At 41.7% G+C, this 144179-nt stretch overlaps 6 protein-coding genes across 11 annotated transcripts in view; 1 reads left to right on the top strand and 5 right to left on the bottom strand.

The window, feature by feature from the left end:
* Window positions 1-2456, top strand: part of ulk3 (unc-51 like kinase 3) — a 15015-nt gene extending 12559 nt beyond the window's left edge. The window contains exon 17 of one of the 2 annotated variants that reach the window (XM_069173980.1): window positions 1296-2456. In XM_069173980.1, coding sequence (XP_069030081.1) covers window positions 1296-1312 — 17 coding nt within the window. In that variant the 3' untranslated portion in view covers window positions 1313-2456. The other variant, XM_069173979.1, reaches the window with a different exon arrangement.
* Window positions 2457-5804: 3348 nt separating this feature from the next.
* LOC138213422 (growth arrest-specific protein 1) lies at window positions 5805-9322 on the bottom strand. The gene has a single exon (XM_069174509.1). It carries the CDS (start codon window positions 8697-8699, stop codon window positions 7947-7949), a length of 753 nt encoding a protein of 250 aa, XP_069030610.1. The 5' UTR covers window positions 8700-9322; the 3' UTR covers window positions 5805-7946.
* Window positions 9323-10886: 1564 nt separating this feature from the next.
* Window positions 10887-16842, bottom strand: cplx3b (complexin 3b). The gene is made up of 3 exons (XM_069174015.1): window positions 16312-16842; window positions 13569-13656; window positions 10887-13399 (listed from the first exon to the last, which is right to left on the bottom strand). Exons 1-3 carry the CDS (start codon window positions 16467-16469, stop codon window positions 13175-13177), a joined length of 471 nt encoding a protein of 156 aa, XP_069030116.1. The 5' UTR covers window positions 16470-16842; the 3' UTR covers window positions 10887-13174.
* Window positions 16843-50289: 33447 nt separating this feature from the next.
* On the bottom strand, window positions 50290-95025 carry LOC138213096 (tyrosine-protein kinase CSK). 4 transcript variants are annotated; one of them, XM_069173960.1, is made up of 14 exons: window positions 94790-95025; window positions 87467-87561; window positions 69888-69971; window positions 66085-66198; window positions 65147-65259; window positions 60378-60597; window positions 56069-56162; window positions 55418-55483; window positions 55213-55312; window positions 54919-55009; window positions 54190-54263; window positions 53331-53526; window positions 52293-52379; window positions 50290-51898 (listed from the first exon to the last, which is right to left on the bottom strand). In XM_069173960.1, exons 3-14 carry the CDS (start codon window positions 69900-69902, stop codon window positions 51716-51718), a joined length of 1353 nt encoding a protein of 450 aa, XP_069030061.1. In that variant the 5' UTR covers window positions 69903-69971; window positions 87467-87561; window positions 94790-95025; the 3' UTR covers window positions 50290-51715. The 4 variants fall into 4 exon arrangements, with proteins under 4 accessions (XP_069030061.1, XP_069030060.1, XP_069030063.1 ...); XM_069173959.1 differs by lacking the exon at window positions 87467-87561; XM_069173962.1 differs by lacking the exons at window positions 87467-87561; window positions 94790-95025 and adding an exon at window positions 94614-94638.
* A 1585-nt stretch (window positions 95026-96610) lies between these two features.
* Window positions 96611-120023, bottom strand: LOC138213336 (enhancer of mRNA-decapping protein 3-like). Of its 2 annotated transcripts, none has more exons than XM_069174374.1 (7): window positions 119951-120023; window positions 118020-118199; window positions 117545-117741; window positions 109744-110106; window positions 102328-102481; window positions 100084-100301; window positions 96611-98737 (listed from the first exon to the last, which is right to left on the bottom strand). In XM_069174374.1, the coding sequence occupies exons 2-7, from the start codon at window positions 118181-118183 to the stop codon at window positions 98403-98405; spliced, it is 1431 nt and encodes a 476-aa protein (XP_069030475.1). In that variant the 5' UTR covers window positions 118184-118199; window positions 119951-120023; the 3' UTR covers window positions 96611-98402. The 2 variants fall into 2 exon arrangements, with proteins under 2 accessions (XP_069030475.1, XP_069030476.1); XM_069174375.1 differs by lacking the exon at window positions 119951-120023 and adding an exon at window positions 119643-119717.
* A 611-nt stretch (window positions 120024-120634) lies between these two features.
* cyp1a (cytochrome P450, family 1, subfamily A) lies at window positions 120635-124383 on the bottom strand. Its single transcript, XM_069174148.1, has 7 exons — window positions 124284-124383; window positions 123034-123904; window positions 122783-122909; window positions 122606-122695; window positions 122238-122361; window positions 121960-122046; window positions 120635-121740 (listed from the first exon to the last, which is right to left on the bottom strand). Exons 2-7 carry the CDS (start codon window positions 123871-123873, stop codon window positions 121443-121445), a joined length of 1566 nt encoding a protein of 521 aa, XP_069030249.1. The 5' UTR covers window positions 123874-123904; window positions 124284-124383; the 3' UTR covers window positions 120635-121442.
* Window positions 124384-144179: the final 19796 nt, after the last annotated feature.

Here is a 144179-nt window from a genome sequence, read left to right as displayed (position 1 = left end):
TTTGTAGCATGATAGTAGGTCGGACTATGCAGTAAAAATCCAAACGATTATTGCACAGTTTAATGCTGCGTTCAAATGGGCTCGTAATTTACCGTGTACACAAGACGAGTCCCTATGACCAGCCCTCTCGTGTGGTATTCACGACGTCGGAGCTAAACATTTTCTAAACCTCGAGTTCACTTGTGACGTGTTTTCTGGTGTTTACGGAAATGGCAGCGGCCACTAAAGTTCATTTTCCGTTGGACGTTAAGCTAATATATTGTAATTTTAGTCATGTAGAGTTTGTCTTTATAACTTAGATAACAGCCCACACCATAGGAAAATGTTGATCTTCCCAACGGCTTCATCTTTTCCCTCTGTGCCTTTGCATTTCCAGCACTACTTTAGCCCGCTTTTAGCTTGCTTAAGCGTTGGCCTCTGTGGCTGTAGACGCCGTCCATCTTGCTGTTACCTAGCAACGGGTATTTTACGATTTAACCGCTTCAACGCCAAGCATACGGTGTATGCGGCTTCCAATGTTGTAACCACGAGCTCACGAGCTGCATTTGAACGCAGCATAACTATAGTTATCTCACGCTCATAATTGCTTTAACTGTCAACGAACAGGAGTCGAGCACCTAAACCACAAACTACAAACAGCACAGCCGGGATACACGGCACCAAAAAGAGGCACCAACACAAGTTGTACACTTTTTATTAAATTGTATCAAAACCAACACAAACAGAGACACAACAATTGGAAGGAGATACAAAACACAACACTGAGTGTCTATCTTCCATGTGGGAGTGATGGGGGGGATTTTAACAGTCTGTTAAACTTTGAAAGAAAGATAATATTGTGCACAGTATTTTGTCTTCAATAACTTTAATATATCCAGTTGTTGTCACCTTAATTGTTTAAAATCTATTGGGCTTGCCAGTCATATTTATGTACTAAGAAAGCTTCTGCTCTTCTCTGTATTGAGAAATGGAGGAACTCAGGAATTGAAATAGAAGTTCACAAAGAAGACCATGAAAATCACCTTTTATATCATATGACACATACAGTATAACACAATGTGTTAGAAGTTATCTTAAAATGTGAGAAAACAACAATGTTAATCTGACAGTTTGTTCTCCTTTAATCTTCTAGTTAAAATGAATTAAACAAAAGTTTCCAAAATAAATGGGTAAAATATCCTGCAGTGTGGTCCATCCATCTTGTGGTCACTGAGCTCGGAGGGATTAATTATGTCGTATGTTGTAATCTTGAGAAAGTGTCACCTCATACTCATCAGTCATCTGTGTCTCCTCAGCCTGCTGTTTGCAGTGAGCGGGACGGCCACCGCGGAGAGGCCGGACCGCCCCTCAGACTGTCTGTCAGTGTTCGGGTCTGGACACAGAGCCTTCACCTGACCAGGTCTCCACTGGGGCCAAATCACACCACATCCTCACCTACTGCTGTCTGGGTGGGATCCTTCAGTTGCCAGCCAAATGTGGCCAGTGTTTTGGCTGTTGCTAGAGAGTTTTTCTACCTGATGATTTGGCAGGTCGAGATCGTCTGTTTATTATTTAAGTTTTGCTGGTAAGAAACTGAAAGTTCTTCTTGGGTTTTGGATTTGCACACTGGTGAATGTGAAAGTTCCCTGTGCTTCACACTGTGTCGTTGCACTGCTTTAGCCTCAGTGCCCGGACTCACCATTGATATGTAAATGCTGGACAGCTTGTATGACAATACCACACTGTCATGGTAAATGAGTTAAACTGTCACGTTTTAGTTTAGTTTAGTACACAAGTGTTTCCACCACACCTTACAAAACTGTGAAGAGCTGAACATACAATCAAACGGTAGCTGTGACGTTCAGAAGTATCACAACTGTATTAAGTATATTGCATAGAGGCCTGTGCAAACATATACACACACACCCCCTCCATCCCTTCTCCGCTGCCTTTACTGTGGGTCAACCACAGGCTCACCATGCTCTCTCCACTGATGGAGCCCTCTCCACCACTATGAGGGGAAAACTGGAGAGGTGCGGCCTCCGCCTTATTTACACTAGACTTGGATTTTCTTAGGTTTGGCACTGGCCGGGTATTTGAGGGATATAGTGAGTTGTGGCGCTCAAGCAAAGCCTTCATAACTAGGCATCTGCGGAAAAAAAAAAAAGCTCAACAGTTGGTGGCGAGCCGAAAATCCTCACTGTTGTAGGTCTTCACGGACTTGTTTTGATTTCAGACATGTAAAGTGTTTGAAAATTCCAACAGGGAGCTTTTACGTTGTGGACATAACTTTAAGGCAACTACAGAAAATACAGGAGTCAAAGGACAGACAGATTATCTGTCTGTTGTAAAATCTCTCCACTGCTGTTTACTTTCTTTTTTTTATTTGTTTGTACTACTGTGATTTTATAATGTATTTATTAAATAAAAAATTGGAAATGCAAAATTTGCTGGAAAATAAAACTAATCTCAAAGAATTGCGCAGTCTCTCTTTTTCAGACATTTTGTCAACAGCACAAGGTGAACGCAGATTTTCTTTCTGAATCTTTGGAAAGCTTTATTTGCCTTCTTGGGAGCAGCGCTGCTGGTCCGTCACCACCGTCATCATCTAGAAGGGCACTATGAAGAAACAGCTGGCTCATGTTCACGAGGGGAGGAGAGAGAGGAAGGCAGCCAGGGGAAAGTAAGGACATTTGATAATTATATGATTCATATGAAAGTCTGGAAACTAAAGGAAGTGAAACTGAAAAAGTCCAAATCTAGAAAACCGGGAAATACACGCAGAAATTATTACATCTACGTTATCTGTTTTTTTTTTTTTTTTTTTACTGTTCATAGTTGGATTAGATCCACCTCTTTTACAGTATTAAAATAATTAAACTTTGTACTACCTTCCTATAACTCTCCAACACTGCTTCACTCACTGAAACGAGCAACATCACCTGAACAGGTGATTAAGCCTCTCAAAAAACATTCAGAATAGCAAAGATTGATGAACATTAAAACAACTACACAAAGACTGAGAAACATTTTACTAACTGATCTGATTTAAACGGGCTTTCAAACATCCCTTTACTCGTCACATTTAGTCCCAGTCAACCCACAAAAACAACACTGTTCCAAATGGCACACTCGTGCACTAACACACTAGTCTGAGTATATAACTGTGTACACACTGTCAAGTACAGAACATGCAGTGCTCTACAAGTACCAGGATGATGCATTCAAAACGGTCCAAAAAAGAAGTGTGAAATGATGGAAACTTTCCACCACGAACGGTCGCCATCCTGGCTACGTGGAGGAAGGGGCTCGATCACGGACTTAAAGATTTTTAGTTTTTTTTAGATTAAAGTTGCAGATGTTTTCGCGGGTGATATATTCACATGCTGAGGTTATTTTCGGTTGGTCAGTGCAGCAATTTGAGACAACACTACTCAAAATTCCTGCACTATACAAGTAAGAGTCCTAACATGTAAGAGCAGTATTTGTTAGTGTACTAACTAAGGGACGTATGTCATTTGAAACACGGCATAAAAGTTTGGATAGCTCTGCCCCTGCAGTTTTGGCTTGGACCATTCCTTTTTTAAATTCTTCAACTTAATGGGAGTGAAATATTTTATCACCAGGAGATCAACCTTGTAAGATACTGTCTGAAAAGATTATAAAAATCCGATCTAGATGTAGTTTGGGATCTCTTAGAAGCAGTGAAATACCAGGACTGAGTTGTGTTTGTTTTCTACTCTACCACGTGGTTAATGACATTCACCTGGCGTGCCAGGTGTAAATCACTCCCAGACTGGATGGTTAGATCAGAGAGCGGTCCTGAGGCAACAGGATGGCGCTCCATCGGGTGATGCGGTGATGTGGCTGTGCGGTGGTGGGGGCTCTAATTGGCTATCGGTGCCCCCGGTGTTGGCTGAGCTTCATTCCTTTAATCATAGCGTAGAAGCCCTTTCGCTGCCAGGAAAGCTTTGGATGCAATTTTGACCTTTGTGCTTGCTTTGTTGCTTGTTTCTGGGAGTACTGCCAATTTATAGCTCCCCCCCCCAAAAAAAAAAAAAAAAGTGTGTTGAAGCTGCTTACAGTGATGCTAGAGAGGGGAAATGGAAAACTTACCCCATCCTGTAAGTCACCACCCGGCCTCTCCTCCTGAACCACAACCTATGGCATCGGGGCTGCGATTTGCCTCCATTTTGCTGCAGCTCCAGTGACTCCACACCCTCCTCTCTCTGTTAATGTGACACTGGCATCAAGGTCACCCGTAAAGAGGGGTCTCTACGTTCTTGACTCCAGCCCCCCCCCGCACAGAGAGCAGGTCAGCCATTCACTGTGGCCTCGATTGCTATCATGAATGGAACATTGTACCTATGTGAGACAAGAGCCTCCTAAATTCCCGGCTCGCTCCCACTTGGGAGCCGTCAGGAGAAGAGTGGTGGGGTCGGGTGGGGTCGGGTGGGGAGGGGAGGGTGGGTTTGTTGCAAAGAAATGTTGAATAAAGATAATTTAGAAAATGGGCTGCGGCACAGTGCTGCCTCTGTAACCCCCCACCAGTCTCCCCTACAAACACTCAACTCCCCAAGGCTGCTCCGCTCGTGTTTGTTTTGGTTTTGCTCCCAGATTTGGGGAGTGGAGGGAGGGAGGGAGGGAGTGGAGGGGAGTTGAGGGGGGATGCAGGATGGATGGCAGTGGTTAAGACAGACTGGACCAAAGACAGTCTAACTAAACCAGAAGGGAGTCGTGTTGTATCGTAGCTGCAGGCCTCTGTTTCTCCCTGTTTTTATGATACGAGTCAGTTGGAAGTCCTTCAGGATTCCTGTTGTTCATGAAAGATGAGGAGAAGCTGTGCAGAAGTTCCCTTCAGACTGGGAGATGTTGTTGAAATTTGCCACCTGTTGTAACTCAACTAACAAACTTGTACTTACTCACCACACATAGGTCTGTTTTGTCACGCCAGTTTTTTTTCCTCAGCTGGTTAATTTCCACTTCTTGCCTCTGCACATTTAAACCATTTGGTTGTGAGTGAAGTTACATTTACTGAGCAGGTGTGCCTCTGACGCCTCGCAGCAACGCTGAATGACTCTTTTACAGTTTGTTAATGACTCGTAAATACCTCAGTAAGTGGAGAACAAACCCCAAATGGTTGCTTGCTCCAAAGCAGTTCATTATATTTTTCGTTATTAGCAAAGTCTGTCTGTACACTGACGGCAAATTTTAGCGTATATAAAGTAACGCCCTCTGACATCACCTCATTAATTTTTAAATCTTAGAGGTTTACTTCCAACCTGGGCCTAAAGCCGACTCCGGATTTGCCATTTCTCTCCAAAGAGGATGTTGAGCAATGACTAGACTCTTCAAATTCCTCACTAGGTTTCAATTACACTGACCTAATCCCCTGAACACTGGACAGTGGAAGTAGCCGCATGCAGCACTAACTGTGGGGTAATTTGCCTGACTGAAGAAGTACGCTGTCAAACAATAACCTTTTCTCCTTTTTTGGCATTCAATGACTGTGTGTAGCAGCCCACAAAGTAAATATCTTATTCATAAATCTAATGTGAAGAAAGATTATTGCATTCAGAAAAACATTTAAAAAAAAAAACGTATTTTCTAGAAAAATAATCTACCTTGTAAAGTACTAGTATATACATGTGCACCAATTTCCCAAACAATACTGACTGATATTTATCTTTTTCAATATAATATTTAAGAAATTATTTTTTTATTAATTAATCTTGCTATAGAAAAAAAATGTTTAACCACATTTTGATTATTTTCTTTGTTGAACTGTGGATAAATCACATCATACCAATCTTTTAGATCATAAACATTTTATTATAAAACTCACCCTTCCATGTGGAAGCTGCTGCTCTGAAGTGTTTACTGCTATGTTCCCACAAGATGAGATGACAAACTGATGAAGACACTAAAATCCAGTCTGGTTTCGTGGAGGAAAAATCTGAGCTACATTGTGTTTTGAAGTGTTTTTATATTAAATGCATTTAGGCAACACGTACGCTTATGATTGTAAAGTATATACACATTCTTCATATTCTATAAGCTTCATAATTTAACACTTAACAACATTGTTCAAGACTTCATTTCAAGTGGCAAAGACAAACTGGCAGCTCCAGTACAAGTGATGAAAACTAACATGTTTGAACTTTCCCTTATTGCTAAACAGCTCAGCATGGACTGATGGAAGAGACTGAAAGGCTGCTGGGTCGAATCCCCGGACTCTTGGTGTAGACCTTAAGACGGGTACATCAGCCCTTTAGCAGCTGCACACAACATCTCCTCATGTAAATGTGTGCATCGACATACATGACTTTGATGCTTTGTGTTGAAACACACAAAATAAGAGAAAGCACATTTTCTGAGGAGAGGAATCTCACTATGAATTCGTGAAAGTGATTAAATCTCATTATTAGTTAGCGCTTCATCTGTATTTGTGCATTTTATTTAGGAAGTATGTTAAAAGTTCTCTACAAGCACCCTGAAAAACTCTGGTATAATTAGAGACACTTTCTTGCTGCTTTAACCACATTTATGTGACACAGAATAAGATTTAACCTGTGTGTGTCCACTCACAACAAACAACTGATGACCGATTACTTTGTTGTTGTTGTTGTTGTTGTTGTTAACACACTGTTGGGACACTGCTTTGTTTACTGATTATTGTATTGTTGCTCAGTGTTGATGTAACTGGCGTACTGCTGGGTAATCCTGAGATTTTCACTGTATATTCTGAGCTCCCTGTCGCACACACTTTGTTAAGCCAGGGTTAAAATAAAATAAGTGTGTGATTCACACTGCACTTCGTAGCCCTGGGATAAATGTCTGTAACTAAATATTTACATTGTAGAATAACACGTCACTACGCAACTCTTTTAACAGTGAGCAGCAACTTGACTGTAGCTCAGTTTCACACTGGCACCTTCTAGTTTAGTCAATGTTCATGTTACAACCCATCAAACTCAGTCCTGACTGCCCTGCAGCAGGGCCAGCACGCCTGGGCTAAAGTCTGGGTTAGCCCACTTTGTAACATGCCAGGACTGTGCCAGTGTGAAACTAAGGGAGCAGTTTGCTGTGTGTGTTGGTTTTAGCATAAATCTCGAGCAGTGTTGTGGACAAACTGCAGGTAGGATGTGTTGACCCAGAATCTGACAGGTTTTCCTGGAGTGTCACGGCAGTGTGAAAGCAGTAATAAAGACGGGGTCTTTTAAAGGCATCAAAGGGGCACAGGCAGTAGAGAGGAGGAAGAGAAGGGTGGGGGGGTCTCAGGAAAAGTTCAATAAAACAATCTCAGATGGGGGAGGGGAGCAGGACGGAGTGCTGGAGAGGCGCTTCAGTTAATTTAAGTACTTGATCCCACACCCATGCCTGTCTTCTGAACGTTTCCTCAAATATTTGAAGTGTGGTTAATGCAACAATGCAAAAGGCCCCCGAAATGGAGAGCAGAGCAAACAGAGGCTGGATGGGTCCAATGTTTGTCTAAGGTCTTAATAAGGCCACACTTCAAGTACCATTGAAACCAAACCAAATAAACAGGAGCTGTTTAAAAGGCACACAAAACACTGGCATCCTGCAACAAGAAGTCTGGTTTGGTTCATTTCCTGTCACCTCAAAGTTTTTTTTTGTGCCATTTTTGCCAACAGTCTTTCTTTCATCTCAGAGCGCTGTAAAGGCCATCTATGTGAAGATCACAAATCAAAAGTTTTTCCTGAGTGAAACGTGCATGAAGAATTACTATGCAAACTGTGCGGTTGTGGGAACAAACCATTACAGTGCTCTCTGCCACCACGCAGCTAAAATGAGATGGCAGAGAGGCCCGAGGGTGAAAAATAACTTGGGAGTCCTCTGCCAGCAAGCCGAAGTCCTGCTAAAGTGTCTCTGAGCAAGTTATTAAATCCAGGGGTGACCTTGCACTCTCAAATGTCACCCTTTCATTGATAAATCCAAGTTTTGTGTCAGTATAATATCCGTGCTATAGGCAGAAACAAGATTGTCACACAGCTGGATAACCTCTGGGAAGCAGAGGAACTGTCAGTGTAAACCTCCTCTCTGTCACTTTTAGGGTCGTAGTCTTCATCCTCATACGTGTCATCCACATCAGGCTGGTCTGAAATAACACTGTGGTCTCCTATGGCGCAAAGTTTGCTCATGTTCTCCTTGACCACTTCACAGAAAGGCCTCTCCACTCCGTCGCACACGCAGCGGTTGAGTAGCATGCCGTTTGGGATGAAGAGCATTTGCTGGATGGTGGCTTTACACTTGGAGGAGCACTTCCTGCCGTTGAACAGCTGCCCGCAGTATGACAAGTAGGCCGTGAGGGAGGTGTGGCAGTTGCTGTCTTCCTCGCAGCGCTGCCGGGCCTCCATGCAGCCGATGCCTCCGGCGTCGCTCGGGTGTCTGCGGGGAAGGCACGGCTCTATGGCGCGCTTGGCGCTCAGACAGTCCAGGTCCTGGGCGCAGTCGCAGGTCTCCAGGTCCGGCCCGCTGCGGGTGTGGTTGAGCCTTATCAGCGCGTTGATGCAGTGGCTCGGGCACTGCCTCCTCGTCCCCCTGATGTTACCTTCACATGCTGCTAAGTATTGACTGTACGCGAGATCGCACTCGGGCTCGTCGTGGCACCGGAGGAGCGCCTGCCAGCAGATTAGTTGTGCATCTAAGGCCACCAGCACCCATGGGAGAAGTGCCAGGGCGCTGCACCAACATTTCATGCTTGGATGGAGTTCTAGTTCGGTGACGTGCACTTTCTCCACCAGCACATTAGGATCAGGACGGTTCAAACACGGAATCCTTCACACTGAAGTTCACAGAAGTACTCCACACGCGTTTTTTTTTTTTATTGCAACAAAAGTTTGCTACCGACGCAGCACTTTTTCACAAACTCTCTAACCTGCACCTCAGATGAGTTTGCCTCTTCCTGGTGAGCTGAGCAACAGTAGAAGTGAGGATCTGACTCAGGGAAATCACCACGCGTGGCTGCAGAAAAGAGAGAAACATTCCGGGAAGCATGTCCGTTCAAAAAAAAAAAAAAAAAAAAAAAAAATCACACCGCAAAACGTGCACCGTGCCACCGCTGCAGATCTGAAGTGGACGCCGAACCGCGCCACAAGGCTATCCAAAGTTAACGCGCATTCTAACCACAGTTATTGTCCACGACTCACAACTTCCCCTTGAACTCATCTTTCTTGCCATCGCTAGTTTCAACTCTTCCCGGCGCCGCTACTTTTAATCCATCCACGCGTTCAGAAGTTTTTCGTAGAGTTGGGAGAGCTTTCTCTCTGTCGCAATTTTGTGTCCCGCAATGTGCGTCTTTGTCCCTCTTCTGGCTGTTACGCTTCACGGTCCGCCGAGCATTTCCCCACAACACCCCTCCTTCTGTCGAAAAAAAGAAAGAAAAGTCCCCCCCCCCCCCCCCCCTCCCCCCCCCCCCCCCCTCTTTCTCTCCCTCCTCTTCTCTCATTTACAATCCTGTCCACCGATTGGTCGTCATTGAGGAGTCAGCCGTGGGACCCATTTCCAGGCCTACAGCGCACAAATCCTCCTCAGTACATGACGAGATACGCTGGATGAAACTGTTTATAATTTTCCTTGCATGAAACCTAGGATCTGTGTGGTCCCCCCCCTCCTCCCTCGTCCCCTTGTAGCAAAACACAAGTGAAAGGGGGCAGGAGGAGGGGGAGGTGGTGGAGGTGGTGGAGGGGGAGCTTGCAAAATGCATTCCTTTGCAAAGACGCTCACATCTGCAACTTCACTGCTCCAATTTTCGGCGAGGAAAAACAAACGTGTTCCACTGGAGCCGGGAGAGAGCACCTCTGTGATAGCTGCCTCATCGCTGAGAGGTTTGCACTTAAAGGTTCAGTCTAATTGTCGCTCTTTTCTCTCCCCCCCTTCCCTCCCCCCTCCGCCTCTCTTTCTGCAGAGTTTTAAAGCCCCGATTGATAGAGGAGAATGGGAGAGAATAGTATTTTCTGGCCCGTTTCACCCTAATTGTGTCAGATTGGCCATGCAGTGGCCCAGTGTCTCTCCAGGCTCGAGATTGTTCACGCACTGCGGCCTATCAATGGAGAGGGGTTCGGCATCAATATATTTTACAGCTATTCCCTTTCACACCACACTTGAAAACTACCAATAGCTCAGGCTTTCCTACCATTGAAATGGTAACTAACTTGATTTTTTTTTTGTGTGTGCCCCCACTGAGAGGTCTGTGCCAGTTTTGCTCCACAAAACAGATGGATGCCCAACCTAGAGTCTGCTCAGACTGGGACCAATAACTGCCAGTAGAAACTACACTTCTGTGTCTCTAAACATGCACAGTTTGCATTTAAAAACTACAGTACTGCACGTGTTTATATTTATGCCCACTGGACTATATGAACAGGAAGTGGACAAAATAATAGAAACACCAGAATCCAGTCCAGTGACAGCTTCTAAAATCCCCATAAAGTTGAACAAAATACTGTCTTAGAGTCTATTGTGTCACAAAGGGGTGTTTTATAGCACTGTGGCGTATTATTTTATTCATCTTCATACATTAACCTACACAAATGCATATATACATACAACCATGCATAAATATTTCTCTATATTCTTTTAGTCTAAGATTATTTGACTTATTTGGTCCCCACGGTGTTGCCAGATAATGAGGATTTTCTCACTAAAATGAAATGCTGTATTATATTGTTTACATCTTTTAATACGAGTTGACAATAACATCCCATCTATGACCTGTCAATCACAATCTACAGGCCCCTGTCTGCAGCCTCCCTCTCTGTAGTTAACTCTGTCGTTGGGGGTGTGTTTCTGTCTCCACCTGGTGTTCAAGTTGCTACATACATAAGAATGCACATAAATGACAAAATACAACTGGAGTCATCACACAAAATCCAAAAGGAAGTATATTATAATAAAAACCAGTTTATTGCAGTTAAAACCCCAAAATCACTGAAGTACTTTCAGACAGAATGACAGAGTTACAGTGAAACAAAGAAACAGCCGAAGAAGAAACTACGTGTCCTGGCAGCCATTTCCTGAAAAATCATTTTCACAGGATGACAGCACAACAAATCACATTTGTATATTATTATTACTATTAATATTATTATTATTATTATTATTATTATTATTATTATTATTATTATTATGGAGCTAATGATTTATTGTTTCAATTCACACACACTCATACAAAGCAAAGAGTTTTGCTTTATGGCTTCAGTTCCACCCATTAATATAATCTCAGGATCAGACTCGTCTACAAAAGGACTTATTGCAACTTTTCCTCTGCTTCATATTATTGAAATATTCTGAATATACTGTTCAGCTATTACATGACAAGAACCACTGGACTGAAAATGTGCTGCCTCCATTTTCATTCAGCAGTAGTGTGGCACATACAGAGAGTAAATTATACTCGTAGCAATGGAGTGAACAAAAGTCAGCATCGTTTTTGGCCACAGAGAATTTCAAAATAAATACTTCAAAATTAAATAAAATCATAAAGGAACACATTATGGCAGTGGAAACATAACAGGAGTTAAACTGGAGATGGATGTGAGATCAACGCAGACACAACCCTCAGCACCACTGCTACATAAACTCAACACTGGCAAAATGTATATGAATGTAACACCACATCAACAGATTCCCCTCTTCTTTGCCTTCACTTATGTATGTTTGAATTATTTTTTTTACAAAGACACCACTTGACGCATCACATCGGCTAAACGACACGAGATCCACCAGCACAAAAACAGCACTACTGAGACACACGGGGGGCGGGTGGGGATCAATGAGATGGAGGACGGGTCAAAGGTCATGTGACGGTTCGACAACACTACAAGACCCAGCGAGTTGATGAGAACAGAGCGAAGAGCGACCCGCCGCTGACAGCATAGACACCTGCATACATCTTATAGAACATCAATATATGTGGACTCAGTAGTTTCGATTTATACACACACACACACTGCACTTGCACAGTTGGACATATTTGTGCCGTTTCCTTTATGTTGGTCGGAGGGTCCTCAACAAAGGCTTTGGCGTACAACTTCTAAAGCATTTACATTTCTCTCATATGAGCAGCTTCCGTTCAGTTTTTGAACGTATGAATGCAGCATACCCACATATTTATTCCCAGTTAGAGTTGGTGTCGATGTTCCGTTAAATTTGGGAATTAATAAACACCCTTAACTGACATTGTTTGTGCCTATTTAACAACAATTTGCAGTTAAATATAAGAAATCTCCTGCAGATATAAACAAGCAAGAAGGCTCTTCGTCTTTGTAAAAAGTAGCTTTCAGATCTTGGAGCTCCAAAGAAGACAACCTTATAACGGACGTCTGAGGCACACTGAAGTACAGAAAATAAACTAATGATATGTCTAGGAGATGAAAACTAAGATTAATGTAGCAACATTTGTAAGCTACTTTTTACAAAAATCTGTTGTAATTGGACTTTGCCCACTTCTGTGATGTTGTGCTTTTGTATGTGAGATATAAACAGCTCCACTTTCATTTTATTTAAAATCACCAAACTTCCCAAATTTAACAGAACACGTGAATCTGCCTTGTGTATGTTTGCTTTCATTCCAACCCAGCTGCTGATATCAGTGATCCTCCCTTATTCGAAGTGCATGTGTTTGTCATTGAAATCAGCCGCTGTGTGCTTGTAAGCAATAACACACACACACACACACACACCTGCGACCTCTGCTGCGCTATCATATCTTGTTATCACTGGTCACGTGAGGTACAGAGCCGGGGAGGTGAAGGGAGTGGAGGGAGGAAAGGATTTAATACACTGGACAAACTTTTCTCAGAGGAGGAGTTTCTCTGAAGGCAGAAATAATCTCATTGATTAAATCTCAGTGGGAGGAGTTTACATTTTTTAAGAGTGCAGATTAGTTAATTTCAGTAAAAATATGAAGCACATTTAAGGCTTTCAGGATGTTGGAAGGTCAGCAGGCAATAAAACTGTGGCTTGAATGATTTTTTTTTCCTGTTTGTAAGACGAGCCCAAGATCTCGTAAAAGAAGGCTTCTGTGTAACTTTTGCACAACTAGAAAAACTGTTAGTAACTTACATCCCACTAAAGCAACGAGAAAACTTCAAACCCCAGAGCAGCTCTGCCTCTGAAAAATATTTGCACAAGAAAAAACTCTAATCTCCTGGGACTCAAGAGTGGAGCCAGATCACATGAGGCTGCAGTTCTCCGTCTGCTTTTTGAGGTCTTCCAGCGTGGCCTGGGCTTTGTCCTTCAGCTGGTCCATGTCCACGTTCTGGATGTTGGACAGCTGGCCGAAGACCGACTGCTTGTTCGTCTCCTCTTGGTTGTCCTCGGCGATCATCTTGGCCAGCTCCTGGGGCAGCACCACGTCATCCCCTGCCTGCTGGATCTGGGTCTCGTCCAGCTCGTTCTGAGGTGGACACACACGAGGATGCACGTATATACATGTCCATGTAGACAACAACTGTAGAAACTAAGGTTTAAGTCTCTCTATAGCTTAGAAGAGTATGTGATGTTTACAAAAGCAAGGATCCTGCTTTTATTTACTTTCTTATAAAAGCAAATTTGAATCAGTTTACCTTTGGTAGTCTGTACTTGTCCCGGAAATGGCTTCTAACTGTGGCTCTCTCAGCTTTCTTCTGGGCAAAATCAGCTTCTCGTTCTTGTCTGTAGAAAAGGAGGCAAAACAGATGTGTTTTTTTTTTTTAGGAGAATGTTCAAGGCGCTCTTGATCATGCAAAGTTAAATGATCTTAGCTTCAAGGGGTAGGGTATAAAGTTTTGAAATAGAAATGCTTACTCCAACACCCCTACATATAAAGTAGAAATGACCCTTAAATTACAAAACAATCCCACACATTAAGTCTAAAAATGAAGAAGGCCATCCATCCATTATCTACACCTGCTGTATCCTGAAAGGGGGCGGGGGTGTTCCCATCTCACTTGAGAACATGGAAACTCCACCCAGAAAGGCCCCGGCCGAGGTTCAAACCCAGAACCTTCTTGCTGTGAGGCGACAGTGCTAACCACCGCACCACTGCCAAAACCAGTTATCTCCTATCTCGACTGTAACAGGATCATAAGGCTGCTCAGTGCGTACCAACACCATGTGTCCTGCTAACTCCTGTCTGAAGGCTACAGAGCCAACAGACGGGGGAGCAGCAGCAGTGGTGGTGATGCCGTGGGGAGAAAAGCACGGAGGAGATGTTGTGCTCGTGCTAAGGAGCTCCAGATACAGCATCCCGTGGGTCTCGGATTCCTTTTGAAATGCAGACTGTAAACTTTAACGGTGTTCTTGGAAAACTTGAAAAGAGCTTAAACTGTCCTTACAAAACAGGAAGTTTAACCCAAACAATTTAAAAAGACAAAGATACAGCCCAACCATCTTGATAGATCGGACTCTGCATAAAAGTGAGGACTTTCTAAAATCTTGCACCACATCGCCAATATTTATCTGTTGTGGTGTCTCTCATGTAAACAACCCAGTAAACAATATGTGATGCCTCCAGCAGAGGGCAGGCCGTAGGCTGCTGGCAGCGCTGTCTCCACTCAGACTTACTGGAATATTTATGGCTTCAGTGTAATTCATAATTGTCCGCCATAAATTGCTAAATTTGCTTAAAATGCCTCAGACATTATGAGACAGCAACATGACATAATCCTGAACAAAGCTGCTTGTACAGCCTGAGGCCAAACCTGGCATGAATACGAAGAAGAAGAAGAAAAAACGGTCAGTGAAACACAGTAGGTGCTTATGAAGACATAAAGACCCGAGATAATTATCATCAAAGCAGTCGAAGAGGCTGCATGAAATCAGCAGCAGCATCATCTAAAGGCGAGGGGACATCGGAGGACCACGGGCAGGCTTCAAACTGTTTGTACCCAATGTGTCAAGGGGAAGGTCGTCTTATGTGGAGATGCGGCGTTTCGTCGGGGGCCGTCCGTGTGAGGCCGAGTTCACTTTGCATTAACGTGAGCAGGCCAAACACCGAACGGCACGCGCCTCCCTTTGCAGCCAATGAGCAGAGAATTTGTGTCTTTGCCTTCTCAAGGGCATCAGATGACCCCGGGTTGTCACTGTGGCCCGGGTTGATAAAATGTCTACATGCAGCGACATGCCAGTGTGAGCTGCGGCCCACCCACCAACCCACCGCCGTATTCTGCTTTGATCTGAGGAGCATGGACTTTGCGGTGATCTATGCTCATGTTTAGCACCTCTGACTAATAACTCACTTCCACTGAAGGTCACATTATGACGGAAAATCACCTCGCCGTGCCGGCTGTAGAGCTCAGAGCCGGGTGTTATTACCACATGGAGGACTCCCACTCATTCTTAAAATGTCTGCACACGAGACACTTTGGATAAAAGCGCTCATCAAATAGTTGATGATGAGCCATGGTTGAGAATGCATTTAGACGCCTAACTACTCTATCAAACTGAAATATATCAGTATTATTTAGACAGTTTTTCAGTATAAATCAGATCGGAATTCTTTATGGTAACTTCTTCTATGACCAGCACAGTGAACATCTAATATGAGATGAGGAGTCCTGCTCAGAGGGAAGAATCACACTCATCAGTAGTGAGTTACTGTCTGCTGAGTGAACTCTGTTTCCCAAATGACCTTGTTGTCACTTTATATTGTCCTCCAGTGTGCTGGTGAGATAAACAGCACGATGAATATTCAAATTCTATGAAAATAACATGGAAATAATTCACTTTAGCAGATGAGAAACAGAGGAAACATTTAAGTAATTAAAGAAAGAATTCAATATTAATGGCATCGCAGCTGTAAATAAAATAATTCAACAATAAAACAGCAAAATTTGAAATATTATAGAGGGAACTTAATCACTGTTCTAGGCTGCAACACATTTTTAATCACATCCATCTTTAGTAGTAACTTATGGATGATTAAAGTCAAATTAATTACTATTACTGTTGGTTGTTTGCATTCACTTTATTTACCACAGTCTGACTCACGCACAGCAATAAGAACATTTCTCTCCGCAGGCATGAATCCCTGTAGACATTTCCGTGGAAGAATGATTCCAGGAATCCCAAATTAAAAACGGCGCTACACATTATGCCGAAACCAAGAGACAGGGAGCTCCCAGGGCGAGAGGAGCAGCTGTGTATGGAGCGCTCATGTTATTGCATTGATGCGTAAAAAAGCGCGCGGCGCACTGGGAGCTCTCTGCTATTTACACGCTTAAACACACTGTTTAAACACGCCACTTTTTCTAACCGCCTTTCCCCCCTGACACATACTGTCGCTTTTCATCACAACTTCACAATCACAAAGTTCAATCGTTGCCTTACTTTTCCTCCTCTAACTGTTGCTGATATTGTTCAAATTCCTCTTGAGTCATCCCCTGCGCGGCGGCTTCTGATTTCTCCGCTTCGGGTTTTTCCTCCGTCAGCCCGCCTGTCAGGTTCTTCAGCTGTCCTCCCACCATGTGTTTTACCATGAAAGCCATGGCTGCGCTTTGGAGAGTCCTCTGCTTGATCGGCTAAGAAGTTGAAGGCTCGATGCGCTCTTGGACAGAGCGGCAACGATGGACAGATATCAGCTAAGTGACGCTCAAACCACACGTCTTTATGTCTCGAGCGAGGGCATACAACTCTCAAAGGCTGGATTAGAGGAATCAAATCGTAAAAAAGAGGAAATTATTCCGACGGCGCGTCGGAAGCTGGCAGTTTCAGTACCACTGGCCCTGGACAGCTCCGCGCCGAGAAGGATGGAAAGGAGCTGCTCAGTTATGAGTCAACAAGTTTGGCGCTGAACTCTACCAATCCTGTGACTCCGTCCGCAGCCACCACTCCCTCCACCCAATCCCAGGCACCGCCGGACTGGGTGTGCGCTTGCACGGCGCGCGTCGGCATCGTGGGCTGCACGGGGTCCCGTGATTCGCCGTCTGATTATAACTCACGATGGAGTCAGACAGAACTCCGGGGTGGGGGGACAAACAACACGTGATGAGCCAGAGTCTCCTGGCTGTTTTTGGTGCCTCTTTCTTTTCTTTTTTTCTCAGGGTCATCTGCGCGCTGGAGCCGAATACACAGTTTGTCAACACACAAAGAGCTTCGTAATTGCAAATTAGTCAAGTGGCTGTCTGTAAACCCTCGGCATGACTTCGGTTTATTGGTCTAATCACTTGGAAATGATGAGCTGCAGTCTCCTCTTAGTTTCTTTGGTGCACATGAACACTCTCACGGGAGGAAATGATGGAGCCTGTTTGCAGCGCATGAGCAAACCATCCACGCACATTTAATGCCCTTGTATATTCCTTTTTTTTTTTTTTAGCATATGTGATGGAGTTGGCATGCCATAATCACAACTGATGTCTCCAGTTGCGTCACCATAATACCTCTGTCCTGACTTGAGTCTGTAGTGCCCACGTGTGAGTTTATAATACCAGTGTCTCATGCATATTAAGCCCTTTGTAGGTTACTTCCTCTCACATTTGTGTGTCTTTGATGTGGTAAGCTGGGTGAACAGTTCAACTTTTTACCAGAAAAAATGATTTATTAAAAGTCTGGCTGCTTGTGGATGACGCAGTGTTCAGCTGGAAAACCCAATTTCTAAAAATATGACCTACATATGTGTGTGCTTGTGTGAGAGGAATGTTTAAATCTCTCACTTCTTTGTGAGATTTTTGACATCCAAAGTGTGAAAAGCAACTTTGATCACAAGTCAACAACTTCAGCGTCCTGATCCTCGCAGCAGTCTGACACCGAGCCTGGCCTACTTTTCCAGTCCCTGTGGATCAGGAGAGGCAGAGCGCATCTCACTGTCTTTTTCATCACATGGCTTAGCGAGGCCCTGTTAGCCTGTACCTGCCTCGCTTTAAAAAAAAAAAAAAAAAAAAAAACATCTCCCTCCAACTTCAAAGCTGCCACCGGTGAATTGATTGAAATACAACACAGTGAATAAGATCAGAACTGTAATCTCTGTGAAATTGAATAAAAAGAGAGAATTTGCCTAACCAGCATATTTCAACATCAATTTATATCCTTTTGCTTTTCATATTTACACCCATGGGATCTGTTCCGAGCCCAGGTCCCACTCACTTTTCTTTTAATGGATTATCACTGAGCCCTGACTACAGGTGCTGCAGCAGGTACACAGCAGGCTCTAATCCAAGATGATACATATTACACACGCGTAGGCTTAATGGTGAAATTCGTACATTTCAGTTGAAGAGCTCACAAGCCTCACACGGTGACATGTTGTGGCAGATGGGCTTCACGGAACAATCACGCTGGCCTAAAAAAGTGAGAGCAGAGGCGGTATGTTTATCGGCAAACTCGCCAAAACCTATAACACGTCATCTGTTTTCACCCCCTTCTTGTGATAATCTGTAATCACTGTTACAGATTTGAATAGACAGAAGAGGTATGGCAATTTCCTCTTCTTTAAAGTCTTTGTTTTATTCTCTTTAGAGTTGTGCAGTGAGGATGATTACAAGGTAGAAGATCTTTTGATCACAGCAGAACAAATTCCTGGTATTACCAATGGCAGTGCTACTTAGTTTAATGTGTTGTTAGATGGTTGTTGGTTACCACTGGACGGGGCCAGGTCCAGAGCAGGTTCAGTTGCACATGGCTCAGACTGTGTTAGTTTACCTGTGGAGGGTTGTGTTGAGCACTTAAGACAGATTCAATGACACAATTCATATGTGGGAAAGTTTCTGCTACTACGGGTGGCTGCTACTGGTGGAACTACATAATCATTGATGGTTTTTGGAAAAGTTTGTGAGCCATGTCGTTTACCTGACGTCAAGCTGTCTATTAAGACAGGGGAGCATAGCTAAAGCTACAAAAATCAGCCCCAAAAAAAATCTGATCTGTGGAAGGATTCAAAGGCAGTGAGAAGGTAAATAAGTCAGAGAATGATGTGGAAATTATGCAAGATCTATTTGCAAGACCAGTGGAGCTGGATAATCAGGGACGGAGGCTGCACGACTGACAGGCCACGGCATTCAAATTAAACTGCCTGTCGAGTCAGTGGCAGCAGCCCATGTAGCCTATAAGCAGATAGGATGTATACGAGTACTTTGATTGGTTGAGAAGGAATCAGAAGTATTTCAAAGGTAAAGTTAGAGGCCGATCAGAGGGATCGGTGGATTTACTGTATCATGGCACAGCCTGAAGCTCCCTGCAGAGCCTAATTATTGGTCAGAATATCATTTATCATAACTATTGGGACTCCATAAGGATGGTCACCTAACTTTTGGCACAGTTCAATCAGTGTGATTTTTTATTTTTTGTCATTTCTAAACAGTATTTCTCATCCATAATGATATACAGTCATGTGAAAAAGTGAGTAGATATCATGGAGATTGTTGCCTTTTTTTTGGACAAGAAAACATTTCTCTGAAACAGTTCCTGTCACATTAATAAGGTGAAATAGTCAAACAAATTCCTTTTCATCATATAAATAAATAAGAAAACAGATCAGCCACATGAAAAATCTAAGTACACCCATACATCTATCATATTATTTATCAGTGGGTCCAGATTAGGTGCCAATAATTAGAACCTCCTTCGAGGGTCTGGTGTTCCCTTTGCTACTCAAGTGTGTGGTGTCATAATGCCAAGTGTGGACAATATCTCAAAACAACTACAGAAGTTATTTCTACTACAGGGAGCAAAACCAGCTTCTGCAGTCAAGGGTCTACTTACTTTTTGCACAGAGGAACTTTATATCTATTGATGTTTTAGCTGAATAATTGATTGAAAAAGCTCATTTTCCTTGTGCTGATTTTCAAATATGTCACCTTTATCCAAGAGGATCAAATATTTGTCTGTTTAAATATGTCAAAATGGCACTTACTTATTTTAATTCATAATTTTTGAGTCATTCACTTGCAGAATAGTAACACTAAGGAGGACTTAATCAGCTGTATTTGTCAGATGAGAGCATGTGGCATTGAAATGAAACCGTCACGGTCAAATGCAGAAAAAAAACTCATATTACTGACAGTACCTGATTTAAAAATAGGCTCATGTTAATGCTCACTGGCTCCTGCCTGTGCTCAGTTCATTTTACTGCCTACTCAGCTTTGACCGACATCTCACTGTACTGTGAAAATGAACCGTTAGGGTCCACGTAAAGCATATATGAGGCACATCTGTGTGCATGCCAAGCCTCCACACAGATGTATACTGTAAAAGAAATGCATGGTTGCACACAAACTTGACATGTGACTCTGCTCTACTGCACAAACATCTGTCAAAGTTAATAGCTTAGACAAAGAATATTGATGTAAAATACATTTAAAAAAAAATGCAGACTGTGCATGTGAGATTGTAAATATTTGGCCTTTAAATACAAATAAGATGAGAAATTGAGGCGTGACATGCTGCGACAATGGTGTGCGTCAACACAACCGAGAGCATCATGTTGGCTTCCGCCCAGTCACACTTTTCCAGCCTGGTTACACTTGATCTTCCCGGATTAGGAGACCGTGTGGGATTGGGAGAGATGGGTTTATGTATACCATCACTCACGCTTGCTTATCCTCAGCAGCCGAATGTTACATCTTTGTTTATTTAGACAAGGGATTAGACTCATCAAACGCATGTGCCCCGCAGCCAACAATGTGCACATTTGGGGAGTTTTTAAATTCACACAGGCGGAGGTGATGCCATTAACAAGTCATTGGGAAGCCTGTCTTAAGGAGAGCAGAGAGAGAGAGAGTGTGTGTGTGTGTGTGTGTGTGTGTGTGGCGCCCCCCCCCCCGTGAGATGACAAAATATCACACTAATCCCATTAGAAGTGAAAAGTGTTCTGTGTGCTCAGTGACAAAAGTACTTTTTTGTATGAAGAAAGCCTCTGTGGCCGTTTGGAGCGTCGTATGATTTCCTCCGATTTCTTTTTGTACCTTGCGTCAGCTGCCGACCAGAGATGGAGCAGACAGGTGGGATCACAACAGCATGGCACCGTATGGTACAAGGCGAGTCACCCCATCAGGGGTGGTTTGATGCCCCGCAGGCTGTCTGCGAGGTGTTGAACTACACCACATGTCAGCACAGCAACTGTCCCCCCAGCTAACATCAACTAACGTCCACATGAGATGAATATTATGACCTTCATAGAGAGCGTTTAAACTTAAATCTGTATCAAACCTGATTCGTATCACTTCAGCCCTGCAGACATTTTTTATTTTATTTGCCCCGGTTATCAGAGGGAGATATCTCCCTCTTGGTTTTCTGCCTCAGTCCAAGTACTGTGAAAGGCAGATGGAATTTCCTTTGTGGTGCTAACAAGTAAAAACTGTTGCAATAAAAAAGAAAAGTTGAATGAAATATATCTCTCCAGAAAGCATATGTCAGCTTGACTGGATAATCCACTGAACACACTGCCAACCATTTTCAGAGGGACTTTTTCTTCAGTGGAAAGTAGTTCAGATGGAAACTGTTGACAGCAGAGTCGGTGGATTATCCAGGGTAACTGGGGCACAGTTTTTGGAAAGAGATGTTCCTGTGAAATGTTTTTTTTTTTTTCAATGTTTCAAGAGCCAAAAAAAAAAAAAAAAGAGGTGGACTTGATAGTCAATTCCCCTCTATTGTTTTTAAGAGGTGATACGACTCTCAGAGGGCAGTATCTCAAAGCCTGAGCAGATACAGACGATATTCATCTCATATCTGCATGACCCGATATCATGGAGACACTCGGATCATGTCTGTATAACATAACTGTACGGTGTCTGGTTTGAATCTCCGCTCACTAAAGTTACACTTGTAAGGTGAATGAATAATGAATTGATGAAAAATATAGTATGATCCTGGACAGTGCATTTCCTGCATGACCGTACACTGCTTGCTCCCCTCTTTGTTATAAATAAGTGCATCAGCAAAGACACGCCCAAAAGACGTCAGTTTAACATCTTTGTTGAATGTTAAAATGACAGAGCCAGAATGAAATCTTTTTTTCCGTCTTTTAAAAAAAATTTTTTTTACTATTGACGTCCACGTGACATTCATAGTGAATTAAAAAGACATCCCAAAAACATTCATCCTAGTTGCTCAGTGGACGTGATTTGAACGTTCAACAAAGACGTTAAACTGACGTCTTCTGGATGCGTCTGTGCGCAGAGATACCAAATATCACAAAGAATAATTGAAGCCAAGGCAAGTTTATTTGTATAGCACATTTCAACAAGGCAATTCAAAGTGCTTCACATTAAACCATTAAAAGCATCAAAACATCAGGAAAAAGAAATAAAATACAGTAGTAAAATACAGAAATGCAGGAAATTGATCAACATCCTTGAATCTGGTTCAATTAAAGGCAGCAGCAAACAGAAAAGTCTTCAATCTTTGTATTTAATTGTAATATATAATTTGAAGCAGCTGAGAGTCTCAGCAGACCTGCAGCTTTCTGGGAGTTTGTTGCAGATATGTGGAGCAGAAAAACTGAACGCTGCTTCTCCATGTTTAGCTCTGACTGGGAACAGAAAGGAGACTCGTCCCAGACGACCTGAGGGGGCGGGATGGTTCATGAGGTCGCAGCATATCAGAAATGTATTTTGGCCCTAAACCATTCAGTGCTTTATAAACCAACAGCGGGACTTAAAAGTCAATTATTTGTTTGACAGGGAGCCAGTGTAAAGACCTCAGAACTGGAGTGATGTGATCCACTTTCTTGGTCTCAGTGAGAACTCGAGCTGCAGCGTTCTGAATCAGCTGCAGCGTTCTGGTTGGCTTTTTACAGAGACCTGTGAACACACCGTTACAATAGTCGAGTCTACTGAAGATGAATGCATGGACAAGTTTTTCCAAATCCTGTTGAGACATAAGTCCTCTAAATCTTGATATATTCTTCAGGTGATAGTAGGCTGATTTAGTAATTGTCTTGATATGGCTGTTCAGATTGAGGTCTGAATCCATAACTACACCTAGATTTCTGGCTCTGTTTGTGGTTTTTAACATCAGTGATTGAAGCTGAGCGCTGACTTTCAATCGTTCTTCCTTGGTCCCAAAACCAATTACTTCTGTTTTATCTTTGTTTAATTGAAGAAAATTTTGGCACATCCAGTCGTTGATTTGTTCAATACATTTATCCAGCCCTTGTATGGGATTATAGTCCCCTGGTGATATAGTTATGTAGATTTGTGTGTCGTCTGCATAATTATGATAACACACTTTGTTTCTTTCCACAATCTGAGCCAGTGGAAGCATGTAGATGTTGAACAGAAGAGGCCCCAGAATTGAACCTTGGGGAACACGTCATTTTAGTCCGCTCTGATGTGTAATTAGCTACAGACACAAAGCATTCTCGGTCCTTCAAGTAGGATTCAAACCAGTTTAGTGCTGTGCCAGAGAGTCCCACCCAGATTTTTAGTCTGTCTAGTAGTATGTCATGGTCGACCGTGTCATTGTTGCGGAGTCTAAATTAGCCTTTTTTAGGAGTGGTTTAATAACTGCAGTTTTTAGGGCTTGTGGGAAGACAAGATATGACCTGTTCTCCTCCACAGCAGCTTTTAGTAAATGCTGATGAAAAACAGTCCTCAATAATCTGGCATCAATAAATGAAGTTCAAATATAAAAAACTTTCTGTGAGCCAAAGTTGTTCTTTTTCCTTTCTTGATAATCACTTTAAAGACTATTATATAATCTAAACATGACATATGAACAATGTTTTTACTGTTTTGTTCACTTCACAAGCAAAGAAGTGTTAGTTTGTGTAGATATGAATTAAATCAACTCTCTTCTTATTTCAGTAGAAGTGTGTCTGCTTCATATGAACATTTTCACAGTCTTTTATCTGAGAAAAAAATAATTTATTATAAAAAGTGGGAACTGAATGCAGGAATCCAGGGATTCGTATTGCATACTGGCATGGTTGAATGTGTGAAGAGAAGCCGCCAAGAGACACACTTGGTGTCAGAACTTAGCAGAAAAACAGCGTGGATCAAAAGTGAGAAAGATGAAACACAAATGTTTAGAGAATTGAAACAGAAATAGGTTGTGAAATTGAGTGCAAACAGGAGAAACAAAAAGGCTCAAAGCACTTGCAGCTGTCTCAAAAATGTGCAATTAGAGAAGAAAATTAGAACGACAAATCACAGAATATGTTAATGGTTGTTGTGACCACCGCTATAAAGGAGGTGTGTCATTCACACACTCACTAAACAGTGTTATATTAAAAGTTTAAACATTAAATCACCTGTCTCCAAGATGATACAGAGGTGTTTCTGACAGCTGCCGCACTGAGACAGCAAAACTCAGCGACAGCAGCTGCTGAAGAAGCTTCACCAAGAAAAAATAAAGAGTTTAAAAAACAGGACATCAAACATGATTGTAACCCTGTCATGGAAAGTTCAAGTACCTCGGGGCAAACCTCTTTCCAGAGTCCACAGGAGAGAAGTCACATCAAGAACCCACATAAATGCCGTGGTTGCCAGGGAGACAGCAGTCAGCCAGGGACGCTCCTGAATGTCTAACCAGACACAACAATTGTGGATCTTCCTTTTCACAAACGTATCTGTACCTTTGGTGTGAGCTCTGTTATGCCTTGGCCTCTTTGCTCCATATATTGGAGTTGATAGGTTCATACTTTTTCAAGTCTTTAGTTCTTGTTTGTACGTTGAAATAAGGTTTGCTTTCTATAATCATTCCTTCTGCTCATAGACTGGCCTATTGATTAAAAATGTTGTCCCCCTATCATTCTGCATTAGGAGCATATTAGAAAGGATTTCTTTTACTGTTCAAATGTCCAACCGTCGTGTAATATACCTTGCCGTCCATCAGAGGATACCATGTCAGTATCACGGTTTGCCCCGCCTAGGTATGAAAAGAAGGTGCCTTAGGTTTAGCCACCAAAACTACGTGGTTCGAGTTAGGAAAACATCATGGTTTGGGTTAAGTAATTCTACATAAGTAATGTAATGTAGATCACATATGTTAGTTTATGTACACTACATATGTTAATGTGTTGTACATAACTTACTTCCACATTCACTTTTGTTTTCTCAAGGAGTCAAACGCTGATCTCAAGGGGGTGAAAGTCCTGTGACCTCCTCCGCAAACAGACTTTAATACACTTTGCACAAAGTCACATGACTTCCTCTTTTTGACCCTGGCTGGTCATACACATTTATACATACATGCAATAAAATAAATTACATGTATACATGTACTTTTCATGCTGAGGCGAGGCAAAACTGTGAACATGACCAGAGACGGGGCATCACTTTTCTTTTTCTGGAAATCAGTTATAGAGACCCGTGAAATGCTTCAGGAAGCATACAGCAATGAAGCAATGAGCCTGGAGAGGTTTTTATTGTGACATTTGTGTTTCCAAGGCACAGAAAGTCACTGTCCAAAACCAAAAAAAAGGAGCATCAAGCTAGGAACGCAACCAGCGGGTTTTCTTTGCCATTTGTGGGGTGGTGCACCATGAATTCGTCCCGCAGGGTCACGCTGTCAACACTGAGTTCTACTGTGACGTTCTGAGGAAGGAAACATTCAGTGCAAGTGACCTGAACGGTAACATGATGGTACCTGGGTTCTCCAACATGACAACATGTCAGCTCAGTGCAGTGAAAATGCAAAAACATCTCACCCACAACAACACGATTGTCATTCTTCATCACTCCTACTCACTGGATTTGGCTCCCTGCTGCTTCTTTCTGTTCCCCAATTTGTCAGAAACTTCTCTGCTCAAGTTTCAGGTGCAGCTGGACCTAACAAAACAATGTATATCTCAGGTGCATGAGCAGCCTCTGAACTTATTGATCCACCCTGGTAGTTTGTGTCCAACTTTATGGCAACATTTTATGGAGGGCCCTTACCTGTTTTTTTGAAAGTATACCATTGACTATAGAGTGTATTTGATTACAAAATCCTGACTTAGCCGTCATAAAACTGCTTGCCTTGTATGCGACCCAGTCAGCCATTCATTTATTTAGTCTTACTTGCGTTCCAAAATGCAAACTCCCTGGAAACTGCTGCGCTGCTACAATACACTAATTTACATTCACACACACATCTGCATCTGACTCTGAGTCAGTAATATTTCTGTTTTCTAGCCATGCTTGAACTAGTGTTTAATCCGTGTGTACTGTGCATTAAGTGTGCTTTATTTCCTGTAAAACTGCTGCCAACCTGTTAAAGCCACTTAAAAGAAACCAGTCTACATCAAATGCAACTCCTATCTCCATGTATCCACAGACAAGTATTAACATTAGAATGATCCACTTCTGTGCATTCAAATGCATGGACCTGAATTAGTATAAGTAGCTCTGGTGGCTTTAAACCTTATAAGCAGAGCAGCTTTATTGCCGTGCTTGTACTCGCTGGGCTGGCGAAACAATCTGCGATATCATCTGTGTGCTGGACATCAAATGATGAAGAGGAGAGGATTTTTAGCCTCATTTAATTGTGCTTCAAATGACCCATAGCTGCAGCTCTTATCCAGCATAAGTGAAAGCAATTAGAAGCAAAGAGTGAAAATGAAATGTAATACAAAGTGTGCGATATTAGCATGTTACATAAGGGAACTCTTCATTTTAATAGAGACGTTTTAGAGGGGCAGGAGACGGAAGATGGCAAGCAGCAAAGATCACAGGTCAGATCTGAGTCCACATTATGAGCGTATTACTGGCTGCTGTGCTCGCTCAGGCGCTCTAATATGTCTGCTTATTTCAGTTTGCTTCCCCCTCTTCTTCTTTTACACCTCTCCTTCGCTGCTCTCACACACTCCCTCTGCTTTCACCCTCTTCTAACCCTTCCTTCTTATCCCTGCTCCTTCCTCACCCCCACCACTCTCTCCTTCCCTCCTTCAAATCCCTACCATCCTCCCTCCCACCCTCTTCCTGCCTGATTTAGACCTCTTGCCTGAGAGGAACATCAGAGCACAATGGGTTAGTGCTGGCTGAGCTTAAATGGAATGAGAAAACCGGAAAATTCCCCTTTCATGAATAGACGCAAACAATCGGCAGCGTGAGGGTGAACGGAGGAGAGGAGGATGAGATAAAACGGGCTGGGACGTAAAAGGGAGTGACACAAAGATGGAGAGAAATGGCTGCAGAGGTGGCTGGAGATGGGGTGAAGGTCAGTGAAGAGGAGTGACTAAGACTGATGACAGGTTTTAGACAACAAATTGTTTCCTGACGTTTGCGACTTAATAATAATAATATACTGCACATAATCCTGTGCTTTTGTGGGTTTAGTTTTTAGGGGAAAGGTCCTCAGTTTTCAAAATACTCAATAACACTTTGCTTTGAGTTTCATATATAGCTTTGGAGGGATTTCGACTTCCTAATTTCTACACACACTGTTGCAGTAGTGATGATTTATGCAGGGGTATAAATAATACATCCACTTCTTCGTATTCTTCAAGTGTTGCACAGATGCTGGTTAGCAGTGTTTAGTAAAGCGGTAAATCACAAATTGAATCCCTTAACAAGGGATAAATGCTGTATGAAGTCATTCATTTCAAGTCTGGTACCCTCTATGTGTAAAAGTGATCTCTGATCTCTGTACTCCTCTCTACTTATGCTGTTGTTACACATTTTAACATGTTGCAGGTGAACACTTTGATTGGTTTGTCACAGAGAACTAAACAGACAAAATGTATGTTGTTTTCTCTTATTTCAGGTCACATCATGGTGAAGTTTCTAAAGCAGGAGTGTCATTTTTGAAAGAAGACATAACACAGTTGTCCTACAAATGAAAGATCAGTCCACATATTTCGGTACAACCAGCAGCTCTGTTTGCTCAGCTAAACATAGTTTGGTATGTCCTACTGGTAGCTAAAATTAGCTAATGTTCGATATGGTGTATATTGTTGTATAAAGGACCAAAAGGATCAGTTTGCCGAGTTTGACCCTGTTCACACCCGACATTAACATGCGTCTTGGCTGATTTGATCGCAAGTGACACATAATCTCCTCTTTCCATAGTATCTGAAGAGAGTTTCCTTTAACTGGCAGTGTGTTAATTGTAACTGACTGGACCAACTGTTCATATGGGTCAGAAAGAGTGAAAAAGTTATTGCAAGATTACACAAAATGTATCGCGAGGTGATGTGAAAGTTATTGCGAGGTAACACAAAAATAGTCAAGAGAAAAAATTCCCACAATGACTTTTTGGACATTTAGTACCAATATTATTTCACTCAACTTTCTTTTTGTTTGCATTGGTTTGTATGTATTTTAACATTTTTTTTTACCAGAAGCTAAACTTCAACAACCGCTGGAGCTTAATGGACTCTCGGTTTCATACGAGATTCCCTGTGACTTTTTATGATCAGTGTGGATTTTATATTTAAATTGGTTCAGCAAACCTTCAGTACAATAGACTCATTACACACTATATTCAGTATCTACACCACAGTACGCATACTTCATATCTCCCATGATGCATCATGCCATCTCTCTATACATGTTGTGACCCTGAGGTCTGCCTGAAGCCTTTCAATCCATCTGTTTCCAGCGTGTTGCAGAGTTACAGCGTCGTTTCTCTCTGTCTCGCACACATTCACCGACAGACAGACTGAGAAACACTCACTGATACACACGAACAAGAACTCTCAAAAACATCTTCTGGCATCGCTACGTTAGCAACAACAGCTACGGGGTGGAGGTTTGGGGGGGAGGGGGGGTTCAGAGGCGACTCATGTTTCTCTCTGCTGCCATAACACGCACACGCGCACACGCACACACGCACACACAATCTCCACACATGTGCCGCGATGCCAGCAACATGCATCCTTTCCTCCTTGTTATATAACACCCCCCCACCCCTCCCTCACCAGCACAATGAGAAGTTATGACAGAAGTTATGACCCAGAGGCTGTAACACGCTCCTCTCTCCTGTTTCTCCATCAAACACACACACACACACACACACACACACACACACACACACACACACACACACACACACACACACACACTCAAATATATACATGCAAGCTGTGCTGTCACTGAGACAATGTCGTTTCCCAGCAGAGTCACATGCAGTTGAGTCACAGCAGGACTCGGCTTGTTCTTAACGTTCAAATAAACAAAGTCTTGGTGTGTTTACACTAGGAGCACTAACTCCCTCCGTCTGACCTCAGGAAACCTGCGCTGTGGCCTGTTGTTACCCCGCCTGCTTCAACAAAAAGGGCGGATTCTAGGATTCAAAGCAAAAAAAAAAGAAAAAAAAGAGTGAAGCAGAGGACAAAGCATCTGCTTCGGGAGTGAAAGCAATCTTTTCCATTTTTTGTTAGATCCTTTGGCAAAGATGCTCTGCCTGCAGCCTCCACCGCCTTTACTGTCTGCCACACTGACCCAGCTCCCGACAAAATACCCTGACTGACCACGTGTGTGTGTGTGTGTGTGTGTGTGTGTGTGTGTGTGTGTGTGTGTGTGTGTGTGTGTGTGTGTGTGTGTGTGTGTGTGTGTGTGTGTATTTTTTTGGCTTGGCGTGCAGCCTCCGTGTCTGTCCATTCACCGGAAGATCGTGAGCGCTGATGTTTCCACGATCCCAGCGCATACGACCAATCTGTGAACAGCTGAACCGCTGCAAACATGAGGCCTCGTGGTGTTTGGACAGATCGGAGCGGGGGAGGACAATGCCTATATGTTCCAACACATATGTGCTATAAATAGACCGATTTATTTTCCACAAATTGCACTTTTGTGTCTTCAGTGTGCTGAATTTTGACCCTGAACATCATTTTCTCGACCGTCAGCAGTCATTAAAATGTCAGCATCCTGACATATGCTCAGACTAAGAGCATCCACTCCCCTTTACTACCCCCCCTCCCCATCACCACCACCACCACCCTCTCTCATAAACACACACACAGCTGACTTCCTCGCATAGTTCGGCACGAACTCCTCTCAGCTCGCCGTCCCTGATGACCTCATGTGATCTCGGCCCTCACACATCACTGCTTCTGAATCCTAGTTATCCTTAGAAGCCTCATATCTGTAAACACCAAATACACCCCCACACAGTGATTTAGTGAGAGGCTGCATCGGTCCCCATGTGAGGAGGGTGTATGAGTCAGTGTGTGTCTGTGTGCACATGTAGTACGGTGGGTGGAGGTGGGGCTAATCGTCCTCATCCTGTCACTTCCTCTGTTCCTCTGTCTGCTCAGGCTCCGGGACGTCTGCAAAGATAAACAACAGACTACGGACGCAGGTTACGGAGCGACTGACAAATCTATCAGCTGCTGTTGTTTTCTAAAATATCATTTCTTAGATGTGTACCAACACCAGACTTTCTAATTTCTCTGACTGGTGCCGCAGTGCGCCACCGAAGTGAACTGGTTGAACTGGTGTCACCGACATTATTATCAGAAAACACACACATCAAAAACAGTGCAGGAAATTAAAATTTTGGAACACTATCAATGCAATTTATGCAGCAGCCTTTCCAATGAGGCTTCTTCAGGAGTTGAGATAATCCATTAAAGGCTCAGGTCACTAATTTACAACAAAGTCCTAATTTCTGATGTATTTAAGGCCTGCAGACACAGTAGATTTGCATTTATTTGAGGTTTTCAAGGGCCCCTGGATATTTATAGCAATTGGTATTTTTATGAATTGTGGTTCATTAAAATGCCTCGTAAATGTCTTCTAAAAAGGAACTCGAGTAAAAATCCTGTGGAATAGAAAATAAAAATATATTCATCAAGTGATCGCAAACTAAAAGACACACAGCAAACCTGGAGCAGACAGTATTCCAGTGACAGACTTTCTAAAACAAACGTTTCTAAAATGTATTTCAATACTGTCTCACCAACCAAATTCTATTCACCTCCATTGTTTTGGGGTGTAGGAAGAAAATCAAATCAAATCAAAAACACTACATACATTCACTGGTAAGTGGGTGAGAGTTTTTCCTTCTCATTTGGGAGAACTGACCCTTTAAAATGTTGGTCACAGGAAAAGAAATGGTACCACTGACTTCCTCTCCTCCAACATTGGAGCCAGGTCTCTTTACAACCACTCACCCAGCACAGCACAAGGACTCAGATCCTGTCTATTGGTTACACCCGCCCCACCTCCCCCTTCACCAAACAACACGAGGCCAGCTCTGATGAAACCCACTGAAAAACGGCTCATATGCTCTACTGAATCAAGCCCTCCGCCCAAAGGCAAACTCATCATATTCCTCCCTGCTGGAGAACTGACATCTCTCCCTCTCCTCCCTCTTCCCTCCATGTCAGACCTTTGCTCACCGAATTCAATTAACTGGGCCTCGATCAGAGCGGCCGTGCACGAGTCACGGCTGAAGGTGAAGGTAAGGTGAGCTCCCAAAGTAGGCCAGTGACGTCTGAGGAGTCAGGGCCGAACGGTAGAGCCATCAAACCCTCCGGAGGCTGGACAGGGACGCGGGATTTATGTGACAGGCTGCCCGAAGACGTTAGAATTGCTGAGCGACGTGGATCTCTGCAAAGCGATGGCCTCCGCGCCACGTGGCCCAGGCAGCTGCACGGAGGCTCCATAATGCGTTTCCCTCCCAATCAGCGGAGAGAGTCCGTCACGGCTTGTCCCCGCTAACCATGCGACCTGTCACGGTCCAACACGGCACACCTGGCTGACACGTCACAAGAAACACAGCAGTTACATAATCAGCAGGGCTAAAGAAAGTGTATTTGTTGAGTTAGCCGCACCAATAATAATATGCTCTATATGCTACGCATTTAATAATCTGGTATGGAGATCCTGAATGTGGATGAATTCAAGTCTGTGTAATTTTCAGATAGTTCAAATGGACCAAACACAAGTAGACTGGAAACCCATCAAACTTCTTTTAGAGAGGACACACAAGGGATCAAAACTCCTGTAACACCTGTAGTATTCAGAACAACTTAAATGTTGGACCAACATGTTTCGGCTTGTGGTCTTCATCAGGTCAACATGAAACAGTTTTTTTTTTTTTTTTTTTTTAAACACTTAAATAGGGAGGGTATGAAAAAGGAGATAAAAATGTTTTAAAGTAAAAAACAACAACAACAACAAAAAAAACACATCAGCCAACAGGGCACTTACAGAGGATAAAATACAAACCTCAAACCCAAGCAGCAACCAACCGTGATGTCACCCATTGGACAGACCTACAGACCCGAAAGCTTCGTCCACTTTTTATATGAATAAATGTACATTGAGACCTGTGTGCAGAGCTGCTGTATGTAACGTGATTGACAGCAGTGCTCTCAGCCTTTCTTGTCACGTTATCTGAGATGATGAATGCTCTCTCTCTGTCTCTTTCTTGCCATTTTTTTTCTTCCTCAGGTCTGAAGTTAAACATCTGACCCACCTCTTTGTCTTCCTCCATTTAGGATACAAATTGTTCTTATTTCAAAAGGCACAAAGGACCAAGCAGCCTGATGGCTGAAGTAAAAATGAGCAACAGTTTCAGATGAATACATATCTGTGTTGTCTTCTGATGTACCATGATAGTGACTCACCTGTCGCCAGTGAATACGCAGGGTTAAAAACAACCTCATCCAGTCACGTTTTCAACAACACTGCAGGGTAACTATTGGACCGGCTACACGCTAGGTTAAACTAACACAGAATAATGTGCTGAATGAATACTCAAGCTAATCGCTGGTCCACTACAATGCTGCGTTTATTCTACTGAATACATTGGTTGAATATTCAATCCAAATGTTGCTTTATATTAACTACAAGGTTGGTTTCATTCTACAACATTTTTGTTTAATTTTTTTTTATTATTATTTTCATGTTTTCTTACAGTAAAATATTTGAAAAATATATAATTTTCAACACACTGACCTTTTTCAAAATACATCTAAGATTTGTAGTGCAAATTATGCAATAAACAAAAGACTTTTTAAAACAATGTTGGATTTTATAAAAATATCTGTATTGCAAAGATTCATAACTGTTCTCAATTCATAAACATGATCGTACTTAAATAAACAACAGCAACAGTATGATTACCACATTATTAATACATGATAACATTCCCACAAGCATTACTGTCAAGTAGGTTATCCTATACTATAGTAACAAGAGTAAAACACTCTTATTAGTGGGCGTTATTCATTCCCAATAACCAGAGATACACAGATACTTTGTGTTCCCGTGGGGAAATAGGTTTGCTGCATTTCATCACGACATCCTTTTCATCATCCTCATACACATATAGAGTCAGCAACAGACTTTACCAGCAGACGTACTACTACGGCTGGCCCGACCAGCTGGACATCCTGCTCAATTCATGGGCATTATTTTCTTAAAAACCTAATGGCTTGTGGAACAAATACAAATTTAGATCTGTTTTTGGTAAATAAAGGTCGACAATATTGCCGCTCAGATGGCAACAGTTTAAAAGAGGATGCTTCTGGTTGCCCACAGTGTTGTTTGCCTTATTAAATCAGTCTCTGTAGATCTGTTCAACACTTGTTATCAGTTTACTGACTGTGGTTATCGTTCCTTTGACAGACTTTCTGGTCTGTCTCAGTGCCGTTGCCAAACCAGCAGATGATGCAGAAGGCACACTTTCACTTTCAAAAGAACAATAGCACTTTTTGGAGCATTTTGTTGTTGTAGTAATAAGTAACAGTTTCTTTACTTGGTGCATCATTTGTTGTGTCTTAGAGCTTATGACGTTGGTCCAAATGTCCTATTTGAGCTTATGGTCGAGCACAATCCTGAGAACCTGTTGTGAGTTACAGGTGGTAATGGCTCCACATTTGTAATGGATGCATATTTCTAAATCCAATGGGCAGCAGAAGAAATTGCTGGATGCAGAAATTTCACAGGTGTGGACTCACGTTCTCTCATTTCAAAGAACACTTTGTGGATAAATGCCCATGCAGGTGCATACTGCATATCTCAACCTGCTGCAGGTATTTTAGATTATGTTTTGTTCCAACCTATCAGCTGCAAGACAAGCTATGAGAAGACATGATATGCTTTAAGAGACTCATTCTGCAGTGATAATAACGGGTTGTCTGGAATGACGAGTACAAAAGTGTAGCTGACAGTTGGAGAGATCCATTGATTTGAACACCTTTTAAGTCCCATGGAGTGTCAGAAAAAAAATACCTTTGACAGGTAGGTTTCTGATTTGGGAACATGAATGAAAAACTTTTGAATTCCCACGAGTGCCCCGGTGGAGCTGTATGAATGGAGCTTTGTGGATCTATACAAAGTTCCCAGCAACAACATTCACCAATGGTACTGCAGGTAAAATGCATCACCTTAAAATTTCTCTTGAGGGGCCACTCAGGAGCCCCTTTTGTGATTCATCTCACGTCCTCCAACTTTTCACCGTTGCCACGGTGAATGCTCCCGTCTCCTCTAGACAGCGCATAGTTAAAATGAACATTCTTGGGAGCCACGTGAGTCATGCTCGACATGGCTGCCCACGTCCATGAGTGTGGGGCTGATGAGTAATCCAGCCTGGACTGAGGCAGGAGGTGAACCTCCGAAGCCAAATCTCAGCGCAGTGGGGAAATATTGAAGTACAGACCAGGCTAAACACATGGCTAATGCAAATCTAATGCCAGAGAAGGCACAGATGAGACAGCAAGTGACCTCAGTCGAAATCCAACATAGATTTGATCCCATTTGGGGTGTCACGGCTCTCTGTCTCAGTCCAATAATGTAACAATAGCGGTTCATTATCATAGTTCATTATCACAGACAGCTCAGCAGGAGTAAATCCCGCCTCACTCCACTAAAATGTCACCCTTGTGGCAGGAATAGTAGAGAGTGGAGCCGCTGCAAGAGCACGAAAGCAGTGATGGCCTCAGGCTGCAAGAACAGCAAAGGTTGCATGTAATTGTTACGTAAAGTGCATCAGTAGACTGAGGTCACCACTAACATCAACTGAACCAGGGGTCAGATGGCAGGAAGTTTGGACCACTCAACCAATCACACCAAGACATCTCACGGGACTAACAAGCAACAATCACTCATCACATTTTTAGATTTGACAGTTAGGAGCAATATAATTAAGTAGAACTGAAACAACTAGTCATGTATTCAATCAGTGAGCGGTTGGAAAATGTATGTTATTTTGGAGCCAGAAGTGACCATATTTGGACGAGCTGGGGCAGATTAACAGTGAATCTGATTAGGAAAACGAGGACACTAAGCCCCGCCCACCTATAGGACAGACCTGACTGCACCGTAGGCCTGTCAATCAAACAGACATGCCCTCCCAAACACACCCTAGTGTATAATTAATGATGGGATTATTTTCAGATGAACCGCCAGAAAACTAATAAGGAGTAACTTTATTCAATGACAAGATATTGTCAAACCGGTAAAAATGTATAATAAACCCATATAAGCCGTTGCAGGATGGTTCAGGTCGGGGATCCCCAAAACTAATTGGTTGGTTCACTCAAAAGAGCAAAAAAATAAAAGTGTGGTATCTTAACTCAGAGTCCAAGTGAGCATCTTTCACCGGTCTCTGGGTATCTGAAGGAAGGTGAAGAGCAGGTGTCCCAGCTGGCGTCGGTGTGTCCCGCTCTGTCTGATGCACCTTGAGCGTGGCTTTGGAGGCTTGCAGTGCTATCTGGCAAACCTCCAGCGCTCCCACGTCAGAAACGGTGACCTAAAGCCTTCAGTAGCAGCTGGATTAGCTCACCAGTGGCTAAAAGTCCATTCACTTTGCTAATGAATGCTAAAAAATAAACATGCGTAAGAGTCCATTCACTTTGCTGATGGATGCGAACAGACACGTGAGTTAGCTGCTTCACTACAAACGTAAACAACTGTGTCTCACACTTCCAGTAGAAACGTCTTCAGCTGCTCTTAAAGTCGTGCAGAATTGATATCCTGGCGGATATAATCGGGTAGATAATCTCAGATACCACCATCATACTTATTACTCTATAAAACGTCCAACTGCTCACAATGTGTCTTAAACTATGCAGCTCAGCTGACATCAGGAACTCTCCTCCGGCTCACACATCAACCAATGAACGACCAGCATTAAACTCACACGTAAAAAACTTCCCTTTTAATTTCATAATAAAACAGGATGTTTTGAACGATGCATTTGCAACTTTTAAAACCTATTTAATCCAATGGATTTTTTTTTTAACAGTGTATTTATGATGCCTCTTTTACCTTAATGAACTGAACGAATCGCCTTAACATTAACTTTATTGCAATCCACTATATTCTTAACCTGGCTACATACAGTCTATTGTGTTTAACACAACAAGCACTTTGAATAGCATGTGGTGCTCTAGGTAAATGTCATGGGCCTTTTTCACAATCTTTTGATATTTCAACACACTATGACACCAAAGTGTGTACTACACACGTCAGTCCACCAGACGATGTTGTGTGAGTGTCACGTTGCACTTCACCTAGCCGTGAAAAGTAAGTTGTCTTGGATTTAGGCATCAAAACTACTTAGTTAAAGTTAGAAAAAGATCATGGTTTGGGTTAAAAAAAAAAAGAAAGAAGTAGTAGTAAATTCACATAGGTGATGTTACGCATGTCATGTAATTTATTTAATGTACGTTACTTTGAAATAAGTTAAATACATTATGTTATGTACTCAACTTAAGCTACCTGAAAGAACACCCACATTGACTTTTGCTTTCTCATGTGCAAGTGAACTAACCTCCCTGGTCATGTGTGTGCATGTGTTGTACACCGAGGTGAAGCAAAACGTGACACTGACACAGTATCCTCTAGTGGACTGATGGGTGTATTACATGCTTCGGTGTGATATCGGGCCATTTTATGTATTTTATGAATCACACTATAAATCTATTCACAAAATTAGCATTCAGAGTAATTGGTAATGACATTTTTATATTTATTATGTTAAACAGTTAGTTTCAGCCATAGACTAATAAATATTAGGAATTTAATGTCCATTTTGGTTAAAAATGGTCGGGATGTGAATAGAAATTCTCAAAATGCTGCAAAATAATTGCATTCGTTAATAATAAACACCGCAGTTAAAAAAGTAATGAGAGTAGCCATAATCAGCCAATTATGCAACATCTACCAGACAAATCATGCACTCACACAGACCCAGAAGCACAGATGTAAAAGTCAGAGGAGGCAGCATGATTATAAATAGATGTTTTCTAATCGTCACATTATTAGTTTCTACACGGAGGATCCTCTAGTAAAGCAGAAAGATGTACAGCCCTGGCTCTCAACCGCGGGGTTGTGACCTCCTAGTTTACACAGATCACCAGATGGTTGTGGAGAAAACTAGGTCAAAATCTTGTTTAGGGCTGAAGCATGTATGAAACGCAGAAGGGTAGTGACGAAACATCTTGATTTTCATTGTGGCCCCTGTGTGAACAAGTTCAATTCAACCGAGACTCAACGGATTTTCTATCGTTTTTCATTTTGGCTCATCATCAGTTGGATCAATCTGCACATTTGTTTGTGATGTTGACTAGTTAGTCGAACTTTTCCCTTTCAGTCAAACAACTTAATTTGTCTCCAAGACCAACGGCACAGCAATATGTAAAAATCATAAATACAACAAAGAGTTCAAAATCATTCATTTTGCAGTGTGTGTTTTGCTGATTGGTGTCCCTAGTTGCCACTGATTGCAACCAAAGGCCAAGAATCACTTGCCAATTTCACAAAATGGTCACCATTGCCTACCTGGCAAACATGTCCGTCAAACCGTGGTTTGTATGCATTAGTTGTGGTAAATCTATAAAAGTGGCCATTTTGGCAATTTTGTGCCTCTATATAAAGCAGCTGTAGCTACTTTTTCTAGCTACCACGTGGAACAACAATGGAGCAAAGAAATATTCCAGGTTGAGACTCTGGCCAACTGAAGATGTCTGAATGGGTTATGAGGTGCGGCAGGATCGGACCCAAATGCAGGCACAGAACAGACTTTATTTTCACGAGGATGAATCAGAGACGGGACTCTGGGAGCAGCAGGCCCGACGTCAGTGACGATCTCCGTGGATGAAGCAGGCCGAAACTGACTGGTGACCTCCGTGGGACGACACATGATAGCAGGTCAAAGTCGACGGTGGAATCTCCGTGGATCTCCGCAAGGCATCGGGTAAGTCCAATGTGTGACCTGAAAGTCCAACAGCAGCTATCCAATATTGGTCTTACCCCGAAGTGGTGGTATTTCAATGAGTGTTCTGCTGTTGTTAGTTGTTGTCCTGACTGTAGGCAAACCAATGGTCTTCTCCTGTGTGTGTGTGTGTGTGTGTGTGTGTGTGTGTGTGTGTGTGTGTGTGTGTGTGTGTGTGTGTGTGTGTGTGTGTGTGTGAGGGTTATTCTAATTAATTCCGATTATTCTGGTGGATCAGGAAAAGGTTGAGAACCACTGATGTACACATATTTGGACCCCCAACCAGCACAGAAATACATCCTCAGTCCTAAGCCACTGAAGCATTGATCCATTAAGTTGAGCACACAAAGGCACACAGTGAAAGGGTCAAGCACTGCCCTGAGTGTAGCTCATGACAGACCTATACAGGAGCAGCGGAGTCATCCATATGAACACAAGCTTCCATGCGTTCCCTGTATACAGTGTGCAGTTTGGTAATCATGGAGAACGTGTGCGCTCGCCAACAGCCTGCTTTGCTGCAGCTATGTGATTATACGTGTCCGCTCACATGCGAGTTGCCACGATGCATCAACTTAATTAATGTGAATGTGCTCAGCGCAGGCTGTTACATCACTCACACAGACCAGGAAACACGGGAACACACACAGACATCCTCCTGCCTGTATAAGTGGAATAATGTTCTCCTTGTAATTTGCAACACAAATCCCTGTTTATTTGTTGTACTTGGTGAGCCCTCCCTGCCTCTTCTATTTTCTCTTTCTGTGAGGTGTGGAGCCACACGCACACGCACACGCACGCACACACACACACACACACACACACACTTCTGGCTGCATTCATTATAGGAGCTCCTGTGTTTCTGGCTAACAACACTGCACATCTGTGTCCCCCCCCATCCCCCAATCCCCCCGCCCTCCTTTCCAGGCTGCAGGAGTTAAGCTCAGACGGTGTGTGTGGTCACCCCCATGGGAGCTCTGGGTGGGAGTTCTGGGTGTTCACAGAGCCAGTTGCCCCTCTTAACAACACTGTTTGGCACAGATTTGTATCACAAACAAAAGAAAACTGATAGTTTCTCCTGAAAGCTAATATTATTCGCCATGGTTTTGTTTTAAACTTTGAAATAATCCAGCCTGGAACCTGTATTTTAAGGACTGCCTCATCCCCAGGCAGTCCTTAAAATACAAACACCCTCCATCCCCTAAAAACTCCCCCCAAGAATATATAGCTACAGTTGTGACAAGCCTTCGACTGTAGTTTTATTTGCCTTCTCCGAGGCATTTTGTGAACCTTAACATTACGTGCGGTTGGCTGCGGATCCTCATGTGTCACAACAGTTTATAGTCTGTCCTCAGTGGATGCTCGCCAAGCCGCTGAAACAAAGCGTGGGTCATTTGTGAGGGTGGAAACCCCCGAAAGACGGAGCATTCATTTTCATTTCAGAGACAGAAGATGTTCAGACATCCTCTTCTCTTCAGTTTATCGTTCCATCCCAACATCTGTCACACCAGGCATGTCAATATGGAAAATATTTGTCTTTATAGCGTGGCTAAATTCTAATATATACAAGTGAATATTTCATAAATTAATACTTTTATTTCTAAACAGGTGTGTGCTCATTGGTCTCAAGTAGGTCTTATATGTTCTTTCAAAGCTTATTTTCTTAAAGTAAAGTGTTGTGTCAAGTTTGTCAAGCTCCCACTATAAAAGGTACACAAAGATGTCATCTGCTCCAGCAGTCTGCCACCCAGCCTGCTGCTCATCTATAAAAAGTGAAAACAAACTCCGACTTCTGAATGACAGTTGATGTCAGACTGGAGCTCTGACTCACACTGCGAGGATTCATCAAACCTCGCACCGTCTGCCAGGCACCGGGCTGTCAGGAGGGATGAGGCTTTCAAGCTGAACCAACAAACTTTGCGCACTAGCGTCTCCAAATGGCAGCGAGCCGCCCCCGAGAACTATTTGAACTTCAAAACCCATAAATCCTGCGAGGTGACGTCAGTAAACTAGACTCAGCTTGTTCATGTTTACCAACCGAGCCGGCATGCTGCGATGGTAAAATGTCTAATTTTAGTACGTCTGCTGTTTCCCTTGCTGTGGGGTGGAATATATTATCGCATGCTTTTTCACTACTGATACCTGATATAATGATGTTTGGGAGGCCTGGATCTTTTTGTTATTCACAGTTTTTTTCACCACGGTTTGTGGTGCAGTAAATCCACCTACTCTTGCATTTCATATTACCACCTTGGCACAAGTGCGTTTACCTGCAGAGAGGACGTCGTTGAGCCACAGAGGTGTACTGCTGGATTAGTGGTGAGGGGGATTATAATGTAATACACAATATGCACTTCTCTAGTTCCGTTTTGGTCTCCACCAACTCCTGAGAGGAAAATCTGGATACTTCGTGACTAAAAGCTCCACTATGTAAACCAGCTAGTAGCTAAACTTCAGTGCTGCCCATTCAGTGCTGAGGTACATTTTGTACAGCAGGTCAAAGGAAGCAGTAAGATTTCTGTATTGATTATAAAGCAGATCTACGTGCTTTATAAATACCGTGAAAGTATCAAAATGCTCTGTCCAAAGACAAATTCACACAGCTTGTATTCAGCATCTGTGCCTTTTGGACTTTTGTGATGTCACAAACTCACACTGACGTCATATGTCCGTCCTCAGCACGGCCCACTATCTAACTTTTTATGTGGAGCGATCACTCTGTCGTGGAGCTAACGAACTACAAGACCAAAGAAAACCCGGGATTGGTCTGGACGTGTGTCACTCAAAAAAGAATCAGCCAATCAGAAGAAAGAGTCAGTGATATCATTGTGCCTTAAAGACACAAACACAAAACAGCCTGTGAGATTAAAACCATAAAAATATCTTATGGATATCAAAACTGCAAAGAAAACTGAGTATTTAAAAGTGATGAAATATGGGACCTTTAATGTTTGTTCGTCAGTTACAGTATGTTGGTATTGTTTCCAGATTTAATACAGCTGGGAGAATAATGTAGGTAGGAGAGTTCCTACGTGGAGTGGTGTGGTATCATAATGGCGGCTCCTCACGGGGCCGCAGGGCCCTTCACCCTCTCCTGGTTGGGATGCGTGCTGGCACAGTCTCCCCCCCCCGGCTGGCAACCAGGAGGCCAGAAGCCCTAGGCACGAGGAGGTGAAATGTCAATAGCAAAATGCAAATTCATGCTGACAAGCAGTGCAGAAAACATGTTCTGTGCGACTCAGGGAACTTTGATATTTCACAAAGTCAAATGAACATGTCAGCCAGCACTGCAGGGCACCGATTGGGTTATTTAAAGAGGAGGTTCAGAAAGCAGGCCGGTGTTACATCACAGGCGGCAGAGAGTGTTTGCATGCAGCTCAGCGGACAAGGCTCGCCTCTGTTGTGGTTGTTATCCTCCTCCTCCAGTGTGCCTCTGTCTGTGAGCCATCACCGACTCGCACAGCGAGACACAATGAGGGTGGGCCGAGAGAGGAGACGCACACTGGTTCACATTAGTCTGCCATTACATCACTGCTGCGCTCTCACCCGCCAGGTACGTTGGCGGACCCGGTTCCTGTGTGTTATCCGTCTCCAGCACTGAGCTCCCAAAACCACTATGTGGCCCACAGCCTGAGCTCTGATTAGCAGCAGGACACCACCAAGACACAAGAACCAGATTCAGCCCAAAACCTCATTAATCAAGTCTGAATTAGAACCACAGTATGCTGTGAAAATAGACATTACACTGTGAGGATGCTCATAACATACAGCTAAATGAGCTTTGCCGGTTGCCATACCAACCGTGAACCTTCAGAAACTTTTTTTTTTTTTTTTTTTTACACCAATGGCTGGTAATCACTTTATAAATATCATAACACCCACTGCTGTGAAGATGTGACTGGAGTGCAGTCAGCTGCATCACCATGATTCAAAAAGTGTGACTCTGAAGATGTCGCTGCCAGACTGTCGACCACAAATATCTCAACAAGCACTCGACGGATTTACACACAGTTCACAGAGAGTGGAGTGAATCTTCATTAGGATTTCCTAACTTTTCCTCTCGCGTTACCAGCAGATGTTGGTTTGGAGTGAAATATCTTAACAACTAAATAACCTGCCATTAAATTTTCAGACACTAATAGTAATAATCTCCAGAATGTATTCGGCTGGACCTCCGACTTTTCATCCATGATGATTATTACACTCCTGTCAGACTAAACTGTACTGTTTAGTACAAATGAGTGAATGATAGCAAGCCAACACACTAAACTCAGATGGTGAACGTGGTTCACATTACCATATATTCCTGCCAGGAGAGACTTGCTGCGCTCCAAATGTCATACATATGTACTAAAACCGAGTGCATAAGTGCGCTCACACAATCCAGTTTGGAAATATGCCGTGCTCTACAAGTACCAGAATAATGCATTTCAAAACACTCCACAAATTGAGCGTGAAACGCTGGACTCTTCCCCCTCAATGGTCGACATCTCGGCTACGTAGCAGAAAGGGAGGTGTTAGGTTTAGTGGTTTTACTGGCCCCAAACTGTGAGGCACAAGACAATAATTGAAAGCAGTAGTTAGAGTAGTTGGCAAGGCCACAGAGGCTAAGAGCTGGCAGAGCAGACGAGGCAAGTGTCTGGCTAACTGGAGGCTGGCGTTACAGAAGACCGCTGTCGCAGAAAGAATGGCAAGACAGAGCAGGCAGGACTCTGTAGCGGACAGGCCGGTTAACTAGAGCTGCAAAAAAACAGGTTTCAGGTCGGCTTCAGAGAACTTAGACAGACTCCAAGCAGCCGTTCTGGTGAGTTACCAGGCAGGAAGACTCAACAATCTGGCTCTGAGCGGCTGCTGGAGTATTTAAGCAGGGCAGCATTGATGAGCAGATTGATTGCAGCTGTAAGGCAGCGGATCAACGGCAGGTGACGTGGACGAGTAATCAGCAGCCAAGACGCCGGAAGGAAAACATGTCAACAAACACAGTCAGACAGGAAAAGGAGGGAAAAAAACAGAGGCCGGATGACCGGCGTTTCCTAACAGGAGGGACCAACAACTCAAAGTATTTTCAAATTAAGGCATCCGAGGAAGCTGCAGCTGTTGCAGAACAAAACAAGTGTTTATTTTTCACTAAGTACCATCATAGTGCTGTTGGACAGAAGACATCAGTGTGTTTATTTCCGTGCGTTAAACGGAGAGCACGAGAACATGTTAGTTTCTGGGTAAAATAATCAAAGCCAGCAGATATGTTGGTGGGTGATGTCTTCAAATGTTACGGTTATTTCCGGTAAGTGCAGAACGACAGTGTGCGGTTTGAGACAACACTGCTCTGTCAAAATTCAAGTATTACACAAGAGTGCTAACATGTAAGAGTACTATATGTGAGTGTACTAATGGCAGTACGCCATTTGAAACACATCCACTGTCTGAGAATATGTACCATTATCCTCATATTTAAATGATAATTGTGCCTCCTCTCGCCAGCTTTTCTCTCCATCTGTCATTGTGGCCGTTTTACAAACACTTCTAATTAACTGCATGTTCGTTATGAGCGTAACTCGACCCAAAAAAGGCAAATCTTTTTAGTCCATTCCTTCTGCCTGTTTCCATTCCTCCACTGCAGCTGAGCAAGCAAACACAAAAAAATAAATTAAAGTCATTTTGAAAGTTTGTCTTTCTAACATTGCCTGCTGGAGTTTCATTTAATTGTTTTCCTTTAAACACCAATCGTCGACTGTGGATTTTCTCCCTCATCTGTTGTTAAAAATTGTGTTTTGAAGTGTTCTCCTACCTGTGCGCTGCGCCTGTGGATAATAAGGGTTTAATGAATGTATGTTCAGTACGTAACAAATCTAAAACAGAATTTTTGTGGGAAACATGTCTGAATAAGCCATGAGCTTCTTATGCCTGTATTCATTTCACGGCTTAAGATCTCATCCGGCACAGGATGTCCTGATGAGGCTCTCAGACGTCAGAGATCGAGCTCCCTTCGTTCTCTGAGTGCATGAGCTGTCGTCGGCTGTGCTCACGAGCGGCCTTGTTTACGCGGTCACGCCTCCTGCGGTCAGACATGAGACACACAGAGAGCTGCTGGGATGACTGAGAATCATACGAAGCTTCAGTGCGCCACTTTGAACAAACTCTGGGCTGCAAAGAAGAATGTCAACATTTACGTAGCGCACACTCGACTGATGATGTCACAGTAAATAGAGCATGCAGTAATATGTTCCATATGGCCAACAGGGGGGTGATTCAGGCGGCTAAAAGCAACAACGTCACTACTCTGCTGTGACACAGGGCCACAAAGCAGTGTCCCACACAAGGACAAAAAAACTGGCATCGATGTCTGAGAGGTTAACATCCCAGTCTTTACAAATGTCCCTGAATAGAAACTAATTGCAGCAGGAAACAGAATATTTTTAGGCTGTTTCAGCAAAGTGGCGAACTCAGACAGGAAAAAAGGCAAGTGATACATCCGTGTGAAATGATTTCCATCACCGAGGCCGTGTGCACGTTTGACACAGCCAGCCGCACACTGGCCTGATAATGTCAATATCATTTCCTTCATCTCCTGTCAGCTCACCGCCCGCTCCTTGTCGCTGAAACAGGCTGCAAATGAAGAACTCCCACACTCAGTGACAGTGCTCAAGCTGTTTAAATAAAGCCCTCAGAGTCAGTAATTCAGGGGTGTGCAGATTTCCCCGCCCTGCAATCTGCTGCATCACAGACAACTGGCTGTCATGGAGCATTTTGGGAAATGCACCTTTTTACAACAGTCGGCTTAGATTAGCATAAAGACAAAGAAGAAACAGCCTGGCTCACTCCAAGGTTGACAAAATCCATAACCTCCGTCATATATATATATATATATATATATATATATATATATACACACACACACACACACACGCCCTCATTCTGTCACACATGTAAATCTGTCAGGTCCAGCTTGACATGCAATGAGAGAAGGGGGGGGGGGGATTTTCACATAGCAACTCCACTGAAACGTGTGTAGCTCTCAGCGTCTCCCTCGGCCTCATCCCCAAAACGGTGTTGGCGTAATCAGATTAATTCAGGAGTTAATTCGTAGCAGCCCGCCTGGCTGCCGTCGGTAGCACACAGATCCAGAAGTTATCGAAAGCTGATTGACGCATCAATCCTCCTGCTTGTGCCTGCTAAGAGAGCCGAGCTGTGTGGTTGTCAGGATTACTTAAGTGTGAACGAAAGACTGAGGCTTCCAGATGCGAGAGCCGTTGCATTAGCTCTCCCTCCCGTCACCACGAGCTCCCGTTAGAGTGACGCTTTGAACTGGGCTTCACATTTTTAAATGCATCATAGCTGTTCATCGTATTTCATAATATAACAATAATTTGTTGTTTTACGAATGAAAAAAAAAAAAGGAAGTACGGGATGTAATGAGATGGAGATGCAGACAGTGGCAAGACGCAACTGCCTGTGACCTTTGACCTTTGCTCTGGACCGTCTAATGTCTGGTATCTAGATTGCCTCTTTCACCGCTGCAGTTCCATCCGAGCCCCGAGCTCTGAGCTCCGTGTTGCTCCTTTCCAGCTCCCTCGAGAGCTCAGACTGTACGACGCCTCCCAGTGGTGACGTCTGGCAGTCAGGCGGCATCCACAAATCTTCCCCTAATTGCAGATGAGCTGCACTTTTTTGCCAGTGAGCTAAGGAGACAAACTGAGTTGAGTTGTGTGTGTGTGTGTGTGTGTGTGTGTGTGTGTGTGTGTGTGTGTGTGTGTGTGTGTGTGTGTGTGTGTTGGGCGGGAAGGGGGGGGGGGGGGGGGGACCTCTGCAACAGGCCCGTCTCGTGCAGCCGTGGCGGGATGGTAAGTCAGAGCTGGCGTGATCGTTCCTGACAGCAGTACAGTCTTGGCCATGAGCACAAACTGCCTTGCTTACGTAACGGGCCCATTGTTACCGCCCTGTCACTGCCATTAAAATTCATGGTATTCACATGAAATTACGCCCCAAACTACTGTTTTGCCGCCACTGCTGCAGCAGGAGATGCAGGAAGGACAGAGTTTGGTCAAAATGATGAGATAAAAGTGGAAACACGTGGTAGGACAAATAGGATGCATTGGGACATTTTTTTTTTGTAAATGTGTGATGTGATGACGTTCTTGTCATCAATTAAAAAAAACTAAATAGCCCAGCATTTAATACATTTTTGAACTCCTTAAAGAGTCTACTTTCTGTATGTGAACACATTATGTATGATATTTAAAAAAAGGATGGCACAGAACTATTTCTCAGTGACATGTTTGGTCATTCGAGAGAGTTTTGCTTTCAACCCTAGAAATTTTACAAGAATATTTCAAACGGATTTTTTGTTTTTCCAGGAAATATACTTCGAAGGTTACTTGATATTATGTATTAGCCTATTATGATGTGTTATGATAGATTGTTTATAGCCTAGACCCAATTGATTAAAGTGATTAAAGAATCCAATATGTTTTCCAAAATATCTAATTCCTTCAGAATATTTTGTGGAATTAAATGTTTTCATCATGTCATCAACTAACAGTACATACATTTATTGTCAGAAAATTAGTGGGATAATTTGACCAAATTATAAAGCCGAGTACTAAATACAATTTGGGGGATTAGCATCAATTTCTTACTCTGGCCCTACTTTATCGACTTTAAAATTAGCTGTAGGCTGCATCTCGACATAGATGTGAGGTCTCTCTTTTTTTTTTATCAGGTTATATAAATGCTCTGACAAGCACTACACTTTATTTAAATACCTTTTCAACCTTGTCCCACATTACCAGACCATGTTTGGTAATGCAAGAAAATGAAGGTAATGTAGACTACACTATTAGATCATACATGTTTGTATACCATTTAAATCTATAGTATATTATTCATTCAAATCTTATATCTTAATGAAAGCAAGCTGAAGCACTTCCTCTTATCTCCTCGTGTTTTGGAGTCGATTTCTTTTTGGATGCTGCAGACCTCAACCTTTAAAGAGACAACATAGGATTTATATCACGCGGGTGTGATCATGTTCTCCAACAGCGAGGTCTCGACATCAGTTGCTTTGACTCCCACTTTTTATTGCCGTTTTGTTATGCTGTCCCACTTTACCTGATGTCTCCACATACCTGAATTGCTCCACAGTGAGACTGGAGGATCGCCCGGTTCCATCCTGTAAGTCAGTGCACTGGGCAGAGGAGATCCTGCCTAAACTCCTGGTAATGACTCAGCTGACACTCCTTCACACCTTTTCAGGCTCCACTGACAATCTCCCACCTGCTGTCAAAAGATGATCACAGGAGGATTATTTATAGCGAACAGACATAAACAATTTTAGGAGCATGTAAATTCACCGTCACCTTGTCTCGTCATCCTCGCCACAAGTTGCTCATGTAGTGGTGAATAGTTAAATCAAAGAACTATTTTCTCTGATGGGATTAAGTGTGGCAGGGAGGTTATAAACTATAGGTAGCAGTTTATTAATAGGACAGCAAAACCTGTAGATGAACGGGTATGATGACAAATTAAGGGTACATTTTCCATAATTACATAAGTATGTACAGGTATTTGATGGACTTTTTCATCTCCATCCCCTCATACCCCCTAGAGAGAGTACTGAACATAAAACTAAAATAAACAGATAAAGTGATATTTCTTATAAGCTTAAACACTTCTGTCACACAGCAGGACAATGTTGTAGTTGTTATGGAGATGTTATGGTCTCCATTTTGAAACACATTTTGATCTGCTCAAATTCGGCTGCCCAGACTTCAACAAACCTGATGTGGGGTAAAGAGTAAGTTTGCGTGGGATAATGTGGGACACGTTACCAATGCTGAGAGGTAGTTTAACATATACAGCGGGTAAAATAACATGTCACCATTTTTCTCAGTAAATATATTTCCAAAGGTGCTATTGACATGAAAGTTTCACCAGATGTTGGTAACAACCCAAGTACTCCATACATACAAAGAAACCAAAACAAATAAATTCAGAAATTAAGTTATGTGTAATAATGTGAAATGACACCGGGAAAAAGTATTGAACACATGAAGAAAGGGAAGTGCAAAAAGGCATGGAAAGCCAAGACAACAGCTGAAATCTATCAGTAAATAGAAAACAATCCGGCCTCTTGTCAGTGCAAATTAATATCAGCTGGTTCAGTCCCAACTGATGGCCTATAAAAATGTGTCTCATTACCAAGGTGTCACACAAGGAACATCTCATGATGGGTGAAAGCAAAGAGCTCTCTCAAGACCTTCGCAACCTTATTGTTGCAAAACATACTGATGGCATTTGTTACAGACGCATTTCTAAACTTCTGAATGTTCCAGTGAGCACTGTTGGGGCCGTAATACGGAAGTGGAAAGAACATCATTTCACCATAAACTGGCCACGACCAGGCGCTCCTCGCAAGATTTCTGACCGAGGAGTGAAAATAATTATCAGAAGAGTTATCCAAGAGCCAAGGACCACTTGTGGAGAGCTTCAGAAAGACCTGGAAGTAGCAGGTACAATTGTTTCAAAGAAAACAATAAGTAATAGACTGAACCGCCACGGCCTGTATGCACGCTCACCACGCAAGACTCCATTGCTGAAGAAAAAGCATGTTGAAGCTTGTTTAAAGTTTGCTGCGCAACATTTGGACAAGCCTGTGAAATACTGGGAGAATGTAGTCTGGTCAGATGAGAGCAAAATTGAACTCTTTTGATGCCATAATACACACCATGTTTGGAGGACAACACTGCACATCACCCTAAAAACACCAGACCAACAGTGAAGTTTGGAGGTGGGAACATCATGGTGTCGGGCTGCTTTCAGCATACGGTACTGGAAAACTTCACATAATTGAAGGAAGCATGAATGGAAAAACGTACCGAGACATTCTTGATAAAAATCTGCTGCCATCTACCAGAATGATGAAGATGAAACGAGGGTGGACATTTCAGCAAGACAATGATCCCAAACACACAGCCAAGGAAACTCAATTGGTTTCAGAGAAAGAAAATAAAGCTGCTAGAATGGCCGAGCCAATCACCTGACTTGAATCCAATTGAAAATCTATGGAAAGAAGTGAAGATCAGAGTTCATAGAAGAGGCCCACAGAACCTTCAAGAGTTGAAGACTGTTTGTGTGGAAGAATCGGCCAAAATCACACCTGAGCAAAGCATACGACTAGTTTCTCCATACAGGAGACGTCTTGAAGCTGTCGTTACCAACAAAGGCTTTTGTACAAAGTATTAAATAAATATCAGGAAGCGTGTTCAATACTTTTTCCCGGTGTCATTTCACATTATTACACACAACTTAATTTCTGAACTTATTTGTTTTGGTTTCTTTGTATGTATGGATTACTTGGGTTGTTACCAACATCTGGTGAACATTTCAAATATATTTACTGAGAAAAATGGTGACGTGTTCGATACTTATTTTACCTGCTGTCGATAAGTCTATCCAACTAAAAACATGGAACTTGCAGGCGAAGGACAAAATAAATAGGTTTTGTTTTAATGCAACTTTCCGAACTCCCACATTAAGTAAATACAGTAACCGTAAAGCTCGTTTCACAGTAAAAACTGGTGCCAGCTCACTACAACTATCTGCTGACCTGACCAACGTGATGAAATTGAGTTATTTGAGTTGTTCTTAACTTATCTGTAAGGTAAACTTCTTCGGGGTTCAGAGGGAAGGTCTTTGTTTTCGCCGCATCCCCAGATTTGAGAAACAAGTCAGTCCTGCACGGTTGACTTGAAAAATGAAACTAGAAAACGGACGTCGCATCAATATGTGGGATATAGAAGAAGAGATAAAAATGCTGTGCAGCCCCACAAAGTGGAACACCTGGTCACACGAGCTTCAGTTGAGTGGAGCTGCTGAACAACCGGAGGCTGTGGATGAACTCAAGAACGGGAATCTGTCCAGTTTAGTGCTACAGTGAAAGTAAGTGCATCCCCACAAACAAACAGATAAAACCCAGACCACAAAAATAGACCCCCCCCCCCCCCCCCAAAAAAAATAAATAAATAAATAAAAAAAATGTAATTTCATTCTGGCTAAATCTTCAACGCGTTACTGTCGACTCAACTGCTGAATCTCCGTGATGCACTGCAACGTCATCTGAGAAACCTTCAGCTAAACCCTTCATGAAGTGCAAATTTAAAAACACCTCCTAACACGCAGAATTCATGGAGGAGGAGGTGCTTGTACGGGATGACAGCACTCCTCATCCTAACAAACAAACACTCACACACACCTACGCTCACACAAAGATAAAACATTCTCACACTGTTCAGATGGAATGATTTATTCATAATCATGATAGCATAATAAAACAATGAACATTGAAAGCACTGACAGTTGAACCCAAGGCCTCTCACAGCATGCACCACCCCGACCCCAGCGTTCACAGAGACACTGAACATCCCGAACGCCAGGACACTCCTGGCTTCTCCAAGTCCTCCTTTTTTTATTCTCCGTCCCAGTCAGTTGTTTCCTTGTTCCTTTTTTTTTTTTTTTAATCCTTTAAATATATTTTGATATAAAAACAAGCCCACATATGATGAATCAACCATGTTTGTGAACTGCCTCTCCCCCTTCTTCTGCTGTTATTGTCCCCCCCCCCCTCCACATCACCACCGCTCCTCCGGGCTGTCTTGGTTGGAGGATGAATGAGATACTGGCCCATAAATCCCCTCTCTTCCTGTTCACGTGCTCTTCATGGACACTTGGACAAAAAAAAAAATAACAGTCTGATGTGGAGATGGTGGAGGTGCATGGAGACAAGAAAAAAAAATGGTTTAATAACCTCCCTGAAACAAAAAGAAAGCAATAATAAAAAATAAAAAAAAGATTGTTAAAAAAAAAAATAAAAAATAAAAAAGTCATAAAAAAAAAAGAGATGAAACCACAACAGTCCAATTAAAAGAAGCGGGAGGGAAGTCTGGAGCTCTGTAGACTGGAGGCACTTTGGCACAGAGCGAAGGCCCCACACCTGACACCACGGCCGAGGGAACGTGAGCGGGGACAGACGGATGGAATGACACAGAGCTGGGCTGAAAGGCATGCAGAGCCACACGGTGACACACCACATCCAGGAATGACGAAGAGGAGGGAGGGAGGAAGGGAGGGGGGGGGGGGGGGGGGGGAGAAGAGAGAGCACCTGACAAACGTGGAGGGAAAAGGCCAGCCTCCCCTCCAGTTAATGTCATGTTCAGGAGAGGAGGAGGAGGAGGAGGAAGGGAGGGAATACAAAGAAAGAAACAGAGAGAGAGAGAGAGAGAGTGAGAGAGAGAGAGAGAGAGAGAGAGTGAGAGAGAGAGAGAGAGAGAGAGAGAGAGAGAGAGAGAGAGAGAGAGAGAGAGAGAGACAGAGAGCAGCAGGTGTAGAAGGAGGAAACAGCAGCGGCCCGTCAAGAGAAGAGGAAAAACTGTCTGGCAAAAGCTATACAACACAAACAGGAAAACAGTCCTAGTGTGGAAGTGGAGGACCTGGTGGGAGGAGGAGGGGGGTTGGGGGGGGGGCAGTCCCACGGGTCAACGAGCTGGGCAGGCAGGAGGAAGGCGCTGTGGTCCCCTCTTCTTCTTCTTCCTCTTCATCTTCTCCTCCTCCCACTTGTTACAGCTGTGCTGGGCTGTGTCTTGCCCCCCCCTCCTCTCTCCTCTCTACGCCCCCCCTCCCCTTCCCCCACCTCCTCCCCCCCATTTGCGCCTCCTCTTCACAGGTAGAGCTCCTTGGCTCTGATATGCTGCAGCTTCTCCCTCAGCATGCGGAAGGAGGGCCGCACCACGGCGTCCAGGGTCCAGCACTGCTTCATCAGGTCGTACACCACGGGCGGGCAGCCGTCCGGGGCGTCCATCTTGTACCCCTTCTCCACCCGCGGCACCACCTCTTTCAACGGCTGAGGAGACACAGAGGAGAGACGTTAAGGAGCCTCTGCGTTTGAGGCGGATGAGTCGCCTGATGCAATCGACTCGGCCGCCCGGCAACGTCCCCGGAGAAAGGTTATTCTTCAACAACAACAACAAGTAGCTCCACGTCAACGTGACGAGTGGTGAAGCATGCAGGGATAATTAAATTCATAATTGACAGTACACACCGTGTCAGATTTTCATCACCTGCTTCAGCGGTTCCACGGCATAAATCTCATTATTTTGAGGTCAAGACTGAGGGAGGCAGACATTACACTAATCAAAACTAATCAGAAAAAAAACATCCCAGCAATGAAGCCTGCCACCTGCTGGTGTGTCTCAGACCTCAGCGAGCCGCACAGAGCCGGAGACTAAGGTACTTACAATTCTGGGGTAAGGCACGCGCCCGAAGGAGTAAATCTCCCAAAGCAGGATTCCATAACTCCAGACGTCTGACTTGGTGGAAAACCTCTGTTGGACAGAAAGAGAAGTGAAAGCTGTCAGAGAGCCGATCAGCACAACAACAACAACAACAACACGGCGGCTTTGTTCTATTTTAATCTTGTTTCAGGAGATCATGCGAGCGAATACTACTGAAACCAGAATTGTGTAAAGCCAAGCCAAAGGCTCTGGGGTGGGGGGGGGGGGGGAACTCCCCATCCGGACAGCTTGGTTATCAGTCACACACTCGTTCCTGTCGGGCTCTGAATGGCCAGAAGTTGTATGTTCTCTGGGTACGAGCATTATTTTTAACAGTTCAGGCAGAGAAAGAAATATAAAACATGTAGCAGCTACAGAACCGACCCAAAATATTGTACAACTACAACCTGTCCAATGTCAACAAAGCAACGTCTGTGTCTGACCCCAGTCTCGTCTCTTCTATCAGCACTCTCCACCAATGAAAAGCTACAACAATGGTTTTCTGTGTTTGTGTGATTTCTCTTATTTTCCTCTGACAGCAGCAGTTCTCTTCTCCAGAAACTTTTCTTGCATGCTTACTAGGTTTTTCCACCATTGTTGTAGCTGCTGCAGTGAAACTCATCTCCATCCATGAATGTTACTACTTCCACCTTCAGCTCTGAGAAAACATTCACTTGGTTTTACTCTTCAGGAATTTGTGCAAAAAGGAAAACTCCCAGAAACGTATCTCTTATGAGGCTGACAGAAAACCTAATAATAGAGAGGAATAAACTTCTAGCTTAGAAACTTTAACGCTGCAGACATCCCATAATGACCAGTGTATGTTCAAAACTGTTGTTAGGTAACGGTCTAATCCCCGAATATGACACAGCCCACACTTTTTTTTAACCCCTGTTAAATCCCACCACCTTCCTAATCGCATTCAAGTAGTTAAAGCAGATGAAAACAAATGCCAAACCTTTGACCTTTGACCCTCGCTCTGCTCCCCGTCCACCCTCTCACCTTCTCTCGTAGTGCTTCGGGGGAGGTCCACTTGACGGGCAGCTTGGCAGTGTCCTGTATGGAGGAGGCCTCCTTGGTGAGGCCGAAGTCGCTGACCTTGGCGATGTTGTCGTCGGAAACCAGCACGTTACGAGCTGCCAGGTCTCGGTGGACGAAGTTGTTGGCCTCCAGATACTCCATGGCTTCACACACATCGCTGCGGGGACAGACGATGAGTGAGGACTGGACGACTAAGATCATAACAGCCCACCAGGCGAGAGTCTCATCCTTAATGTATGAGGGCATGTGTATGTCTGATTATTGCTTTTAAAACTTAGTGAGATAATGTAAAAAAAAAAAAAAAAAAGGTCCACAAAGAAATGATGAATTGCTGTGACTTTCAGGGTTTTATCTCACTTGACCAAACATAAACAAAGAGACAACATAGTCCTCATCTTCCTCTAATATATAATTTCTGGTTAATGTTCATGTGCATTTAAAGACCTGCTCTCTTGTGCTTCTCTAATAAACTCAGTCAAACTGAAAATAAAACACTTCACCGTGGATTAATGAAAGTTTATGGTAGCACTCAGTAATTTGTCCCGGATTGCATAATCAGTTAAAAGACTTTTAAACCCTTGACTTGCAGATAAAGCAGCCATTTATCAAAGCAAACCACTTGCACGACGGTTGCTTGAGTGAACAAACAGCTTTTTTTATGTTCCCAGTCGAGTGCGTGACGCTGTTCTTCTGAAATTCACTTCAGATCCTGACAGCGACAGCAGCAGCAGTTTAGCTCCAGACATCGAGCTGTGCCGAGTAAACGGCTGCCGTTTGTACAAATCTAATAACCGCTTGAACGGAGGTGAAGAGGACTCACAGCGAGAACTTGAGTAAGCAGTCACCGCCGAGGACGGTCCGTCCTCTGGAGCGCAGGTAGTCCACTAGGCTGCCCTGTGGCACAGGTCACATCATCAACATGTGGACACAACGCTTACATTGAATGCAACCTTTTACCATCTAGTGAAGGTAAATATTTTTTAGCTTGTATGACTGTAAATCTCAACTGAGTTACAATGAACTAATACAAATATGCGAAAGTGTTTTATGTCAGTTTTTAAATTCATGTTTTAATGTGGCTGCTGCCAGGACCATGTGCCAAAACAGGAGTGTGAAAATGTCACACTGCTGTTTTATATAGGATTACATTCTGGGCTATTTCTTGGTTTAGAGGATTAACTTCCTGGAGTCTCCACTCGTTGCCTGGCAACCATCCCCTCTGGCATGTAACCTGTGAAACGCTTGTCATTTTACACTTTTTGCACAGATGAAAGAAACAAGTTGCAAAATGTTAGTCAGTAAGCTTTAGAGCTACAGATTTTGTAACCATTGGACAGAGGGGTTTATGTTTCCTTGTGTTTCCAGTCTTTATGCTAAGCTAAGCTAAACTAACCAGCTGCTTTAGGTGGTTTCATGAGCTTAATATGCATCTTCTCATCTAAATCTGCCATAAAAAAAAATGTCTAACTGTACCTTTAAAGCCTTGATAGACAGTGTGAGCGTGTTAAAAGCAGTATTTGGTGTTTTTCCATATGAGGAAACGACTGACCTTAGCCATGTATTCTGTGACGATGTAAAGACTTCCCCTCTCCTCCACAATTACACCTAGCAACTGCACCAGGTTGTTGTGCCTCAGTTGTCTGTGCAAACACAGAAACAGGCAGACAAATACAGAGTTAGGAGGCAGAACAGATTTAAGAATAACTCCTGCCCACAACAAAATGTATTAAAAAGACAAAGATAAAAGCAGCCGATGACGAAGGAAGGCGTGACATCTCAAAGAGGAAAACATGGCTGACAGACGGTGGTGTGAAGGACTGAAGTAACAGCTGGAGGATCTTACGTCATCACAGAGGCCTCAGCGATGAAAGCCTGCGCCGTGGCATCGTTTTTGATGCACTTGACCGCCACCTTGGTCCCTCTGTAGTCTCCCACCATCACATCTGAAGAGGACACAGACATGGTGGACTTTTAGTGTCTTCTCAAAGGTGACTTTGGTCTGATGAATGAAACGAAATGAAAGGTTGTTTGTGGAATCTGTTTCTCACCTCCAAACTCCCCTTTGCCAATGGTCTGGAGGAGTTTCAGCTCCTTTCTGTTCAAGGCCCAGCCGCCTGCCAAGATAGGACGTTGGTGACAAACAGAAATTAGCCCATGAGAAATAACATCAACAGTATTATCAAAAGGAAAACAACACATTTGTTGCACACAGTCCTTCTAGCTATGAAGAAAACTTGTGAAAATATTCACTTTCACGGCAGCTCCATTTAGATTGATGAATAGAAAAACTATTGATTGACTCCACCATCTATCGTCACTCATTTTTCTGCTGTAAGAATTAGTCGGGTCAGACGGGCACATGAAGAGTAATGAAGAGAGACAGAGGTAGAAGAAGACCCAGATTGACCTTGAGAGCTGGTGAAGCTCAGCAGTCGTTTCCCAGACACGCAGAGATTAATCACCCTCTTCTGATTAATGCTATTAGGACTGCGATGATAGCAGAACCTTGGAGGAGACGCAGGCTTTGTCTGTACACTGTGTGTGTGTGTGTGTGTGTGTGTGTGTGTGTGTGTGTGTGTGTGTGTGTGAGAGAAAGACTTGAGGTTAACGTGGCGGTGTCTAAACACAAGCATTACAAAGTGTCCCAGTGTGCACTGGTGTCCCTGTAGAGCAGTGGGATGAGCTCAGTGTGCCCTTACTCCTGGAGAACTCGTCCTGTGCTGCCACGGTTCCCTCCATCAACTTGGGTTTAATCAGCCTGGTACAAAGGCCATCGGCATCTTTGGTGTAGTGCTGGAGCGAGGTGGAGAGAAATAAATGCAGTTTCAACACATGAAGAATAAAGTCAGGATGTTTAAAGTGCTGAACGTCACAATGGGTTTCATTTTCAGAATCTTTTTTTTTTTTATTTTTTTTTTACATTTCATGTTCAGAAGTCTGAAGTATATACGCTGTACTCTGCCACTGTGGGCCTAGATGAGAGATATCCGGGACTGATGCTACTAAATTAAATCTGATTGGTGAGTTTGTACAGAAGCTTTTGATATGCAAAACCAAAGTGAGGCTGATGTTTTCAGCACTTCTCTACAGAAGAACGTGAGCGTTGAAAAGAAGATTCATGCCGCGTTGTAAAGACTTGAATATGAGGGGGCTCCATTGACCAAAGAGAGGCAGCGTGACAGGTTTTACTTTTATCAACATGCATCGGTGTTAAAGAGGCGGAGGGTTGTCTTGAGGGACAACAGAAGATGTGCTTCATTTCCATATAAAAAGATGGAATAAAAGAGGAGGAGTTAATACGAGAGGATATACAACATTTTACCGAGTGTAAGAACAAGGAGAGTTGTTCTACTGAAGTTTAAGGGCTGTTTCTACTGGAGAGGGAGTTACACACAATATAAGTACTTCTTATTTGAACTGTGCTGCTCGAATCTGCGCCGTCTCCGAAGAGAATTAAGAGAAAGCATCAGGTTTGACTTTGTTTTCAGTTTCTAATCATGAGGACGTGTTTTATATCATTAAAAAAATGGGGTCGGCAGAACCGGCCCATTTTTTTCTGACATATGTACTGTCTGTGTCCATCAAGCTGAAAAGACGGTTAATTCAGTGGTGCCATGTTTCTTCCAGTCTGTCTAAACATAAAGTCACAGTTTTCATGCATGACGGTGGATATGTTTTTTTTTTTTTTCAAATTGTTTAGTATGGACCACAATGTGGGAGGGAATCCTTCTTTTAAACCTATATGTCACCTGTAACTTTAGTTAATTACAAAAATGTTTAGATCATCACATTATGACACCAGAAGTTGAATGAACACAAGTCAGTGAAACCTAAATCATCTGTCCTGCATGGCAACAGATGCTGCAGGGAAAGGATCACACATATGAAATAAATAAACCTCTGCTGGATATTTGCAGTATTAATATCACGACAGCCTAACTGTGATTTCTCTTTGAGGTTCAATAAATGATTCTATCGATCTAAGACGTCCGAGCAGGGCTGTGGGGCAGCTCCCCTGCTGGGAGGTGTGGAGTTTAGGAGCATTTGCTGTGGGAACCGGCAGCAGCGGAGAAGTGTGTGGGTGTGAGAGAGGTCGATGCATCCGACCGTTCACCCCCAGGAAACACAACAAACCAAACAAACCCCGGTCTATGTCTGCTCATTCTGAAAGCAGGTTAGACATCAACATCGTGAGAGCAGATGCCCTGCTTTTATTAATGTGAGAAAATACATTTATATTTTCACTTTCAAACTTGAAAGACACAAGAAAGAGGAACTATTTGAGATAAGAGTAAATCAGTTTCCTCCTAACACAGCTGTGGTTACATGGGTTACACACCAAACTGCAAAAGAAGAAGCTGCTCCACCAAAAGAAGAAATTTCCCTTCGGGGATTAATAAAGTGTATAAAATCAAAATCAAAAATCAAAAAAGTCAATGCAACACAAGTTTACCACAAACTGTAAGTCACCATCACAGCCACCAGGGGGCAGCATGATGAAAGAAGGGTGCTCTCTGTTACAATATTCAGCACTGAGGCTGTCAAATGCAAAATAACCAGCACCACAAACACAAATAGGCACATTTGGATTATATCCAGCATTCATCAGTGATGCAGCTTCATTATTTGTTATCACATACACAGTGTTCTTTATCTGTGCAGTAAAGACTGCTCTGAAAGAAGCTTCATTAGCTTGTGTCACATTTTACAATGACTTTAATTGAGTATTTTACTGCCTGAACATTTATTTTTAGTGCACAGTTGTCTGGGCTAAATCAACTTCTTCTCACATGTAATTAACACAGAAGGGTGTAATCACAGTAAAAGTACACAATTAGCACCACAACAGACGTTACACCCTCATGGAGCCATCTTTGTTTTTTCTATAACCACATGCATAACATCACCGTGGATGTGAGCACGCCTCGGTCTGTCAGTATATGTTGATGCATATAGCCTGTATATGCTAAGTGTGTCTATGTAAAGCCTGCTGGGACCAATAACAGTGAGCACGCTGGGAAAACACAAGAATGTGAGGAATGCTATTACAGAGATCAAGAGATGGACGGAGATGGACGGAGAGGGAGAGAAGACTCAGGGGAATGGAGACAGGCTACAGGATAAAGAGACAGAGACTCAAATATGGTGACAGAAAGACAGAGGATAGGAGACAGCAGAGAGGAAGAGATGGAGATGGATAGCAATATGCCAGGTATACATAAGGGAACAGAGTCAGAGACAGACAGAGACAGAGAGACAGAGACAGAGAGACAGAGACAGAGAGACAGAGAGAGAGAGAGAGAGAGAGAGAGAAGGAGGTGGAGAATGGAAGTGGAGACATAACCCAGCCTGAAGGGTGTGAATGAGAGAGAGAGATTGTGGGTGGCTGATAACAAGAATGCACCGGGGATGGAGATGGGTCTCATGCCAGCTGGCACATTCCTGCCGTCCACTTCCAGAGTCCCGCAGGGCAAAGAGATGAGGCCCAATTAAAAGTGTGATAGCCGCCAATGCAGCTCTTCTTTTTATCAGAGAGGATGAAAAGGCCTCTCTCTCTGTGTGTGTGTGTGTGTGTGTGTGTGTGTGTCTCCTGTCTTCCTGTCTCCACACTCTGTCCTTCCTCTGAACCAGTGTTCAGATAACAGTGAGAGGATCAGAAAGTTTTAGAAGAATGTCAACGTGTACTTGAGATGGATTTTTAGAGAAAGTCCAAGGGGATATTCAATCTGTGTGTGTGTGTGTGTGTGTGTGTGTGTGTGTGTGTGTGTGTGTGTGTGTGTGTGTGTGTGTCTGTCCTCATGTTTACAAAGTTATGTAATCACACTGCTGCATGACTAAATAGTCTAACTCGCATAACTTCATTTTAATAATTTTAGCTGCCTAACATTGGAAGATGGATTCCTCCTATTGTTACTCCTGATGTCTTGCACATAGAAAGAAGAACATTTAAAGATAGATCAGTCTTTTTATTTGTCACTTCACACGAGCTTACATATTATTTTTTCCTGAAAGATAATCAGAAATGCCTTTACATTACCAACTTAGTCACAAAGAGTAAAACAAAGAATTTGATGGCATCCCTTTGCTGTCTGATGGACAATGAGCAACAATGTTTGGCTGTAAAAGATGCTTCAAGCCTGATGATACACTATGATACACAAGGTAGGCTGCAGGGGATGAGCAGGGATACATAACGGATGGACCCCAAGAAGCAACTATATTAACAGCTGTCCTCAAACAAAGACAGAAATTATCATCTTTTTTTGGAGGAGTATCTACAGGTTGATGTGGAGACTCAAAATAAGAGCTGACGGTTTTGCTCTTGCTCTTGCATGACCGCTGCTTATTTTTGATTTAACATCTGGTCTGCAGAGCATCAAAATAAAAAAATAAAAAAAGTGGTCGAAGACGACGTCTTCAAAGCCCATGTTTTGTCCAATCAACCATCAATACTATAATTCAGTTGACTTTCATGTAAAACAAGAAGCAGCAGCAAATCTACATAACCGAGAAGCTGTAACAAGGGAATATTTGGCATGTTTCAGTTCTCTAAATAGTTGCCCTTTTATTTCCTACACATTGACTTGTCACGAAACTAATGGTATCAACTGTGCAGTTTTCCTAAAGAAACTAAAATAAGACTTGTGGCTACGCCTCAATTCCCTAGCACAGTTTTAAGAAGGATTCCCAGCAGCCTAAAAAAATGTAGCCTTCCTCTCAGAGACCTTCAGGAGAGAGGAAGCATCAACTGGAACATGAAAACAGAGTGACATTTACGCTCAAAGGTCTCCTCGTCTTTCAAAGAGCTCTCTGTGGTTCAGCTTTGAGACCTTTCACTTCTTACTGTGATTAAGTTTAAAGACACATCGACCAACTGGCGGCAACGATGAGTGGCCAATTATCCCTTCCAGCTGCCGCGCTGAATGCCGAGGGTTTTACGGGGTATTAAGGGAATTATGATAAAGAGAAAAAGCGTAAACGGCAGCTATGTTGTCCACCATCGCTCACCTCCACCAGCTGCATGAGGTTCTCGAAGTACTCCTCCTCATCGATGGTGAGTTTGCCGTTGTGGTAGATGATCCGGTAGTGCTCCACCTTGCCGTCACAGCTGACGCACAGGGTGTAGTCGCCGGGGTAGTTGGTGCTCTCGCGCACCAGGAACAAACCCGTCTCCGGAGGGTAGAGGAGCCGCTCGGCCTGCTCCCGAGTTATCTTCCCGTGGAACCAGCTGGAGGGACGAAAGTGGAGGACAAGAGGGGGACAAAGAAGGAGAAGGGCGAGAGAGTCTGTCAGACAACAAAGGAAAGAGTTTATGTAACAATAATAGAGTTTGATGCGTGTCCAGAAATACCACATGCCAGTTCTGGTTCTCCAGAAAACAGTGCAAACAGCATCAGACAGGCCAAAACCCTTCAACAGATCCATAAAAAAACAAAACATTGTTTCTCATTTTTCCTACACTCATTTACAACTTCAACCACACAGAAGGATCTACTTCCACATATAACGGCCCACAGCCTTCTTCTGAAATGAGAAGTGAAAAACAAGAGTGGGGCGGGAATGGGAAGCCAGCAGCAGCACTTCCAGTCTGTTCAGCTCGATTGGTGCAGGGACGGCTCATCGCAGCGAGTCAGTGAGAGAAAAAAAGTACCTGAACACCCAAACAACAGGAAACACAGTGCTCACGAACACACACACACACACACACACACACACACACACACACACACACACACACACACACACACACACACACACACACGAACCCTGAGGGCCGAGTCGGAAACGTGCACGCGCTGCAATAACAGGAAAATGAAAAAACATAAAAAAATCCTGCTCAGACGAGGACGAGGCGGAGGCGGGACAGGACTGAGTCACCCAGTCCTGAATGGGGTCAGGGAGACCACGAGATGGACTGACCTTTCACAACAAGGAGGGGGAAAAAAACAACAACCTCAGGCTCCTTCTAAGCTAAAAAGCTGGTCAGATGTCTGCTGGTTTTAACGTGCTCTGACAACAAATAAAGCTTCCTGATTTAGAAGCAGCCCTATAACCCTGCGTCCCCGTCCCCCCCACCATATGGCCTGGTGGACACATCTATAGGCTACTAATGGATGGATTAGACAGCTGCATCACATCTACTGCTCTGCACCTTTACAAATCTCTATGAACAAACAAATATTTCTCACTGGTGTGTTTCTTTCTGAAAAAGCAAATTAAAGGTTACTTGTGGTCTGCAAATGTTAAAGTTTAATCTTTATTTTAGTCTTCTCTAAAACAAAAGCTGAGGATTATACATTTCCTGCCCTTCGTCTCTATCGGACTGCGGTGTTAAGCTTAAACACAGAAAAACATCGCAGCAACCTCAACAGCAAAGCAATGTGCTGCATTCCATCGATTTATGTCAACTCCTCGTGCGAGAGGTCAAATTAGCCGCCAACAGCACCAACGCACACGGTCTCCCTATCCGCGCTCGCTGGTCAATGGCTGGTAATTAACGGCTATAATTAATTTAGCCCGTTTTCCCGGGGCTGCCTCTGTAACGCCCTCCTCCGCCTCTTCCTCCTCCTCCTCCTCCATACTCGGCCTCCTCAGACAGCAGAAGCCCTTGTGGCAAAGCAGCTTAATGCGGGTTGAGTTGATTAGATCAGTGCAGGCAGCTTCTCCCATGGACAGCAGCTCTTTAACTCCCACTAATCCGTGAGCAGTGGCCAAGTGCAGACGGCCAGGAGAGACACATACCCCCCTTAGGTCGACACACACTCGCCGCTTCGTCCTCAGTTATCAAATGCTGTTTTCAGAAATGACATTATGCTGAAGTGAAAGAAAATGTGGTAAACCACCACTGTGGTAAACACAGAAGGAGGAAGTAGGGCAGCAGGGGTTGAACACCCCAGTTTTTTTTTTTTTAGGGTGGTGCAGATTTCTGCCACATGGGGGCAGCAGAGAGAGGCGATGCCAGGAAGGGAGACCAGGACTGCATCCACTGCCGAGTATCAACAGGTCAGGATGAGCGTGGGGACAGAAGACCACAGCTGAACCCTTATGTAACCCAGAGGAGAGGGAGAGGTCTTCTCGGAGACATCTGTCAGTGATTCATAGCAGAATCAACAAGTCCCTGTGGACTCCGGCTAATGGCTCCAGAAGAACGGCGTCTAATGGCCCGAGTATTCTGAAAGAACTCTGAACTATGCAGTGATCCCAAAGGCAGCAGGAAGAGGTGAGGTCATCAAATGAAATCCTGCAACATGTTTGGGAGTCTGTTCATTCCTCACAAAGAAATCACAGGAAAACAGGAAACATCCCACTGTGATAAGAAAAATTTAAATTTAATCTGATTTACAGCTATGGTACAGTCGTAGCTAACAGTGAACTTCATGCTATCGGTGTGTGTTTGCCCTCATAGCTGCTTAAGGCTAATTTAAAACAACCATTGGGCCTCATCAGATCACACACACACACCAACATACCAGAGCTGGATGACACCCTGACCGAGCTGAAAAAGGTGCGGACAGACTGTATGAGGGGTGGCAACAAGGAGAGACTAAAGCTTTCAACAGCAGTTCACGAAGACAGACAAAGAGGGTCAAAAGTCTATTTAAATGTTTCCTGTCAACAAGATGTTAAAGTCATCCCACCAACTACTGTGAGCTCCAGAAGCAGTGCTGACAAGACTGCCAGTATAAGACAGACAACATGCTCCATTAGTGGTGTCAACAGTTTCCTCCCAGGAGCATGAGGACAGGTCAGCGCTGTCATCACGTTTGAAAGGTGTACAAGAAAACTACCCTTGTAAAGCTCTACATTTCCTTCTGAAATTTAGATTTCCAAAGTTTAAACATTTGCTTATCACCACCTTCCAACGTGAACACGAATAGTTTAGATGTTCAAAGCAGCTTTCAGAGCTTTAAAGCAACAGTATGTAGCGGCGGCTCGGCTTTCCTGTCTCGTCTAATTTGCATATGCCTCTTGTTATGTTTTCGTCTTTTTGAATAGCTGCAGTTTGAAAGAGCCTGAAATGTCACTCAGATGTAGAGCACAGCTGGTTCTGGACTCGGTGGCAGTCGCACACAGACAACAGAAGACACGCCGTAAAGAGAAAGACTGGTAGATGGGGAGTTTCCATCTTTTGAAGTTGACACCATGTTTTTCCCTCGCTGCAGGGACCAGACAACAACAACAACTTGTTCACACACTTAAGGATGGAAAGCATACAGCGGGTAAAATAAGTATTGAACATGTCACCATTTTTCTCAGTAAATATATTTCCAAAGGTGCTATTGACATGAAAGTTTCACCAGATGTTGGTAACAACCCAAGTAATCCATACATACAAAGAAACCAAAACAAATAAGTTCAGAAATTAAGGTATGTGTAATAATGTGAAATGACACCGGGAAAAAGTATTGAACACGCTTCCTGATATTTATTTAATACTTTATACAAAAGCCTTTGTTGGTAACGACAGCTTCAAGATGTCTCCTGTATGGAGAAACTAGTCGTATGCTTTGCTCAGGTGTGATTTTCCATAGATTTTCAATTGGATTCAAGTCAGGTGATTGGCTCGGCCATTCTAGCAGCTTTATTTTCTTTCTCTGAAACCAATTGAGAGTTTCCTTGGCTGTGTTTGGGATCATTGTCTTGCTGAAATGTCCACCCTCGTTTCATCTTCATCATTCTGGTAGATGGCAGCAGATTTTTATCAAGAATGTCTCGGTACGTTTTTCCATTCATGCGTCCTTCAATTATGTGAAGTTTTCCAGTACCGTATGCTGAAAGCAGCCCGACACCATGATGTTCCCACCTCCAAACTTCACTGTTGGTCTGGTGTTTTTAGGGTGATGTGCAGTGTTGTCCTCCAAACATGGTATGTATTATGGCATCCAAAGAGTTCAATTTTTTTTTTCATCTGACAAGACTATATTCTCCCAGTATTTCACAGGTTAATGATGTTCTTTCCACTTCCGTATTACGGCCCCAACAGTGCTCACTGGAACATTCAGAAGTTTAGAAATGCGTCTGTAACAAATGCCATCAGTATGTTTTGCAACAATAAGGTTGCGAAGGTCTTGAGAGAGCTCTTTGCTTTCACCCATCATGAGATGTTCCTTGTGTGACACCTTGGTAATGAGACACATTTTTATAGGCCATCAGTTGGGACTGAACCAGCTGATATTAATTTGCACTGACAAGAGGCCGGATTGCTTTCTATTTACTGATAGATTTCAGCTGTTGTCTTGGCTTTCCATGCCTTTTTGCACTTCCCTTTCTTCATGTGTTCAATACTTTTTCCTGGTGTCATTTCACATTATTACACATACCTTAATTTCTGAATTTATTTGTTTTGGTTTCTTTGTATGTATGGATTACTTGGGTTGTTACCAACATCTGGTGAAACTTTCATGTCAATAGCACCTTTGGAAATATATTTACTGAGAAAAATGGTGACGTGTTCAATACTTATTTTACCCGCTGTATGTGGCAGAGATATACAAGAAGCACAACTCCAGCGACAATTAATATTCTGATGACTTCTGCGTATTGTCATATGGCTGTACTACTTTGGCATTTTCTTATAATGCTCTTTCAGAATGAAACATCTCTGTAATGTTACATTTTACAGCTATTTATTATAGAAATGATGTTGAGTCTAACGCTGATTTTTTTTTTTTTTTTTTTTTTAATGGCTTTAACTGTAAGAAAAGGTGTAAAACATTCCACACGCAGACATGCACAGATTGGCTGTCTGTATCCTGTGTCAGCACTCTGGTACTCACGGCATTAAACTGAGTTTCCCTCCTGACTTGACTCCTTCTCTTTTCTGGACATAGTTCGCTGGGATGGTGCCTTCTCTGCCTACTGTGTTCCTTGCTCTGTACCAGTTTGGATCCTGAAACAGTCAAACACAACACAACGCAGTCTCAATATTAGTGCTGATAACTGAGGTAGGGAACCATCTTAAATATCCAAGTCATTTTGTAAGTGAGGCTTCCGTTTCCTGTCCTTCAGGACTTTCTCTAAATACATGGAATGGTTAGCAGAGATAAAGCAGTGTGGTTATAAACCTAAAGAACCATTAGTTTAATCTATTTGTGGATAGACAGTGAGGGCTGCTGTGTATCTGAGGAAGCAACAGAAACCAGAGGAACCTCTGGCTAAAAGGAAACACACTGACAGGAGCGACGAGGCTGTTTGATTGAACTATAAATCAGGGAAATCTCATGTTTTACGGAAGCTGATGTACTCTTTCATGTGGCTCTTTGTTTTGTGTCAGCATATACAGTATTTGTTATTGTTGTTCTGATTATTTGCAGCATTTCCATATTTATTATTATATCTTGATTAGGGAGGAAGTCTTTGGTTGTTTTTAGCATCCCATTTCAACTATGAGTTATTGGCTCATAGTTCAGCTTGAAACAAAATACAAAAGATGTGACAGTAGGAGTCAAATCATATTATAGCTACATTCAGTATTTAAAGCCAAAAGAGGAGGAAGCTGTCTTTTTATGGCCCATATCTCTGTATACTACTTTCAATATGCAGAGACAAGTGCAAAATTTCCTCTATTTAGTATGATCTATAAGTTGGGAATACGCTTTACCCCTCAACTGTGCAGCCTCATGAAGAAGTAAATAAAAGGACAGAACTTAAATTGGGTTTATTGGTAAAATGTGCATCATTTTACAACTTCAGGCCCGGACACCCATTTTCTTACCCTGGTGACTCCGATGATGGTCAGCACATCTCCTTTACAGAAGGGCAGGTCCTGTTCATTGGCAGTCTGGAAGTTATACTTGGCTACACACTCTGTGCCAGTCGACCATGGCGCCTACATCACACACAAGACACAGACGGACCAAATTAATCACTGATGTAACTCAGTTTAGCACAAAGACCTGAATGAAACGGGTTACAACATAGCAACTGAGTCACAATTAGAGGTAACGAGGCACTGAGGGGGAACGTGGACAGAAAATTTGACTCCTCAGCATTATGGCATTGTGGTTCAGTCATTAACGCCACAGAACGACACCATTTAGACATTGTCTAAATGTTATGTTGGGAGTTTTTATGTGGTACCCATGTTATGTTTTTCTCCTGTATTCCAGATTGTGTTGGTGTTGTGTTAAATGTCCTGCACAGTTACATAAAAAACAATAAAGCTGCAACAAATAAAGTAATCAACAACACAAAATTTACTCTTGATAGTCGTTCAAATTCAAGGCAGAGAGCCAAATAATATTCACTTTGAATTATTATGATTTTCACACATGCCAATTGCTACCACAATTTAGAATTAGTTTGGAAAAAACAAGTGATTAATATCTCAAAAATTAAATTGAGTGCATAAACAGAAGGTGTAGATTATAGGCAATAATTTATCTCCGTGGAGCTCAGTGTGCTAACATCACCCACTTCAAAAGATGGAGATTAACACAGCCCAAGGTGGTTATACGACTTCACTGCCCTACAAAAGGAGAGAGCAGGAACTGGAGGAGCAGTGAAGTTGGGGAAGAAACGGTTCAAAGTTTTCAGGCCGAGGTGGCAAACTGTTTCACATATAGAGATTTCAATGGTGCTTCATAATTATGCTTATGTGGGAATTGTTGAATTGTTGGGTTTCTCTGTATAATATTGTAAAGTCTTGCTGGAAGGACTTTAATGTGTTAAGTGCCGTGAAATAACCTGTGTTGTGATTTGGCGCTATATAAATCAAATTGAATTGAATTGAATTGAATAATACCTAAAAAATAAAATACATTTTCATCAACCAAAATGTGATTCTGCTTTCTTGTCAACTTTATTTCCTTCAACAAACTAGTTGAAGTTAATTTAGAGTCTGTAGTTTACAGGAAATTGTATTTCTGTTTTGCTAGGTGGCTGTGAGTACTATTATTATTTATTGGGAGACCAATACACTACATGAACCCATTTCATTATATAATTGCAAAGGAATGTATTTGCCAAATCACATAAATTACACTGGAGTTGAGATGGAGGTACTGAGATGTGCTAAACTAGGGAAACTAGCTCGCTAGCAGGAGTCCAGCTGCTTTTTTCAGTCTCCAGCATGATGGAATTTATTAACTGCTTCATTTAGTCTTGTGAAGTAAAGTTAACTCATAATATGTCATATTTTTCATTTACAGAAAACCAAATGAGTACATTATATTTTAGAGTCAGTTAATCGTGGCGATCTCACCAGCTAGCTTCAGCATTCTTTCTACTGCAGTCGATAGGACACAAAGTGTGAGCTACACATAAAGTATCAGGTGGTTATTGCAATTTTATTCAACTATTAAAAAGATTAAACACATGTAAGCGAGCAAAGCCTTTAAAAACGAAAACAACTGAAACAAACAGCAGGAGCTGCGAGAGACAAATGTAAATGACAGAAAAGAGAAGTGAGCTAATGATACATCCAAATTTAAACGTATTAATATGGATGTCGTGTATTCAGTTTGCATTGTTAGATCAGCACTGTGCTCTGATGAAAATGATGCCTTGATATCATGAATGAGATGAAATGACAAGCAGAGTAAAAAAAAGCAGCAGGTGTGAGCGAGCGAGTGAGGTCCTTGAACAAGCTGTGGAGGCTCAATGTGTTTGATGCAGTCTGAGACAATAGTTCATTATGATAATAGGATACGAGTTGAGACCAGTGCTGACAGCTCCTACCGGGGTCATGCACAGAAAATCCTCCTCCAGTGTTATTAATTGTCATGTGGCAAAATGAAAAAAGGGACTTAAAATGGACTAGATAGGATGTATTGTTGTGGAAAATTTCATTGAGAATATTTAGTCATCCAAAATGTAACTTACTGCAACACAGAAACCACCAAACCAACAATCTCAAGGCAGGACCACATTCAATCCACAAAGCATGTATGCAGCTACAAACCGCAATTAGAAAATCCTGAGTAATAAGACGTGGCGACTGAGTATACAGTATATCATGAATGATTACCTGCAACTGAAAATCACTGACAAAAACATAATAAAAGCAAGAAAAAGAATACATTTAATACACGTAACACAACCAGGCTCCTGCAGATAATACAGAGATCTTACATTTGGTAACAGATTCAAAGTGTTCAGTTTAACCTCAGTCGTGGTCTTTCCAAACTCCTAAAAATTCCTTAATTATAACTCCCTGTGAGTGAAATGGGATGTGAATTGCAGCTTTGAAGTTCAGTGCTAATTAGGAAGCGTCAGTTTTAAAAGGGTTACAGGCGACAACACAGAGGCAGGAACAAACAATGAAGAAATTAAACTTCAGTCTTCATGTTTAAAACAGACAAAGCTGAATAAATGCTATGATCACACAATAAAAAAAAAACCATTGGCAGATCAAGAAACATGTGCTACAGCTATTTTTACGAGGATATTGAACTTTATCATTTATTTCAAACAACAGTAACAGAACCTGACAGCTGTTGCTGGAAAATATGAACCTCCAGGAGGGCACAATAATGCTGAAGATTTGACAGGCAGGAAGGGTATTCATAAAGGAGGGTTACTAATTTAATCTCTAGCAGAAGACATTAAGCAGAAGAGACCACTTGAACGGCTTTGGGGAAGATTTACATGAATTTATATCTTAAGCTTTCAATGAATTAATGATTTGTTATCTAGCGGACGACGAAGTGACTGTAAAATATGTGTATTACTTCACCACCAACAGCTGACTGTTAAGATGTCGATGTGAAGACCATTGATCCCCGACAACATGCTTCCTCACTCAATCATTTCAGCATGCTACTAAATGAGTAACGTAGCAAGAGCCTCCCGTGTCCGACTGAACATTTTGTTTGGATGCACTGGTGCCCCTGAAATTTAGCAGGCCGGGATGTGCAGACATTTCTTTTTTTGTCTTTTTACAAATATTATAAACACATTTTCTGAGCTCCCCTGAAAGCAGCATGATTTGACTGAAGTGAATCACCATGCAGTTCAGGATTCTGGGGCATTTTAGTGTCTTATGGCCATCTGAAATCACCACAGGGGAGAGCGGCAAGGTCAAGCGGACCCACGGAAGGAGAGCTGGTTGGGATTCAGGATGTGTTTGACTGGCAGCAGCCGGATAGGATTTCATCATGTGGGCGGCCTCGATGGTTTTAGGCTCAAGACAAACTGGCTAACAGTAAACTAGCAGAGTCAGTAAGTGGCTGGCTGAGAGTGAAGCAGCTGTGGTGTGACTGCCAACAGGGTGGACAAAGGTTTGCTGAGCAGTGCAGAGCTGCGTGAGCAGAATAAACAGTGAATGCAGATGTACATGTATGTTATGATGCACATTTTGCAATAAAAATAAATGACGATGTCCAAAAGGTCTGAAGCCCGGAAGAGAGCAGGTCAGTTATAGAGATGGAGGCTTTTGTTGTCAAATAGTTTGTTATTTTCAGTTAGATTCTTTATTATGAAAGAAATGAAGTTTCTGAAAATGAAATCAAATGATATATGAAAGTGTTGCACCAGTGTTTTCCTTCCTAGGTATGTGTAAACTGGGTGATCACTTACATGGATCCCGGACATGATGAAGGGAATTGGGCAGCAGGTGTCCTCAGGCAGGTAGCGGTCACTGTTCAGCTAGTACCATCAGAGCTGCAACACACACAGGGCAAGACATTAGAAATATAACCAACCACATGGTCATTTACACTTTTTGGGTTCTCAGCACCACAGAAGACGACTGATATGTCTTTGCTGCAGGATGTCTGTGCAAAACAACCATTTTGATAGAATCATAAGACCACAGCTGATAATGGGTATCACAGTCTATACTTTAATATCTTGATAAGAGCTCACTGTGCTAACATGAAGAAGTGGATGTCCGCAGAAAACAAGTCACAACCACATCTTGTTGCCCAATTATTCTGAAAAAAGATATTGTTATGTGAAGTGTTTTTCTTTCTAACTGCCTTCCAGCATTTCTTTGCTCATTGTGCAGTTAATAGATGATATAACTGGAACCAAGATCATACAAATAAAAATATAACTGGCTCTGGGGTACAAATAATTTGAATCATCACATTACATAAAAGGAGCCGAGAGCATCAGTGCAGCATGTTAACTAATGAAGGTATGTCATCCAAGAAAAGGTGGCTGAAGACGGCACTACAGAACCAGAACCACAATATGAGTAAATAGGTCTTTGAACATGCACAATACCTAAAAATGTGCTCTGGCTCCAACATAACACAGTGATTGTGTTTCACGGTTGGAAAGCCAGTGATCCAAATACATTAAATATGGCCTCTCTGCTCATGTGTGCATACAGGGGACAAAAAAGAAGATCACCTCATGTGATACTAAACCTCAAAATATTCACCCAAAATAAAATCTTAATGTTCTACTAATGTAGTCATGAGACAATATAGCAAATATCACAATCACACGTACAAACAAGAACACATTAACTGGAGTGACGGTGATGTACAGATCCAAGTCAAATACTTTTGGCGCATAAAGCATGTGCAAAAACTCAACTGGGTTTCAACAGTCTACCATAGCCACTGTGCATATTTTACTGACTTTACTGCAAATGTAATTCATACTTTCATTTATCACACTTAATGTTGCTGATTCCCAAGGTGCAACAAATATCATCTCCCTAATCCTTCCTCCCAGTGTATCATTTTACTTCCTTTGACAAATGAAGTTACCTCCTGATAAGACTCTCTTATCGGGGGCTGTTACAAAGATTGGAGTCTGAAACTCGGAGGCTGTAAACGAGAAGGCGGCTCTTTGATATTAGCCCACTATTCAGCATCTCGCTTTCCATTTGGTAGTCTGTTAAAGGTGACCTTGATACAATGGGAGGAGGGCGAGCGAGAGAGACAGACAGATGGAGGCAGAGAAAGAACAGGAAGATTCAGCATGTACTGTATAAAGAAGTTCATGCACGGGTGTTTTACTGTGTGACCAGAGGATAAAATGTGTTGAGATGTGTGAATGAAACAATGTTGAGTATGCTGGTGTGTGTCTGAGTGGGTGAGTATTTACACGTGTGCCCACATCAGTGTCTTTTTGTGTGTCTGGAAAGTGAATGTAATTGTGTTTCAGTGCAGCTCTTCACTGCCTTAACGCCCTTTCAGGTTTTTTTTTACTATATTAATCCTTCATTGTCAAGACACAGCAACAAATCAGCATACTAGTTATTACAATAGTCTGGAGATGTAACAGTAACTGAATAGGGTCTCCACACAGGAGCCTCCATTCAAAGCATCTCACCTCCGAGCAATCCAGGGAACAGGAAGTTAAAAGGGGAGGGTGGAGAGTGAGAAGGAGGAAGTAGCTGACGCATATTTTTCCAGCATTTCGTATGAGGTCGGGAGGGGCTGTATTTGCAGTCCAATATGGACATGAGCACTCTGGTCACTGCCAGCCTTTAGACCGACGACAACTGCCCTGAAAGTAAAGTCAAAATAGCTCAATATAACCAGTGAACAAAACAAGGTGAATATAATTCGTAGCCCAAGTATCTGAGCTGAAAATGTGTTCTTAAACCTCTCACCTCCCTTTGATTTCCCTGCATATCTAGCGTGGATATAATTAATAAGAGCCCATAGCTTTCGCTTTGATTCCACTTCATGGACAGGAACATTTTATCCACTGAGCGGAAGCCAATCGTTTCCTACTTACTAAGTAACTTCGTGCTCCGTGTAATTTTAGCTCCATGAAAATGCTGCATCTCCTTCAGAAGGCCGGGCTGCCGGCTGGCATTCTCCCTGAGAGCATCTATGGCCGAGCTTCACAGCGCTACCATATCCTGCTTTCAAACAGGAAACAGCCTAATTGCAGACCAGTGCAGATCTGTATGCAAACTGACAGAGCCAAATATATCCGAGGCCGGGCTGCTCTGGTGAACCCGGAGCGGACCCGCTTCTTTCCCCTTTGCCATTCTTTACGTCTAAAGCAGCAGAGCTGGAACAGAGAAGCGCGGCTCACCAACCCACAGCCGCACTCGCTCGCCAACAGAGGAGAGACGAGAGCAGAGACACGAGAGTGCTATTCTTATCTCTCTCCAGTGCTGAGGAATGCCTGCGAGCTATTCAAGAGCTTCAGCATCACACTGCTCACATCAGTCTCCTTAAGTTAGTCAAGTGCTGCTCGGTGAGGGCCTGCGACTTCTTCAATTCAGTTTCCTATCGTAGACCGTGGAGCGATGACTGTGTAGAACTCACACCAGCACTTCTCACAGAGCACAATCCAGTTCTAACACACAGAAAGGAATCGATGGCGATATCATACATGTTTGAAACTGAGAAAGAAGGTCCACAGGGTGGGATGTGACTGAACATTACTTTTTCCTCAATATCTTTGCAGAAACGTAGACGACAACACGACAACGAAGAATAAGCGACGGGCTAAGTGTGTCTGGGTGTGATGCTGCACTGATCAGAGGACGGAACAAAAACCAGGGAGTCGAGCCTGAAGGCTTGTCAAACGTCAGGACAGACTGGATTTTACAACAACAGAATAAGCGTAATCCTACTCTGTGCAGAAACACTCGACCTGCGTGCGTGTGCCCTGGCATCAAGCAGACTGGTTTGGGCTGGATACAAACCGCTGGCAGACGATGTGATGATGAGCAGCAACAGTTAAACTCTTCTGCCAGACTCACCTGCGCACTTTTTATTTCATTGCTGCTCTGAACTCCGCCTGAGAATTGTGTTAATGTTTCATATCACTGAGCACATTTAGCATTCTGGTTCACACCACACATGAATGTAACTCTTTCTTTATGCCTCCTCCCCATAATCTTCCTCCGTGTGGCAGGAGCTGCTGCTAACAGTGTCATGGCAACACACTAAGTGATGTATCACCAGTCTTTGATGTAGCGCTGCTTTTTTTTCTCCTTTGCTATGCCAGATGACAGTAATATTACAACTGTTCTGTCATTTTTATTGATACCAGTATTGTGTGTTAAATCCTGTTCCTCCTAAATTGTCAGCACAAGTGTCTGTGAATCACATCTCCTGCTGCAACCTCCTGCACTTTGATGACACCAGATTAAAGTGAGTCATCAACATGTACTGTATATCCATGTGATCTTGTTTCACCACATTAATATTTCAGTGCACTGTGCAAAATCCTACGTTTCCTCTCAACCTAAAGCAATGTTGACTCATTTCCATACTACACCACCATCCAGAGTCCTGAAGCTGCTAGAATTAAGTTCATCTCGATGTAAAAGCTTAAATCGCAATCTAATAATGGCAAATTATTCTGTGGAGCAGCTCTAAGATTTATCTCATGGTGGAACGAATAGCCTTCACTCTCCAATATTTTTTTTGCCATAGTACCATTTTACAACTTTGAACATTTATCTTACACTGTGATCCAACTCTTATTGGCCGACACTCCGTCCAAGAATCCCAGCGCTGTTTGTACTGGACACCTACCATGTGCAAGCAACTGTGAGAATGTTTAGCTGATTGTTGCTCCGTCAGCTTTCCCTGGATGAATACAAGCTTAAACAGAAATCACCAGAGAAGTTTGGTGTTTAACTGAAACAGCTGTTGTCGGTTTCTGAAAGTACTGTGATAGAGCCTCGGGTTATGTAAACACAAGTCTCTGGTCCGAGGCGAGCCCAGGGCCCTCTGCAGATTACAGGGTAACAGCGAGAGGTCGTGAAAGTCCACTCGGTGAGACGATTTCGCCTGGTCCAGATGTTTGTCTCTTTAAATCAGAATGTCATTAATTGTCCGGAAGGAAATTCAATTTGCTGAGTCAGCGCTAAACAACAGCTTGCATTACACTCAACAAAGGACAGCATTATATCCATTATCCAATAAACAACATTCCCATCGAATTCCATGTCTGGTTAGTCAAGTAATGCCACCCAATATGCTGCAGAGGCAGCTTCATACACAACACAAACTGTTTCCTGGGTCTCACATTTGTCACAATGCAGCTGTCTGCTGGTCCTTCTTTCTCTATTTTCTCAAAAGAACTGACATTAACAGCTATGTTTTGATATTATGATTTCTAACCAACCCAATTTAACTCATATCGATGTGTTTAAAACTTAAATTCTTTCATTCAAATATGCATTGAATCTAACCTTAAGGCTTGAATGCTGCTTCAATTTGCCAAAAACTTAAAGCTTTACAAACAAACAAACAATCAATAACAATTAGCATTTGCTCGCAAACATTGTTTGCGTTCATCCACACATAGATGTGGGTGGCATGCTCCCTCCAATCTCGCAGTTAGCAGTTTAACAGAATTTAACTGAGGAACAACCATGACAACAAACATCATCCCAGTGTTGCAGAAAGAGAAGCAGCTACGGGTGCAGATGAGAAGAGCTGGAAGATGAAAAAAGACGAGGTCACGTCCCTCTGGGAGCCCTTCAGCTCCAGTAAACAGATACAGAATAAAATGCTGCACGTAATAACTACAACAAAAAAAAAAGTTGCCACTCCAAATGGAAACACGACCCATTTTGTTTCAGCATCTCAAATCTGACAATGTCACAAAAAGTGCTGAGAAATAGATAACATCAAAATATTGCATATCTAACCTGAGGACTTCTCTTCAGAGACAGCAGTCCATTAAATGGTGTTTGCCAACGTGACACCATGAACAAAAACTATTATATTTTGAAAGCACCGCTGTTGCGAAATGCAAAGCAGCTATATTTATGAAAAAATGTGACACAATGAAGACAGTAGAGGACGAGAGCAGAGATTTTACTGTGCAAAGAGACACTTGGGGTCCAAATCCATGATTTTCTGTTTGAAAATAACTCTTTAAGGATAGATTTTTTTGTACAAGATTACCTAAAAAAAAAAAAGACAAGGATCATTACTGAGGTAAATGTGTCAATTAACTGTGATGTGTATTTCAGATGATATCGCCCAGCCCTAGTCTTACTTCTCACATGCACTCATACTGAGGAGAACACACAGGATGGCCAACAAGTTGGGGAATGCAGAGTTAAATATGATTTGAAATTCAGGCCACAAGTGTGAACCCTGTATTCAACCATTAACACCATGTGACGTGTCATCGCAGAGTGTAAAATATATTATGGGGAGGGAATAAACCTTGTGCAATAAGACAGCTTTCAGCCTTGCCAACGTCACATCAGATCAGAGTCAGGTGTCTGACTGTCTGCCTTGGGGTGTCGGTCCTGTTTTAGAAATGTGAGCCACAGTTTGGTAAGCCAACTGAGGGTGCAGACACAAAGATAAACATCTGCTTATGTACAGACATGCATGATGTGAATGTTTGGTCACGGCTGTACAGACACAGGCAAGGTAAACGTCTCTCTACAAACAATCACAATTAAGTCTTTATTAAATCACACCTCTTGTGTTTTTGGGAGATTGGAGGGAAGTCAACAAAGCTACTGAAATATACGACTTACAATTCAAAAAGGACCATAACGTAATTTGAACATTAATTATGTTTGCGTGATATATCTGAGCTAAGAAGGTTTATTTACAGTACTGTATAGCCACAATCCATATGACATAATCTTGACAACAAGTTTCCCCTCAGGGAATTAATATGACAGCATCAAGAAGCGTGCAGCTATGACTATCGAACCGTGACTGATGCTCAGTACAGAGTTGGCATTGTAGAGAAACTGGCGGTGAAAAGAAACGGAAAAATATGGAAATGTGCCCTACTGGGTATGCAAATATACAGTATACAAAAAGTGCTCAGAGGGCTGGAGGCTGTGCAGAGTGGACAGCCTCAAACTGTCAACAACAAATGACTCGTGGCTGCATCGCATTTCCTTGTATATAAAGTAGTTGACAGCAAGACTTTTAGCTGCAGCCAATGATGGGCATGTATAAGGGGAACCGGGTGGTGTGTATGACCAACATTAAACAAATGCAATACTCCTAGCTGGGAAATATGCAACTACAGATAGTGTGTATAAAAGCCACACAACACATTTTAGTGTCTGTCCCTGTTTATGACACCAAACACAATTTACAGTTTACATATTCAGCTGAGACAGACTTGCAGCTGTTAGCAGGAGAGGGCAGGTGTCTGTTTTTACCAGGACAGATTCAGTGCTGTTTTTTTAGTTACAGTATGAACCCCTCTTCTTAATGGTCATTCTGCCTCTCAGATTGAGCTTTGGCTTTCCCCATCAATATTAAATCATGCAAAATAGAACATTAACAAAAGACATTCAAAGGGTGTTTTTTTTAGTGCAAACCAAGAAAAAGTGCGAGTCGGACCACAGGCGACCTTTGAAAGCCTGCAGCCAACCAGACTGTGTCTTCATTAAATCACAACATAGAGCCCGACCAACAGGCTGACAGTTCAATAGAAGAAGCAGATCTAATAGGACAACACAGTCTTTCCATGAGAGGCCCAACATCAGAAAAAAAACTGGAGGAATATTTTTTTATAACAACTTCTAGATTTTCAAACCCAGCAGCAACACATAGGCACAGAGACTCGCTATCTAACTATTGTATTGAACATAAAAAAAGAGCAACAGTGCATAGACAATGCAATTCAGCTGAATTTAATGGGTGTGTGTGTGGGGGGGGTGGTATATATTAGACATAGCAGCAGGCAGCATTTAGGGTGTGTATGTCTTTGTCTCTGCATCTGTATTTGCAACATTGTGCATATGTCTGTATATCTATGTGCCGTGAGGCCCCCCCACAAGGAACCAGGAAGAAGGCTTCAATTAGTGCAAATAGAGAGATGATGTGTCCAGAGAAGCAAGCAGCTTCTCCAGACATTTAATAAGCCTCGGTGTCCTCGTGTCCTTTTCATCTGGGCGAGCCGTCTCCCACCACAGCATGCCGTCACTACTGGGTCTCCGCATGCTTCAGTGATCACATGACTCTGACAGACAGTGTTCTGTGCAGGAGTCGAGGCAAAAATCACCATACAACACCGGTTCTCTTCTGAGATTCTTGTCTTTTTAGCTGAGATGTTGTGAGGCACCCAAGATGCGGAACAGATTGACATCAACTACAATACACTACATACATATATTCATGGGCAATTTCTGATTTGGTCCTGACGCCTTATGTCTTTTAGGTTGAGATATATTTATGCTGTAGTCTGAATCTTGATCAGGACCTTAATCTTGGGTTCTGCTAAGTGGCAGTCTGTCTTTGTTTTGCAAAGTGGTTACCTGATTTTAAAACTGATAATTGTGGCCATAGTACGTAAAGATATGCTGGATTTGGGATATGACGTCATCTTTTTCCCCTCCCCCTGGTTTTAAAGGCTTTATTACATTAAAGTGATGTTATTTTCTGAGATTACCAGACAGTTGTAGCTGCTCTATTATTTGCTTTTACACACCGAGTCATCATATCCATATAACTGGTAATAATATATTAAAAATGTCATTGCGTAAATACTTTGTGAAAGCATCTGCAGTAATCTCTACAGTATTGTTTCAATATTGATATTGAGGTATTTGGTCAAAAGTATGTTGTGATTTGATTTTGTCCATTCCACCCAGACCCACATCAGCCCGGCTGTCACTCAGACATCACTGTTAGCTTTTAGCTGCTTTATTATCTCACACTGCTAGCAGTGCTAACCGGCAATAATAATAATAATAATAATCATTATTGTCTACCTCACTTCAGCCTGAGCAAATAAAGTGATGTACCGTAGCCTCCAAACACGGCAAGTCAAAACATGACCACCAGTTTGCAGCTGTGATAACTTGATAGATGATTTTACCAATACTGCCTCCATGTTGACTTTACACGGATGAAATTTGACTGCTGCTTTATTGAAATGTGTTCAGAATGATGTTCCCATGTTTTATATTTGTTTGGCTGTGCAGTCTTGCTCCTGAGCAGGTAAGAGCAGTTATGCAACTTAAAAATACAAGAGCTGGAATCAGCAGGACTAATTTACCACTAATCACAGCACTAAAACCCTTTCAACAAACAAAGATTAGAAATGCATGAATGTTTACAAGCAAAAGCTCAGACACAAGTACGGACTGGTTCTCACTCCTGAAAGAGATCCTCGGATTATACCGAGGAGAACTCAAGAGGAGGAAGCTGGCACAAACTGGTGCTTGGAGGGCACACTGAAATCTCAAGTAGAGCAGAGAGGCAGGAGAGAGTGAGGAAGTTAAGAGAGGCTGTGGCTCGCTCTGTCATTTCGACTGTTCGGCTCCCTCTGCCATCTGCCACATGAAACATTTCTAACCATCTTCACCTTTTTTTAGCTGAGGTTCTCTTTTCACTGTCCCACAGAAACTCTTTTTTTAAATTCAGCAGCAACTGAGAGACAGAGAGTTGGAGTCTTTTGGATTGAGGTTGTTCTGTGGCTTTTTAAACATTTATTTAACTAGAAAATGCTGCTCAACTCAACCACAGATTTATAGCATCATCTAGCAGCTGCACCAGGGACATTCGATATGACTTACTGTTAATTGTTGGGGATGTGGGTGCAAGGTTAATGATATTTCCCCGAAACAGATTCAACAACCGGCTCCAAGATCTAAACCAAAGTCCTACAGAGAACAAGAAAACATCTGAAACTGCAACCCCTCAATTGATTTACTGAATCAAACATTCATTTTGTTCTGCTCCATCTAATAAACAAGAATAAGACATGACGGATAGATCCAGCCAGAATCAGTTACATAAATCATTTGTCACCAAGACAAGACCTGAATGTGACCAGGAACGCCAAGAAAGGAAATAAATGTAGGAAATTTAATTCAGGCCAACACAAGATAAAGGTTGTGCTATTAAACTCGTGTGTGCACAGAACCGAGAGAAATGGATAAAGTGAATTAACAAATAAGAGAAAATAACATTGGGAGAAAAAAGTCATCTTTCTTAGATTAAAGGAGTCATGCATGTGTCGAATCCACAGCCGTCGACCCATATTTTTTATCCAAGTGAATAAAAAAATAGAGCAGCGGGACAGAGAAACCTCTCACACCACAGTCGGTCAGTCGGACCGGCAGGTGGGGAGACGGGAGACGGCCCTGCTGCCTGCCTCCCTGACGTAACAAGTCACAGGCTCGGGTTTGCCACTGATAACAGATTACAAAAGCAGGGAGGCAGGAAGTGGTTGAAAGAAAGGAAGAGGGAGACAGAGAAGCTCCCCGCCCCCTTTCCAGCTCGGGGAGGCTGCTGGACTGGAGAAAGCGGAGGGAAGGAAGGGTAGCGGTGACGGCTTATTGTTTGAGCTCTGTGTGCTGCGGTTCCAGTCTCAGCGCACACTCATCCAGGCCTGCCGCCTGGCTATTTATATCCTCTCAATATCCATGCAGGCGGAGGCAGGCTGCAGTCGCTTTCATCATTGCATACATTATGGAGGCACTGGAGAGTCTGCCTGCTGGGAGAGTGCCTCCTTGGACTATTTTTCTTACAGGACTTCCCCATTTATAATTGGACAATGTTTGGTGGTGGTTCCAGGATTGTATGCTGTATTTTTTGCATTATTAGAAGAACATGCATGAGCAAAAAAACAGGCTTATTCGATCAGAGAAAGAGTGAAGGTTCAGCTAGTGATACCAGATATATTAAAGTGGTAGATCAGCAATTTAAAATTGTGTTTTCATTTAGTTTGAAAGCTTGCCAGAGACAGATTGAACAATGTGTTCAAGCTGCCCTAGACTGACATATCCTGTCTCTTTGTCTCTAGCAGCAAAGTAGCTGCAAAAAAAACATACTGATCCTACATATCCCATAATGATATTTATGATCATGTGCTCATCTTGAGCGCCAAAAGACAAATCAGTGTTTTACACTTTAAATTCAGATTAATTTAATTCTCCTCAGTTTATCAACCTACTCTGAGCTGATGTCAGAGAATAAAAATGAAACAATGACTGCAAATGCATAGTAAATTAGAAGAACCACGAGCAACCCAACATAACACTATGGGTCTCTGCTGACTATACAGAATATAATTGATACACGCATTTATTGTATGCTGTAGTCCCTTTAGGGGCAATGCTGGTGATAACAAAAACATAAAGTTGCACCAGCACAGTCAATGCATAATGAATTTACAGTTAACAGAAAATGAGATGCAAGGGACTTATAAATGATACTGTACTGAGAAGGCATGTCCAGAGCTGATATCAAAGATCAGTATTGGGGCCAAACAAGGCATTTTGTAACTGATTGGTATCTGCTATACTGAGTTACAGTCTGCTTAATCAAAGGGGAAAAAAAAGCAGCACAACAGCCAATTTAAATGTGTGCACTGTCAGCGTTTTACGAGGCGGTAGTAACAGAGCTACATTCAATACTACTGATTAGTCATGGCAGCTAAAAAAAAACCCACAAAGAAATACAGTGAGTTCATTCAGGTAATTGTGACACTGTGGAATTGTGATTAGTATTTGCTGTGACTGAATGTTAAAGTTAAGGTATTGCACAATTCAAAGTGGAACTGATAAGAGCTATTTATAAAGTCATATTTTAGTTTTATTGCTTGGTTATATTGTTTAAAAAAAAACCAACATGAAATCTAGAGTTGTACGAAGTGCAATTGTGTAAAAAATATATATAAATGAAAATTTTAAAAAAAGGAACAGCAAGCAATTTTTCCAAATGCATTATAGACCTATTTGGTTGTCATTTACATTGGCTTGATTTTAATAATCTTAATAAACTTGAAGTGTGCATTGAAGCTGTATTAACGAGGCAAATCCAAGTATAGAATTGGGACTAAGAATCAGCAGATACTCAATAATTAATAACTTGATTGGGGGCAAAAACACTCGATCAGGACATGGCTGGTATTGAGCCCATCATAGCTTTATGTGGTGATCAGGGTTAAGAAACTAAGTGAGAAAGCAAAAACAGGCCCAAAAGCGGAGTGTATGTAAATGTTTAGGTGGGGCAGCTGCTGTACAGACTTGGCTGCATCAATTAAGTGGCTATCGTGTGTGAGATGCAAGTGAAAGTTCACTCGTGATTGTGCTAAACTGCAGAGTGGAACAGAAGGCGAGGATGACAGAGGACTACATCAGCCTGAATGCAAAATGACGAGTGGAGGCAGATAAGAGTAGGAAGCTGTCCGAGTGCTGATGGGAGGTTTGGGATGCAGGTTGAGAGCTAAGAGAGCAAGGGATTCTGGGAGACTCAGTCTCTCACTGGCAAAATACAAACAAACACTAAAGTATTTGGATTAATGCATACACATTCTTCAGCCATGGCCTAATGTATGCTGTCCCGCAAACATGCACACACATACATACACAAGTGGCTTCAAACATCCCAGGAGGTGAGGGGCCAATTGAGGAGGAAGAGGAGGGGTTGACACCGCCTGCTGCTTTCACTGCCTCTTTTCCTCCTTTGATGGCAAAGCATGACAACTCTTCCATTCAGAGCAGAGGAGACGGGGAGGCAAAGCACGAGCATGGAGACACAAAGAATGTCATTAGAAGAAGCCTCAGCAGGGTGCTGGTACAATACGGCAGCGGCATTAGTGGCAACTGCAGCTCCAAATCTCTCTAATAAAAGAAGCATTCAGTGGCAGCAGCACTGACAACGTAGAGGAAAATCAGACTCAGAGGACTAAAAAGAACAGAGTGAGGAGGGAAAGAAGCGTATAAGGAGGCGGGGGAGACGGGGGGGGAGGAGGAGCGAAAAACAAAAATTCAAATTGCACATGATACTGTTTTGCTCAAAATAGATTATACAGATTACCTGCTCAGTAGGTAACCCCAAATTGAGAAGGAAAGAGATTCAGGGATGGCAGCCTCAAAAATCAAGGTAGACACGGACAGACCCGGTTTCCCAGGAGAGAACACGATGACAGACAGAAACACAGCTATAAAAAAGGAGATACACTCATCAGGTTGTTATGTTTAAACAGAAAGACAGGGCTCCAAATCTTCCGCAAAACCAAACATTGCCTGAATTACCTGACAATTATATTCCATATTTCTGAGCTACGTTTTAGACCCAGCTGAATAAATTTGTTTTCTGCAACATGACATTTCTTTACCTTTTAACTAACAGAGTTTTGGAATGAAAATGCGAGCGGGACGGACACAGCACAACATACTCAGAAAGAGACATTCGGAGATGTAGAAAGAGAGATCCAGATAATACAAAATGAGAGAAAAAGATGCTCACAGATGGAGAGGACAGAGATCAGGGGAGCAAGGACACAGCGCAAGAGGAGGAGTCAGAGGGGCGGTGGGTGGAGACGACAGCGGATGGAGACATGAAAATGTTGAAGTCTGCCTGGTTTCTTGGCCGAGGACTGGATCTGCCGGTCCTTAATATTAACAGCAGTTCATCTGTCGGTTCCAATGCCAACCATGAATAATAGAGGCTCCACCCAGCGATGCCAGGACTCTGAATTATTAATTCACAACCACAGACTTGCATTAGCACACTGTGGGGCACTCTTCACGGTGGGGTGTCCGCTTCGGCTGAACCACGTGCGTGCGCTCCAACGCAGGAAGTGTGTGCGCGTGTGCACGTACGGTGTGTGTGTGTGTGTGTGTGCAGACATCTGACACATGCACACATGCATATTCACACACTGACAGGAAGTGAAATTATTGCTCTATCCAGAGCGTCTCGCAGGTTTTCCATTAGAGAACTCCTGTGATGCAGAGTGGCTGATGCATTTTATAGTTTTGGCACAAAAAAAAAATTGTTTATTTGGAATAAACATTGCTGTTGGTTTGATGCCACTGTCATGTCACATCACCATTTCAGATTTAATGATTAAAAAAAAATATCATTAAAATTGTCAATAAACACTCCAAAAAGGTCTTTATTAAGCAAAAAATGTCAATGAACTGATTTAAAAAAACAACAACAACGAGAAGTATTTTGTTTTTTGAGCGATGAAAGACGTTAACAATTACCCTTCAAATATCTACTAAAATTAGCAGTTAATAGTGGTTACAGTTTCATCCACAATAGTACAACCCAAGAGACAACGTTAACTAGGTCAATGATTTCTTTTCATAGGCCAAGTTAGGAAATATAGCCTAATTAGCTGAGAGGAGAACTGACAGATGTACATCAGCATAATGCTGCTTTGATTGTAACGTTAAACATTGTATATACTGGTCATACGTCGCTCTCAATGTGTCTGAGGCTGACGGGGAAACACTGAAGCAAATATTCACATCTCACCATGTACATATTGCCCTAGTTTATTAAACCACACGTACAACTCCGATTCACATGCAAGCAACATCATGTGCACATACGCAGGCCTTATTCATCAAGGCAGATTCTCCTACACAGCCCACACTTCTCGAGATCAAAGCAGAGAACCACCGCGCTTCCCCACACAGAAAGCCAACCAACACAACCTGCCAAGCGGTCTCTATTGTTGAGCAGGAAAAAGCAACACAACATCAGCTCAAACAGAAAACACAACGAGAAGCCTGTCGTGAACTAAATCACGCAGACTTAGAGAACATTCAGCCGTGTGTGCGCCTTCTGCACAGCGATGTGTAGGCTGAATAAACTGCATTTGGGCAGCACATGCAGAGTCTGTTTCCACCTGGAGGACACTGGGTGAGAAGGTGATAGTGGAGGTGTGGGTGAGAAAACCCAAGTAGACAGTGAGGCCCACAAGAGGCATCACAGAGGAGATTTTCTGCTAATGCACAACCAATGTTTGCAGAGGCAGCAGCAGCAGCAGCAAATCTTTGCTGTAGAGAGCAGAGCTCAGGGATTTCTTCAGTAAATTCATGGAAGCCTGACGCACACCGTGTGCAGTGATGAACCCCGTTCACTCTCTCAGCGCAGGGACAGGCACGCAGCTTCAAAGACAAGTCTGTGTACACAGGGCTATATAAAATGACCTTACATACAGTATCATTCAAACATTGGCCCGGAACAATTACATGTATCTTTGTACTGTACTGTATATACTTCTGTCCCAACTATTTCTTTAACCTCGTCAGGTTAAATGTGCACATTCACCGGGAAGGTTCACACTTTGTATGTATTTATGGGCCACTCAGAGTAGCACTCAGTCCGTCCTCACTTCATACCAAGGGAAATCAAATGTTGGACAACTGAACACAGATCACACAATCTTCTTTAGTTTTAAATAGTAAATACAATTTCCGAAGACACACAAAAAACGTGACATCTTTAAAATGCTGAAGTCTTCCTGAAAAAGCCAAAACCTTTCAATTTATAGTAATGTTAAAAAAATTGGAACAAGAGACTGTTGATATCATTTTGGTTTGAGAAATGACCCAATTGAGTGATTATCAAAATTACTGTTGATTGCTTTTCTGTAATCAAGTTAGTTCAGGACTCTAATCTTCATTTTCATAACATATATAGTGACACATGGTGAGGACTGTGTACCAAACTTGAATGGCTACATCAACACTGACGGGCAGGCGGGTCCACCCACATAGATAAAAACCCCCCTCGTTTTCAGCCCAGGTATATCGTACATCAGAACGCCTTATTGAACTCTTTTCAAAACACATTTTTGGCTACACACCTGTCACACCGTAATGTGTAATTTTCTTTTTTTTCAAATGGATTTGATAAAATCGTTATTGAAAAAAGTATTGCTCAGGAACCAGTATTGAAGATGTTGTAACGATACTCCGCCCTGCACATGGTTTACGGGTCACAGGAATATACAGCACAGGACACACCGGAATAAAGAGAAAACATCCTGACTACAGACTGCATGTCACAGCACATAAGCTAAAGTTCTTAAAAATGTATCAGCACTGACTACACACAGATATACAACCATAGAAAAGACAGTGTCCAGGACTGCTCTGAGAACATTGCTTTACAGGAGAATATAAACAGAATGGCGTTTTATTACAGCAATAACATCATAGTGACAACATGAAGCACCCCCTGTGCCAATAACAATACAAAGTCATCGGGCTGCCTGGCTGAGCTACATGTGTATTTGGCCACAACCACAAAAATAAGCTATAACCTGACATTTATCCAAATTCTGCCCGTCACCTGATACACTGAAAAAGGCTGAATTAGTGCGCAGGGAGGGGTCCGCGTATCCTAAATGGTTGCTACATTCTTACATTCCTGGGAGACTCAAGAAGGAGCTCCACAGAAACTTAAGACGGGTGGCTTTATTTTGCTCCGATGCTGACCCCACCATGGTCTGGGCATCAGCAAGAACAGCAAATGATCTGTGTGAGTGACTGAACATGTGCGTGCACAGGTCAGTGTGGGTGAGAGATTTTATCCTGGATAAGATATTTATTGTATTACAGCACTTTTATGAAACTTCATATTTTATTTTGAGGGACCTGTTTGGATGGTGGTTAACATTCAACGGTTCTCCTGCTGTGTTCAGTAAAAGTCAAATATTTTTAATCAACTCCATGGAAACAATAATTGCGCTAGTAACCTGTGACAATAACAAGCCGGATGATTGTTTTTTAAATTTTTCACTCAACATCCCAGACCTTTACATGCATTTGTGTTACAAGATGATCAAAGTTATTCCCTTCATGAGTGGTCATAGTGTTTTGGGTCCTTGATGTATCACTCTCCAACTGCTACGTGTTATTAACATGCTTTATTTAGAGCAATATACCAAAATCTGAGACTGCTGCCATTTCTGTTACAACTTTGAAAAGATCTCAGTGCAAAAAGCAACAGATAATCACGATAATCATGATCCTACTACTACTACTACTACTACTACTACTACTATTGCATATTATGTTTCAGGATGTTTTTAAGGCTTGTGTGGCCTCAGTGAGGCTGTGCAAGAAGGTAGCGTCAGAAATTGTGGTTATACTTGGTTAACGAGGTCAAATTTCTTCCCGAGAGGAAAAAAGCCTTCACGCTGTCCCACCAGTAACAGCAGCAACAAGGAAATCACCCCTAACCAGCTTCCCAAAGATGAGCACAGTCTGCATTTCCAGTTGTTTGCATGTCTAAAAGTGATATACTTTTACATACAGTTATTGTATGACAACTGTAGCCGGACTACCACATAGATAATGTTGGCTAAAGGGGTGGGAATCACCACAGGCCCCACAATATGCTATTTTCAGCATACATAAGTCATGATACCATGTTGGCCCTGTGACGGACTGGCGACCTGTCCAGGTTGTACCCCGCTTTCGCACAATGTCAACTGGGATCGGCTTTAGCCCCCCTGTGACCATGTTCAAGATAAAGTGGGTATAGATAATGGTTGGATGGATGGATGATACCATGTTATTGCGATGTAAAACATTCTGATATTCTGAGTATTGCAATAATGTACACTGTGACTTATTACCTTTTTTCCAACTACCAACTCTGTCCCCAAAGGAAAACTTTTGTTTTATCTAATAAGACTTCACTCTTTAGTCTGTTCATCTCACTCCAAGTCTTTGTGTTGCAGAAAAATGGGATTGTGAAGCAGACAAACCCAGCCCTAAAACAGTCATAAATGTTGCATGCACAAAACAAATGTATTTATTTACTGTATAAATAAAATACCAACACTTGGTGTCTCTGTATATAATTTTTCCACACAAATTATTGCAATACTGTACTGTATCAATGATGCTATAACAAACATATTGATTGTCAGGGACTGGTGAGAAATAAGATGCCACCATCCTCAGTGGCAAAACATTTCATTTTACATTTTAGCTGCCAGCATTATTCAGAGTATGAACTTAAGCGCAACAAAAAGATAAATTCTTGTGCTCCTATGATGTCCGTGAATGAAGAATGTAGACGGCCACCTCTAAATCCATCTCCATTCATCTCTACATGCATTCATCTATCCAGCTACTACCTACCTCTCAGTAAATCTCTTCAGTAAATCATCAGCTGCTGTATCATTACATTACATTACATTTCATTTAGCTGACGCTTTTATCCAAAGCGACTTACAATAAGTATCACAAACAGGCCCAGATGTAGGCTACGTCAACAACAACAACCTGATCACTACACTGCACAGATCACTGCACTGCACAGATCTTCTTGATTAATGTCTAATTTGAAAACATCAGGATAAAAGATAATGCTTTTCTTAAAAAGATAGCCTGAGGGAACTTCCACACAGAGAGAAGATCAAGTCAAAACTTCCTTGAAAAGAAAATCCTGTATCAGAGTAGACGTAGATCAGGTACCTTTCAGCACTCTATGTGACATCATTAAAGCAGAAGCATTTACCGTGTCTTTGAAGAGCATCCGATGACTCGACTGCACAGAAACTACTCTGGAGTGCATCGGGAGGGCAGATAAAAACAGGCAGTGCTGGAGCCTCCCTGCTGAGACAAGATTCATTGTTATTATCATTATCAGTGATTCATCCTGTTTTCGTATTCAGGAAGTCACAATAAGCAGCACTGAATCTCTATAAATGGAGAAAAGACACCATCTGACATCATCACACTGACTGCACCACTTCCCCTTCCCCCTCATATTGGCCTAAGTATAACTGTTCTATACACACAGGTATTGTGCACAGGAAGACAGACTGATCAGACAGTGAAGGTAACCATGGGCTCGTTTCACAAAACCTAGGTAAGGGATTAAACCGGGATCATCCAGGTATCCTGGCTTCATTAAAATTGGTTCGGTTTCACAAAAGCAGTGGCACATAAATTACCATGGAGATTTATTCTGTGAAACTGGTCCAGGCCAGGCTATCAGCCAGGCTTCCTTAGTCCTGGTGCCTTTCAGTCAGTGTTTACTCTGATCAGAAACCAATTTCTTACAGTTATTCCCTGTTAAAGGGAAGGTTTGCTAGAAAATAAATAATACAATAACTTTACCTTTATGAAAACTATTATTACTTGAGTCTTGATCATGATTTTATTACAATTCTTGAGATGATTAGAAACAGACAATAAAGCTGCAAAGGTGTTTTAAATTAAGTCATGAAGGAAACAAAGTATTAAAAGATGGGTGTTTCTCCCTTTATAGTCTCATGCTCTTGATGATATCATCGATGATGAAACACATACGGGCTTTCTGATGGAAAAAGGTGTTTCTGGACCGGTTGGACCCCTCGACTTTTCTTAATGATAGAGAGGGAGAGAGAGAGAGAGAGAGAGAGAGAGAGAGAGAGAGAGAGAGAGAGAGAGAAGAAAGAAAGAAAGAAAGAAAGAAAGAAAGAAAGAAAGAAAGAAAGGTTGGTAATCTTGATGACCAATAATTCGAGTAACATTAACTTCCTCTGCTCACTTTTAAGGCATTAATGTGTACAACTGATAATTTGAGTCAATAACTCCTTCCATTATAGAATTATGACAGTTTTAGTTCAGATTTGTGGTCGGTAAATGTTTATTTTTAGGAAACTACGCATTTGGTCAGTCCACTCGGTCTGCCACACCTTTTGACGCTCCTTAATGAAATCAGCAGTGTTCTTTTTCATTTATTGTCCTTTTCCTCCTCGTATGCTTCCGTTAAGATTTAAGCATGTGACACGCCTCTTTTCCATTTCACGTCAGTGAATCTGTGATCTACCTCGTGGTCTTTTGAAGACGGACGTGAATGCGCATTTATCCGGATAAATTACACCTGGCTTGAAATAGCCGCACCTGATCAGTCAGGCTTGGCAATTGTGAAACGGATTAAGCCAGGATGCTCCGACTGGGCTAGGTCAAGCCAGGCTTTTCTCTCTTATCCTGGATATCTTAATTCTGCTTTTGTGTAACAGGCCCCAGAGGAAGTCCCAAATATAAACAGCACGTTGGCACAGGTCTTTGTTACAGTCCACTTCCTGCTTGGCTGGGGAACTCATGTCCAGAGATCACATATCAGTTTGATACTTCATTGATGTGCCTGACACAGTGAGTATGTGACAGAGCACAACAAAGGATCAAACAATGCAGTGCAAGATAAAGATACAACTGTCAATATCCATCACAGAGAGAGAGAGATACACAGGACTGTATTTACTACATCATCAGTGACCTAGTACTTTAAATTACAAAGAGTTTCTGGGTGAAAATCACCTGATCTGAAAAAGCTCTGTTCATTTGCTACTAATGGCCTGTATACCAGACTGTATACCGAATCTAAATCCACTGCAAATCACAGTGACCTGAAGCTATATTATATATAATTTTTCCCAACTCTATAGAAGTGCCATTGACATGTATTAAGAGTTGTTTCGTTTTTCAATTGAAGCTTACCTATGTCAAGACAATAACTAGCTCACTAAGGGCTGGGTAACAAACCATAGTACCAAAAGGGCCTCGTCACTCGAATCCAAATGTCAATACCAAAGGAGTAAACATCTTCAGCATCAGTGAGATAATGGTAAGTAAATCTAACATTAAGACAATTAGTTATTTCAACAAACAGGGGCACAGGTCTCTTGCTCCAAAACAGAAATCATGTCACATGAATCATGTCATATACCTGCAATACATCTAGCTGCATGACATTATCCCTATCAATGCACTCTAATATTGATATACAGTCTGCACCGTCTACAGTGTGTACATTCATAAAGGAGCCAGCTGACAATGTCAAGGGCAAAATCTGTGGTATCAACTTTCCATTGTTACAAGACTACTTGGTTCTCCAATCACAGGTGGTATACTGTGTATTATACTCACTACAATCATGCATGTATTATCGCCAGTCTGAACATGCTCAGACGTGGTGTGGGATGAGAAGCTAATTTGATCTTATTGACACACTAACTGACACAGAACTTGTCTCAAAAAACAAAACAGAAAACTGGAGTTTCCAGTCAAAATCAGCTTTTTCAAAACCCAAAACAGAGAATGATGTCATGGAGCCGACCTGTCATTTAAACAACAAACCACATGCTGGTTTGCACCATGAGGTAGCTCTCGGTACACAAGGAGGGTAGTTAGTGAAAGATGAGGAGGTACCAAGAGGTCATAGCAAAGCTGGTGACTTGGTATTTATTTCTTGGACCCAAAGAATGATTCACGCTGCTGTTTCTGAATGATCACCTCTGGATGAAGAATGGTTCTGTAGATAATGAAACATCTCAGCTGCAGGTTGGGGGAACTGGTGGGGGTCATCGCCAGGCACCTTTTATGACACCATTACCTCTTAAATCCAATATCACAAAACAATATATGAATACCACCACAAGTTCAGTAGCAACACTTTAACAATGAAACAAGAAACCAGATATTTCATAAATATGAAGTTGTCTGAAAATGGCATCTCCTAGAAATGCTAAAATGTTGGACTTATCATCAACCTTTTGTTTAGCGGCTCTCCGTAGGAAATCTCTGCAGCCTGTGGGCGTAGTGAAAGACTAAGGCATGTGTCAGGCCTGCAGCGCTCCTCATTGCCTACATTGTGCAGATAGCCAGCAGGCGTGGCGGTAGAAGCCTCAAGGGGCTCTCCAGCCGCTGCCCAGATGGAGAGGCCTCGCTGAGTTTGCATGCAAGATGGCAGCCACAATGCCACTATTCTGCTGGGCAGGAGGGATCGCCTGGAGGGAGGGGAAGTGTGTGTGGGGAAGTGTGTGTGGGGAAGTGTGTGGGGGGAAGTGTGTGTGTGTGTGTGTGTAGGGGGGCACCTCCATCACAACTCAGCAGGTGCTGACCAGAGCAGAAGATACAGGAGTGACAACACAGTGGAAAAAAACATTTAAGGGATGATGATTGTGGTCTTTTTTCCTCCCAAGAGCAGTCTGGCAGGTTTTTTTTTTTTTTTTTACCAACTAAAATAAATTTTCCATTAGAAGACTTGCTAAGGTTGAGAATTAACAGACAAACCACAGATATGACAGTCACAGCGGTCAGACCCATTTCATTAATAAATGAGTCAGCAGTAATCTGCAACAATTTTGATAATGGATTAATAATTTATTATTAAAGTAGAAGTGCTGAACATATATCTAATTCTGTCTTCTCTAATGTGATAAGTGTTGGGTTTTCTTTATGCATCCCTTATAAAAATCAGTTCAATTTATGTAATTTTTTAATTATTGTTGCGCAAAACATGCAATCTGAGGGCATTAATTTGGGTTTTGGAGACTTTTTTCACCATTGGTTCCACTATTTCTGACGTGTACCATGAAACTAGCTGACTAATCAAGAGGAAAATCAGAAATATATACAACTAATAATCATCAGCTGCAGCCCAGACAGCCCTAAACAGTATTGATATTAACTTCATAATACCAATAATGATCTGATTAGGAGAATGATGAGCAGTGATATCCTTAATAGGAATCAGCCAGGAAGACAGTCACGTCCGGTGTCTACACAAAGAACGTCTTGATCACTGATCAGCTGAGAGACAATGAAACCGCTGTACACTTCCCAAACAGTTGTGTACAGTAGAGCTGTACGCTGCACCTATTCTGTCTCTACAGCCTTTAAAAACAGGAAGCAGCGCAGGTGCAGCGCAGGTGCAGTGCAGATCTGCTGCCTGTTTCACTTTCCATCACCCTTCCTACACAAGTGGACCGTGGCACCACTTGCCACTTTGCATCCTGCAAGGTCTACAATAAAAATGCACAAGTCAGAGCTTGCACGCACCTTATCAGACACAGTAAAATACATCGCACTGCACTCTGTGTCTGTTTGGGTACATAGAGTCATGTGCTGCAAGCGCGTTCATTTTCCAGCTACTAACACACCACACCAGGAGGCTGAAATGCACACAACCATGAAATAAATGATGCTGAATGAATCTATGCAGAGATGCGATACAGCCCGCTTTGCAAAGTATGTCTTGCACCATCTGTGATGTCCTGTTGCTCATGAGTGTCAGTATACTGTTAAGCTCTGCACCAAAGTCACCACAATAAATCCCTCTGTTATTGCACTTGCTGATTAAAGAGGCAGTAGGCATTGGAGAGTCGGGTCTGGAGGGGAGGAAAAAAAAATAAAAAAGAGAGCTAAACGCGGTCATTGTGTCGAGGTCAGAGCCTTGGACGGGCTTCAAATGTGCAATGAGATGGTCAGTGTACAGACAGAGGACCTATTACTTCCCTGCTGAGCATATAAGCCAGGCTCAAAGCTTAACATAAGACAGTAGCACAGCTCAGCTCCTCTCAGCTTTAAGGATCGACTAGACCAGAACCCCCCCACAAATAACTCATTGCTAAACAGGAGAGAGACGACGTGTAAGGTCTGCAGACTTGTCCTGTCACCTCTAGTCCTCGTCAAGCCAGACCTCGATTAGCCTACTGCGAACTAGCCATCAGTCAGTGATGTGGGGAAAGAGCTATCGACAAAGAGGAGATAGGGAAGGAGAGAACTAAGTGTGGTCTAAGGGTTTTATCTGTGAGGCTCCTGGATGGATCAGACTTAACAGATGGAGAGCTGCACAGTCTCACTCCTCAGTCAGTTTAGAGTCCTGCTACATTACGCTGGGGGCTGAAATGAGGTTCATGGAAGAATGACACTTACAGCAAAATAAAACACGTACTTGAGTCTGAGCACAGAGACCCCCGAGGGACTATGTTGGATATACCAGCAGCAGATTAAACCTGACAGACACAGCATATGGATCCCCAACATGTTGCAGTCGGGTTCAGTAGATTCCTCTGGGGATAATGAAGCCCTTATATCCCACCTCGCTCCAACCAATCCTGGTAAAAGATTCCTCTAATAGAAAACCAAAGCTCTCACAATGCTTCATCAGCACTCTGCACTCACTGTAACAGCATCAAAATGTCAGAACTACGTGGGAGCAGAACAAACAAAGGACAAATCATCTTTTACCCGATTGTTGTTTTCTGTCTTTCAAATCAAACTCATGGAGTCATCTTTAAAACATTCCACACAACACAGTGCAAAGGACCTACGGAGAACCGAGCCAAACGGTTCATGCAACCATCCATGTAATCAGACAGGCCTTTTGCCAGTGGTTCTATCCAGATTACAATGCAAAAGCTAATCGCTGGTCCAACCTGCCGAGGCAATCAGTTATTAAAATTGGCAACAAGATCTGGAGAGATGATATTTCAGATTCAGAGCTACCACAACACGCTAACATGTCCGATAACAAGCACAGGCACGGAGATAATACGCTAATCATAAGATTTGTTCCCTGAAAACAGCCCGGCAGTAAGATCGGCGCTGATTACGCCGCGCTACAAAGCAGAGCAGTCCATGGGAGCACCATGTAAAGTGACAATATGCTACAGATGCTTTTTGTCAGTCATGCCGCGGCTTGCAAAGGTATGTACATGTCAGACAGACACCTCGAAGCGTCGGAGGGACCAACGAACAAACAATGCCAAAGCTCCAGGGACAGCTGGCTTCACGCTCGTGTACTCAATGACCTACCGACAACATAGTGTAAAGCTGTCGATAATACATTTCATACTCCTTAAACGGAAAAACAAAAAAACTCAAGTTTGCGACGGTCCACCCCGCTTGGAGCAGAGACACTGGAGCCGGATCAGCTCCTACATGGTGCTCTGTAGCTCAACCTGACCTCTGACCCTGTGGAGCCAAGCCAGAGAAAAACGACTTCCCCGCGGGGTAAACAGAGCAGCACCACAACACAAATATGTGCTGTCATCATCAACGGGACAGCTCTGCTGCAGCTGCGGGTCGTTCCCTAAAAGCAGGGACCAAAAAAAAATGATCAGGACTGTGTTTGACACATGAACGTGATCAGAGGAGAGATATGGATCGATGTTTCCTCAAGACAAGGGGCTGAACCTCGTCCCTGTGTCCCGGTGTCCCCGTGTCCCGGAGGAGGAGGACACACGTACTATGTCCATTATCGGACAGGATCCTTTCTGCGTGTCCGTCGTCCCTATTTCCCAGCAAGAGGCAAAACGATTCCCAAAAAGGGCAGAACATCGTATTTCCACAAGTCTGATATGCACACGGTTATTACATCAACGACACACCAGCTGAACCTTTTAGTCAATTACAGGACATTTGATCCAAACTCAATAACGGCGCATCCGCCTGTAACACAACGAGTCCTGGTTTTAAATGTGGGCTTCACAGCAGTGATGAACCTCAATGTGTCACAGAGGAGAGACTCGAAACAAAAAAACAAAAAAAAGGTCAAAACCACAAGGCGTTAGAGACGACCAAGGTGTCCGACTATGGAATCACAGGACAGAAAAGGGGGCGACCAGGAGGTTTTGGGCACAGCCGCAAAAATCGCCCATAACACGAACATAACTGGAGCTAACGAACGAGGCAGACAGTTTTAACATTCACCTCGTTTTGCTCTCCTGTCAAACCCCCGTGGTTGTTGTTGTTTTGTTGTTGTTTTTTTTTTGGGGGGGGGGGCAAAAAAAAATCCGGCAAGACCTAGCATAACGCCAAATAGTGTCCGATAATGGGTCTCGTGACGTTTCACTGCACGTTAACTAGCAGCTAACGCTAACCGGGTTTACCGTTGACAACAAAGCGCTTCTCGTGCTGCCGGTGACCGGGAAGAAAAGCCGCGGCCGGAGTCGACTATCACAACCGAGTAACGACATCCCCCTCGGGCGCGATCCTGAAAACCATCCCCCGCGCAGCAAGCAGCATAACCGAGACAAAACAAGTCGGTCCGCTGTGGCCAACTCACCCGAAAGACCCCTCTGTGGTGTCGGACCAGATGTTTGCTGCAAATCAGCGATGAAGGCCCATGAGGAAGACTCCTGCGGCCGGCGGTCATCCAGGTTTTGCGGGGGGTTTAACGATTAGACAATCCCAAACGTGGCTTCGCTTTGACGGCTGTCTCGTCCGCATATGTGTGTGTGTGTGTGTGTGTGTGTGTTGAAGCTGTGCGAGGCCTGCTGCTGGAAGGAAATGGGCTCCGCTCCGTCAACGGCAAGGCGCATGCGCGGAGGAATAAGCACAGCCAGCGGCGGGCGAGCGGTCCGCGAGCACAACCGTGCGGCCAACAGGTGAGACCGGCAACCGATGGCGGACTTGTTACAGCGGGAGGAGGGGGAGGCTTCTCGTGTGAGGAGCCCAGCCAGCCAGCCAGCCAGCCGCCTGCTGCGTTTCAAGCCGGGTTAAAAAAAAAAAACACCACATGCCGCGAAATACGAGTCGTACGTCTTGTCGTACTGTGGCCGCGTGGTAATTTAAAAACACCTGTGTGGATTCCATACAGGTGTTTTTGACTGACAGTTCCTTCCCTGAGGATAGTTCGTGACGGGAGAGCTGCTCACAGATCCCAGACAGTGATTAAAAACAGCTGTCTAGCAGCAGTAAAGCTTTTGTTATGTGTATGATTCAAATATTTAGATGCAATATTTTGTATCAGGCCTATATGTTTTACAATATTTATATTCAGCGGAAGCCTCGCAATCGTTGCACGTCCCTTGGTTTGACTGCATTATTTATTACCTGGCAAGTCCACCCATTCAGGTGCTCTTTATAATTTGGTCATTTGTAAGGAAATATGATGACCACAAACCCTAGTGACTAATGACGGGGCTGCAACAGCGCATCCTCGTGGATTAGGGTCACAGGTGTGTGTATTTACACCGCGATGGCCCCCCATCTATTTTAGAGGCCCAGAAAGGTACTTGAGTAAGGAAACGTTCACGAAAATGGAAATGCAGCCATGCTTAATTTGATTAGTTGTATCTTTGCTTGTTATTCCATATGCCAAAGTGTCTTTAAACACTTTAAAGGCCTGTTAAATTAGAATTAAACTAAAAAAAAAAACAGCAGCCAGATATATCAACATCACTGACCTAGATGAGCTCAGTGTATCTAAACAGAACCTTTTGCTAATTTGATGACACTGAAAGCAGTGGAGAAGAATATTATGTTCAGTTACCTGTGCTGAAATAAAGCACATAGCTTAATTTGCACTATTACTAAAATTTCATGCTGTCAGCTGAATATCAGAATATGTGTAATAACCTAATTGGGATGACGTATTCATATTCTTCCAAGAGTCACTATAGAAACAGCCTCCACCATAAGAACTATTTAATGGTATTGTGAAAAAGTGTAGGTCAGTATCATAAGTAAAGTATTTCACGATGCAGAACAGCAAGTAGCATCTTTTACTGCTGCAGTTCATCAAGGTGGTGCTCATTCAACCCATGTTAATAGGGAGTTAAATGTATATTCATCATCATATTTTATAGTGATTATGTATTTTAAATCTTAATATCCAATGTAGTACTTGATAATTTAAACTGTTGAATAAAAAGTGAAATATGTCCATCATGTAATGTAGTGTTGTTAAAGTACATAGGAACATTATATGGAAATGAGTTTCTCATAACTTCCCTTCGGTGTAGTGGCAGGTGTTATATTTCCTCTATGACCATACACAGTAGACTATACATACACACTGGAGGCAGTCGGACGATTTTATCAGCTGATGTTGGGCTGTCACAGATAGATCGGTATCGGCACAGACGATGTCTGATATGCAAGGATATGAAAACATTTATTTACAGAACATGATGCAGAAAAATATGCTTGGGATAATTTAGAAAAGGGTAAAATACAGAGTGTAGATCAAACAGACACTGGCTGGCAATAAATTCAATTCATTTTTATTGCAATTCTTTTCCCAATTTTCCTCACACCCATTGATCTTAGGAGCAGAATCCTCCACAATCAAACATACAGACACTTATGACTTTAAAATGTTTTGATTACAGTCGTCATCACATTTGAAATGTTATTTTGTCTTTGCTACAATTAAGACAATAACAGTGGTTCAGAGAACACACAGGAAACTGTGACTGTCTGTGGAGGCTTTTAGGCCAATTTTAAATCTTCAATTGCCATCAATATTCAGTTCTCTTATTTAGAACTTTGTAGAAGCACCAACATATTAAGTTTAATATAGTCTGCCTCCCTCTACCATCATAATACAGCAGGTTCAGGGCAGTTTCTGAGAAACCATCAGTGGAATAACTCTCTTTTTCATCACAAATTCCTTGATTCTTTCTGACTACAACACAAAATGGTCCTCCTCCAATTGCAAACTGGCAAAAGGACAGTACAAATAAATGTTCACAGACGTAGGATGAAGTACAAAAAGGGATTCTTTCAATACAAAATGTAGTAAGTTCAGTGCAAACACTGCAAAGTGTCCCAATCTGTCCCTGTCCCGTTTCTACTCTAAGTTCCGTTTGTTCAGAAAAGAAGTTCGTGAAAAATAAAGAGCTCTTAAAAAGCTCTCATTGCATTAGTTCAAAAGCTGTCAGTCTAAAAAATACAGCCGTTTCTTCGGTCTGGAGAGGTTGACATTTTGCTGATGCACAGCTGTAACACAAGATCACTGCGCAGACCACGAGAGGACGGTTGGCGGGTGCGGTTATTTCGCATTTAGTGGCTCAATCTGATGTGTCAAAATGTCCAATAATCAGGTTTTATTAGCCATAATCTCTGGAGAGGAACTTGTTTCAAAATGGTTTTTGGTCCTTGAAATGTGTGCTACAAAATCCTGTCTAATCTGCAGAGCTTCAGAAATATAGAAAAGTTAATCCTCCACGGATGTGTGCTGCCACTTTTCACTTTCAGTGTCAGCGATTACGATCAAGACACCCAGCAGTGTAGAAAAACTGCCATCAGATTAATGTCAATGCAAATATAAAGTTATTTTCCCCATTTTCATTCAGTGTTCCTGAGATGTATTCAATAAATAAATAGAAATATAGATTCTGTAGAATATCACCTCTTTAGTGTAACATGCTACAGCCATTACTTGACAAAAAGCACCAGTTTAAGTTAAGAAAATGAAAATTGAAAGACAATGGGCCTCAACATTATCTGTGGGAGATGAACGGCAATTTTGGATCGGCACAGAGTAGAGCTGAGCCGGGCTCCTGGTCGTGGGGTTACGACCGGACTCCACATGCAATCTAAAGGAGGAAACAGGAACTGTGTCTCGGCTGCTTTAACCGATCACAGAGTCAGAGGTCAAAGATAGACTCACAGTGGTCAGCATTTTGTAAACATATTCATGTCATCGTGGAGCCCTTTATCAAAACACGCCGGAGAACAGGAAGCTTTTCCCTTGTGGAAAACAAGAGGTGTCGCACGCAACACGAGGCACGAGGACGAACTTACAGCTCCCATGCAGCTCAGGCTGTCGGACGATGCTCGCAAATGTGACAAAAAGTTGTTTACGCGTTGTAACAAACTGGTTTGGTCATATAGTTGCTCTTCCACATACACAATGCTTTGCACTCACAGTGGAAAATGGACCAATGCTGTTATGCCGGGTGCAGAGGGATGACGAATTTACATCCAAAGGGGGAGTGGTAGCTGATGCCCACTTCTTGGTAAACCTGCTTCGGGATGCCGATGTCACAGAGGTAGACTCTGCTCTCTCTCTCCGCTAAAGTTAGAGGAAGTCCTAAAGACAGGGTCCACTTCGCCTCCACAGTCTGATGCTGCTCGCTGACCGGAGGATCGATGCCAAGGACTGGAGCCCGGTTCTGGTTGGCCCAGTCTGCAGCTGACTGGTACCAGGACTGCTCCCTCAGCAGCGGGTTCTCGTGGCAGTCCAGACAGTTGATGAGCAGATCGACCGGGCTCACAGGCAGGTCTGGGGAATTGGTGGAGGAGATGGAGAAGAAAAAAAAAAATGAGTTTCACTGTAAAAACTTTCTCTAACAGAGTAAAATAATATTAGATGTGTCTTGAGGCCTTGTTTTAAGTATAAATGGATAATCCAGTGCTTTCACAGGCAGCTCATTTGACTCAATTCAAGTAAATGTCACTTGCCTTTTCCTGATAAGCATCTTTGTCTTTGAGTTACTTTTAACTAGATACAAGAGACATGTCTGTAAAATATCCACTTCAAGGCTTTAAAAGACGTATTTTAAGCACTATGTCTTGAAACTAGAATCTCTAGAACGATGAAGACTCCCACACTACTTTAATTGTCAACATTTTTTTAGCAATTGTAAAGTCAGCGGTTCAGGTCTCGGTTCCTCCGGTCCACATGCTGAGGACATGCTTCTGATGGCAGGTAGAACTCCACCATTGTGTGTGTGTCTTTGTGTAAATGGTTGAATTTGAATTTGTGGTTTGTTCTCTTCTTACTTGGACTTAATTTCTTCAGTATGCTAAAATTGGGAATTCAGAAAAAAAAAAATCAATTAAGAATTATTTTCTAATATTCCGTGTTTTACTTATTCCTGTGCTGTAGTCTGACCTCAAGTAATTTGATCTTAAACAACATCATTACCTACTTATTTCAAACCTTTGAACACTCATCAGAGTTTCCATATTTCTAGATTGGAGCCATCTTATTTTAAGAGTTCTTGTGAAATTCAATTAATGAGCCACACGGACAAATAGTTTAGGACTATTAAGTCATTATCTCCTCAAATTAAGTGTTTTCTTGCTTTGTATTTTGGCCAGAATTTTTTTGAGTGTTTAAGTTACTTCACAAAATCATTAGAAAACCCTTTTTTTGTGCATATGATCTCACTACAAACTGATCAACAGGAATCTTAAATGTCAAAACAAGTGTCAAATATGCATGTCAAAACAAGGGCTGAAATTGGCATAAAAAAATGTTTGAGCATCAGACCATTTGACCTCATCACTTGTCCCCCGTCTTCCTTTCAGTCCTTGCCTCTTCTTCGCAAAATAAAAGAGAAGACTTACAAACTAGGACTGGTTTCTCTCAAGTTAACTAAAGAGATAAAACCCCAAAGTTTTCTGCATTCCAAATGTGCTTCCAAAATATTAAAGTGTTTGAAATGGTGCGACTCCACTAGAGGGCATCATTTGTCTGTGCTGCTCTGTTACAACAGGACAAGATGGACTATTATTTGTACAGATACTCGGTCTCACTCAGACATCCGGTCAACTCGGTCCTTTCCAGTTGAATGAGTGTGAGCAGTGTAGAGAAGGATTCAGGCGTCTCTTGGTGTGTTTTACCTTTGACGCTGGCCACCTGCTTGCCGCTCGTCCTGCTGTAGAGGCTGACCTCGCTGGTGACCGACTCCTGCGTCTTGACAAAGTTGGGCAGGAACAAGATTACCTCCACTTCATGGTTGGCCAAGTGCCGACCACAACTAATGCCTTGGGCTCCTTGAACATGGGGCCCACACAGAAGCACCACAGTGGGCCTCTGGTGGACGTTTTTTGGGGTGAGCCTGAGGAAATACGAGAGATCAGAGAGATTACTCCACAAAATGAACAAGCAGCGAGGACCACTGAAACAGTGCCTGTGTTTATAGACAAACCAACATCTCAGAAACAGACAATGCTGACTGGCTAATTTCCAAATGTTACCCAAGGTCATGGGAGACCTCCAGGGAGCCAGTGTCTATCTTTATGAACCGACATACTCTGTTAACTCATACTGTGATTCAAGTTTTAGGCACATAGATATTTGTATTGTTATCTATCAAGCAATGGGTGCATCTGATCGGTGCCAAATTCACTCTGCAGCAGGACAACGAACCGAAACATACAGCCAGTGTGGCACGAAGAACAAGGAGTCCTGCAACCGACAGTGTGGACCTACAGAGACCTGATCTCAACATCATAAAGTCAGTCTGGGACTTCATGAAGAAACAGAAGTGACAGCCTGAATCCGTTTTTTTTTTTTTGTTCACTGTATGTCAGTATTTGATAAATTAAAAACCATTTACTGCATAATTTTGAGAGCATCCTCACTTTGATTTTAGTGCCTAAAATCTGTGCCCAGTACTGGACATGTAACAATAATCAGAGTTACGGTTACATATTACAGACTTTTGAAAACATTGTCAAAACATTAACAAACATTAGCGATCAAATAAAAACATTAACAGAGCTTGTGTAAAAAGTAAAGCGTAGTCATGTTCGGCAAGTTCTTGAAGTGTGGCATGTTTACGGATGTTTTGCAACTTCAAAACATTTTTATTGCTTTGTTTCCTTAAAAAAAAAAATTCCCATAGTCTGAGACATCACACACAGTTGGTATCATTAATCTGGGTTCTTAGTAAAACATGGTTAAGGAATGTAAAGAAAAACACGCGCACACAAAAAGGATAAAACATGGAAAAGGATGCCCTCTCAGGAATGTATCAACATTAAAGAGTAGAGGAAGATGAGATTATTTTTAACTCTGAAAAGCTGCACGTGTTGAAGATTAAAAAGAGCCCTGATTTGGCAGTTAATTGGGTTCTCAGAGTTTCAACTCAGAAACAGTTGTGCTGCTACTGACAATAGCAAGTGATGCAAAAACAAAAAATGAACTCGTTACTGTGTAGAATTTGTAAGCCGGTTGCTGATGTTTCCAACCTTCTTAGCGACAGCATTTGCTCCATGTTGCAAGAAAACCTTCTAAAAAAAAATGAAAATATATATATATATATTTTTTTTAATAAAGCTGCAGCTTTTTGATTACAGGAACTCTTTAGATGATGGCACTTGGATAAATCACGTAAAATACGGTCACCATATTATTTATAATCAGAGGTTTTAAACTTCACATTAGTTCGGAATTACTGGTCATACGAGGCAGGAATTATTTGGGAGTTTAATTAAAGACTTAAAGTAAATCTCTACATGTTTTAATATGAACTGTCAGAGTGGAGACTGAATTGAGTGTCTGCTGGCTGTCAGTGAAATAGTTGCACACCAGTTCAGTCTCTGATCCAGACACGGCGACACTAAATCAAAGCTGATCTCAGCTCACAGTAGTTTCAGTGTAAATCTGAGACACGCAAGTATTACACTGCAAAAATGATAAAAGGATCCGAGACAGTAAACCTGTTTGTTATTCGAGCCGCCGCGCTGTGGTTCTTTGATCTTAAATAAGGCTTTGCTGCTCATAAAGGCGCCGGTAAACAATACCGAACACGGCTGCTTCAGTCGATTAGGATGGTCCTGACCTGCTGTGCAGCCACTCAGAAAATAGACCTTGAGAGGGGGGGGTGTCAAGGTTAACACCGTCTAACTCATGCAGAGACACGGTAGTAAAGATGATTGCCATGGAGACCGTAAAACATGGCGTGTAAACAATACATTGGACAGAGCAGCTCTAATGACTGTATAACTGATCAGACAGGGATGTTTGGCACACTGCTGCACATTCCTCTTATTATCATTCAAATAACTACCTTCATTCTTTTATACAATTACCAGCCGGGAAGGTTTCAGGCTTCCACACACTTCACTGCTGCTCCTTACCTGTTCGGTCCGCCCAGCAGTGTGAGAGCCATCTGACAGGAACAAACGCCTATGGCCTCCAGCCGGCGCTCCACAGATAGGCCCCAGCGCTCTGCGGCCGCGAGCAGACGCTTGTGAAGCTTGTAGGGCACGCTGGGAACCACCAGGCCTGAGTCTGTGGAGAAGAAAAATGGGATAGATAACATGTTTATGCTATTCTATCAAGTCAGATGTAGCAGAGCGCCGAGATTTAGTGGCAAATAAAAACATGATTCAGTCCAGATGAAGTGTACTTAAATGAATTTCCCAACTGTCAAAGTCACGCCAAGCTCCAAGCAAGAATCGGGTAGCAGAACCGTAACTTGATTATTGGTAAATGTTTTCCGCTGGCAAGTTTTTATAAAAATGTTTTTGACACAGTGGGAGGCAGCAGCAGGTCGACCTTTGGTTAAATAAATGCCACCAGGTTTATTTCATAAATGCATGAAGTATTATACTTCGGAATTCCACCTGAACCGTTAAAAAAAACATTTTACATAATTTTGAAGTTTGTATTCATCAGTTCACCTTGAAAAACAACAGTTGGAGCAGAAGTCAAACCCAGAAACCTATCCTCTAAGATCAGGGCAAATATTGGTCTACAGATAAACACACTCCAGGTTCTCAGGGAGACGTAGTCATGTGTGAGCAACACAGATCCTCAGGCGAGTAAAGTCTTTCCTTGGGGAAAAGCCCTTCCACCTCCTCCTGACCTGATCCTGTTCCCATCACGGCAGATTCTCCATTTCCTCTCCGGTTTGTCACTGCTGTCTGAGACAACATGACAAACATATAAAACATGACAAACATGAGGCAATGGGAGTGAGACGCCTATTCCTCGTGGGCCCTGAGTTCACACGCACTATCGCATGCTTTCTAACCAATCCCCAAAGCCCGAGCTGTGGGACGGGGTTGCGCTGGGCCGGACCCCCCACATAGGCTGCTGTCTCAGTCAAAACAGACGGCAGGTTAGCCTGACAAAAAAGGGGACAAACATCAGACATATGAACACCTGTATCTGTATCCCAATAGCTGGTGGTGAGAGATTGGAGAGGACTGAACATGGAGGCATGCTGGTGACCGGGCTCAAAAATTCAGTTTCTTAAAATTAATTCTGCCCTCATTTGGCAATTAAACAAAAAAAAAAAAATCAAAAACTTTCAGCCCAAAGTAATGCATAGACGAAACATTTTTAGTTAGGATTTATCACATAGCTCCCTTCAGTTGTATTTCATGTACAGAACTGTGTATAACATTTTAAAGGAAACTTCTTTTAAATGGTTTACATTCATTTCACACATATAATATTGCACCGGCCCAACTTTGGAACAGCCTCCTCCAGATGGGGTCGTCACTGCCTGTATTCAAATCCTGATTGAAAACATTTCCAATGGCATTTCCACATTAGGTCAAATTTAATTTGAATTGTATTTCTTTTTTAGTATTATTTACTTTATTTCCAACGTATATCGTCATGTGTTGTTTTGGAATGATATTGATTTAAATTTTTAAGGATACATTTTGTTTTATTGCTTATTTTGTCTTTAATGTCTTCAATGTCTTCAATGTTTCAAGTCTATTTTTGTGGAGCACTGGGGATTGATTCCAGTTGTTGCAACCTCATAGGTGCTAAAAAATCAGGTTAGTTTTAAAAATATTGGATCAGCCTTTAAGCCATTACCACTGACCATCATATTGGTCATCACAATCATATTGTGCGCCAAACTCTATCATCAGGCGCCTTTGTTGGAATTTATTCAACGCCACCCCCACTGGTTGCTGATTGGTCCGCACTTCAGAGTGGCTGAGCTTTTACTTTTAGATCAGTAATAATAAACTTATTTTTTTAGCTACATGTTTGGTCGCCCCTCATTTGTCCTGCCTTGAGCCAGGCTGTAACAAAACCTTAAAGTGAACAGGGCTTCCAGACTGTAATCACAGTAAAGACTGAATCAGTGAACAATAATTGGGTGGAGCCAGGCAAGTAGTTCACCTCCTTTTGATGAAATTGCTTAAATCCCTTTGTTTTTAAGTGTCTTTCATGTCACATCACCCAAAGTTGTCACAATTGTTCTTTTCTCTGTATTTTTTTTTTTAATTACTGTATTACATAACATCAATTCATCCTTTTATCACTGTACAACATCAAGTGTGTGGAAACCTTGAAAGAGCTTGTGCTAATCCGTAGATGTCTATTGCCTGTGGCACATTAGGAGGGTAATGAAAGTCAAGCTGTGGGGAACTGCATGGCTCAGGATCCCTTTGATAAATAAAGCTGCTGGGAGGCAGTTAAGTCCTTAATGGCCTCCTACAATTCGCTGGCCTGGTAGCTGAGAACTTGGTGGCCTCATTGGTGGGCACAATAACACATTTACACCCACAACTTTCCCCACCCATGGCATGCAATGCGATCAGTGACACATGAAACACACACACACACACACACACACACACACACACACACACACACACACACACACACACACACACACACACACACACACACACACGATAATCACATACAAACACAGAGACTCATGCCGTGCCAGACTGAAAGTCTTATCTTTATGTTCGCTCTGCTCCCCTCACACTATTCTTTTATTGACACCGCACAAAGGCCGCTAATATGTCTCAGTGGGCAACAGCAATCTGGAACATGCCAGTCCTCATGTGAGCGATAAGAGCAGGAAAGTCAACTGCTTCTTGTCATGCAAAGTGCTGCCTTGAGTGCCAAGCTCAGAGGAAGTGGGAGTTGCACTAGTATGCACTAATTGCTTTTCAACCGTCCTACCAGGTGTGCTTCTTAATAACTCTCCTGCTGAAGTTGCTGCTATCAAAACTGCTCCCCTGGCTGGCTGCCTGCCCCCCCCTCTCGCCACACACACACACACACACACACACACACACACACACACACACACACACACACACACACACACACACACACACACACACACACCTCCCTGACAGTCTCACACAGATGCAGTGATTTATGCACACACCCACTCTCAATGTGAAAACAAACTCAACAGTCAACTAGCTCAACCGGGTAGCCGTGAGTGTGCAGCAGCACTAAAATAAACTAAGCTGGAAGCAATCCTTCAAGCATGACAAGGAAACCGGCGGGACTGAAAGCAATACACGCTGGCTGGATGTGAGCCATGTGTGACTAAGGCTTGTGCTGGGACAGGGAGGGTCAGACGAGGCTGTTTCAATTCTCTCTGCTCCACTACCAGAGTAGCAGAGCAAGATTGGGCGCTGGCTCATTAGGAAACAATTAAAGTAGCTTCATGCAGTAATTTGTTACATTACTCTTTACAATTCTGGTTGTTTCTTTGCGGCCAACAGCTCATTATTAGTACTGAATCCCGAGCCTGGCTCTGCCAGAATACTGTGATTATAGTCAGAAAACCATGCTTGCTTTAATGTTTGCTCAGCAACTCCGAAGGGCAAACCAAGCAGCGACAAGTTATGGTGGCTCAGTGCAATGACGTTGTAGTCATGCTTTTTAATTTTTATATTTTAGCTCCAGAGGTGGTAGAGCCTCGGCGCATATGGTGCTCAATGCCGATTGGTTAAAGCCTGCTCTATCAGTTTCTAAATTACCACGAGGCTACTGAATCCCTGCAAGTGGAGTGAATAAAAGTGACAGTGTGCACTGCTTGTGCAACTGTGTAAGGGACTTTCTCGCCTTTGGGATCTCTTCCAGTGTGAGGCCCTCATCGTTTAAAAATCAAAGGGATTCATGGATATCTAAGGATTAAAACATCAAAACTGAAACCCTTTAACTGCATGCAGTTTCATGAGGAGTTCAGAACACACACAGTGTTTCACATCTAACAAAAGGTCCCTGAATCAGATGAGTTAGAACAAGCTGTCCTGATACATTTGCTTTCAGAACTCACATTCTGCCTTCTCCACCGTGATGTGTCAATAATAAATGAATATAGGAAAAGTAGGTAAACAAGCTGATGTGATTTGGATGCTGCGGTCTAGCTGAGGTTTCACTCCAGAAGAGCAAGATAATAGTCCAACTAAACTTAAACAGACTGCAACTTTTTCAATAAACAATGGCCTTTAGAAAAAGGCCTGTCAGAGCCTCATGCCAGTGCATTAAGTCAACCTAACCTACAGCAGGGCACTTTGTTTTGCTTTCTCCTATTGTTGATTTCTGTTTACTGGCAAAGATTCCAGGTCGAGAACACTGCGGTTTGTTCCTGCTTCAGAGTGCTGTTTATGTAAGGCGGCACACTAATTACAGAGTGCAGAGGATGGGGATTATGATGACAGCCCTGGGAAGTATATCTGCCTGCATGGTAAGAGAAGGGAGGCTCTTGTTGGCAGCTGTCTGCTGAATGGTAGACAGCTGCTTCCACCGAGCACTCCACAATCAGATAGTCAGTATGGGGGGGAAATCCCAGAAACTCCATCAGTACTACAACCACCCTGTCACCTTTACATTCAGCAGAATAAGTAGCCAATATTCTTATCTACTGTAATCCTTGCTCGAGTCATTCTACTCCTGCTCATCTTCAGGAAGGCAGAGGTACTGCAAAGAGATCTGTGAATAATAATGGAAAAAGTAAGGGGGGGAAATAAGGGGGAAAAAAATAATTTATATTTGATGCACTGTTTTAAATGTCAAATTTCTCACTTCATCAAAATACTAATTCTATTTTTACCAAAAAGACAACTTAAAAGCATATATTGAACATCCAAGAGAAAGATTTATCATGAGCATCCCAATGAGGTTGATTTGTCCAACGTATAGTTGGTTCTAGGGCTGCCACCAATTATCTGCCAAAGCTTTAGTCAACAAAAAAAAAAAAAAAAAAAAAAAAAAAAGATCTTTTTCATTATTTGCAGGAAGAAAAAAAAAATTCACAAACTGTGTCTTGTCAGAGACATTATAAACATACAGAAACATGTGTTACTGGGGAGCTTCAAGAAGGTGTTCTTGTGGGTAACCTGGGTGTGACATCCTGTATGTCCAGTGGGTCCTGGTTATCATAAGCATGGGACTCTTACATGTAAGAAATAATGTTAGCAGCACGTAGCCACTGCCACTGTTCAGTTCCTGCCAACAACGGGAATGTAGAGAAGACCAAGTTTCAGTCTAACAGCTTTCTAAACTCTGTTCATCGTGTTCGCTCCCCAGGCAAGGAAATAAAGGCCCGGCTCATCCAACGCTACAGTGGAGTCTCTGCCTCTCCACATCTCTGCAGACAGTAAAGCCAAGTTATAAATTACAAACCAGACGAAAGTAGAGACGTTACCACGTTGAGGAGCAGCAGGTCTGGAAAGGCCACATGTGGTTTGCAATAGGCTTTGTGTCATAGAATTTCTGAATAGTGTGCACTTTCATACTTCTATTTCTCTCTCTGTTAACTCTCTTTCAAACAAAACACACACACACACACACACACACACACACACACACACACACACACACACACACACACACACACACACACACACACACACACACACTGGAGGGTGCAGGTCCTCTTATGGCCTGACTTTCAATAATCTGTTTGTAGCTGGGACACAGATGCTATCAGGCGAAAATACATGTGTGTTGAAATAAATGAACTAAATGTTCAGTCTCCCTGCTGATTGTTCTGTTAATGTCACTTGTCCCATTCTTTGTCATTCTTTGTCATTCTTTGTATATATACATATGTATATGTATATATACACACACACATATACATATATACATTTATATACATATAAAAATAAAATGAATACCATAAACGTGCGACGAATAGGAGAATAGGAGGTGGAGCCCGATCCTGATACACCACACACCTCAGCCCTTTCTCCACCACTGCTCCAGTTGCTACAGAATGAATTGAAACAAAAGCCCACCGACATCTTGGGAGTCCAGGGCCTGAGTTTACTCATCTTGAGTCTGTATTAACCAGTTATAACGCTCCTAGAGCGAGAGCTCATGAGAAAGGACAGGGTCATCATTCTTGTGGGCCAGAGGGGGTGTGCGAGGTCAGAAGTCGTGGCCATGACAAACAGTAACTAGGGGTTAATGCAACCAATCAGCCCGTCCCAGAGTGACCTCTCTCTGACCAATGGGAGAAATAAGCATCACAGCCATTGTGAGCCCCTCTCTATAGTCATTGTTGTTGTTCTCGTCGTGTTCAATAGAAAGAGACGCAGCAGCACATTCCTCGCACTACTGAGAGCCTATTTAGTGCACAGTATCAAGTGTAAAAAAAAAAAAATAGTTTAGCATACTGCACCTTTTGGACAGAGCCGAACTGTGCTGTATCAAAACAGTGTCATTACATAAGCAGATGGTATTCCTGGTCAAAGTTTAAACATTTGAAAAAGCTACTCTGTCCAAAACAAACTCTGACATGCTCGCTGATAAAACATCCTACAGACAGTTTCATATTATCTCGTTTAACTATCTCATGTGAAATGTGTACAGAGAAGGTGCGCAACTAAGATTGTCAAACCCCCAAACACCTTAATTTTCTTTTCTTTTCTCATATCATGTACAAAAAAACTTTATATAACAAAGTCATGTCTGCACATCTCATTCACACAGATGGTGACTAATGTGCTTTATTACAAATCTACCTTTATCAATAATAATAAAAATAATAACATTTGGATTTAAAAAAATATTTTTTTTTTAAAAGGCTGGCTAAATGCAAAATTTTTCTGAGCATCATTTAATCTTATTAACAAAACTGACAGTTCATCTCCAAGTACTTTCTGACTACACTACCAGTCATTGGCACTGGAAATGTATATTTGTGAAAATATGTCAAAAATATATCATTAAAAAAAAAAAAAAAAAATAGTTTTGAAGGTAATTGTATAAAATATCATAAACATGGCTGGAAACATTAGTAAACAGTGTCTCTGCTGGGAACTATTATCATCTGCGGATTTGGTGAGGCTGTATAACAGGACAGAGTATGCATGTGGCATTTGCTCACAACTAACTGGAGTTCTCTTTGTGGTATTGAATGTACATGCAGGACAGCGGCGTTGTGGTTTTTTTTTTAATAGTTCTGGCTAATTCTAGGGTTATTGGGCATGCAGGATGACGTCCGGGTTTGAATACACACTAATTTTTTTGTTTGAAAAATATATTCATTGTTGGTTTTGGTTTAAACTTACTGGTTTTCATGGAATTTACTGACGTTAAGAAAAATATAAAATATCTCCAGAGCCATTCTTTAAAGAAACCTTTGGCTTTGGGACACTGCGATATATATGTTTCACTATTTGTGTTTCTAACGTTTACAGACTCAAACTTAGCTCGAAAATTGTGCCGTTATCAACTAATCTAAAAACATAAAAGGTCATGTACATAAATGAAGTCCTCCCAACTACACACGTGTGACTGTGTGTGCATCTTCTTCTTACCGGTACAGTACTCTTTACCCCCATGCTGGGGCACTGTTATCTGTCTGTATATGACCGGCTTCCCCTCCAGAATATTCTCATCGTGCCGATAGGACTGGAGCTTCTGCTCGGCCTGCGTGCTGGGATGCTGAGCCCTGTTGCTGTGGCTACTGGTCCCGTCGATCTGCGAGAAGACGGCGGCCTTGTCGAACAGAGCCAGGTTTCCCTCGAAGTCAAAGTCAGTGTCCAGGTCCTCGTTGGTCCCGTCGCCAAAGCACTCATCATTCTTTGACCTTAGCGGCCCTCCAGCGCCTCCATTCCTCACAGAGGTTTTCCTTGGTGTGGCCTGCGACGTCCCTCTGCTGTTGAATGAACCTGCAGGCGCTGGAGAACAGAGAGAAAAGAACACATCAGAGGACAGGTTTAGAGTCATTTTCAGAGTAGCTGACAGCTTCTGTGCACACAAACGCTATCCTGATGTGCTCACATAAAACAGGATTTTATGTGGGTCAATGTTGATATTTATTCTAAATATTGTTAGCAAGGTTTTCCCAGCTTTCTGGGGGGCTTAGGTGCTGTGGTAGCAGTAAGCAGCTGACAAAAATGTTTTGGACGATTATCATGCAAATTTTCATTTTAAAAATGCACTTCTCTGAAGCTTTTAGTGTAGCTATAGTGACTTGGGTACTGTGAATACAGTGTTATATCGGTAGTGAAAAACCCTGATTAGGATAAAGTCCACTGATGAAGCCTGATTCTCAACTTGTACACCCCACTGAATAATCATAGTAGAGACATCCAAATCCTCCAAAAATTATTACTGTCACTGTCACATCAGAAGGATTGAATACATTTACACACATTGCCTTCAGCAATGATCTATGTACAGTCCTTTAAACTGTGTTATCAGAGTTAAGTAGTTATACATCTTACATTTAGTAACTTTTTGGAGTAGTTCAGTGTCCTTTTTACTCTTACTTTAGTAGGAAAATTAATACTTTTACCATGTTGCATTTTAAATACAATCAGAGTGCTAATTCTATTTATCCTTTTATGCATGTGTGCATATATAATAATATAATATACCCCTGGAGTGCATGAAAATGTCATCCTACACAAGAAGGGTGATCTTTTTAAATATGAAATAGGCAACAAAATATTCAATCATTTATACTTGGCACAACAATAAACAGCAAATCAACAAACCCAATGAAACACTATAACAGGCACATTCAGTTGATTGGATGGTTAAAGGCTGTGACAAGGGTTCTCAGCTAAATTTCATTTTACTCCAAAATGTATTGACATGAACTAATGTTCAATTAAATTTGAGAGTAGTAGCCTAAGCGTAAATTATCTCACAGTGCAGACAGCTGTGCCAGCAAACAATTGATAACACACCATTTGTGGCGTGTCCCCCAGACGGACCGACTGAGGGTTCAACACAGTGAGAAGGTCTGATCTGGATTGCCACTGGCTGGTTTCAGCTTTAAATTAATCCTGAATTTATATTTCATCTGTCAGAACTGCTCAGATCTGAGTCACCTCTAAAAGAAGCTATGAGCTGTCGTATTAAACTGTAAATCCTTGTGTTGTACATGGTATAATCCACACACAATAATATCCTGTGCTCAGCAGTTTCAAATTCTGACTAGTTGCTTGTAACTTCCTTTATCTTGCCTCTTCTCCTCTCACGGTTAGTTACGATAACCCGCTGAGAACGAAACACCGCTTCCACACAAAACATGCAATGGCTGACTGCGCGGTGCTCAATAAAGTTTACATACATGTAAGCACAAATAAAAAAACAAAATGAAACAAGAACAAAAAAAAAAAAGAAAAGAAAACTGGAAAAACCTGGCCTTCAACCCCAACCATCCACAGCTCTCACGCTAGCCAAGAGACAGAGAGGCACAGTCGCACGCTACTGTCAGTGTGACAACTAAGGTGCTTTGGCATCTCTCACGCAAGACAGTGGGAGGCGCAGTTATAGTGCAGCGGCGTTGATAGAAAGCTGCTAACTAACTGCCAGCTAATTTGATACCTGCCTCAATATAAAAATACAGTCTTACAACCATCAATACAGCGATAAAAAGTATTGATTTCAGATTTACGCAACAGCAAGGTGGCGTTTCCACCACTGCTGTGGAAAAATATTCAAATTAATGTGCCTCATTTCTCCTTAAAGACAGGAAAGCTATTTTCTAATTATAATTAATTATAAGAAGCAAGCAAAGCATTATGGAGACTGGTCCAACACGTCGGGGAGAAGGTGGTGGGTTCGTGTGTATAGCAGTGTGAATGGAGATAAAAGCTGGCGTTCTTATTACCACAAGCTGACAGTGTATTTATTTACAAGGAAGTGCTTTCTCATTCTGTGAATCAAAAATCTGAGTGAACTGGGCACGGCTCTAAGTCAAACAAACTAATGACTAACAAGCAGACAGGCAGCGAATCGCACTGATTTCAATTTAGACAAACTTACCACCATAAATTTGTCCAAGTGCAGAAGCCAGGAATATTTACAACTGAAATATGGGTTATCATAAAATTGCACCATTAAGTGCAGAAATATGATATGACAGGGCTTAAACTGTGACTGTGGGATTTAATTGTCCTTGCTTGTCAACACACTTTTTGGTTTTCACAGCAATTCGATGCTAGAGAATATTACATTTTCAGCCATCTCATTCATAATAAAAACTCGTATCACTGTACACTGCAAGGATAAATCAATCAGAGTGATAAGGAATGTAGTAATAAACAGAATGGTGTATATTTTATACTAGTACACCGTCACTATAGATCACAAGGGGGTAAATGCAATGTGATGTCAAATTCAAGCCTAAATGGAGATGAAACCATGCAAACCTCAGTGTGTCAGCAGCACTCAGTCACAATTGGATGAGGATGCTGCTGACGTTGGTGGTGGGATTACAGCAACAATGATCTCAACAGTAATACAGCTGACACACTGAGCTACCTTAACTACTACATATAAGAATCAGAGTTGTTTCTGGTTAGAGTGACGAACCAGCTGGGAAAACCCGAAGTGAGAAAATGAATTTGCAAAGTTCTTCACTGCCTCAGTAACTTCAGCTGACGTGCCTGCGCCAAGGCTTTTAAAACACACAGGCATTTCTGTGTGGTTGACAGAAGAAGTCCGTAATCAAACTGGGAAGCAAAACAAATCCTGGATGTGCAGCAAAATCTTTCCAAGGTATATAAAGGTTTCACATTTTCTGAAGCAGAGGTTTATGGGAAAAACCCTAGACTGGACATGATTTCTCTCCATGCAGAGGCGTAGCATGCTGGTTGTGGGAACACTTTTCATAAGGGCAGAGTCTGGAACTACTCCTCCAAAATGCCTATTTAATGAGATCTGTTTTAACATGATGGAATTCGACGATGCTTCGGGAGGTCTATGCATCCTTCACAGAAGCAGTCCGTTTCTAAATTCCCGTTCTACTCTCCCAGAAAGATCAATGGCAGATATTCAGAAACAATTTCTGGAATCCCTGATCTTGTATAAGCAACAGCCCACCCTGTTTTCCCCTCTTTGTGGCCGGGGGCTTCTTGAGAGCATGGCAAGGCATTGCGTGTGAAAGGACCAGCCCAGCCCAAGCCATTCAGCACTTTGGCCCCATGTAATTTGTGCAGTAGCTCCCTGGCCACCAGCCTGAGAGCTAGAGATTTAAAAAAAAAACTTCAAAAGGTAAACATTGCTTCCACAATTGATATCGTGCAATTTGTGCAGTAGCTCCCTGGCCACCAGCCTGAGAGCTAGAGATTTAAAAAAAAAACTTCAAAAGGTAAACATTGCTTCCACAATTGATATCGTGCAATTTGTGCAGTAGCTCCCTGGCCACCAGCCTGAGAGCTAGAGATTAAAAAAAAAACCTCAAAAGGTAAACATTGCTTCCACAATTGATATCGCCTTCCAAGCACACTGGGACAACATGGCTTCCTGTAGGGGAAGGGAGAGGGGGGGGAGGGGGGTTTCCTGTGCTGGCCAGGAGTGAGTGAGGGGAACGAGATGGGGAGAGAGAGAGGACAAGAGGGCACCAAGGCTTTACATAACCTTCTTTTTAGGAGCAGACACAGAGAGGGAGGGGGAATGTTTATTGATCTTAGTCACACACATATTGTAAAGAGGAACTTTGGTACAAGTGTTTAGCACGCTATGGGAATCTTGGGGGGAGGGGGCTGTTGGAGCAAGATAATGTTTGGTTATCATGAGCTCATGTTTCTTAATAGGAACTAGTGGCACACAGGGAGGTGCAGAGACTGTGTTAACAAGTTAGGAATCCTACTGACTTACTTGTTAAATGAAATGGGAAAAAAAAAAAAGACTTCTTATTGTGCAAGTTTAATTTTCAATGCACAGGAGGTGGTTTTTATGACCACGCTGCAGAATATTACACAGTGTCTGTTCGCCAAGTTCCTGACCCCTGACTCCTCCATTGTTTGGGGATCCTGAGTGTGAAAGTGAACTGACTTTAACTGATTCCAGCAGAGGCCACAGAGCTGTCCAAGCAGACTTCCTGCTGATTGGATGTTGATTCGTGGAAATGCTGTTTTTAACTTTTATCTAATCAGGAAGGTTGAGTAACACAGGCTAATACAGCTGCATGTACAACTCGAGACAGGAGAATACAGATATGTGCTTTAGTGTCACCGTGTGTCAGAGCAGCAGGACTCCGCTCACAATTTATCACGGTTGATTTAGGTTTTTATTGAACTACATTTTTGATAGAAAGGAGATTTCAATTGACAAAATGCTAAAAAATAAATAAATAAATAAATTTAAAAAAAAAAATGATGTTAAAATGATTGTTTAAAAATACGAGGTGAGATCAAACATTTCTGAGACGGGGTTGCTGTTGCGAACACACGGACCGAAGCACAGTCATGTGGCATAGAGCAGGGGGATGCAAAAACTTTTGTGAATAAGTATTCTAAGTTATATTGCTTGATCAACATCAGCACCTGCGTTAAACTAATTTTTTTTTTTTTTTATCAAAAAATCGCAACAAAGAAGAGGAGAGTAAAAAAAACAGTGTCAATCACAGAAAACGTAGTAGAGACTGAGCTGATATGAAACTGGTGCACAGAAATTAAGAAAAATAACAATCTCGATACAATGGTGGCCAGATCTGAATAATGTATAGTTATTGGTTTTTATAGGTTTTAGAGAAAAGGTACAAAATATCAAAAGCACTGCAGCAAATTTATGGAACTAATGATTATTAACTTTGAAATAAATACGTTACAGTTACAAAAACAGCAACGAAGGAGTTATAGTGAGTTCTCCGATTAATATTGACTGTCAACACAAGGCATCTGCTTAAAAACACTACAAACCATGTAGAGCTGCAGAGCGCTACAGTACTACAAGGTGTCCAGTTTTAGCTGTAATATAAACAATAATATAAGCTTCACAACGGTAGAGTGTTTCGGCTTGGGCCACTCTGTTGGACTGCATTCCTAATTTGGGCATTTGAGATTCATTTCTTTCAACCAGTGGAGCAGTTAAACAAATAAAATAAAACTTCATATTATCTTAACTGCATCAAACTAAATTTTGCTCCCTTTGAAATTCTTCACAACGGCCGAGCAAAGAGCATATTTAAACCCCAGTGAGGATATAGGTAGTGAATTTATTTATTTAGTTACTCCTACTGTTCTGATAATTGGGCAAAAAAAAATCTGCCGTTGAAAATAACACTAGAAATACATAATTTAGCCTGTTAAGACTAATGTTGTACAAAAAAATTCAGTACCCAGCTCCTTTAAGAAAATACTAAGCTCTTTCAAAAAAATGAAATGCAATATTTTTGAGCCCTTTCTTTTAAAGATGAACTTGTTCAGTAGGAACTAATTTGCGTGGGGTTGAGAGGTACATACAGTTGCAGCTCGGGCAGTCAAAAAAAAAAAAAAAAGACGATGGATGGCTACACTGTTGGTTTTGGTCTTTCCATTTGATTTGATGACTATAGCAAAGAGGAAAATATTGCAATATTTATTCATTAAGGATTCTCCAGACGTGTTTACAGACATGCAAAGACAGACTGCTTTGAATAATAACATGTATCTGACATGTTGTTTTGTTGCAGTACACTATTCATTTACCCGGTTAGATATTTTAAAAATGAGATCTACGCCTATTTATATATGGAGCTATTTTTAAATCAACTACAGTATAAAATTGTTATCTTACTTCACTGAAAATCTATTCCGAGTTATCAAAACAAGCTGTTTACACATCACACTGGTTTGTTTATGGATCAGGACCGGATGTGAGAGTAGTTGTGATCTCACAAATCCTGCCTCCAGTGTCAAACTCTAAACACAGAACTGTGAAACTCATCAAAGACAAAGCAAACCTCTGTGGAGGGGCAGTGGAGTCTTTTGATTTGGTACAGCTGATATCTGAAAACTGTATTTACCCAAAATTCATTTGATCCTTTGTGAAAGCGGACTTCCCTTTTATTGCAGGCAGAAAAACATTTCTCTTGTACAATCAAAGCAGTGATGATGAGTGACTTTGCAATTTTAGCCGATCCTCAGTGACAACTTTCAGGGGATTATAAGAGTGATTGTGTAAAATGTGGCTGTGTCGCCTGTCACATTTCCTTCAGTCATCGAACAATATTTATTTCCTACTCTCCAACAGAAGAGTAGTACATTGTTCTTAATAATTGTTCTGAAACAATAGCATTCTTCTGTGATTTTACAACTAGAAAATGCAGCTTCACAGTGAATAAGTAAACGTCTCAAATTAACTGGGCTTTCTTATCTTATGAAAATCTACGTCAAACTGTCTTAACATTGTGCAACAATGGTAAAATAATCTTTGACTGTCCTTGTGTTACACTGCACAATCACACTCTTTTTGGGCAGTTTCCAGTTGTTGAAGTTTGAATAGCATGTGCTTTGTTGGGAGTTAACTTCACAGGCTATTTAGTACAAAACCTGATTCTGTTATCTGCTACTGGTGCTGTTAGAAAGATCACAGTTTAGTCAATGGTAGTAAGTCAAGGGTCCATTTGAAGTGATGCTCACATTCAGCCATTCCTTTGTGTATTCAGGGTTTCTGCAGTGTTCACAATGTTCATGATTTTGGCGTATCACAGATATAGCGGTATCCGAGTGCATGTTAGCTCATGCACTGATATAAAAAACTGTATTTTACAAAGCATATAAAAAAAAGATGCTTTGGGTAAATTACAAATCGTTCTATTTGTGTTTTGTTTTTATTTTTTTTAATTCATAGTTAGTTATTGGAAATTATTTCATGCGCAGTGAAGTTCACTGTTTCAATGCACTGATGCTATTTTGGACAAAAAAGTTTGATGTTTACTGTAAGATATCCTGCCTCCATTACATATCTGTCACCAATGTTTGATACATTTCAGTTGATATATCGTTAACAGCTTTTAACATGAATAATTAACATGAACATAACCCAGGTAAGAAGAAGAACAGGGGAGAATCAACCAATTATTAACCAATAATTAAAAAAACAATAATAATATTACATTGGTGCTCAAATGGACGTTGGGATTAGTTCCGCAAAAGACCCACCTTAAACTGGAGGGACTAGATTTCTGTGTATTTTGACCCATGCCCTCTCTCTAACCAAACAAAACAGCAAGTTACTAAACTTTGTCCAATTAATGACAAATGATTATGTGAAACTCTACAACATTAATTATCACTCTGCATTATGTAACTCTAAACAGTATCAGTATATGCTCACTTTGGTCTCTACCAATGAAAAGCCGTGGGTGATTGAACCCGAGGTCATCCATCTACCTACCTCTGCGGAGGATGGTGATCGGAGCATTGTTGGGATGAGAACTGTTGCTTGTTGCATGAGAGTGGGTGGATTTGTTACTTTGGCCATTGCGTCCTGCTGACATGAAGCTGGCTTCTGTTGCAGCCCCCTGCCCAGAGCTGGGCTTGTTGACTGTGTTCTGGATACCTAGGAACTTCAGTTCCTTGATATCAATGGCACTAGAAGACAAAAAAAAAACACTGACCTTACTTGGTGGTCAAACGACACTCTGCTAATGTACTGGAATAGTTATTTATTCTTATATGATTACCTCACATTTTCAAATTTAAAAGCACTGAAGTGTCTGTCGTAACATTTCTACTCGAAGGAAAGTGTCGGATTCAATTTACACAGGTTGTACTGACTTTTCCACATGACTCTACATGCTAAAACATTGACGAAAGAGAAATGTGAAAACCCAGTGAACGTGTTAGATGAGGAGGTAGAGGTAGCTGACCTGAAAGTGACCTCAGGAACGGGACACTTGACTCCATTGTGAAAGGGCTGTCTGAGTGAGATGGTTTGACTGGCATGATCGACAGACGACACCTCTCCCTGATAAACACCCAGCGTCACCCCACAGTTTATCGACACAACGCTGCCCAACCAGTCTGCTGCCATTCTGCTCACCGTGATCCTGTAGTTCAGAAACACAAACAAGAAAAGGGACATTTTTTACATAAAGAATACAGTTTATTACAGCTGAGTGGAGGGTGTCTCTTTAGATTTCATGAGTCGTACTAACACAGTCTGGACTTCACACACACACAGTGTCTTTTCTGCTGGATTAATGGTGTATGTTAAAGCTGTGGAGCCACTGGTAGACAATTTTCTCATTTTAAATTTCTCTTTTTCACATTCAGTTTTTTTTTTAAACATTTTAAAACATGTGCACTTTACACGCTGACTACAGAACTTCTGACTCAATATAATAAAACATGACTGATTTTGGGCCTTTTAAAAAAAGCAAAATATCCAATGATGCGTCACAATAACGATGTTGTAGGCAGGGTGTACAGGGCTTTCTAACAGCATGAACACATCTTCTGAGGGAAATTAATTACAGCAAATGAAACGTGTGAAAAACTTCTCAAAACAATGAACTCCTCTCAGGTGGACAGTCAAAGTTTGGTGGAGGGGTTGCTTTGGAGGAACTGGGACTCATGACCTCTGTCATTACCAAACCCTCATCATTCATGCTTCCTGTTTCAGAGCACGCTGAACGGAACAAAACAAAAAGCAAACAAACCCATAAAAAGATAAATAAATAAACTCACTGAACACTATGCAGAAACTCAAAATAAAATGAATCTAAATAAATATATAAAACAAACGCTGCTCATTGTACAGTATGTAGAAAAACCAAAGGAAAAAACAATGTATATGAATATATAAAACAAACGCTGGACTACAGTTTATATATATATATATATAAATATTTAATATATATTTTAATATATAAAACAAACGCTGGACTACAGTTTATATATATATAAATATTTAATATATATTTTAATATATAAAACAAACGCTGGACTACAGTTTATATATATATATAAATATTTAATATATATTTTAATATATAAAACAAATGCTGGACTACAGTTTATATATATATAAATATTTAATATATATTTTAATATATAAAACAAATGCTGGACTACAGTTTATATATAAATATTTAATATATATTTTGATATATAAAACAAACGCTGGACTACAGTTTATATATATATAAATATTTAATATATATTTTAATATATAAAACAAATGCTGGACTACAGTTTATATATATATAAATATTTAATATATATTTTAATATATAAAACAAATGCTGGACTACAGTTTATATATATATAAATATTTAATATATATTTTAATATATAAAACAAACGCTGGACTACAGTTTATATATATATATATAAATATTTAATATATATTTTAATATATAAAACAAACGCTGGACTACAGTTTATATATATATATATATATATATATATAAATATTTAATATGTATTTTAACATATAAAACAAATGCTGGGCCCTTAAATTAATTAATTTGACCATGTGCCGAGCTTACCGTTTGTATAAACGGGGTTTCGCGTCTCGTGTGAACCTGTCTGAGGTAGATTTAAATCCGGAGACCGTGGGGGATAACACTGATTATAAACTCCATATGAAGTCAGGATTAAACCAGATCGAGGGGAAATCACAACATTGTGATACACAACTGCTGAGCTGTGTTTGGCTAGTTCACCAGCTATCATTAGCGTCGCTTGCGTCCGCTGTTTGTGTATTTTAACCTCAGCGGACTGTTGCTTGTAACCAGTCTCTGTTATTGTTGAATATCCAGTCCGACAATGTTCAGTCGACAATAGATAGATTTACCTTGTGGAGAAATTTGTCGCAAGATGTTAAGGCTAGCCAGAGCCCAGGCTGTTGTTTGGTTTGTGCTGTCTTCCGGGTTGAAAACGTCACTTCCTTTATCTCCCACATGGGTTTGTTGTCATATTTTTTTTCTCTGTCTCTGAGGTTGAAAAAAAAAAGGGTTAATGTGACGTATTATGAATTGGATATCCTGTTTTTGCACATCACTGATGATATTGACTTCATCAATATATATGTGTATGTGTGTGTGTGTGTGTGTGTGTGTGTGTGTGTGTGTGTGTGTGTGTGTGTGTGTGTGTGTGTGTGTGTGTGTGTGTGTGTGCGTGTGTGTGTGTGTGTGTGTGTGTTGATAAGATTGATGAGAGCTCATCAGGTCCTGGCTTCATCAATATATATGTGTATTTTGTGTGTGTGTGTGTGTGTGTGTGTGTGTGTGCGTGTGTGTGTGTGTGTGTGTGCGTGTGTGTGTGTGTGTGTGTGTGTTGATAAGATTGATGAGAGCTCATCAGGTCCTGGCTTCATCAATATATATGTGTATTTTGTGTGTGTGTGTGTGTGTGTGTGTGTGTGTGTGTGTGTGTGTGTGTGTGTGTGTGTGTGTGTGTGTATCTGGTGTGCGGGGAGGGGCGGGGTGGGGTGAGGTGGGGATTGTCTTACTTCAAGTCAAGCAAACAAGAACAGGAGGATGATTGCAGCATATTTTATTTGCGTGGCTGATTAATGCCCCGATTACACACCCTTACATGTCATACAGTCATACATTCGAGATAGAAATATAAAACTGTATAGCCTACTAATATATTCCAAAATCACTGGAACTCTTTTGGTGTCCAGGCAAATCATATTGATGCACAGCAAAACTATTTCACCTCAAATATATACAAATGATGGGATCATAAAAATGACTTTATAAAATACAAAAATCTCGATACACACACAAAATCACATTTTGGGATACATATATATCTTCAGTGTCTTACATCCACAGTATAAAGGAATACAAATAGCTTAAAAACGTGATTGGTATATTTCTTTACTTCAGAGCCCTATGTCACAGAAGAAAAATGTAGGTTGCAGTGTTTTACGTAGTAATGTCCGCGCAGTAAAACATACTGTTTGTCCCAAAGTTGAACAAAGCAAAGACTTTGTATGATGTATAATTTCTAAATGGGAGCAGTTTGGATGACCAGACAAAACAGCAAGAAATGGGTATCTCCTTATACTTCACTGAGAAGCACCAAAATGTGCAGGAATATCTCTTACCAAACTAAAAGCATGACAGAGACAGACACAAACCGAGACATGTCTGACAATTTGCAATCAAACTTCATTCGTTTTGATTCGATTTAATTTGCTCTATCGATCAAATGTGACATCCAGTGCATTACATTCTGAGAAAGATGCCTTTTTCACTGACTCTTAACCTGACTGTAACCTTTACAGTGCTGGAATCAATATACCTCCTATTGAGACATACGTTGGATGAATAGCTTCACTTGTCACTCCTCGATCGCATTGTGGCTCTGAGGTGGCAGCGTTTGTGCTTCATTGTGAGACCGTACTCTGGGGTCATGTCCAGTGGCACTCCAGGCAAGGTGTGAAAGTGCAGCTTCTGGACGATGATTGCCAAGAAGAGGTAGACCTCATTTCTTGCAATGACCTCACCGATGCAGCGCCGCTTTCCCATGCCGAAAATCACCACCTTCTCACTCTCCATCTTGTTGACCTCAGTGCCATCAGCGCTCAGGAAGCGGTCTGGGTTGAAGGAAGATGGATCTTTCCACAACTCACTGAAAGGTGAAGAGAATGAAGAAATAAAACAAGCTGCTCAAATTAAACCTTACAAGCATCAGAAATTAGAGGTTTAGTCTCTGAGGATAAGTTGGATATGGGGAAGGGAACAAGGACTGGTATGGTCTTTCTTTTTAACTACAAACTGGGTGCCCTTGTGCAAGGAATACCTTCCTCTGCTTTAGTTGAGGAAAAAACTCTACAAAAAAATAACTTACGGATCATGGTTGACCTGCCACTGATTGATGAAGACACAGGTGTCCTTGGGAATGAAGTAGCCATTCAGAGATGTGTTTTTTGAGGTGCTAAAAAAGAAAAAACAAAGCATCGGCTCATTGTGTATTTACAGGTTTAAATCACATACAGTCTTATGCTTGCAATAGGCATGTTTTTGTGTCTATCTTTGTGTGGTTCTGTAATACATAACATGTCAACAGCACTTTATTTTTGTTAACACCTGTAGTACTTTCCGAGATCTAAAAGAGATGAACCTCACCAGTGTGGGATAGTAAAGGGCAGGAATGAAGAATGGCGAAACATCTCCAGGATGAACGCCTCCAGAATCGGTAAGTTGTTTTTATCAGAGAGAACAGGAGAACGATCCAGACCCACTTTGTCCTCTGAAAATGAAAAGACATCATTGAGTATTAGTGCAGGATGAGTACCTAGACTGCAGCCATTACTCTGTCTGTGATTAAAGAATACAATCAACCATTCTGCTTTAAGAGCGTCAAAATGTGTGTTCCTTTAATACTTTTTACAACTCAAAATAACCCCTCCATATGCAGTGTTTATCATAGCTGCACTTTTCTAAGATAAATGAAATATGCAAGGAAGTACTTTTGTGTGAAAAACTCTACTTACTCAGTTCTTGATAAAGCCTCTCTTGTGTCTCTGGATAAGCCACCAAGTACATGACTGACCACGACAGGGCAGTGGAGATGGTGTCAAAACCTTGAGGAGAAACATCTGTGAGGACTTTTTATTCAATCATGGTCATATATGATCAGGTCAATCAACACAAAGAGAACTTCAACCTACCAGCTCCAAACAAGTCATTGACAATTCCTACAATCTTCTCATCTGACATCTGGACATTGGCATTCTCATCCAGCTTCCTGTCCTCGCAGTGATCAATGAGCGAGTCTGTGATGTCACGGATGTTGTCCTGAAAGTAGATCATTGGACCATCTCAATAAATATTAAGAACACAGTGACTTAAAGGGCAAACAATATGTCAAAAGAAGAATGGAGTACATAATATTTCATGAATGATTTAGTCTGTGGTGTACCTTGTCAAAGGTGGCGTAGTGCTCGTTGACGATCTTCTGAACAAACTCGCTGAAGCGGGCATTGAGACCGAAAAACTTCTTCATTGCTTTGCTGGGCAGGAACTGAAGAATGGGGATGAAGTCTGCTGGGTTGCCGCTGCCCGCCACCTGTCCGAACTCATCGCTGAGGATCACCAAGCTGACCAGCTCCTGGTCGTGGTGGTCGTAGCGCCGACCAAAGCACATGCCACAGATCACATTGGCAACAGAGACAACAATGTAGCGGAAAGGGTCGAAGCTGCCGTCAGACTTCATGACAGTGTTGATCTGTTTGATCAGATACTCAGACTCTTTGCAGATGTGCTCCTCCAGAATGCAAGAGTACTCTGGGGTCGTGCCCTCCAGGGTGGCGAAAGAGCGCAGAGCACTGAAGGCCAGCTTTCTGCGGGCACGCCAAACGCCGGCCTGGTCCGTACTGAAGGCCAGACTCTTGCCATTGTTGATGAATTGGAAGCTGTACAGGTCAGGTCTGCCAGCAAACTCTTCCCCTTGTTTGATGAGAGCCTGTCGAATAGTTTCATTGCCACTCAGAACAACCACTGGACGCATGCCAATCTGGATTTGGAAGACATCGCCGTAGCGCTTGCTCATGGCAGTGAGACTCAGGTAAGGTTTGCTGCCCACCTCCAGCACGTTCCCAATGATAGGCAAAGGCTTTGGGCCAGGGAGTCGCAGAAGCCCCTCAGGAATCGTATTGTGGAAAGACTTGAGGAGCAGGTAGACCACGCACACTGTCATCAAAGCCACCAAACCCTCAGATACCGACAGTGATCCAATGAGTGGCAGTATCATTAGTGCCATGATGACTTTTTTTTTCTGGCTTCTGCACAACCTGTTGAGAAAGCATGACAGCAGTGCAGGCAATGAGAAGGCGAGGTGTTGTGCAACATGTTGATTACGTGCACCAAAAAGTTTGAAGCAACCAAGAACTGTAACATTGCATGTGTTTATTTGACGTATATGTTCAAATCTTGCACAGCACTTTTAAAAAGTGGTAGTATATGAAAAGTAGTGGGCTATGAAATGAGTGTGCTTAAAACGTCTGTTACCTATGACTCATAGAAAGCCAGATGATTGAAGAATTTAACTGCAAATACCAAATTCATATTGATCAAAGTCATTATTTCAAATAATGTACACTCAACACTTTGTTTTTATCTTAGTTGTAACAGGTCTGTAATTTTAAACTTAAATGCAAATATAAAGCTTACCTTTTCTGAAGTAGAAAAAGAAGAAAAGTGATGGAAGAAAAGTGGTTGTCCCCCCAAAAACTTCTCAAACAAGAAAAAAATATCGTTTGGTAGAGTTGTTGTCGAGTTTACTCTCGTAATATCCCTAAAACAGAGAATGGACTCTTGCTTTATAGTGTGCTGCACAGCTCCATTGGCTGCGGTTCATGACGTAATCTCTCTCTCACCCTCTCGCTCTCTCTCAGCTTGTCATGAATGAAGTTTAGAAAAGAGAAAAGGTGTGTGTGTGTTTGTGTGTGCGTGCGTGCGTGTGTGGAGTATGTGATAGACCGAGCAATGCAGAATTCATGTGTTTCAAGTCTGTATCATCCAAAATGCGTTTTTATGTTCGAATGTTTATGGACAATAACCATCGCAGGCAAGTGATTTCCACCGCTTGGCAATAAAACACTTTCTAATCTGTGATAACAGTGTTCGACTTAATGCGTCACCTACTGTTCGGCAAGTTCTTTTAAAATCATTAGTAGACGCAATTTTGCGCAATATTTTGGCTGAAATGTGAAGAATAATGTTGATTACAAGTGCTTATATCCCAAAAAAATTCCGCAATTTGACTTTAACTGTGCCAATGTTGTGTTTGTTGAGACAGAAACTTTACTCATCTATCGCTCTGATTACGTTACTAAATCCACTGTTATTCATTACTTTCATGTTGAGTATTGAGTCCGGTCATTCTGTGGATAAGAGCAGAGGAGTTTTCATTCAGCATTGATAGCAGACTGATCTCTCGCGGATGCCTCACTCAGATTTGTCTCAGCTAATCATTTTCCGAGATAATGTTATGATTTTGTGTGGTGTAACTTGAATCGATATTAGAGAAGTTTTTCTTTTATCAGTGGGGTGTGAAATGTATTCTATTCTATTCTATTCCTATATTACAAGGAATAAATGACAGGAAGCTTATCTCCTCTAGAGCTGATGAGTTATTGAACTACAAAAGGACAACACCATGTCCACAAGTAGAGCTTGTTTCAGGTTTGCCTTGCTGAAGTCGATCTTGTGCGCCAGCAGCAATAAAAAAAACCTTGGTTTGGGGTGAGAACGGGAGTTTGTGACAACCTCCACAGCAACCTCCCAGGCCGGTTTAAGTCCTGATAAAACAGTCAGATGCCATTGCGTGCTTGTACCTGTTAGTTCTCAGCTGGAGTTAAAGATTGACCAGTTGCGTGAGAGCCCAGTGATCAAACCCTCACCTCCCCTTTGAAGAGGATGCTGGGGAGAGAGGGAGGGACGGAGGGAGGAAGGGAGGGGGGCAATCAGGCTGCACTCGTGGAGTGAAAGGGTAGATGAGTTCAATACCATTGCTCAGTGTCCCCTTTTCAACCTTTTTTCACCAGATTTCTGAGTGGGTATTTGTAGAAGAGCTTTTTCACGTTCAGAGCCCGTTAAGGGCTAATAAATAACCATTTTGCACTGGATGCAATTGCACCATTGTTTAGCTGTATATATTTATATGTTTATTAAATATTAAATATTCAATATAATATTTATATTATGTCTATTTATGTTTTATATGTCTATTTATGTCTGTTTTAGTTTTTTGCAGGTTGAGAGAAAAGTTAAAACCGGTGTTAAATTCCTTGTACGTGTTAACATACCCGGCCAATAAAGCTGATTCTGACTCTGATTCTGATTTAAAGGCACCTTTTTTGTAATTTGAATTGCATGTTTCAAACTCTAAATGTATTTCTGTGAATACCTATTACTTATTTCAAAGTAGCCTCTAATTTAATATTTGATCTGCTTTTACAGGCAAACGTACCACATGTTTGTCTGCTTTTCAACAGATTTGATCAAAATATTATTATTTATTATTTTATATCACCAAAAAGGAAGTTCATCAGGCCTATAGCCTTCCTATAATTTGAAATTAAATTTCATTACATTATTTATCATTTTACTTGGCTGAACTATGTGAAAATTCTGTAAATTTCTAAGATGTGATTTCCTTCAGGTAAAGGGTGTATGCTGAATGTTTTGTGTAGTGATTAGTGATCGTGATATAATTCTTCCAGAAGTAAATTTTCTCTGAAAATGTGTCTGCTTTGGGTCCATCTTCAGAGAAACTCAACCACTGAAGGCTCTGAAACTATGTCTTATATTTCAATTTTTTTTTTCTGAAGTTTGAATCAGACCACAGCCATGAGAGTGGATGGAGGAAGGACTCAAGTGTTTTCATGTTTGACTATACTATCATATGTCTATTTTGATACCCCCCAAAAAAATCTCAGACACACCCCATCACTCAATATCCCAAAAAAGTGGATCCCTGATGTCCTTTACAATATGAAAGCTTTATTTCTTATTCCAACAAAACACAAAAAGAGACCCATTAAAGCCGACAATTAAGATGCAGCCATTTGAAAGATGGTGTCAAGTTTAGGTAAATATCGTTTATGATTTGGATTGAATCTTTGAAGAATAACAAGCACCTATTGTAGGATTGTGCGTCTTATTTTCTGTGAATTATGGAATGGAATGAGAATGAGAACAGAATGAGAATGGGAATGAGCTGAGCATATAAGCAGAAGAGAGATTTATTATCACCAAATATCCTTTTATTACCTTCGGGTCATCATAGCCTTTGGATAACATGTCAAACGAATCTTTTCCTTTTAAGGGTGAAGTACTTCTGTTACTGTATGTAAGGTATGGTCCCAAAATGACATTCATCTTTTATTTATTTACCTGTTGCACTTTAGGATTAAAAAAAAATGCCTGTTGGCACATTGAGGGTCAATACTAATGTTTTTAGACTTACATTAAACCGGTTAAACACTGTAATCCACTGTAAAGAAACTATAAGGTCATGGGGAACTTTTGACTTCTACGTCCGTCGGTAAAACTTTTGTTTCTTGATTTATTTCGCGAAATTTGCCGGGCTCAGCACCGTCCGGATCCTCCGGGACTGTATGTCGACTCCGGGGACTCTTGCCGTGCGCCAGGGCGCTGCGCCTCTGGTGCTGCAGGTTGCGTGAGAAGCGGAGCTGCCGTCCAGAGGGGAGGGTCTCGGTCTTCTGGACAATCCTAAATCTGCTTGGTCAAGTCACGCGAAGGCAGCCGCCTCTGGAAAAGACACAAGGGTTTTAAACTTGCAGAACAAAGAGCGCAGGACGCGAGACTCTTTTTTTTTTTTTTTTTTTCCCTTGCTTGTGCACGAAGGTGCACATATTTGCGCGCTATAGCTTCTGTAAATGCGAGGATCTTGGGGCTTTGGAGTCATGCAATCTGCCACTCAGGCTTCATTCATTGTAGTCATGCAACACTGCCTGAGCTGCCACACAGGCGAGAACCCACCAAACGGCAAAACAAGTTACGAAAACTGGAAACAAGGTTAACCAGTCACGCAGCGGGTCCAAGAGTGGAGACTGGGATGGTTGGAAAGAGTACAGGGAGTCACTGGGCAGAAATGCTCCTGAAGTATTAACTATTCATTAGTTTCAATACAATAAATTAGGACAATGAAAAAAGGGGTACCTTATTTGAGCACGTTTACTTCCTGAGATGTACTTTCTCTTCCAACAAGCAAACAAATAAACAACAACAACACATAATTGCCAGCTTTAAACATTTGATTGGAAATGTTAAAAAAATAGGAAGTTCATTACCCTCTGACAACGAGTTTGCTTTATTTGTATCTAACGTGAACATATTATAGTCCAATTTAATATATATATATCAAATAAAAACTAACTTGTTATATCCCAACATCCCTAAATGTATAGCATATATATAGTATTATTTATATCATGAATCCTAAATGTTAAATAAAGCTCAGTTTTTGATACAACATGTCAAATATTGTACTTGGTCCTAAACACTTCAGAAACTCCTTCTCTAATCAATTAGTTACTCTTGATGACATTTTCTTGACCACCAGCACCACTGTGAGGAACCGTGGAGTCTTCTTTGATGAGGATTTGTCCTTTAGCTGCTATATGATGTAAATCTCCAGGACTGCCTTCCTTCATCGATGTAATATTAATAAAATCAGGAAAATACTTGCTCAGCATGATGCAGAAAAGCTCATTCACGCATGTGTTACTTCCAGGCTGGATTATTGTAATTCCTTGTTGTTATGATGTCCAAATTACTCATTGAAAACCTTGCAGCTGATCCAAAATGCTGCAGCAAGAGTACTGACGGGATTTAGCAAGAGAGATCATATTCCTTCTGTTTTAGCTTCTCTTCATTGGCTTCCTGTTAAATGAAGAATATAATTTAATATTCTCCTGCTGATTTACAAAGCTCTTCATAACCAGGCTCCATCGTATCTTAAAGATCTTATAGAACCACATCATCCTGAAAGAGCACTTCTCTCTCAGTACGCTGGTCTGCTTGTGGTTCCCAGAGTTTCCAAAAAAAGAACGGGAGGCAGAGCCTTCAGTTTTCAGGCTCCTCTCCTGTGGAACCAACCAGCTCCCAGTTTGTGTTTGAGGGGCAGAAACCCTCTCTAGCTTTAAGGTTAGACTCAAAACTTTCCTTTTTGATAAAGTTTATAGTTAGGGCTGCTCAGGTGGACCTGACCCATCCTGCAGTTATGCTGTTACAGGCCGAGGCTGCTGGGGGACCTCGTTATGCACTGAGCTTCCTTCCTCTCACTCTTTCACTCTCTATACGCTCATATCTCACCATTACATCTTATTAACTTCATGCTTCTTCTCTCCCATAGTTTTTGCTTATTGTCTGTTGCCTCTCGATACAGTTCCTTCGCTCGCGTAGTTTCTGTTCTTTCTTTTGTAGCTGTCCCATCCATGGAGCAGCATGTCTCTGCTCTGTGATTGTCGGCCCCACCAACAGCTCATGTTTTGGATCTCTATGCTGTCCTTTTCTCTCTCTGCTCTTCCCTCACCCCAGATGGCAGATGGCCGCCAACGTCTGAGCCTGGTTCTGTTGGACATTTCTTCCTGTTAAGAGGGAGTTTTTTCTTCCCTCTGTTGGAGGTATTTCTCCTTTAAAGAAGAGTTTTTTCCTCCTAGTTTATGTGGGAATTGTTGAATTTTCAGGTTTCTCTCTATAATGCTGTAAAGTTCTGCTGCAAGGACTTTAATGTGTTAAGTGTCATGAAATAACCTGTGTTGTGATTTGGCACAATATAAATAAAATTGAATTGAATTGAATTAGATATTCATGGTTGTTCAGGGTAAAAAAAAAACATCAACTAAAGATCATGATTACCACTGATAATTGCTTATGTCATATTACAGCTGCAGCAATATATGTACTTCTGTGTCAGTGTGTGATGCAGAAACAATCTCTGAGCAGTGTTACAGATATAACTGGAATTTACTGAGGTGGGTGTGCAGGTTAACTTGGCAGTGCAATAAACCTAAATAAATCTGAAATCTAGAACACTATCTCCAAATAAACTCATGTCACTGTAAACAGCACCTAAAGTGATCCTGATGCACATTGTTCAAACTTCAGTTGTTGCATTTTCAACGAGTGTGTGTTGAGCGCTCTCCGGAGATGAAATTGAACCTGATTAAAGATGAATGTGACTTGTGTGTGGACCACCCGAGGTGAGAGCTGTTTTCATTGAGCGTTCAGGCTGCAGGAGTGTGTGTGTGTGTGTGTGTGTGTGTGTGTGTGTGTGTGTGTGTGTGTGTGTGTGTGTGTGTGTGTGTGTGTGTGTGATCACAACAGGTGAGCAGCATTCACGACTGGAGACAGAGCAGCTGTAAATGTCATATAGGAAGGCGGAAAAAATCAACAGATACTTCTAGATAAGTTCCCCTTTTAGACTTATATTCTTTTCTACTGCCAGGCCTTAAATACAAGATTATTCAACATGACAATCAGCTTTATTCTGCAAGAAAAAGAGCAGGTGAATGGAAGAATTAAAGCTAAAGTAGGAGACCTTTCTTTTTCAATTAAGAAAAAACTGGGGGAGCAGTGGTGGAAGGATATAGAAGCCTGGAAGTGCATCAGGGGAGAGATTCTGTGGTGAGGTAGTTTACTAATTCTTAAAAAGATTAAAGAGATTACAGGCGACTACGGGAAGTGATCAGCGGTGTAGACATGACCACAGAGACAGCAGTGGTGGTGGATCTTATCAGAATGCAGAGCTGCACGTTGGCCTGGAGGTATTTGGTGTTGGTTTGCCTGTGTCCATTTCACAGAGCTGAAAAAAAAAGAAAGAGGAATTTTTTTTTTTGCCCACAGCCATTTAGCTCTTAAAGAATTCTTGGACATAAAAGCAGGTGTAATGACTGTGAAGGTTGTTCGTTTCTAGTCACGCGAAGGCTGTCACGCACACACCTTCAGAGCAGGTGTGTACCCCCGTTTCACTGTGCGAGTATCACTCTTTGCATACCACCGCTGTCAAGAGTTTTTTTTTTTCTTTGTGGTGGTTTTCATGATTTAGCATCAGTCGAGGAATGAATGCAGAGTTGTCATAAAGCTATAAAACCTTCCCAACATGGAAATAATAAATAATGGTGGGTCTAAAACAGTTTCAAAATGTGCTCATTGTATCTTTTAGAAGAACTTCCTTTTTACATCTAACAAGTACTTTTTAGTTTGCTTTTGGAACCAGAAATACTTACTTTTAAACCTGCTGATAGAGAACAAACCTCCTTTGGAGCTTCTTTCAGATTGTCTGCATTATTTTACAGACCATGTTACATCCTCCTCATTCGTCAAATAAATAAGGTAGTTTAAAGCAGCTGGAGGCTTGAGGTAGAGATGAGCAACACAGCCTTTATTCCACCATAATTAACGCACAGCACAATTAAACCGACAAAAATAAAACCCACAAGAAAAAAAACCTCAATGGTGCAACCAACACGCTGTGGCTCCCTGTTGACATGAGGTCCTAGCAGTAGCGGCAGGTCCTGATGTAAACTGGCAGCCTTTTATAGACTGCTACTGATGACTCCCTGAAGAACTACAGTTCAAAAGGGTACCCTTATCCACAAAACCCATTAAAAACTAACAAACAAAGACATACGTAGAAATATTTATAGTAAAACATTTTAATATATATTAACATCCTTATTTGAAACTATTTTATACATCACATTCAAGTCCATTATCTCCAGCTTGAATTTATATAAATGCTTCACCCCCTCTTCAATCAAACACCTCCCTGAAACTTGAAGTAGTGTACAGGTGGCCTGGAGACTCTTTTGGCCTGAACACCTTGGAGACACAACGGCAGAGGTAAGAAACTTATCCCACTCACTCAACATTACACAAACCTCTTTCTAGACATATACTTTTTCAATTAGCCATTTTCACAAATATTGCACAATCAAAACAATTTTTGTTTTCTGTTGGCGCAACCAAACCTGACAACCCAGGCCTTCATCAGTGCCAGCTGAGAGGCAGCTATCAACAAAGCATACAGTATTGGAAAAATGTCAAACCATCAATGAAATGCATTCAATCTGTGTTTGTGCAGTTATTTCCATCTTCTTACAATGTTCATGAATTATCAAAGTGTCAATCTGTGTGTTGTTACTTATCAATGTGAGTCATGACTTTCTTTACAGTTAAAATTTCTGTGTGGCTTGAATTATATTTAATGGAATACTTACTTAAATCCTCTGATCAGCCGCCCTTCACAAATGTTCTTGTACAAGTTGGAGTCTTTACCTCCAGGACTGTTTGACTGATGTATGTAAAAGAAGTGGGAAAAAAGAATTTCCCTTCAATAATCTGTCAACATAAGTCTCATGCCACTTTCCCATTGGTGAAGTGTCCTTTGAAACTACTGAAGATAAAAGGGTACTTTTACCCTTTTGATAATGGAGGAATTAAAGGCATAGTTCAAATGGTTAATATGGCTCTTCCATAAAAAAATGGGTCAGAGAATTATTTAAAAATGGACTAGAGTCCAGCTGATAGGTGATGAAATCAGTCGAGTGCCCCTTTAATCTTCTATTATAATGATTGTAAACTCAAAAGCTAAATATCAGTTTAACATAAATGTGATAATACAGCTGGTCCACTGTAAAATGGAACAATAGTTTGACCAGTAGGACATCAGTGAGCGGGCTTCTGGCCTTGCGTGTGCCCCATTGAGCAAACCTTAATAGGATTATTTTGGGCTGCGGGTCATGACACCTCACATGAATGACCTAATACAAATTTACAGCATATCCCCTTCACTGAATTGTTCATTAGAATGAATGTGGAACTAAAAACGGTATGATTGTGTCAGACACTCCACAGATGCTCATCAGTTAAGTTGCTGTATCACCTCAGACTCGTGCACATTGTGTTATCTTTTACATATACTATGATGGTTGTTCGTTTGACAGTAAAGCATCTCTTTGCTGCATGCATTGTATAAAAGTTTTTATTTCATTAAGTTGTGGTTGCAATTTGCAGCTCACCGGCCTGACTGGAACTTGAACATCTGTTGAGCAACAGTGTTTTTGATAACATACATTGTCTAATAAGTTTAAAAAATTTCCCCTCGGGGATTAATAAAGTAACTACCTAACCTAACCTAATCTAAGTTATATGATATGAAATATTGAAAGTTAATGGCCACATCAGCTTTACTTTATTTACAGTTTCTCAGTGTTAATCTAAAGTCGTAATCTGAAAAGTACAGCTGTAAAAGGTAAGCAGGAAATGAAATGTGGCATAGAGTAGACTTTATAACTATAAAAAGGACATATTCAAGTACAAGTACCTATAAAAGGTACTTGAACCCAGCTGTTGTACCAATAAGTGTACTACAGACAAGTTCAGTCACCAAACTGTCAAAGAGAAGGGATCTAATTCTGGCCACTTGATGTGAAACTTCCTGGAAGACGCTTCTCATACTACATCACATGTGACTTAAAAATGATGGTGGTTTAGGATTTTTACAAGAGGATGGACACAAATGACACCATTGTTTTTTTTTATAATCAGTAGAAATGTGAACGGAATAAACAGGTCAGCTGGGGAATAGTGTTGAAACAGCCCACTGTAATGACTGATTTGAATAAAACACTGCAGAGCACAAGTAGACATTGTAGCTGTCTTTAAAATGCAACCACAGCTTTTAATGTAATTTTGTTTTTGTTTTTATTTTATTTAGAAAAAAACACCCATGTAGTGCAGATTTTCAAATTGATTTTATGCTATTGTTCTAGCTATTTAAGCTGCTTATCAGTATTAAACAAATGTGGACAGTTAACCTCAGGGTCCAGTGCATCAAAAGGTCCATCACAAATCAATAAATTCAAGCCTTGTGAAAACATTTGGTAGTCTACTGCAAGTTCACTCTCCCCGAAAATGGTTTCGGGAGTAATAGAAGAGGTTTATCTGAAGGTCAATGACTGTATCAACAGGTGATTGCGCTGTCATTTAGTCAGATTGATCTTTTAGGTCAAAACAGAAGACACAATCAATAGATAGTAGGGTCAGGGTGGGTCACCACGTAATCATGGAAATCAGCTAAGCATATTGATATGTCTTTCACACGCAACCATGAACACAACACAAACACGTTGCAGCAGGCCTGAGAGAAAAAAACACGGGCTATAGGCTGTGTGTGTTTGCATGGAGGGGAGACAAAGATTTCCTGCGTCTAAGTGTGTGTGTGTGTGTGTGTGTGTGTGTGTGTGTGTGTGTGTGTGTGTGTGTGTGTGTGTGTGTGTATGTGTGTGTGTGTGCAGGTGGGGGTTACTGGATCACCTTCCATTCCTCACCAGGTGTGAATACCAGCTTAGTAACTGAGCTAATGGTTTCCCCTCCCTACAGCCCTCCTCCGTCCTTATGCAAGCCAGTATATTTGCGCTCCGCGGCAGTAACAATAGTTGCGTGCGGAAATATCTCGGTCATCCATCTTTCTGTCACCTCTCCCTCTCTAGCGGACCACGAAGGTGTCATAACTGAGCGTAAATAGGCAAGGCCAAGGAGGGAGGGATCATAAAGAGAAACCCTTAAGATAGCATGTCAAAGTGAAGTCATGACCCACGCTGCAAGATAAAGAAGAGAAAAAAAGAAGCACGAACCCCGGCCAGACACGCAGTGTTTCTGAGAGAATATTTTTCTCATTTTGATCATTTTACACCGTCAGCCTGTGATGGAAGTAAAGCAGCTAGCAAACAAACATATTCAGGTGGCTGGCAGCTGGACTCAGAATAAATGTTAATGTTGCTCTGCGCCTGCAAGACAAGGTTTGCAAACACTAACCGTAACAAATGAATGCAAGCTTTTATCTGTCCTATTGCAGAAAAATATTGATTAATTTGGCTTTAAACATTAAAAATAGATTTTCAATATAAGAACATCTCTAAAAAGCAGTTCTAAAGAGATATTAGAAATAGCCTAATTAAATTGATTTCCTGATCATTTATGCTCCTTTCGAGGAAAACTGGCTTAATTTGTTTTGAATTGTTTCGATACATCGTTTGAAAGATCCTCTTAACCTACAATTTTGTGTACTAATGAATATAATATTCTTAAAACATCATCAAGAGTGTCATTATTATCATCACAGTAATTATCTATAGCTCATACAATGTATATATATTTGCCTTGGCATTTGTTCAGGTAGACAACTTTAATTTCTTTTTAATGTTTCCCATGGAGAAATAAGATATGGATAAGCTTGGCACGCAAAACAAGTCACGCATGACACAAATTAACCTCTTCTGCCTTACACACGCACGCACGCACGCACGCACACACACACACACACACACACACACACGTCGCCCCCACCACCACCTTTATTCTCTCTACAGTGCAGACCAGCGGGCCCGTCAAACCAGCCTATCATCTATGGGTTAATCCACAGAGCGTGAATTCTGAAAAGAGGTCTCACTCTGCTCCACTTTTGGGAACCATAAGGAATTGACCAAGATATTTGCTTGCCCTGTATTGGCATCAGTGAAAAAAGTCTCAATATTAACTCTTGTACATATCCTTAGTGAGAGCAAACTACCTCTATCGTTTTGGATTTAAGCACGACTTTTACTAAAAGTAAAAGATTTGTGATTCTAACGACTGATGCAGATAAACTGTAAAAAACCTGGTCCACTTTTAAAATTATTATTATTTATTTAAATGCATGTAGCTTGCAATTGAATGAAAACTGCTTGTTGAGACAGAAGTAATATTGCAATAGTTGGATGGCATTATCATATTTATTTTCTTGACCATCAGCAGACAACATGCAACAGGTATTCAATTTTCTCAGAAAAAAAAAATAAAAAAATCATGCCCTCATATCCATGATGGAATTTTAAACTATTTCTTCTTGGTACACGGTATTTGAAGAAAACAATAAAAACGTGTATGCTTGACAAATAGAGCAAAAAGGCAGAAAGTCGATGGAGCAGCAGTGAAGACCTATAGATGTTGCCGGGAAACTGGGCCAGCTTTTTTACCCACTGAGGGATTCCTCCCTCAATAGACGATCTACGGATTAATCATTGTGCATTGCGTGCAGACTGTGTTTGCTCGGACAGAGCCAAGGGTCGGGAGGTTGTGTACAGAAAGACCAGTGGGAGGTATCGGTCACCCTTTTCTATCAAAACAATCATCGGCCGTTTTTTTAGGCAGCACGCAAAGTTGTGTAAAAAAAAAAAAAAAAAAAAAAAAAAAAAAAAATTGAGAAAGGGAAGAAAAACGTTTGCACTTATGCATTATGGGCCAACGGTACATTTGTGCAATGTGAGCTGACACGCTTAGATGTCCTCAGATGTGGCCTGTTGCATGTTATCCCTCCCTGAGTACCACAAAAGTAAAACTAAAAAAGAAGTTTTCTGGGCTTAGCTATTTGTGGAAACAACACTGTCATGATATCTTTGCTATGATCCAAACATCAGGTCCTCACAGATAAAGTCCAAAATGATCTATATGAGCCCATTGTGATCTACTATTATCAAAGTATGGTTCAGTTTAGGCAACTGAAAAACTAAAGAACAACCATGGACCTACGAAAGCACATCTCCTGTACAGGCTGTGCTTTAAGAACATTAGTCTTTTACTGAACACTTCATAGATTGTTGCAGACTGAATGAGAGTCTTGTTTTTCCTGGGAGGTGTCTTTTTTCTCTGAAATCCCTGTGAAATTTCTCTGTAGTTGAAGAAAATATGAAATATGTAGACAGACAGGTTAACTGTTTTGCTGCTCATATTACAACACAAGAACTTGATGAGCGTATGGCAGTGTCTGGTCACCAGGCAAGATGCAAAAGTACCATTAGGATGCAATTGTGCACCCCACAGAGGAAAAACATAACACCTGTATAGATCTCTTTAAATCACAAAAAAAACAACCCTCATATGTATATGTTTTTATGTATGATTTTATTATAGACTGTTGACCCAGGAGAAGCTCAGTAAAACGATTGTTCAGTCCAGTTAAGACAGTAACACCAGGATGGTGGAGGAAAACCGGAAATATCTTGTCATCTGTGGTAATTTGCATAAATAAAAGCTGTTGATTTCAGTTCATTTACTCACATGGCTGAGTTCAGTCTGCATTTATTAGTTTTAATGGCATAATTCAGTATTCTGCAACTTTATATGTCCAAATCCATTGTGATTGTTGCCAAATTGTCACTATGTGATGGAGAACAGCATTTAAGATGTTTGAAGCCCATGGGATTTCAACAATTGTTACCAGCCACATACAACAACTGAGATATCTTCATCCTGATGGCAAATAAGGTAAAAAACACTCACATCACAGTTATTACCCACTTTAAGAGTATCAGAATCCAGAATGATCAGCAGAGACGAATAATTCCCTCGCGTGAGGACGCTCTAGTTGTGCAGGTACACGTGTAGCACTGAGGCTATTGTGTGCCAAGTTTTATCTCCTTAATCAGTTCTCTTTGCCACCAGTTAATCATTTGTGCATGCCAGGGCTCACACACATTGGATTCATTACACGCAGTGGGAGAAAAGAGGCAGGATGACGACACTGGCTGATAGCGCTGACATAGCCGCTGGACAGTGGTGTAAATTACGCAGCCACTGGTCCTCCTTTTGTACCAGTGGGAATAGATTTAATATGTGTGTTGTGAAGCACTCCGACATCTGATCCCTCTGTGTCTCAACAGGCTCTTTCTATGCAAAACAATGAGTGACAAGGAGGCGGATAAAGAGACATGCATGTGGGCCAACACATGTGGCTGGAAATCTTGTGTTTGTGTGTATGTTAACATTCACACATTTTGAAGTTAGTTGCAGTGGTGACATGTGAGATTTATTGGCACGGTGATTAAAAAAACAAAGGAAAAGTGAGCAAAAAACACGCTTCTGTTATGCAATCCAGGAAGAGGCAGATAAAAAGTGAAGAAGTGCACTCACAGTGCCAGCTGCTGTGTGCCGTGCTGGCATGTGTGATAAGTAAAGGCAGTAATCCAACATCTTGTTAACTTGCAGACCTCACACAGCAGGAGATTAAAGCTGGTGATCATGATATGGGAATGAAAGAGGCACGACAGAAACTACTGAAGGACCTGCCACACCTGGCTTATGTATATGTCTCAGTGCTTGTGTGTGTGTGTGTGTGTGTGTGTGTGTGTGTGTGTGTGTGTGTGTGGAGTTTATTGATGCGTGTGTGTGAGAATGGCAGAGAGACGAGTCTAGTTTTTTTTTTTGTTGCCAATGGGTGTAACCTGGCTTAGATAAATTTTGATCCCTGCAGGGCAGCGCGGCTTGTCATCCACCCATCTCTGGGATGTCAGCATCTCAAAACCACCGACAAAACATTTGTTCTTCTCGTTTATTTTTACTGTTCTGCTTTGCATGTTTACAAAAAGAAGACACACAATCCACAATCTGCAGACCTGCTTTTAATCTATCATGCCTCATAAAAAAACAATGTTCACTAACGACTGATGTGAAAATCACATTTGACAATATCGTTTGGATCAGGGAAGAGAGGACTATCTCTGATGTCGAGTCGCATGTGGTGACAAGACAGTGTTCACACAGTCTGCCCTGCAGTGCCACATCAAATGAGGTTACAAATAGATCTGCCAACAGCCCATTACCCCACCTGTCAGCTGAGGAATGATTCGGATTTGATCTCGAGCCAGTTCTCAGCTTTATGAGCAATCATAATTGTAAAAAAAAAAAAAAAAAAAAAAACTGCCTCCATGATTGTGCTGTAGCTCTTTAGTGTCAGATTGCATGGCTTTGATGTTGATTTGTACTGCATGAGATTGTTCTGGGTTCTCATGTTACAGACTCACTTGCTGCATTGAAATAATACAATTTGTTAACTCATCTTGTACATTTACAGTAGTACTGAGATTTCAAAGCCCATTGGCAGGCTGTTGGGTCTGTCAGCTGCTTTCCGGTGATATCAATAAAGTAAAGTGTCAGTATGTAGTTGTGTGTTATTTAATGTATCAGTGGAACACTGGACCTTTTGTTGTAAAGCAAGCAGCTGACCCAGTTCTGATATCAGCAGAAAAGGTGGATACCACAGCTGTAGCTGATAAATAAAGATGTTACTCAGTCTGTGTTAATATTCATTGTATCTCTCCTGCTTTGGTTGAAGTAATGACTCTGTGCATTCCAATACCCAAGATTTGGTGTGCCTCAATACATACAGTAGTATGTGAAATACAGTATGCCAAAAATACCAGGATGTCCTACTGCATCTGGTCGTAATTTGCAGTATCAGGGTGGATCACCAAGTTCGGCGATTGCTCCTGTTGCATGCAAATGGTGCACGGCAGCATGCACTGAGCACAGAGAAGCTATAACCTTCATGAGTAAGAACTCCAAGTTTCATCACTAGATCTAAATCAGCACCTGAGTGACACACGCTTTTGGGAGCCATGGTCTGGTTGTGATTCCTCCATGGACATGAACAGAGGGAGGAAATAAAATACTGTGTCAAACTCTGGAGATCGGTAACAGAGACCCTTGAAATGCTTCAGGAAGCTCGTGGCAATGAAGTAATGAGCCTGGAGACGTGTTTTGAGTGACATAAGCTTTTCCGAGGGATACTTCTTTCTGTTCCCTAATAATTTGTCACAAACTTTGATGTGCACTCTCTGCTCAAGTTTCAGGTGGATAAAGAAATTGCCAACGGACATGGACCACTGATTACAAAATCATGTGTAACTTAAGTGCTGATTTGGATCAAGCGATGAAACCTGGAGTTCTTACTCATGATGGTTATGGCTTCTCAGTGCTCAGTGCATGTCACGCTCCTGTGCGCTGTCTGTGTGCAACACAAGCAGTGTCTGAACTTTCTGTTCAGCACTTGTATGCATTTCGCCTAGTTGCAATTTGCAAAAGGAAGAAGAGACATTGAAAAGAAGTGTAACGTTAAGTGTAGCACTTGTTCCAAGATGTATCCTTTTTCCTTTTACTTCATGTCGCACCATGGATCGAAACAGATATGACCAAGAAGGTTAAAGTTCAAGGTGGAGCTTTATGAAGTAGTATTTCCCAATTGCATGCAAGAGTACCTATTATGGAAGGATAGCTGCAGTACATGCTATCTCCTGGCTGGCTCTCTGACTTGAGGGTCAAAGGTCAGCGCTGTTCAACTTTGCACAGTGGCTCAATACAGGCAATGCTGTCTTGATGTATTTTGAATTTAGTTAGTATTTTATGGGTATGTGGTGTTAATATTACACTACCACAACTAATGTCCATTTGTTTGTCATTTAAGAACCATGACATCACCTTTCTGAGTGCAGAGCAAATGTGGCAGAGACCTTGATCCTTACATCAAGATCAATGATCATGGTGTCTGCGTGCGATCAGAGAAAATAACATATTACACATAACTGTCATTCACACATGATTCAACCTTTACTGTCGACTCACTTTCTGTCACGACACAATGAGACAACCCATTGTGTAATTGGGCAACCATGACACAAGATATTCAATTGTAGGTTGGAGCAATGGACTGACGGTGTCACACAACAATGTATGAGTTTGCACGAGATGTCGTAAGTTGCAGGTTTCATTGGGTTGTTTATCATTCATTCAGTGGCTATTTCGCCAGCTGTCAATGGAGGAATGTTTTCAAATTGTGGAAAATAGAACTAAATGAGAAGATTCATATCATGCTCGTTCCATCAAAAGCTAATTTTTGGTTCTGCCATGTTCCCAGAGCAAAAGGATTGCTTTGGTCAGAACAGTGTTATAAGTGATAGACATTCTGGCCAAAACTAGTCAAATAAGTTGCAATAAACTGAAATTATTCACTTAAATTTGAATGTTGATTAGATATTTATCCCATAAAGTATGTACAAACAGTTGGGGAGATATAAACAGCAAAGGCAAAATAGTGACTGGAATATTTGTGACTGCAATGCAGAATGTCTTAAAAACAACAACACCTGTGCATGTAAATCCATGCAGTGTGTATGAAGAGGGCACCATAGACAGGAATAAAGACGAAAGATGATCATATATGGGTGTGGTGCCAGCTATGTCCTTGCTTAAGTATACGCCTCAGTTTCTTGTACACAAAGACAAGTGAGTAAACGTGCAGGTATGTCGCATTGAATTCCACTTCCTGCAGCATGACTCATGCATTTGCTTTCGAGCAATCAGCACATATGTTCGAGATTTGCACAGTTCTTTCATGTTTGGGAGAACCTTTGCACGAAAAGAGGTGAAAGTGACTCCGACAATAATGCTAATCTGCTCTGAGGTTAATGATTAGGCAAACACAGATGGCAGAGATAGACCCAGAATAATGCACAAAATATCATCTTTGTGTGCCGTCTCATATGTCATTGATTAACAAAATGCACAATAATTAAAACATACACTGAACAGAGTGATCATCAGTTATTTTCAGTTTTGCTGATATCCTTGTTTTTCTTTCATTCAAATCAGTGTGAATAAGCTACAGGCTCCACAGTGAGCACATAAACAATCTTGGAGACACTCCCAGGCATAGATGAATGAAAACGTTTTGTGAATGACAGCAGCTTCTTGAGAACACTGTCTGTCTTTTCTATTGAGGACAAGATGTTTTCTTTAGCGATTGCAGGGCAGAAGAGCTGTCTGACAGCACCGGCATGAGGGCTGTTTACTCTTGTTGAAATCTAACCACGACACCTGAGTTACAGGTAGGTTTTGAAAATGATGTAGTACAGACGGTGATAGTCTTCATATAGGTACATGTTGTAGTCTCTTCACAGATTCTCAGAGATTAAAGATTTATCCATTAATTTGCTGCTCTAAGTTTCTTTTGTCTCTCCTAGAAAGTCTTTTACTCTTTCAGTATCATTTGTACAGGGTTTGCAGTGGCATTATGCCGTAGAATATTCCTTCATAACATGTCATATTATATCGTGTTGTATTGTGTTGTATCATATATGGATTAAGAATAAAATATCTGAATGGGCAGCTTTTTCCAAAACACACATCAGTATAAACACAACACAAACTTTCACCCATCAGTCAAAAAGCTAAATATGTCAATAGCAAGCAAATACGTACAATTTACAGTTATGCATCAGAAAAATATGCAGAAAATGATGGACATATCCCATTTTACAGTCGACCAAAGGGTGAGTATAAAAAAAATAATGCCATCTTTAATTGTAAACTCCTGTTAGATTAACAAACTTTCATGACAAAGTAGGTGCTGTTCTGTTGGTGTCTTAACTAATATTGACAGGATAAACATGTTCTAAGTGTGTGTATAGTTTATTTGTATTGTGTATATGTGAATCCATGTGTAAATGTATACCAATGTAATTGAGAGATAGAGCCAGACATATACAGCATTAGTTTAAAAGCTGATAAAGAAAGAAAGAAAGAGCCTAAAATAACTAGAGTTGCTGTAGCAAAACCATTAACCGTGGGGATTCCTTTTATTTGTGCAATATAGTTTCGTAACAAGAGTTGTATGGCTCACACTCCTGAGAAAATGGCAATTTGCCTTCAGGATAAATTCATCAAAGACGTGCAATGAAACACTACCACAGCCAATTGATGTTCCCCGATTTCCACGATGGACTGTAAATCAAAACTCTTTTTTTCTTAACTGCCTGTGAAACATTTTCATCAGAGGAACGTTTCCTGCCTTATCCCAGCCTGACAAGTCCTGTTTCACCTTCAGTCTGCGTACTTGTTGAGGAAGGTTCATCAGCAGCCATGTACTCATACCAGCACATGCAGAGTACAGTGGGATGTGAAAAATTGCTTTTATTACCGTAGCAACCAAAATAGTTCTAAAACACCAGCGTACTTGATGCTTCAACATCACGTCAACATTTTGCTCATGCACCTCTCCTACCGTCACTGTGGACCCAGTATGTTTGTAGATAAACTGAACAACAAAACAAACAGAACAAAAAACTAGAAAACTAAAAAAAAAAAACTTTTGCCTCATGACGTAAAATATGTAAAGACTTTGAATTTGCTTACAATTTGATATAGTTTTTATTGTTTTCAAAATCTATGGCTACACAGGCTTAAAAAAAAAAAAAAGTCATTGGAGATTAGAAAAACAAAGAAGGTAGATGTATTTGTAAACAGATTAACAAAACATGATACTGTGTTCACACCAAAGTGTTTTGACCTCTCAGTCCACTAGAGGACTCAGTGCCATGTTTTGCTTCGCGGAGGCGTGAAAAGTAAGGCCCTAATAACCACGTGGCTGGGGTTGGGGGAAGATCATGGTTTGGGTCACAATAAGTCATTTTAGGTAAGTAATGCTTCACACATCAAGTAACATTACAAAACACTACACGGGTTAAACATCGAGGACCGATGTGTGTATTACACGTTTTGATGTGATACAGGGCTGCAGCCTCCGTGTCATTATGTCCAGCTGAGAATACCATTGACCCACGACCTGTTGTTAAAAGTGTGAGGCAAACTCAGATTTCTTTATGTGAATCCACAACATGCTCAGGTGTCATCACACGACCTCGATACCAAGTACAGGTCTTTGGTCATGTGATGACGGGTTGTCGTTTGTGAGGGGAAGAATATGACCCTGGCCTCTTGGGTCGGATGTGAATGTCCTCTTTAATCTTTCTCTGGACTTCCACCGACTCTTGGCTGATAACTTTGACCCCTTTCCAGTCCGTCAGTCCAGCTAATGTTGTCTGCTTTTATTGCTTTCCAAACTTTGCAGTGATGTGTTAACTTTTTATAGTTGGTGATGACTCTTTGTACCTTGAAATTTCAAAGTAGTTTCAGTTTATCATCAAATGTCCACATTGCGCTGTTTTTTTGAAGAGGAAAGTAAACTTTTTGTTTGTTTTAAATCAGTTAAATCATGTTCCCGTCCTGCACCGATAAACTCACGGAACCAAATCTCAATCTCAATATTTTATTATTTTAGCCGGTCATGGGAAAACTGAGTTGGCTTTAGTTTTCTCTCACACATTGTGAAATAATAAGAATATAAAAAATGCCATGCTTGCACATCTACAGATAATGTAACAGTGTTGATCGCAGTTTAACAGTGCCTGACATGCAACTGGGCTCCTTCTGGAAACCTGGCTGGTTGGCGTTGGCTTTCAGCGTGGGTGTTCAAAGATGCAGAATCCTGCATATTTATTCAGGTACAGATTCAAAGCAAATGTATGACTTTCTAACGGTTGTATTTTATTTGCATTAAATGCATAACCTGTAAAAATAATGGAGAAAAAAAACACAACAGCACTGCTGAGCTCAGTTTTTGCAGCAAGGAGCTGTCAAATTCACAGTATCCCTGTTTACTTATTTCTTATATTGTGTTTTAATTATCGTGACAGTGAGGTAAGGTTGATACAAATTTGAAAACATAAAGTCACTGAAGGAGTCCTTAAACATATATTACGTCTCTGCTGGAGGATTTTCACACTGCCTGACAAAGAAAAAAAAACACACTCAGCACATTCAGTAATATTTAACATTGCTGCATGCTGAAAAAGTGGTAAATGAAATGGCAGAAAAAGAAAATCA

The sequence above is a fragment of the Embiotoca jacksoni genome, unplaced genomic scaffold, assembly GCF_022577435.1.
Source record: "Embiotoca jacksoni isolate LCO1_2020_lvr unplaced genomic scaffold, fEmbJac1.0.p SCAF_6, whole genome shotgun sequence".
NCBI classification, from domain to species: domain Eukaryota; kingdom Metazoa; phylum Chordata; class Actinopteri; family Embiotocidae; genus Embiotoca; species Embiotoca jacksoni.
This window is presented reverse-complemented; position numbering and strand designations above follow the sequence as displayed.

Coding starts and splice junctions, on each gene's coding strand:
- LOC138213422 (XM_069174509.1), bottom strand. CDS start 8,699: ATGAAATGTTGGTGCAGCGCCCTGGCACTTCTCCCATGGGTGCTGGTG.
- cyp1a (XM_069174148.1), bottom strand. CDS start 123,873: ATGGCACTAATGATACTGCCACTCATTGGATCACTGTCGGTATCTGAG. Junction 122,696..122,782: donor CAATGACTTGTTTGGAGCTG/GTAGGTTGAAGT, acceptor TTTCTCCTCAAG/GTTTTGACACCATCTCCACT. Junction 122,362..122,605: donor GAGGCTTTATCAAGAACTGA/GTAAGTAGAGTT, acceptor TTTCATTTTCAG/AGGACAAAGTGGGTCTGGAT.
- LOC138213336 (XM_069174374.1), bottom strand. CDS start 118,183: ATGGCAGCAGACTGGTTGGGCAGCGTTGTGTCGATAAACTGTGGGGTG. Junction 117,742..118,019: donor GTTCCTGAGGTCACTTTCAG/GTCAGCTACCTC, acceptor TTTGTCTTCTAG/TGCCATTGATATCAAGGAAC. Junction 100,302..102,327: donor CTGCTGGGCGGACCGAACAG/GTAAGGAGCAGC, acceptor GTATTTCCTCAG/GCTCACCCCAAAAAACGTCC.
- LOC138213096 (XM_069173960.1), bottom strand. Junction 56,163..60,377: donor ACCTCATGCAGCTGGTGGAG/GTGAGCGATGGT, acceptor ACCTCGCTCCAG/CACTACACCAAAGATGCCGA. Junction 52,380..53,330: donor CCGAAGCACTACGAGAGAAG/GTGAGAGGGTGG, acceptor TCTGTCCAACAG/AGGTTTTCCACCAAGTCAGA.
- cplx3b (XM_069174015.1), bottom strand. CDS start 16,469: ATGGCTTTCATGGTAAAACACATGGTGGGAGGACAGCTGAAGAACCTG. Junction 13,657..16,311: donor CAACAGTTAGAGGAGGAAAA/GTAAGGCAACGA, acceptor CCTTTTCTACAG/ACAAGAACGAGAAGCTGATT. Junction 13,400..13,568: donor ACAAGTACAGACTACCAAAG/GTAAACTGATTC, acceptor TGTCCACCTCAG/AACGAGCTGGACGAGACCCA.